The following is a 143,085-nucleotide window of genomic DNA, read 5'->3' as shown; positions in this document are numbered from 1 at the left end:
AGCGCTCCCATGGAGTGGGAGCTGCAGGCTCAGTGAAGTTCAGTAGAACAAGACTTGAAGTAGAGGCCAACAAGGGACAGTTCCACGTTCTGCAGGGGTGGCAGGTGTCCTTGGTGTTCACATGGCTGAGCTGGAGGGACCTGCAGGCCTTCACTTGCTCTGCTTTCCTTCCTAGGACCCGACCTTTGCCTTCTGACTAGTTTTCCTGGAAGTACTTTATAATAAACCACTTAAAAACATCCTTTGCCGCATGGTCTCTGTTTGTTCTACATGTGCAGTACTCCCAATAGGCTCGTGCGCTTGGATCCTTGACCCTTGACTGGTTTGGGAAGGTTGCGGAACCTCACTGCAGGAAGTGGGGTACTGGTGGGGAGCTGCAGGTTTTAGTAGCTGGGGCTCACTTCCTGTCCTGTTTGCTGGTGGTGACAAGATGTGACTGGTTGTCTCAAGCTCTTGCTACCATGCCTTTCCTACAGTGTGTCTCTAATTTTTGAGCCAAGGTGCTGGAGAAATGACTCAGTAACCGTGAACATGTACAGCTCTGGCAGAGGACTCAAGTTCAGTTCCCAGCACCCACACTTGGCAGCTCCCAGCTGCCTGTAGCTCTAGCTCCAGGGGGATCTGACACCTCTGACCTTAGTGGACACCTACAATTATGTGCACGCATACACGATGAAAAATAAATCTATAAAAAATCATTAAAGTAAATCATGAAATAGTAAACCAAAATAATCCCCCTTTTAGCGTTTGTGCCGCAGCAACAAGAAAGGGAACTAATATAGTCCCCTGGTGGGGAGTCTAACATGACACAGATTTGGAGGAGTGACCCTGTCTCTGGAGCATGGCAGTTACAGTGTCCTGCTGGCACATGGGACACCCCTGGTTCCTGCTGGGGTGAAATGCTGGGACTTACCTTTGCGGGTTAGGATGGCGAGAGCCGTCTAAGAGGCTCATTCGAGAATGACATGTGGTCCTTTGGGAGGAGGCAGAGCGGGAACAGCCAAGGCAAAGGTGCTGAACTAGTCAGGGTCCTTCAGAACCAACAGAGTATATGCATATGACATAAAAGGTGGCTTATTGGATTGGTTTATGTCCGCAGCAGTTCCAGTCCTGTGCTGAAGGCCTGGGAGTTCTCTAGGAAGCTGGTGCTATGGCTCTGTAATGAAATGCTGAAGGAACAGGAGGCCAGTGTTGCTCTAGCAGGCGTTCCTGCGCTCACTCGGAAGACAGGGCTGGCAGGCTCTATGTGGACACTGCCCGCCTCCCATCCTTCAGGATGCCATCCTGCTGAAGGATGCCACTCACAACTGGGTGGGGGCTTTTCTTCCAGTCACTGTGCCATGTGTCGGTTCTCTCTGGAAACACTCCGGTAGACACACAGAGGCAACTGACCATAGTTGTGGATATTTCTTAATCCAGTCAAGTTGTCAAACAAGACCAACCATCACAGGCCCCGAGGAACATCAGGGAGACAGTAGCGATGGGGAGGAAGAGCGATCCCAGAGGCTCTGTCAGCAATTCCTAGGTGTTTGGGTATCTGGGCGATGCAGGAGCCCAGACCAGAGGAGTGTGGAATTGGATGGAGTATGAAAGGCTTTCTTGACTACGGTAATGGGAATAAACATTGAGCAGAGGTAGAAGCAGGGAAAAGACTGCCTGGATGGATACTGCAGTGGTGTAGGAGGGTCTTCTTTCTATGTGTTGTTTTCATTGGTCAAATAAGCTGCCTTGGCTTCTTGATAGGGCAGAATTTAGATAGGTGGAGTAGACTGAACAGAATGCTGGGAGAAAGAAAGCAGAGTCAGGCAGACACCATGGCTCTCCTCTCTGAGACGGACGCTGGTTAGACTCATGCTGGTAAGCCACAGTCAAGTGGCGATATACATTAATGGAGATGGGTTAAACGAATATGTAAGAGTTAACCAATAAGAGATTGGAACTAATGGGCCAGGCAGTGTTTAAATGAATACAATTTGTGTGTTGTTATTTCGGGGTATAAGCTAGCCAGATGGCCAGGAGCCGGGCGGCAGGAAGAACACAGCCTGCTGCTCCTTTTACAACACTGCAATAATATATGTGAAAGAAAGGTGATACATCAGAGATAGACGTGTCTCAGGAAAGGGAATGGGAGGTGGCCAGATGCTGCACAGAAAGAGAAGACAGGGACTCCTGGAAGGGATATGGAACAGGACAAAAGAGAGGAATCACAGGTGACAAAAATGACATGTGTGTTGAGGGTTCATTTTATATACAGATCTGACTGGGTTATAAGGCATCCAGGTAGCTGGTCAGATGCTATTTCTGGAAGCATCTGTGAAGCATCTGAATCAGTAGACCCTAGCGATTCAAGTCACCTGTGGCAGGTCCATGAAGCTGAGGGACCCGAATAGAACACAAAGGCAGGGGAAGGGTTGATTTACTCCCTGCTGGAGCTGAGGTACCCATTTCCTCTTGCCCTCTGACTTCTGGGGACTGACTTACGCCATTGGCTCTCTTCTGGGTCTGTCCTGCAGGAGTCCTTCATGCCACACAGGTTACATCTGGATGGTAAAACCTTGTCTCAGCATTGGCATGCCTATTGCAGCTTCTATATAAGGTGTCCCCCAAACAGCTCATGCTGAAGGCTGAGCCCCCCGCCGCCAGTGATGGTGTCACTGAAAGGTGGTTGGATCATGAAGAGCTAGGTTCAGAGCAAAATGGGCTCTTAGAAGGTTGAAAGAAAATGGCCCCTGAAGGGAGTGGCACTACTAGGAGGTGTGGCCTTATGGAGTAGGTGTGGTCTCGTTGGAGGAAGTGTGTCACTGTAGAGGCGGGCTTTGAAGTCACATGCATGCTCAAGACATGGCCCAGTGTCTCAGACCTTCCTGTTGCCTACAAAATGTAGGACTCTCAGCTACTTCTCCAGCACCATGTCTGCCTCCTTGTCCTAGTTAGGGTTTCTATTGCTGTGAAGAGACCCCATGATCGTGGTAGCTCTTACAAAGGAAAGCATTTAATTGGTGTTGGCTTACAGTTTCAGGGGCTTAGTTCATTATTGTCATGGCAGGAGGCGTGGTGGTATGCGGGCAGACTTGGTGCTGGAGAGGTGACCTGAGAGTTCTACGTCTATATCAGCAGGCAGCAGGGAGAGCCTGACACAGTGGGCATGGCTTGAGCATCTGAGACCTCAAAGCTGGTCCCCAGTGGCACACTTCCTCCAGCAAGGGCGCACCTTCTAGTAGCGACCCTCCCTATGAGACTATAGGGGTCATTTTTTTCAATCACTGCAGTCTGTTTGGAGGGAGTACTCACTGAGGCCACACCTTTAAAGTTGTGACTGGTCCCTAGAGCCTTCCCCTTACATTCTCCTGCCCCCACATGTGTGATGTGAACAACTCCTGTCTACCACCTGCCTGATACTCTGCCTCACCAAAGCTTGGAGACAAAGAAGTCAAATTACCTTGGATTGGTGGAACTGTGAGTCAAAATAATTCCTCCTTTAAATTGATTTTTCCAAGGATTTTTTTTTTTTCCTCAGCAAGAGGAAACCGCGACACTGCTCCCAACCAATGCTGCACCTTTAACCCAATCATGGCCCTCTAACCACCAGCAAAACAAGCGAGAACCTTTGAGGCTGTCCTTCCTCTCTGTCCCTCAACCTCATACCCACCCAGGGCATGGGTTTATGTCCTGTCAGTGATATTTCCCCCACTCCTGAGTATTTCCCCAGTTCATTTGCCTGTCCCTATGGCCAGCATCCACTAAAATAACAATTATCCAGTCAAGGCTACACTCCTCTGATCCGAACTACTTGCTTGAAGTACGACCTCATCCTGCCAACCTGTCACCTCTTCCTGCCAGATCAGATGACACCCCACACTGCCGTCACACTGCTGCATTGACGTTGACTTGTCTGGTTCCCCTGCCTTTCCTGTCCCTCAGGTTATGAACCATACACAGGTCGTGCATATAATGGAACTCCCTGCTACATCTTTGTCCTTGTCTCCACTCTTGGAAAGCTCAGGATTCATACCCAGAGCACAGCACGGCTGGGAAGGAAGCTGCCTCTGGCTGGGAGAAAGCTCCCCAGCACAGCACTCTCTCCTGCGGGGCAAATGTCAGAGCCAGGGTCACAGTTTCATGTATTTTGTGCTTTTGTTCAGTGCCTGTGTCTGTGTTCTCTCGTTTACCTGTATCTGCCTAGTACTTCATACACTGTCAGACTTCTCCTGGGCACTCAGAAATCTGTATTAGATGAGTGAGGGACTGTTTGAATCACTTTCTGGAAGGACTTCACACGAGGCTGAACCCCCCCAGCTACCTTCTTAGACTGGCAAAAAGGTAAGAATGAGAAACTGTGTGAAAACACAACTAACCCGAGTCAGATGCAACCTCCTCAGCTCTGTTGTAGAGCGTGGCTTTTGACTTTCCGGGAAAGGATCCAGGATAGTGCACCTGTGCTAGTCTCTCCAGCATGCGACTGTATCTACAGCAAGGGATGTATCTTATGTTTTCTGGGGAAAGTCTTGGGTCTCCCGTAGGCCACGATCTAGATGCTCTTTCTGGTCTGAATTTCTGCATCAGACCACATGACTGGCAGGAAGGCCCTGAATGTGGCTCTGCTACCTTCATTCACATACAGATGATGTGGGCATTTTACAACTCAAATGGGACTCTGACTCTTCCAGGAACTTGCAGCTGTCTCCTCCAGGACAAGGGAAGGTTTGAACTTTTGGATGCTGAGTATTCTCTCCAAAGATTTTGGAACAAGTCCATCAAGGTGGGATAGGAAACGAAGAAAGAAGGCAGGCTGGGTGCTTCTGGTCCATGGTCTTCTCTGAAAATCCCTCTCGTTGAAGAAAGGTCTAGCATTAACACCATCTCCATCAGAGCTCACTGGACCAGGGGCACTGCACTAGACTAAGTGAGATGGTTTTCTCAGAACTGGGGGCTGCCACGTGGCAGTACTATTCCAGTTTTTATTGAACATATCAGTCTGGAGGCCAAATGGAGTGAGGACTGGCCTGACTGTGGCTTCTGGATGCACAGGCATAACACGCTGGCATGCCACAAGAGCCATGCTAAAGTATGGAAGACCAGAGGCCATGTGGCCCTGGTAAGGTGGAATACTTAATCTTAGTCCCTATCTCCTTTCAGTGGATTTTAATTTGTCCCTAAGCATGTTCCTCCTACAGGGGCAGAGATGGGGCCGGGGGTAGAGAAGCACAATGAGAGATAGGCCAAAGTGAAAACGAATATCGAGTCTCCCTACTGGCAGGAAGTCAGTATGTGAATGGAAAGGAAGGACGCCTGTAATTGGCTGGGTATTTATCCTAGCCCCTTGCTAGAGTCTGTTCACGTATCATCTCTCCTTTGAATGGAAAGTGTAAATTGAGACTCTACTTTGGTTTCCTGGCCTCCCAGACCCGAATGATCACACAGAAACTATATTAATTACAACACTGTTTAGCCTATTAGCTCAGGCTTCTTATTAACTAACCCTTACACCTTAAATTAACCCATTTCTATTATTTTATATTTTACTATGAGCCTCATAGTTACTTCTTGCTTCCTGGGTGGCTACATGGCGTCTCTCTGACTCCACCTTCTTTCTTCCTATATCTCTGCTTGAATTTCCCACCTGCTATATTCTGCCCTGCCATAGGCCAAAGTAGCTTCTTTTTTTCAAAAATTATTTATTTATTTATTTATTTATGCAGTATCCTGCCTATAGGCCAGAAGAGGGCACCAGATCTTGTTATAGGTGGTTGCTGGGAATTGAACTCAGGACTTCTGGAAAAGCAGTCAGTGCTCTTAACCGCTGAGCCATCTCTCCAGCCCCCAAAGTATCTTCTTTATTAACCAATGGTAATAAAACATATTCACAACATACAGAGGGGAGTTTTCTGTCTAAATAAAAAAGAAAATTTTAACTTCAACATAGTAAAATTACATATAGCAAAACAGGTATCAAGCAAGAATTACAGTTACAATATTTTTTATGAGTCTAAAGTTTCATATCTAATTTATATTTTATCATAACTAAGGAAAACTATAATTACACCTATCAAGTCTTCAGCTCCATCAAAGACTCAGAAGGATATAATATTACCTAAGCGAATAGGAAGTGCATTGTAAGCAACTTTCAAAACTCTAGAATTGACAGAGACATCTTGCTGCCTGGACGGTCACCCAAAGTTCTTCTGTAACATCGGGGAATTCATCTTCAGCCTACAGGCCCAAAGTATCTGACAGACTTTTCGATGAAGCAAGAAATTTGAAAGACCGTTTCACCTATATTGGCAGTTTGTCCGTCACTTTCTTCTGTGTCCTTTAGAATGTCTGGCAGACTCTTTCATGAATCAGGAACCCTGAAGGACTATTTTACCTTCTTTAGACAAGTTTAGCAGTCATTTTTCTGTGGGTCCTGCATGTCCCATTCGTAAAGCATACCATCGAGCAGCCCAGGCAAGGGCAGGTTCTTGCCCAAATGGCTAGTCTTGTCACATTGAAGGCAAATTCCATAATGAGTTTCTTTGATGCCCATCAACCTCTCTGAAGTAATTTATGCTGCCAGAAGCAGACATGTCTCATTGTTAAGAAAAGTCTAAGTTTTTAAAACCTTTTTAAATGCCATATTTTGTAGGTCTTTGGAGTGTTGAAGATTATCTATCTAATTCAAATATATCTCCGTATATCTAGAAAACCTAGCCAACATGACTACAAGTTTGACTTTTATAAATGACTATCTATGAATGTGTAATTTTTAATTATACATCTTTAAATGAGCTGTATAAACATAATACCCTAAATAAGAGTATAAATATACATATAGCAAAATTGACCTTAAATTTGTATCAATCAACCAAAATCCATACCAATATAAAGTATTTATGTCTATGTCACATCTCCTTTTTCTCTTTATAAAGACCTTGACTGTGATACTTCATCATTTATAATCAACCAGCTTTAAATGGAAGCAAACATTTATGAACAATCATTTTGGAAATTTGGTCATTGTTTTCTCAAGACTGCTTCCTGCTATCTGTTGGGTGAAGTATTTTTAGGGTTCACAGAGACTTTTCAGGGGATCTTGCTCCATTAAACCACATTAGCCTGGAAGGAATCCACAGGTTCCCATCCTCTGTGGAAACAAAAACAGAACCTCTTTTCCAAAGTAATATACTCTTAAACTCAAAGTAATATATCCTTAAAATTTGAAGTCAAGATACCTTTATGTTTGTTTAGCTTAGCAGCCCCCACAATCAAATATCTCTCTGCAGTTAGCTCATTGACAGTCAAAAAATTCAAAGAGAAACACAATAATATACATAATCCAGACTCTTTGTGTGTATTTCATCTTTATGTGGCTTTTTTTTGCTCTATTACTTTTCAATATCTATTTTATTATTTTTACTCCTTTTACCTATGACTGCCTGCACTTGTTTATATTACTTGCACTTTCCCTTTAAAGACTTGGTTTTATTTTTTAAACTATTTCTTTCTATAACTGCCTATACCCATTTTCTTTTTTTTCTTAAGCCTTTGTACATTTTTTTAAAAAACACACTATAGCCCATTCAGAGGTTTATTTCTGTCTGAATCTATCTTTATTGCGTATCTGAAATCCTTTCTTGATTACTGCTTTAAACTGTTAAGCAGGCATGGCTAGGACCAGCTGCTTTGCCTGTTGATTCCACCCTGCTTGACTTTCCAACATGGCAGAGGTCCGTTTACTGTCAGCTCTGGGCGCCATGTTTACCACCCCAGTTCTCTGAAGCAGTTGGTCTGGGCTGCCACCAAGTAACTTGCAGCACACTGCCCACAATCCCCGTTCAAGTGCTCCATAAGAGGACCTCCCCAAAGAGCCAGAGCCATTTGTGCTGCCAGCATGAACCAGGAAGCTGTCTCTTAAAGGAGCTGCGCAGGTTTTGCTGCTAATGCTGAGTCAGGAAGCCTGCTTTTAAAGGAGCCATGCCTCTTTGCCACCAGCAAACAAACTTACCTGAAAGTATGAGGCTACCAAGAAGCACCAGTTGACTCTGTTTTTTTGTGGTCTAGAAGTCTTTTTTTTTTTCAAGCTTTCTTAAGCTTTATGTGGATATTCTTACCCCACATTGGGCACCATTTATAAATTGAGACTCTGCTTTGGTTTCCCGGCCACCCGGACCTGAATAATCACACAGAAACTATATTAATTACAACACTGTCTGACCTATTAACTCAGCCATCTTATAAACTAACTCTTACATCTTAAATTAACCCATTTCTGTTATTTTATATTTTACCCGAGGCTTGTGGTTTGTTACACCTTGTTTCTTGCATGGCTACATGACATCTCTCTGATTCCACCTTCTTTCCTCCTCTATCTCTGCTTGAATTTTCCGCCTTGCTATATTCTGTCCTGCCATAGGCCAAAGAAGCTTATTTATTAACCAATGGTAATAAAAACATATTCACAGCATACAGAGGGAAAGAACCTTATGCAGCAGATTTTATGATCTTCATTCACTAGATAAGGAAACAGCTCAGAGAGCTCCCACATCACTGACAGACAGGTGCCACAGAGGTGGCTGTAGGGCTACCTGTGGGAGCACAGAAGGTGACTACACTTCCTCCTGCCTTCAGATCCTACCTGTAGACAATAGGTGGGCAATGACAGTGATAGCCTTTGTCTCCCTGGCCAAGAAAGCAGCAGCAGCAGCATGTGTTCTGCCTGATTTAAGCCTGCTTACCATGTGTCCACACTGCAAAACGCATTAAAGATGTCACCCCTGTGGAAAATCCCTTCTGCCCCCTCAGCCCTGTCTCATTTCCTCCTGTGACATGACAGGGTGAAATTAACATTGTAACCTTCCTAGGTAGATGTCTGTCTCACCCATCACCAAGGCCAGGGAAATCTATGCTCAGGGTGACAGGGTGACTGGCACATTTCCCAAGAAGGGGATGTGTCAGGCTAATGGAGTGCAGGGAGAAGGAAGGTGTATTTTCTGGCTGTGAGGCAGCAGATGTTTTGTGCCCCTGCCCTTTCCTTATTTGCAGGCTTCTACTTTGGGTCCCACATTGTCTCAGGAGCCACGGCTGGCGGATGGTGCTAGAAGCTGCCCTTCTGTATGCATAGCACACACATGGTTTCCATGGGAACATCTCAAAAGAAGGATGCTGCATTTCCAGCTCTTGGTGGCCTTGGATAAACAATGGTGTCTGATGTTGCCGAGAAGTCCAGAACCTTCCTTCTGCCTCCTCTGGTGCTATCTCTAAGCACCCCCACAACCATGCGAAAATCAGCTGAAATGAAAAATTGGGTCCTTAAGCTTTTACTCTGAAGGACAAAACCTCATGTTTATTTAATAAGTTCACCTCCCTCTTCCTGTGTGTGTGTGTGTGTGTGTGTAAACCATGTCTATCAAGCTGGCTTAGAAGTACAAAGGATCTGAGGAGAGCATTCTGCTGAGGGACTGCTGAGATTTTTCTAGATATCTGGGGGTCTCTTGCTGCTCTTTATGCCAGAGCTTGAACAGTTTGGTCCTCAGCTCGCTCACTCACTCACTTCTCACTCACACTCACATACTCACTCACTACTTACTTGCTCCCTTGCTCACTCACACTCGCTCACTTGCTCACTCACTCCTAGTCACTTACTTACAGTCATACACTCACTACTTGCTCACTCACTACTCACTCTCAGTCACTCACTTGCTTGCTCACTCAGTCACTCACTGGCTTACTTGTTCACTTGCTCGCTCACTACTTACACTCGCTCACTCACATTCACTTGCTTGCTCACTCACTCATAGCCACTTACTCACAGTCGCACGCTCACGATTTGCTCGCTCGCTCACTCACACACTTGCTCATGTACTCACACAGTCACTCACTGACTTGTGTCTCACTCGCTCCCTCACCACTTTCTGGCTTGCTCATTCACACTCACTCACTTGCTCACAGTCACTCTTGCTCACTCAGTCGCTCGCTCAGTCACTCACTCACTCGCTCTCAATCACTCGCTCTCACTCACTCACTCGCTCTTACTCACTCACTCGCTCACTCAGTCACTCGCTCACTTGGTTGCTCACTCACTCACAATCACTCTCTCACTCAGTCCCTCGCTCTCACTCACTCAGTCACTCGCTCGCTCGCTCACTCACGGTCACTCACATGGTCTCCTGTCCCTGAGGCACACCTGGTCTATGCGGGGTCCTTCTCCAGCACCTGGGAACACATAGGACACATGGACAAGTTATATCTGCCCTGTTGTTCTGTGCAGTCAGTTCAGGACAGCCAGCTGGAAGCATGGATTTGGAGGTCGAAGAGGGAGAAGGGGGGTTGTGGGTACAGGATGGACGAGTTTCTAATGCAGGGAAACCATTTAGACCATGGTGATGTTCGACCCTTAGGGGCCCCAGGCCGGGGAGGGTGGCCTGTGCTCCATGGAAGCCGTTCACAAAGGACTTGAGGTCAGGGCATTGCTTACTTCTACTGGGACAAAGTTTCTGACAAGAGACTGCTTTGGCTCACAGTTCGAGGGGACATAGTCCATCATGGAGGGGACATCATGGCCGCTGGGGTTGAGGCAGCTGGTCACATTGTCTTGGTAGAGGAAGCAGACAGACAGATTACTGTTCAGCCCAACTGCTCAACATTACTCAACAGTGGGGCTGCTGGATGTATTGTGTGCTTATTTATCTTGATATTAGGGGTGGAACCCAGGCCTTGTGCACACTAGGCAAGTTCTCCACCGGTTAGCCGTGTCCCCAGCATGGTAGTTCCGTTGTCAGTGTTTTGAGGACCTTCCAGTCTGTTCACCAGGACGACTATAGAAGTCCATGTTCCCACCCACAGTGTCCCGTTAGAACAAGTCATGGATTGTCTCCACGTTCTTACCCTTACTATCTTTTGGATGATAGCCACCCTAATAGCTATAAGCCAACAGTTCACTGTGGTTTCTTTTAGGTTTATTTTTAACGATGTGTACAAGTGAGTGCAGGTGCTTCTGGAGTTTGAAGAGGGCATCAGATCTCCAAGGGCTGGAGTTACAGGTGGTGATGAGCTCCCCAGCATGGGTGCTGGGGAGTGGGCAAGGGTTCTCTGGAAGAGCAGGTTGTGCTTTTTACAGCTGAGCCATCTCTCCAGCCCCTTCATTTCCCTAATGATGAATGACATTGAACACTCTTCATCTATCGGTTCACCATTTGCCTGTGGTTTATGTCTGTTCTCACCCTTTCCTCACTTTCAAATCAGGTTAAATTTTTCTTGTGGTTTTTTTTTTTTTTGCATTCTTTGAGTCCCTTATATATTTTGACTATCAACCTGGACCAGTCCAGTCCTTTGTCAAAGGGATGTGTGGAGGATGGGTCCCCACATCTGTCGTCCTAACCAGACCCCAGGTAAAGTCATGATGAACACCTGGGGTCTCAGCGCCTGTCCATTTGGGGCACACGCACATGCCAAAGAGGATCTTCTGCATGGAGCACAGCCAACACTGCAAGCTGCCTTCTGTGGTCTTTCATTTCCTGAAGACTGGCCCTACTTCCCCACTCAGCTTGCTGACCCTCCAAAGCTATAGACCTTGTCTGACTTCAGCGTAGCAACAGAGCCTAGCGTGGGGCTGAGAATGGAGGCGGGCCTTGGGAACATTTTCTGATTTAGCTAGGAGGTTTCTCTCTGCCCTTGGATCCTGTGTGCTCTGTGTCCCTCACAAGGCCCTGAGCACTGCCGTTGGAAGCCCCCAGCTCACTCTGGGGGCGGGGGGGGGGGGGAGACTTCCAGCAGATGAGAGCCTTCCTCCCCTCCCCCGCCACCAATCACTGTTCATGTCACCAACTGAAGACAAAGCCACGTTTAGCAAATCCTGCAGTCCCACTCTTGACACCTCCCGCACAGAAAAGCATTTGACAACTGGTTCCTATGGCAACGGGTTTCCTTTGAAATAATTTCTTGTTCGCCCTGCCAGCCCCCCACCTTGCTCCTCTTGAGAGTAAATGGCCAGCGTTGAAAATGAGAGGAGGAAAGAGTATTCCGCCCCGCCAAGCCCAGGGTGCCGTGGAGGGGCCCTGGCTGCCTAGAGAGAGAGCTCCTACAGGTTATTGTCCTCAGAGCTATGCTGATGCTCAGCAATGGGTTAAGTCTACCAAAAGTGAACTCTCCAGAAAGCTGACAACAGCATTTACAGGCACTATTTAGAGCAACACGGAAGTGTGGGGCTCTCTAATTTTGGAAACGAGCCATCTTCGCATTCTGAGCAACAGTGTCCTGGAAGCTGCCGGCTCCCTCTTCCTGTTCCTTTTGAGCCTGGGCACATAGGCAAGGTTCTTTTCTTCAGAGGGGAGCTGACCTTGCCCCTCATCTTTGTCCCCCATGGTGCGAAGCAGCAGAAAACCAAGCCTAAATTTTGCTACGGGCTGAACGGAGTTAACCCTAAGTCCTGGCCTTGTAGTACAACTGCATATGACTGTTTGAGAATAGGGAGTTTAAAGAGGTGATTAAAATATACAGACTCTTTGGGTGAGCCCTAATCCAGTGTGACTGGGGACCTCAGAAGAAAAGATCAGAATATCCAGAGACACTGGGGATATGTATGCACAGAGAACACCAAGTGTGTACACAGAAGACAGCTGTCTTAGGAGAGATGGTGGAACACAGTATTTCAGGCAGGGTTGCAGCTCAGTTGCTAGAGTGCTAATCTAGCATGCCCAAAGCAGGTGTGGGAGTGCTTGCCAGCAATCTCAGCCCTTGGAAGATACAGACAGGAGGATCAGGGATTCAAGGTCATCCTAGGCTATATAGCAAGTTTGAGGCCAGTGTGGGCTACAAGAGACGCTGTCTAAATTTTATTTAAAGCTAGATGGTTGTAAACTAGATGGTTACAAACCACAGATATTTATTTCTCAAACTTAGAGGCTTAAAAGTCCAAGATCCAGGTGCTGACTGAGTCAGCACTCGGTGAGGGTCAGATGCACTTTCTGGCTCGCAGATGGCATCTTCTCACTGTGTTCCCAGATGGCAGAAGGGCCAAGGGCGCTCTCTGGGGTTTCTTTTATAAAGGACACTAATCCAGTTCGTAATGGCTCTACCTTCATGACTTTGTCATCTGCCATAGGCCCCAAATGCAAATAAATGCCCTCACACTGAAAGGTAGAATGAATGAATGAATGAATGAATTGTCCTTTTTTCCTCCTCCTCTCCCTCCTCCTCTTCTTCTTCTGAGACATGGTCTCAAGTAGCCTAGGCTGTCCTTTAACTTGCTACATACCCTAGGCTCATCTTAAATTCTTGACCCCTATTCCTCCATCTCCCAGTGTTGAGATAACAGGTGTGTGCTGCCATCCTGATCTTTAGAATTTCAACATGGGAGTCAGGGGACAGACAAGGTGAGGAGAGCAGAAACCAGCCCTGTTGACACTTTACCACCTCAGAATTGTGGGATATAAATGCCCGGTGTGGAAGCCCCTCTGTCTGCAGCATTTTGTTACATCCGTCCAAACCCATTAATGTAACTTTCCCAGGAGCTAATCTCCATTTGTCTGGCCAGCACTTGGGACCATGTCTGTGGTCATTCTACTTTTGAGTCCTTCTCAGGAATGGGTAGTCCACCAGGCATTGGGAAAAATGCATAGACTTTACCTTCTGATGGATGATGTTCTGTGGCTTGTTGTGCCCAAATGTCTTGACTCATGGAATCCTCATAGCATTCAGTGAAGCCACTGGCAGATGCCCAGCCAGCTGCTGGTACAACTGCGTGGTGCCTCTTAGTGACATGGGATCATGTGCTTGAACTCCTTCTGCCCACCTACCTCAACCATGTTTGTCACATTATCCCATGATGGGGTCCCCTGAGCCAGAGAGCCATCTTGGTTTTCTTTGTATCTCAGCCACTGGCCAGATACTGAATAAATATTTCTAGCTAAACCAGCATATATTTCAACCAAGGTTCGGAGGACTTCTTGACTCAAAGAGAAGCTAGTTGGTCCTTTGTTCCTGAGAAGAAGACAAAGGCTTATCAAGGTTGAGTGACTTGCCCAAGGCCCAGAGATGGGACCAGGCTCCATAATGCTACATGAGAGCTAGCTTGCTTTCTTTCATTCTTTCATTCTTTCTTTCTTTCTTTCTTTCTTTCTTTCTTTCTTTCTTTCTTTCTTTCTTTCTTTCTTTCTTTCTCTTCCTTCCTTCCTTTTTCTTTTTTTCTCTCTCTTTTCCTCTCTCCCTCCCTGTCTCTCTCTCTCTCTCTCTCCTTCCTTCCCTACTCCCTCCCTCCTTCCCTTCCTCTTTTGGTTTTTCGAGACAGGGTTTCTCTAGCTTTGAAGCCTGACCTGCAACTCGCTCTGTAGACCAGAATGGCCTCAGACTCACAGAGATCCACCTGCCTCTGCCTCCTGGGTGCTGGGATTAAAGGCGTGTGCCACCACCGCCCAGATGCATGGGGTTTTCTACTCCACCTTTCAGCAAATAAACATACAAGCTGGGGTGTGTGAGCCCAAGCTGGGAGAAAAATGCTAGTACCCACCTGTCGTTTAGGCACATTCTCTCCTGGACAGAAACCAAAGGTGAATTTCTTTGTGTTTCAGGGGATGTCACATCCCACGGCACATTTACAAATATTTGCCTCTTTCGTCCCTTCATTCTCTTTATGAGAGATTCTTGCAGCTCCCAACGTCTGCAGTTCTGAGCTCAGAGTCTACATATTCTCAGCATTCAGCACATTTTTAGAAATGAATTAATGAATAAATGAAAGCAGAAGCCGGTCTTAATTCCTGCTTCTGGCACTCACAGCCTTCCGCAATCTGGTCCCTCATCTCCACACTCAGAGATATAACCCTTTACTGTTCATCTCGAATGTGCTTGCAAAGACGCGCACAGCTTGAAACTCGGCTCGGGCTCAGCTTGGGCAGTACCCTCCCGTTGCTGTGTGTGCTGCTGCTGAAGCCAGAGCCTCAAGCATACTGCGTGCCCACTCTGCATGCCGCTGAGCCCCACTCCAGTCCATTCCCGCCCCCCATATTGCCCATCATCTTTGAGCCTAATCAAGCCCTCGCTCTTTTGAGGCTGGAAGCAGTAGGGAACAGATGAGAGCGGACAGGGCCTCCCAGAATGGGCTTCGAGTTAGGAAGAAAGCCTGGAGGGGCAGGACAGAGAGGTGCAGCCTTTGTCAAGCAGTGTGGCCACGACTTCAGACAAACCCTGCAATTGAAATCCCTTCAGTTTTGTGCTGGAGGGTTTAGAGTGGATGATGAGTTGCTTTTTGAACCTCACTAACACGGAACGGAACGTACATCAGCTCAAGGCCTGCTGGCAGTCTGTGTAGAATACTCAATCCCTCCTTGTTCCTTCTGGTGCAGAGAAGAGGGGATCTTCCTGCCAAAGACCGTGTGTGCTCAGAACCACAGTTTCCCCTTTGCACCTTCTGTTCTTCCTCTCCAATGTGTCTTGCCCATCAGGATTTCACGTGCTGATTGATTGGTTGATTGATTTAGAGGCAGGGTCTCATTTATCCCAGGCTGACCTTGAATTCGCGGTGTAGCTAGGCTGACCTGGAGCTTCTGAGCTTCCTGCTTCTGTCTTCAAAGTCTTGGGGTCACAGGCTTGTGCACGGTGATCAGTTCCTGTGCTGCTAGGGACCAAGCCCAGGGTTCCTGCACGCTAAGCAAGCTCTCCACCAACAGAATGCCGTCTCCGGCCCTGTGCTGATTTTGTATTTTCAAATCAGAAAGATGGACTTCCACATTGTCTATCATGGAATATCTTGAGCCAGACTGGACAAAAGGCAGGGGAAGGCATTTTTTTTTCTGTCCTAAGACAGCAGGCGGTACTGGACCGTGACTCCTGATAGGAAGGACCATATGACATCTGTGTTGTCACTGCTGCCTGGAGTCCCCTTCCCGACTGTGACAGTAGCATTTCTGACTGCGTGGGGGCACCTGGGGCACTGGGTTTCCCAGGAGAGTGTAGGGGAACAGGAAATTACATAGGAAACAGAGCTCTGAGAATCCACTCAGGGGCTGTGTACTTCTGCAAACTGTTGTTCATGCATGGAATAGAACTCTCTTCAGCAGACAAAGGAAGCCGAGGAGGGTTCCCCTCTGAAAGATGAGCATGAGAGTGGAGCTCACACGGACTGGTGATGTTTGAGCTATGACAGGGACAGAGGAGCGAGGCCTCTTTGAACACCCTCATTGCTCAGTCGAGATGGTACAAGGGTCATGTGTTAGTAGTAAGACTAAATTGATCCTATTCGGCTCTTTCTGATTCACCTCAAAAATAAAGCCAGGTGGTGGTGGTGCACACCTTTAATTCCAGTCAGAGGCAGGCAGATCTCTGCAAGTTCAAGGTCAGCCTGGTCTACAGAACAAGTTCTAGGACAGCCAGGGTTACACAAAGAAGCCCTGTCTCGAAAAACAAAAAACAAAAATCCTAAACCTCAAAAGGTTGAAACTGTTTCACCAGTAATTTAACTGCCTGCTCGAACTAACTTAAATATGCCTTAAAGGCAGAAAACAAAATCCAGACACTTAGTAACCTGGCATTTACAACAACCAGGGGCACTTCCAGGCCAGTCAGGGTTCAAACATAGAAGTACATATAAAACGAGAAATTGCTTATGTAAACTTGAGAAGGTCGTTAAACTTGAAGTCTGGAGGGCAAATAACCATGGTTAGGTCATGCATGTGCTGCAGAAGGAGGCATGAGAAGGGATTTCAAATGCGCCTGCACTTTGGAGTCTGAGCTCAGGAAAGGTCTGAGTTCTCTTTTTCCTTTCCTTTCCTTTCCCTTCCTTTCTCCCTCCCTCCGTCCCTCCCTCCCTCCCTCCCTCCCTTCCTTTCTCATCCTCTCTCCCTCCCTCCCTCCCTTCATTTTTCTTTCTCTTTTCTTTTTTGTTTTTGTTTGTTTTTGAAACAGTATCTCACTATATATCTCTGGCTGGCCCTGAACTCACAGATGTCCTGCTTCCCAAGTGCCAAATCCTCTTTTAAATACTTTCAGCTGGGACTGGATAGTAAGCCAAATGGCTAAGGGTGTGTACTGCTCTTCTGACAGACCCTAGTTCAGTTCCTAGCACCCATATGGGGCACTTCACAACAGCCTGTTACTCCAGATCTAGAGATTTGGTGCCCTCTTCTGGCCCCCAAGGTCATTGCACTCATGTGCAAGTACCCATACACAAACACTCATTTACACATCATTAAAAATAAGAAATTAAAATCTTTGGAGAGACTGCCAGCTGATTAAGTCAGGAATACTTTAAATAAACTTCATTTCAGTAATTTGAAAACTGACATGTATGAAGTTCTGGAATGATCCCAGCACTGCAAAAACAATCAAACTAGAATGAACTTAACTGAGAGCAATGAAATGTGGTCTTGAATTACACTTTAAAAGCTCTCCAGATCAACACATCCACTTACATTTGTTCAGTATTTGGAAGAATGTAGAATGGCTTCCACCTCCCTCTTGTATCTGACTCTCAGAGAGAGTATCTTTTGTACCTTACCCAAACCAGAAACAGACTAGAAAGGGAATTCTGGGCTGTGGTGGAGCTCAATGGTACAGCAATTGCCCAGGCACACCTGAGGCCCTGGGTTTGACCCTAAGATTGTGTGGACAAAATGGAAAAGAAACTCTAGGTCCACGGTTAGTAAATCACCAAGTCAGTACATCCCGTATCTCATAGAAGAACATGGTGAGACCTGAAAGCGAGTGGATAGACCCAGACTTTAGACAGACAACTGGGTTAGCAGGGAAGGACTTTAAAAGAGTATCAAGAGTATGTGCTAAAATTCTGAGGAAAATGTGGAGATAATCAGATGGTAAATGGGAACACAAAAGGGATGTTGGAGCTAAAACAGAATATCTGGACCAAAAAATTTACTGAAAAGCTTAACTTCAGATTAGGTTCCACAACATAACAATACCACCAACAAAGTCAGCAAGGTTGAGGACACAGCAATACAACTCCCCAGGGTGACACGTGAAGAAAAGGAATGAAAAAAAGAACATTGTCCCGAGGAAAAAGAACAACAAGAAGCTGCAGGAAATGTGCACGATGGAGTGTCCCAGAAGGGTGGCGCTTGACAGTTACTCGAAGAGGAAAACATTGTCCAAATTGGATGAGAATTATAATCTTGATATTCAAGAAGCCAGTGAACAGCAAGCAGGATTTAAAAAAAAAATCACATCAAAGCATATCTAACTTGTTGAAAACAAGTTAGAAAAAGAAATTCTAAAAAAAAAATCCATTTCAACTAGATAAAGACACATGGTGTCTCAAAGGACAGAAATTAGAACCACAAATATTTCTCAGAAATAGTGCAAGCCAGAGGATGAAGCAACCTTTGATGTTCAGAATTTTTAAAACTTTTAATTGTATCTTTTTATTAAATTATTTGTTTATTTTGTTGGAAGAACCCCGTGTTTGCCTTAGCATATGTGTGGCAGCCAGAAAACGACTTGCAGGAATCGGTTCGCCAACGTGAAACTCTATATTTAAGGAAAATATCCTTCAACAATGAAGAGAAAAATCAAAGCATGCTCCATACAAACAGGCTGTGGTAATTCCTTGCCACAGTCTGTGAGAAGCTATTGAAAGAGTTTCCTGGCTGAGGGAATAGGAAAAAAGTAAGAATAAATATGAAGCACATTTGTTCTCATTGTTCAGTCTCTTTGAAAAAAGTTGAAGCCAGAAGACTCCCATTTCCCGCTAAGATAGAGTACGATATATTGGATTTACAGACACACGTATGGGTATGTCTTAGCTAGGGTTATTCTTGCTCTGAAGAGACACCATGACCTTGGCAACTCCCATAAAAAAATATTTAATTGGGGTGGCTTGCTTACAGTTTCAGAAGTTCAGTTTATTAACATCATGGTGGGGAGCATGGTGGCATGCAAGCAACATGGCACTGGCTACATATTGATCAGAAGGTAACATGAAGTGTCTGTCTCAATGGTTGTGACTTGAGCATATATGAACCCTCAAAGCCCACATCCATCGTGACACACTTCTTCCGACAAAGCCACACCTCCTAATAGTGCCACTTTCTTTGGAGGCCATTTTCTTTCAAACCACCACAGGGTGAGTATAAGAAAAATATTTTAAGTAACAGTTTGAAGATATTAAATAATAGGCAACAAGATTGGGCAATTAAGTCAAGTGCCATCCACAATTACTCTGGATTACTGACTGGAAGGTACTGTAACCTCAGTGCAGGGATGTTGGCACATGCCAGTAATCCCAGCTCTTGGGAGGCCGAGACAGGATAAGAAGAAAGTGCATGGAGGACAGAGATGATTTTCAAAGCACTTAAGGTATTTCTAAAAAATAAAACACTGAAACATTAAACATATTTCCACTAGTCAGATCCTGTCTTAAAAAAAAGCATCCATTAATTATATTGCAATTACTTAGAAATATCTTAAAACAAAAAGATACTGATACTACTCTGTTCCTCCATCAAACAAATTCTCGAATAAAAAAAGACTATAAAATATTTAATGGGCTAGAGTGATGGCTTAGTAGTCAAGAGGATTTCAAGCTTTTGCAAAGGACTCAAGTTCAGTTTCCAGCACCCACATTGAGTGACTCACAACCATCTGTAGCTCCAGCTCCAGGTTGTCTGATGCTCTCTTTTGGTCTCTGTGGGCACTGCACTCATGTGCGGATGCCTGCCACATAGACACATACATAAACAAAAACAAACAAGAACTTAAAAATGCAAACACATCACACACATATACAATGTACACATATATTTGCATACACACATACAATAGAGGCTGGGGCTGTAGCTCAGTGATACAGTGCTTGCCTAGCATGTATGTTGTCCTAGGATCAATCTCTAGTTTTGCAAAAAAAAAAAAAAAGTATGTAACATAATGAGCTGGCTTGTTGGCGTTAATGTCCTGCCCAGTTCCCACAGCTGTTTAGCCCCAAAGAAAATCACATAGAGATCTCCATAAGTTATAAAACTGATTGGCCCATTAGCTCCAGCTTCTTGTTAACTCTTATAGCTTATATTAATCCATTATTCTGATCTATGTTAGCCATATGGCTCAGTACCTTTTTCAGTGGGGCAGATCACATCCTGCTGCTTTGGTGATCTGGGCAGGAGTGGGAGGAATCAGCTTCCTCTTTCCCAGAATTCTCCTGTTCTCATTGTATCACTTCTACTTCCTGTCTGGTTTTCCCTCCTATACTTCCTGCCTGGCCAATCAGCATTTATCTAAAACATGATTGACAGAATGTAAACAATTCTCCCACACCAAAAGTAAGATATAAAAAAACTGGTACTTGGGCATACATTTTAATGCTTAAATACATTTGTGAAAGACAGATAACAAAGACCAGGGATGGGAGATAGCTCAGTGATGTGAAACCCTAGGTCTTTTATACCCAGCACTAGAAAAAAATAAAAAGATAAAGAAAAATCTCAGATTAAAGAAAAGACACGATAAAGCTAAGGATGGAAGTTAATGCAGTGAAGATGAAGATGGTAAGACAGAGCTGGTTCCCTACAAAGCATCAACAAAATAGCTAAACTTATGAACAAACACAGAGATAGATGATAGATAGATGGTAGATAGTGCTTCTGTTTATGTGTTGCTTTTATTGGTTAATGAATAAAGAAACTGGCTTGGTCTACAGCAAGGTAGAACTTGGTTAGGCAGGGAAAGCTAGGCTGAATGTTAGGAGAAAGAGGGTGAAATCAGAAAGAATCCCTGTAGCCCTGCCAGAGACAGACGTTGGATAGAGCTTTACCTGGTAAGCCACTGCGATATGGCATATACAGATTAATGAAGGTGGGTTAACTTAATATGTAAGAGTTAGCCAATAAGAAGCTAGAGCTAATGGACCAAACAGTAATTTAATTAATGCAGTTTCTGTGTGGTTATTTCGGGCTTGAGCTGCTGAGTGGCTGGAATGTCCAAGCAGCCTTCCTACAACAAATTGGTGCTAATGTGGTCAGCTAAAATCCACTTAAAACCTGAGAGAGTTTGGGAAGGAATTATAGGGAAAAGACAAAAAATAAACAAACAAAAACAACAACAACAAAAAACCCCAAAGAGTTAAGTACGGTTTAACATTGTGGCTCCTTTAAGAGAGACCATACTGATTCAGGGGTAGCAAAAAAAAACAAAAAAACAAAAAACAAAAACGCTGCACAGTTTTGAAACTGCAGCTTTCTGAGCTGTGTTGTCAGCACAAACTCTGGCTCTTTCAGGAGGCTGAGCATTTGAATGGGGTTTGTGGGCAGTGTGCTGCAAGAAAGATTGACAAATTTGTGTTTTTTTTTCATTTGAAAACCTGTATAAATTAAAAAGCAGAAAATCTGAATGATTAAAATTGATTTCCAGAGGAACTTAGACATCCGGAGTGGTTCAATAGCCATTGAAGAAACCCATTCTGTAGGCAGGCTTCCTCTCAGTGCCCAGGTCCCTTCCCTGGCAAGCACCTCCATGTCGCTCCCAGCTTCAAAGGACACTGGGGGCAGTTTGTACTGAATCCTGACTGAGCTACTAGTCCTTATGTAGTGGCACAATAGCTTATTGTCCATCTTTCTATCATCATTCCTCTATGTAAGTATCATTTCCTTATAGCTGGCTCTTAATTTGTGTATGTGGGTGAATGGGTGAGGATGGACACTTAAAAGAAACCTCACACTAGCTCAGAATTGAGTATAATAGAGGGTTATTTATTTAGGGGTAGACTTACAGGTTACAGTCCTCTGCACAAACGGAGATCAGGAACTGAATCATGCCGCCAGAAGAGAGGCCAGACATGCGCTTTACATCAGCATATATAGTATAAGAGGCCACACCCATGTGGGCGGGTAGCTTAAAGGCTACTGGTGGTAGGAATTCCTACAGCAAATGGGTGAGTGCCACAGCATGCTTGTGGACATCGGGGAGCAGCTTGCAGAAGTAAACTCTCTCCCTCTACCATGTAGGTCCTGGGGATTGAACTCATGTCATCTGGCTTGTTGGCAAGCCCGTTCCCTGCTGAACCATCTCACCAACCCCACCCTTACCTTTTATCCTCAACTATTTCTAAATCAGTCTTTTGTTTCTGATGCCAATGGCAAATACCAGGGGTACTCTATGTGTTGGGGTAGGTGATAGATATGGTCTCTGCCTCTCTTCCTATGAGAAAAATTATTTTGATATGTTATTATGGCATGTGCATGATGTGTGTAGGGGTACTCACGCCATGGTACATGTGTGGGATTCAGAGGACAACTCTGTGGAGTCAGTTCTCTCTTTCCATCATGGGTTCTAGGGATTGAGCTCAGCTTGTCAAGTTTGTGAGGTAATCACTTGATCCACTGAGACATCTCAGTGGCCCCTGCTTTTCCTCTGATTCTCCAATGCATAGCAATTCCCATCACTGTCCATGGCACTGGGTGCTTTTTCCATCTCAAGGTGCCCAGCCACGGTATACATAACCAACTCACTCCAGAGCAGCAATCAGTTTCCCTGCCCTGGTGAGGAGAAAACAGCTGTGCCAACTTTCCTCCTGGAACAGAAATGTCTAAATTGGACCAAAATACATCCAACAGAATACATTTTAATTTATTTTGAAATATTTATTTGTTTTTATTTTATATGTCTGGATATTTTTCTGCATGTGTGTGTATGCACCAGGTGTGTGCAGTGACCTCCAAGGCTAGAAGATGGCATCAGATCCCCTGGAGCTGGAGTTACAAATGGTTGTTTCACACGTGTACTGGGAGCCAAACCTGAGTCCTATGTAAGTATAGCCAGTTCTCTTGACTGCTGAACCATGTCTCCAACCCCTGGCATAGATTTTAGATTATACCGTCAGTAACTTTTAAGTATAAAGGACTTGTGGGCAGGCTGAAGTTCTATGATTCCTCAATCTGATTTCCATTGTCTTTTGCTTAATAATAGTATAAAATCGACTCTTGTGATAACTATTTGTTCAAGAAAGCTTTTATCTTGGTAATTAAGTTAGTTGGGAAAGACCTATGGAGACTTGGAGACCTGCACAGGGTGGACTGTGTGGAGGAGGGACAGGTTGGGCAGGATGAAATTGGGAAACATCTTCCTTTTCTATGGAGCCTTTCACAGTGGCCCCCTAGCACAGCTCACTGCACAGTTCTTAGTAACTGCCACCCTTCCCCGGTAAGTGCTTCCTTTTAAGGAGAGGTGTAGACAGAAGTTTCTGTCTTGCCTGGTCTCGCAGTCGTTCAGTCCCAACAAAACACACAGAGGCTTATATTAATTATAAACTAGTTAGCCTATTAGCTCAGGCTTATTATTAACTAACTCTTACAACTTAAATTAACCAATAATTCTTATCTATGTTTAGCTATGTCACTTGGTACCTTACTCAGTGAGGCATTCTTATCTTGCTTCCTCTGCATCTGAGGTGACTGCAGACTGAGCCTTTTCCCAGAATTCTCTGCCTGGTTGCCCCACTTATACTTCCTGCCTAGCTACTGGCCAACCAGCATTTTATTAAACCAATACGAGTGACAAATCTTTACAAGATTTGTAAAGTACAAATAGTACAAGAGCATTATCCCATAGCAGGGAGACAGGGTGTCTGGGAAAGCCTCAGCTGCTGCTGACAAAAGCTCTGACAACCAATGGGCAGTCTCAGCTGGTAACCAGAAAGCAAGATGGAAACCCTACACTTTTGCATATAGGGACATCAATTGGGGTTTGTGCTCCTAGAGTTTCACTGATATTTATGAGGATGTCCTTATGGGATGTCAAGGAACACATGGGCACAGAGAGGAGCAGTGTCATGGAGGTCTGGACCGGTACAATTTCCTGCTTTGATAAGTGAGATGTCTGATCTCTCTCTCTCTCTCTCTCTCTCTCTCTCTCTCTCTCTCTCTCTCTCTCTGTGTGTGTGTGTGTATGTGTGTGTGTTTGTATGTGTGTGTGCCCACATGTATGTGCCTGCTATGCCATACACATGGAGGTCAGAGAACAACTTTGCAGGAGTAGCTTTTTTTTTCCTTCTACCATGTGCATTCTGGGGATTGAACATTCTGGGGGTTATCAGGCTTGTTGGCAAATTCCTTTAGCCATCTCTCCAAGCCTTGGCTCTAGGTCTTAGACTACCAAAGACTCTGCTGGTGGATCCCACTTGAAAATACTTGCTTGTGTTGGATCCTCTTTCTTCACTCTGTCTCAGGCTCTGACCCTCCTTGGCAGTGACTTCTGACCCTCCTGTCTTGGACACAGATTACAGTCCTTATTCTTTATTCTTTTTGCTATTTTTTGCTTTGGATAACACCCATCCTGATTAGGTTTAAGTGGACAGTGGGTGGTGGGGCAGAGGGATGAACACACACCAGAAAGATATGGATGCCTTCTTGAGGGGAACCTAGGTGTACAGTGCCCGAAGGGATGCTACTGCCACATCCCAGTCTTTCTGGAGTAGAGGGGACACAGCAGCTTTTACTGAGGGGTTGAAGGCTGCAGAACCCTGGGAGCAAGACTAAGGTTCAGTTAAAGATATGGGTGACAGGCATTCAATCAAGACTGTAGCCAGATTTTTTTTTTAGGAACATCAGCTCACAAAACACAATACAGAGATTTATTATTACTTATGAAAGCTCAACCTATAGCTTAGGCTTGTTCCACTAGCTCTTATAACTTTAATTAACCCATTTATATTAATACTATAATAATACAATATTACATTTTATATTAATTGTGACTTTTCACCTCTCCTTCATCTTGCACCTCCTGTTTCCACTCTATGTCCTCTAGTGACTCCCCTCTTCTTCTGAGAGCTCTCTCTGTCCAGAAGTCCCGCCTCTACGTCTTGCCTAGCTATTGGCCATTTCGCTTTTTATTAAACCAATCACACTGACACACCATCACACAATGTAAAAGAATATTCCACAAGACTCTGCTGGTCTTGGCCATTTGTCCAGCAAACCATGGGATGTCCAGAAGCTCTGCTAAACATCATGGACATTTAATCAAACCAATGAGAACCTTGCATTTAGTTTGGAAGCAGCAGTCAGTAGGATGCACAAGCCCGAGCAGCTGATGCAGTTGTGGACATCAGATGACATTAGTGCCCTGAAACACGCAGGATGCTGATGGCCTGGTGTGCAGTTTGCACCAGGGACACCTACTGCAAAAGAAAGTGATCTTCAGCAATGGTTCAGGAATCTTGTGTTCCCCCCCCCCCCGCCACCGTGGAGATGGGATATGAGGTGAGAAGCCTTCCTGGGGGGCTTTTGCTCACACGATGGAAATGTGGAGCAGAGCATCCCTTGGGGCGCTCACCCCAGTGGACTGGTCACAGTGTGTCTAGCACAATATGAAATGCTCTCCCAGTGCACTCCAAAGAGGTGAAAGAAGTTCAAGGCTTCCAAAGGCAAGAGGCAATTCCTCCATCTAGATCTACACAGGAGAGCTGATGTAAGCCCTGAACTCAGAGTCCACCTCTGGCCCTCTCACCCTCGGCATAATCCAGGCTGGAGGACTGATCTGGGCTTTTATTTTTCTGAGCAAGTGAGTTGATGATCTGCATTTAGCAGGAAAATTCATGATAGGTGTACTCAGTGCTGTCTTGGCCTGGAAGTCACCACTAAGTAGTTACTGTAGTCCGCTGCTGACAGGTTTTCTCACCTAGAAAAGTCCAAGCCTTTGGCTCTAGTTTGTCTTTCTTTTTCTTAAATATTTATTGATTTATTTATTACTTTTATGTGTGTGTTAATACCGTATGTGTGTGGCACCCCCAGAGGTCAGAAGAGGGTGTTAGATCCCCTGGAGCTGGAGCTACAGGCACCAATGAGCCGCCAGATGTGGTGCTGGAAATTGAACTCGGGTCCCCTGGAAGATCAGCAACCACTGAACCATCTCTCCAGTGCCTTTAGTTTAGTTTTGTTTTTAGTAATGAAACTCCTTCAAGCAGTCACTCAGATTTATAGGAAACAGGAAACAACTCAGGATTTCACCAACTTTGAAACTTTATTTCATAACTTCACAGAGGTAACATTTAATTTTGCAGTCTGTTGATAATAATGGTGAGGCCGTGCCCAGGAACAGAAGCCACATGAAGTCAGGATATAATGGTCAACTGTGACGGTCACATCACTATGCTTGGGCAGTGTTGAGACGCATATTTCAGAAAGAGAAGTCGTCACAGATGAGGACTTAAAACTGCTTTTCTTACTTCAGAAGAGCAGGTTATCACTTCAAAATCAAGTCAACTCGCAGTCACCAACCAGTTCTGGAATATTAGCCCAGATGTGGAAGACAGCCCGTGTAAAAGAGCTAGAAATGCTTCCCGACGGTGGGAGCATCACGGCTGGAAGTCTGTTACATCTTTACTTGTTTCCACACCATTAGAACAGTCGGGAGAGCATGCATTGAGCTGACAACAACTATCACGGAAATGCCAAGGTCCTCAGTTTGTCGAGGGGTTTCTAAGTTCCAAACGTTGCTTGAAGTGCTTAAAAGGCATTGTGCCATTTGATCCTAATGTGCCATTTGATCCTAATGGCCGCCTGTTTTTCGATAAGGAAACTGATGTACAGAGAGACTAAGCAACTTGCTTACACTACACAAGGATCTACCACGAGGTTGTGCATGAACTGTGCCAGCGCTATGCCTGGCACGTAACTACGTGGTGTTTGTTTATGGTGTCCCAGTGCGCTCAACCTGGCACATACACACAAGACGTCACAGCTTTCAAGTCTACGTACGATCACAGAGAGCTTGAAGTATATACACCGATGCCCACAAATGGGTCAGTCTGGAAACAAGAGCAAACTTGGTGAACACTGATGTGCTGAGCCTTGGTCCTCAGCACACTTGAAACTCCCTGCCCTGTGTTTGAGATTTAAGGAGTTTGAAACACATTTGCTTAACATCAGTCTTCTACAGAAGTAAGGAAACACATTTGAGTGACACATAGCTAGTGGAGGGTGGGTTCCCAAGATCCGTTCTGGGCTTCTGTCCAGGTATCTCTTCTGAGCATTTTGGTGCTGAGATCATTTGACCCGTTGGGCCTCTGCTTCTTTCTCTTTCTAAAGAGTGACGCAGCACCCCCCCCAACACACACACCCGAATGCACACAACACCCTACACAGAGTAGACTGCTGCACACATGAAGTGGGATTTATGTGGAACACACTGCATGTTGTGGCCCCCAGTAGGTTGTGAGGTCACTTCCACCAGTTAAAGTCTTCATGGTTCAACAGACCAGAGTGATAGTCACAGGCACTCTGCGCATGTCCAGTTCTGTGCGTGTCTTGGGAAGTCCATCTTTTGCTCAAAGATTTCTCTCTATAGCTGTGTACTCCTTGGTAACAGACTGGGTCAGTCATCCATGGGTCAAGAGACTGACCCTGTGGCTGGTTCTGGGACCATCCACATGAAGTAGAAGAAGGTGTGTGTGGAGGGAGACACACTCAGGTGACATTAGAAACCTAAGGGCACGATGGTCCTAATTCATCTGGGGGAGGAAGGTCTGCCTCCCAGCTCCCCAGATCCCTAGTGTAAGGCCTGTGACCGCTCAGCTATAGAGGACAGCTGGGGGAAGCTTCCAGGGTCTCACAGAATTTGCTAATTTGAGACAGGAAATGTCCCAACAAGCCACTCCACCTCATCTTTCAAACCTGGTTTTTTTTTTTTAAATAAGGTCAATTCATTCTTCTATGGTATGAGTCAACATTGTCCTACTTGGTGTAGTTTAAGACAGTACATGTATTTGCATGTGTGTGTGTGTGTGTGTGTGTGTGTGTGTGATGGCTTGCAGGAGTTGCTTCTCTCCTTCCACCATGGGGGTTCTAGGGAATCAAACCTTCCTGAAGAGGGACCTAGAAGAGAAAGCCATGCCTTTTTTTTTTCCTTTTTGAGTTAGGTATAGGTTTAGCATGGAAAGAGCAAAAAAATTGTCCAAAGTACTAGAGAAAGCTTACTTAGGCTTGGGCCCCAGGCAAAATTACAAGTGGAAGTTACATTTTGTGGTGGCTCTGGAGTGACTGTACAGATCTCAGGGATTCTAGAAAGGAAAAGTACATGATCTCCTTAAAAAGATAATTATTCCTCCCATCTCTTTAACATGGAGTTGGATAAATCTGCCTTCCAATGGGCAGTCCATTAGTCAGGTGATGGGCATGCCCAACTGGATTAACTCTTATATTTTGGTTAGTTTGGAATGTCAGATCTCTCCCTAGGCAAAAGATAAGTAGATTCCACTCTTCTGATCAAAAGGCAATGGTTTTCTCTTAATGAGACTTGGAAAAGCCCTGATCAAGGCCACTATAAAATTCCCTCCTCTGAAGAGATAACCCTAAAATCATTTAGCAGATGGGCTAAAATTGGGGAATAGATATAAGCCATTTTTATCATGAAAATCTACTTCTAAAGCGATTTACAAAGTGATTAGTGTCTGGGTGAGGTCCCAGTCCCACCCTAAAGTGTAACCTCCATGAAACTGGCAAAGAGAAATCAGAGCTCCTTTGTGACATTCATGGATCAGAGAACCAGGGACACTCTTAGAATGTCCCTACACTGCCTAGCCAGTTTCGTTTCTTTCTTTTTTTTTTTGTAAAGATTTATTTTATGGGTGTGCACTGCACTTATGTATGTGTACTACATGTGTGCAGCACCCACAGAGATCAGGAGAAGGTGTTGGAGACCCTGAAACTGGAGTTCTGGATGGTTGTGGGCCACCACGTGGGTGCTGGGTTCTGAATTTCTCTATAAGAGTAGCAAGTGCACTTTACCTCCACGTCATTTCTCCCGCTCCTGCCTAACCAGTTTCTATTTCCTGTCCGCATCATCTGAAGAGGTTGGCAAGCGACCTTATCAACTGAGCTACCTGGCTGACCCTGGTGAGCTTAAAGGACACCGAAGTACAGAAGCTTTAGGTATTTTTAGGAACTTAGTCTTGCAGTTACTAACAGTCTACTTAAGAGTCCACCAAACCAATCTACTCAGAGTCCAGGTGATTTTTTTCCCTCAGAAAGAAGGATTGAGATAGGGCACTGATAGTGGTACACTCTTCTAATCCCAGAACTCAGCTTGGGAGACTTAATGCAGGAAGAGTACAAGCTGAAGGCCAGCCTAGGCTATAAAATGAGACCCTGTCAATATATGTCATATATATATATATATATATATATATATATATATATATATATATATACTTACTTCTAATGCTTGACTTCAACCCTGTATATTAGAGAAACCCACTGTAATAAGATTAGCCTTGTCACTGTGTCCACCAGGAGGTGAAGGGAGGGGGAGTGTCTCTCAGTTATTCCTTGCGTTGTCCCAGCGGCCATAGCCCTCTCTTTCCCCTGGCTCCTCCCTGCTCTCATGCTCAAAGTAGGCCTCTTCTTCTTCTTCCTCCCGTATCACCTTCATCAGCTCCAAAAAGGAGGGTAGTGGGCCCTGATCCTTCAGTTCCCGGAGCCGGCACCATAGAACATTGTTAAGGTTGGCTCCGGCCATGACCTGCTCCAGGCGTACCTGGTCAGCAATGTTCCGGGGAATAGCCCGTTTTTCCACAGCCCTCCGGAGCAGAGTTTCCAACCGGAGCACGTAGGCTGAGATTTTTTCCCCTTCTTGCTGATACGTCTTTAGGTATTTTACCTGCGCGGACCTACGGCTCTCCAGGCTCCCAAACACCTGCTTAAAGGCCTCCAGACACTCTTCCACACTAATGGAAGCATTGTCTGCCTGGACAATGTGCATGAGGTCCAGGGCGGGGCCACGAAGACTCTCCATCATCCACCTTTTCTTTTCGGCCTCAGGGATGGGCCACTCTTTCGCTATCTCAGTGGCCTGTTCCAACCAGACCTCGAAGGACTCCTCCTCTGGGGCAGGGTCTGTGCTCCCAGAGAACACTCGAAGCTTACAGTACTTCACGGGCATCAGGGGCCTTGGGGCGTGAACCACTGCCTGCCCCACCAAGTGGGCCAGTAACTCAGGGGATGTGCAGGCGGTGGTAGCCGGAGACACTCCCTCCTGCTTAAGGGCTCGGAACATCCCTGCAACCGTCTGCCCTTCTTTTTCTAGAAACAGGTTCAGTCTCTGGAGAAACTCAGTGTCCTGGTTAGGGGTCTTAAAGATCACTTTCCAGACGCCCCCCTTTCCCTGCACTTCACTGGGGACCACAGACATGTCCGTGTCCTCCGTGAGTTCCAGTAAGACGGCGTTGGTGTTGTCTTGCTTCTGGAATATCTTGCCTAGCAGGCGGTAGTTGCCCACACACTTCAGCGCCTCCTGCAGGACCGTCTGGATCTCAGGCTCACCACAGTCCACTGGTATGCCCGTCACCATCAATGCTTTCTGGTCATCTACACTCATGATCTTGCACCAACCCTCCAGCAGGTCCACTGCCATCGTCCCAGGCTCTGCTTTTACACTTAGGCCCGACCCGGCTCCCTCCCGGAGCAGCTCGAAGCCTTGTGGATCAACGCTTTGTCCTTTGACTCAGTCTCAAGACGCTGGCACTTCCCGTGTGTCTTCCTGTGTGTAGTGATGGGCACTACAGTTGCCAGCCCTGTGACTCTGCAGTGGGTTCACTGCTCTTTCTTTCTGAGAGCTGGGGGCAGCTGTGTGGCGCTGATTCTTGTCACTGTGAGGCACCTGGAACAATTGCTTTTCCCATCTCTTGCTTATTGTCACTTTGGCTCTCTCCAGTCAGTGGGGAGGTGGCTTCCACTCTAGCTCAAACCTCTGGGGAGTCACACAGCAAGATGGTGAGGACGCCTAGGGAAACAGGTTCATTTTTACTACACAGACCTCTACTTCCCAGGACACACCCACGTTCTAGTTTGGAATGGCACTAGGGGTGGACCAAAGACTATGACTCCCACTGTACCTGTGCCTGCCCACTGTGTTGAACTGTCTTTGCTTACTGCACTCTTTCCCTGTGGAGACCAGCTTGAGTCCTGTCTCTCCATCCTGAAGCCCCATCAGTGGGTGGGATTCAAGACCTTTACCAGTTGAAAGATAAGATTATTAGGAGACATAGTTAAATACCTGTTTATGTGTTCCAGAATGTTCCTCAAGAATCAAGGAGCCATGTATTCAGTTTCCAGCTCAGGAAGATGTCTCCCACTTCTATATAATAGTCTGTATGTGTCTTCACTTCAGCCAAATCAAGCTGTCCTGTTATACACAAAGATGAATAATGTGTTTTTAGGCCTAAAATCTAGTAATAAAGACTAATGCACATATTAAAAATATAATAGTTCAGTAAAGCATGAAAAAAGTGACAGACCTGCACAATTTAATGGAACATCCTAAATAAGATAGTAGCTATATTTTAATGAAGAAAAAGCCCACCTAGTTCTGGGGTTGCTCCTTAGTCCATGGAGTACTTGCCTAGCGTATAGGCAGGAAGCCTGAAGTTCAGTTCCCAACACCATGTAAACTGGGCTTGGTGGTATATGCCTGTAATCCCAGCACATGGGAGGTGGAGGCAGGAGGGTCAGGAATTTAAAACCATTCTTGATCACATATCAAGAGTTTGAGGCCAGCCTGGGCTACATGAGAACCATGTTTAAAAACAATTTCAACTGCACCGTGTTTGGTGGCACCCCCAGCATTTGTGGAGAAGAGGCAGGAGGATTGCAAGTTTGTAGTCAGTCTGGGATACATAGGGAAATCTTGGCTCAAAAGGAGAAGAAAAAGATATAAACAGAACTAAATGGAATCAGTCAAACATTTAAAAATGATTTTTAATGGGTATAACAGAAAAGTCGAATCTCAAAAAAATAAGTGTACTTTGGAGTTAGGAATCAGTTCTCTTTTGCTGTGTTTAGCACGGCTTTTAAGTGTTACACTGGTAAGTTACCAACCCAAGTCTTCCTGTGGTGCTTTCAATGAAAATGGACTCCACAGCTCATGTCTTCAAATGCTTGGTCCTTAGTTGGTGGGACTCTCTAGGAAGGATTTTGGAGGTATGTCACTGGGGGTGGGAGCTGAGATTTCAAAATCCCACACCAATCCCACTGTCAGTCTTTGCGCCTTGTGTTTGTAGATCAGAGCTCTCAGCTACTGCTCCAGCACCATGCCTGCATGCCTGCTGCTATGCTCCCAGCTACAATGGTCATGAGCTGGCTCTCTGAGTCTGTAAGCTCCCATTAAATGCTTTCTTCTATAAGTTGCCTTGGTCATAGTACTTTGCCACAGAGGCTGAAAAGTAACTAAGACACTTCCTTATTTAAATTTGACTGGGTCATTTAGAGAAAGGCAAAAAGCAAAAAACCCATACTGAGTGAAGTGTCCACGAAGCAACTTGCTCTGCAGGAAAAGGGGAGACCTACGAATGTAAAAGGGAGTGGTCCCTGTGACAGTATGGTCACTTACTCATGGGACTGAACGTCACAGAGTGCACTTATGCAAGCTAAGATATCCACAATGTCACCAGACCACATGCATTCTTTTTTAAATTAATTTTCTAAATCGATTTTATGTGCATTGGTGTTTTGTTTGCATGCATGTTTGCGTGAGGGTGTTGAATCCTGTGGAAACGGAGTTACAGACAGTTGGGAGATGCCATGTGGGTGCTGGGAAATGAACCCAGGACCTCTGGAAGAGCAACCAGTGCTCTTAACCACCGAGCCATCTCTCCAGCCCCAGACCATGCATTCTTATGGAGTCACTGTGGCATGCCAACTGTGGTGTTCGAATGTGGGGCTTGGCGGTGCCTCCCAGAGACCTTTGTAGAGTGTACATTAGGATGCCACAGCCGTCTCTCCCTTTAGCCTGGACGTTTCCCATCAGTCTGAGGGAGGCCCTATGCCGCAGATGCTGGGCATAACTATGGCAGGAGCTGCCTCAGAAGGAGTTTCAGTCGTTCTGGGAAGTACTAAAGGTTGTTCCAGTGCCAGAAGCAGGAGGACAAGATGCTGCCTTACCCTGTGCCTGGGAGCATGGGGACCTGGAACTCCAGACCAATCCAGGCCTGAGATCTTCTTGTAAAATAGGGAGTGAACTTCCTTCTCTTGGTGTATTTGGAGGAATCAGAAGTGTAAAGGGCACCGGAGGGTCTAAGAGTGACATTCAAGTCGGTAGAGCGCTTGCCACCATGTGTGAAACCTTGAGTTAGATAAGCCAGGCCGAGTGGCACGTGCCCATTACCCCAACACTTAAGAGCTGAAGGCAGGAGGATCAGAATTTCAAGAGCATCCTTGACTACATAGGGAGTTTGAGGTCAATCCGGGGTTACATACAGGACCTTGTCTCAAAAACAACAAAAACAGCCAAACAAAGGCACTGAATACCCAGGTCCACAGAAAAATTGTCATGCTCAAGTTGGCTAACTTTTGAGGCCTTTCACCTACAAGGGATGGCCTTAAAACAAAACAAACAAACTAAAAACCCTGAGTGTCGGGAGAGATTGCTCTGTGGTTAAAAACACAAGTTTTATTCCTAGCACCCATAGAGTGGCTCACAACCTTCTGCAACTTTAGTTCCAGGGAATCTGATACTTTCTTTAGCCTACAAGGGCTCAGGCATGCATGTGGTACATGTACATATATTCAGGCAACACACACACACACACACACACATATATATAATGAAAATTACTCCCCCCCCAAACTAAGACCCCCCAAGTGAAACACCCTTGTTGTACAAAGGGCCACGAAGGAAATGTTTAGATGTGGGAGAACACAAGCATTTTGTATTTTTCTCATACAAAGGGGGCCCACAGGAACCAGGCTCCGGGGATCAAAGACCCTGCTTGAATCCAACCTGACATATGACCTTAGGCATAGCCCCTCCTAAACCAGTGTCCTAACTTGGAAGGCCAGAAGGATCAAATACCTCATCTCACAGGGCTTTGGTGAAACATTGGAAATTTTAGTGGAAGCTTTTGTTAAAATGCCAAATGCATCGGGTGCTAATGTCCAAAGGGTCACATATGGTACTCTCAGTTCCTACATAAGTTTGGGGTGGTGTGTGTGTGTGTGTGTGTGTGTGTGTGTGTGTGTGTGTGTATGAACTGTGACTCTCCATCCATCAAGGTATCTCCGGCAACTGGGGGCGTTGGTATCCACATGCAATCCTTCCCTAAGCAAAAGCTGACAATGGAACTGATTTCTTGGTCACACCGCCCTGTGAGAATACACTGCAGCGAACTGTCTCTCATAGACCAAACCCTTTTTCCTTAGTGAGCATGCTCAGATTTCCCTCCAGGGTCCCTAAAGGATGGGCAACACTTCTGCTGGTTTCAACCACTCTGGAAAAACAGAGGGGGCTTAAATCCACCCGAAACAGGACTGCAGGTTGTGAAAAAGCGAGGAAGGACCCAAGATTAGAGTGCGGGCTCGAAAAGCCTCCAAGCTGGGGACCGTGGCTGGACCGCGTGCGCACACGCGCGCGCACACACACCTTCAAATCTTTACACACTTTGGCTGCGCATAATTCACAGCATGTAATCCTCCCCTAAGCCGTGATCGAGCTCTACCCCTAACGCAAAGCGCTGCCGCCCTAGAGAAACAGCATCTGACAGCCGCGGGGCTCTGGCGCAGTGTGCAACAGGGGCGGGGGAGCTAGGCGGGACGCCCTGAAAACACGATGTGTCTGGAGTGGGCTCAGTCTGCCCAGTTCCCAATAATTTTGGGTGGTGGTGGTGGTGGTAACCAGGTGTGTGTGGGGAGGGGGCGGTGAGTGTGGGTGTGTGTGGTGGGAGATACCAAATCCAGACCCTTTTGGGCCTTTCCTGGGCAGTGGCCAACCTGCAGGACTTGGGACTTTCAGATAATGTTGAGGGTCCTCAGTCTCTATGTTGAGACGCAGTGCTGCGATTCGCAACCTGCATTCTTCTCTAGACCACCAAGCATCACAGGCCTGCATCTTTCTCTGGGTCATTCCTCCCTTTCGCTACGCCCCTCTGCTTTCTTCCTCCCCGCCATGTTGTGAGCCCCACCTTCTAATCGCAGCAGCTGCAAGCAGCGAGAATATCCTCCTTTTTCCTCTGCTCCTTGAAGTGTTCCCCCCGACAACCCCCTCCCCATCCAGGTCGTGGGTAAACTGAAGCTTTGGTGTCGGGTACTTGGGTGTCAGGGACCAACCCTTGCTGTTTCCAGGATCACCCCTCCCCAGCGCCTGCAGACTTGACCCTAGGCTCCCCCAACTCTCAGCCCTCACCCGGGGACAGGGGAGCTCCAGAGCCACCTAAGCAATGCAGCGAGGCAGGTGGAAGAGAGGGACTCAGGGTTAGAGTATGCACCCTCCAGTCCTCGCCCAGCTGTAGCTGTCCAACACTCACCCTCGCGCCGAGAGCGGTCTGCTGGGCGGCCGCCGCGCATCCATTAGCGGGTGGAGTGACCGCTTCACTTCCGGAGCGCGGGCTTCGAATGCCCCCCACCCCCTAGTACCCTCCCTTCTTCGTCCCCTCCCCCTGCGTCCCCTCCTTCCCTCTTTCCTCCCTCCTGATCGCGCGTTCAGCCCGCCCCGCCCCGCCCCACGTTGCCGGGAACTGGCATCCTCTGCCGCAGCGACCGCCCGCCCAGATCCAACTTTGCCGCTCGCTCGGAGGTGGCGCGGCGGCGCCGGGGGGCGTGGGCAGGGAGGGAGAAAGCAGGGTCAGGAGGAGGGACCGGGAGGGGTGGGTCGCCGGCTCGCCAGCCCTCCATCCTTTCTGTGCACCTTGCGGTAGGCAGGGAGCGGCAGAAGCGGCGGCGGCAACGAGGGGCTAGTGCACACCCAGCCAGGGAGACTTAGGGAACCACGGACGGACGGAGAGGACCCTCCCCAGCGCCCCCCGAGTCATGGCCGAGAGAAAGCAATCTGGGAAGGCGGCAGAGGACGAAGAGGTCCCTGCCTTTTTTAAAAACCTGGGCTCGGGCAGTCCCAAGCCCCGGCAGAAATTCTGCGGCATGTTCTGCCCAGTGGAAGGGTCCTCGGAGAACAAGACCATCGATTTCGATTCGCTTTCGGTGGGCCGGGGCTCGGGGCAGGTGGTGGCTCAGCAGCGGGATGTCGCCCACTTGGGCCCGGACCCGCACCGGCAGAGCCGGCGTGCCAGCGGGGAGCCATCTGTTGAATCGGGCCGGAAGGTGGAGATCCGGCGGGCCTCGGGCAAGGAAGCCCTGCAGAACATCTACGATCAGGTTGGTATGAGAGGGTGGGGACGGAAAGTGGGGCTGAACCCTGGCATCTCGCGGAGGACCGAGCATCCCCGCGTGGCGGCCGGCACGCGGCGCTTGAAGCTCTGCCTCCCGCATCTGCACGCGCACCGCGCCCTGCCCGCCCCTTCACCGCGCAGGGTGCGGCGAGGCACGGGTTCGCCGGTGGGCGTCTCAGCGCCCACAAAGGCTGCCCTCGCCTCCTTGTGCCTGGGAGGTGGGGAACCCGCGTCAGGGACCAGCTGATCCCTGAGCTAGAGGCGACGAGTGGCAATTGGGGTGGACCACTGTGCTGTTCTTAAATCCTCCCGGGCGGCATCCGATTGCAGCTGAGGCTCAGTGCCCCACCCTTTTTTGATGCAGCTCAAAGAGCGCAGTGGAGGGCTGCATTGAAGGCCAGAGGACTTCCCTGGAGTCGAAGGGGGAAGGGGCTCACAGGACTCCTCGGAGTGGCAAGGTCTCCGCCTTGGGAGCGCTTCGCACCAGGGTCCTGTGCTCTGAGGTCAGGACCACGGCCAGCGCCCTGAGCCTGTCACCAGTGCCTGGACTCGGTTCACAACCAGTGAAGAGTCGGGGAGGCCGTGATGTCACCAAGAAAAGCTAGAGAGCCCATGTGCAGAACAAAGTTCTGCTAAGTGTCTCAGCAAGGGCTTCCCAGAGTGCTTCCTCAGCGCTGTTTGGGAGGCACTTTGGGAATGGGGAGAGACTATGTGGATTATATTCAAAGAGCCAAAGGAAAGGAAAAAGAGGATGGGAGGGGAAGACTTGCATTTGAAGACAAGACTCCCTGATTGCGTTAATGTTGAGACAAAGAAGGCTAGTTTGGTTAGTTATCCGTGGTCATAGAAAATGTTTAACATGGTCCAGTAAATCCCAGCAGTGCACATTTCAAATCCACTCGTCTTTCCACACACATTTTCCTCCGTTACAGGGCAACATTTATGCTCGTGTATTTTTTCACAGTTTTAATGTCTCAGCTGATCATTTACAGTGCACAGTGCCTTAATACTCGATTGCTGTTTCTCTCTCATGCCTGCGGTGAAGATAAGAAACCAATCTATGAATGACTTTATACTGAATTTCCACGTGCCTTCCCTTCCAGGGCAGGAGGAAGGTTAGTCCTAAAGGTGTTTCCATTCAGACAGCCACTGGAGAAATTGGGGGCAGTTTGTACATGCTCATTGCGGGGCTTGCCCAGAATTCAGGTTGTATGCTACAGAGAAAGCCTCAGAGAGCGTCTCTGGAGGGCAATGATTGGGCTCCGTTTCCCAACACAGCAGAGTGTTCGAGTTTTTGACTTTCCTAGAACCACTTCTAGCAAAAAAAAAAAAATACTTAATTTACACTCACCCACCCATCCTCTGATTTTTAAATTTATATTACACTAAGAGGCAACCGGAATCTAAATCCAAAAAGCATGTTTTGTTCCAAGTGATCAATTGAACTAAAAAGTTTCTTCTTTCTTTTTTTTTTTTGCTCTTTTTTCTTTCCTTGTCCTTTCTTTCTTTCCTTCTTTTTTTTGAGACAGAATCTCTCTCTGTAGTCGAGACTGGACTTGTACTCAGACAATCCCAGTGCCTCCTGGGTGCTGGGATTACAGATGTGAGCCACCATGACCAATAGCTCCATCTATCTATCTATCTATCTATCTATCTATCTATCTATCTATCTATCACATGTCTATCTACCTATTCATCTATCAATCTATCATCTATCTATCCATCTTTCATCTATTTATCAATCTATCATCTATTTATTAGCTATCTATCATCTATCTATTATATATTTAACTATAATCTATCTATTATATGTCTATCTATCTGTCTGTCTATCTATCTATCTATCTATCTATCTATCTATCCTTTCTTTCTTTTGTGGTGCTGGAGCCTGAACCCAGGGGCTAGTGTGTGCTAAACAATTCTTCTATTACTGAGCTACGTCCCTAACCCAAATGTTTCAATATTGTACCTTATCTGAAAACAGGGTAAGTATAAAATGAGTCCTTCTGGAAGTATGTTGATGAAAGTCAAGATCACATAGCACAGGGGTTGAGCGAGCACTCTCAAATCAGACGTACTATAACGGGTCATTCCAGCAGCCTGGAGGGAACAGAACCACATCTGGAGAGTCCATGAGAGAACACGTAAAGATGGCAGATGAGATGACCTCTGCTAACAATGGCAGCATATTAACACTCGAGTCTGAAGGGCAGCTTCACTGGCTGGATGATCAGAAGTGATTGTGAGAACACACCCTAAATTGAACAGAAACTCTAAATTGCAAATCTAGGGAACATGGAGGAGGCAACTTGAAGGTGAAAACCTCCAGGCCAAATCCCTAATTTTAACCCCTGCAAACACATCTCTGCCTCACTTTCCTGGTTGTTAGCTCTAGAGGTCGGTTCTGGCTCAGCCTTTCTGCAGCACTCTCTGGTTCATTTATCACAAAAGGGGCATTCCTGTGGGGTTTTGTCATTTATAACTAGGAACAGTTACCCAGCTTGGTGCTTACAATGTATGAATTTTTCATGGTTCACAAGAGTATGTGCATACATGTATAACGATGGTGACTTCAGAAAGCACACTTAGTTGGCTCATTGTTTTGACAGAATCAATGGTCGTTATTTAGGGTCATTACACTCGTGAGGAGAGTGTCTTCAGGCTTTCAAGGAATTCTTCTAGAAGCTCTGGCACAGAGGAGGGTAGGTGGATTGAGTCATGCTCCTTTCTCCTCCTTTGAATCTTTGTTTGTAAGGGGTCTTAAGAATGGCCAGAGTTGCCAGGCATGACGGCACACACTAATCCCGCCTTGTGGAGACAGAGGTAGGTGGACTTCGGCACATTTAAGGGCAGTCTGGGCTACACCGTGAGTTCTAGGTCAGTCAGGACTGCTTAGTGAGATCCTGTCGAAAGAGAGAGGGAGAGGGAGAGAGAGAGAGAGAGAAAGAGAGAGAGAGAGAGAGAGAGAGAGAGAGAGTATAATCCTCTTTGAGGACACACCCACAATGACACTGGGAGTCCTTATCAAACCATACATCATAAGGGTCTACCTCCCTGAGGATCCAGGCTTCACATAGAAACCTTTGGAGGACACTCAGTGCTTAGCTATGGTGGTTGCCGACTTGCCAGTGAACATCCATCTTCCATCCCCACCCTTTCTCCTGGTCTCCTTCTCTTCCATTGGAGATATGGTTAGGTCAGAAACATTCTCTCATCCTGGGATACTGGATGCTGAATCCCTTTCAAAGAACCTCCAGGCCCATTTCATTATGAACAACCTGTGCAGACCTCGGAGGTAGGGAAGTAGCTGTCCTCAGGTCCAGGGCAAATGTCAGTGAGTGGGCTCTGTAGACCTCTGCTGAGCTTGGCTCAAACATATCCCCTAAGATACTTGCTGGAAACTGAATTCTCTGTGTAGTCCCATGCTGGGAAGCAAAGCCAATGGGAGCAGTCTCCTCTTATGCTGTCAGCACTGATGATACAAGAGCCCAACCCCCTTGAGTTGTGTTGCTTTTCCTCTTTGGCCAATGTGACACTTTCTACCATGTCACATGGCAATGGTGTGCAACCTCAGTCTTAGACTTCCCAGCTTCTAGATTCAAGCACCAAATGGAATTCTGGTCTGGGACTGGGGAGATGGCTCAGTCAGTAAAGGGCTTACTATACAAGCCTGAGGCCTGAGTGAATCACTAGTGCCAGCAAAAACACCTGGGTGTGGGCTGGGCACAGTGCACAGCACTTGGGAGGCAGAGCCAGGCAAGCTTCTGTGAGTTCAAGGCCAGGCTGTCCTATGTAATATATGCCAGATCAGCCTTGGCTACATGGTAAGATGCTGTCTCAAATCAAAGCAGTGTTTTGTGACGGTGTGTGTTGGTAATCTCAGAGCTGGGGAGGAACAGTTGGGAAGATCTCTGTGGCTTATTGCCCTGCCCCAGTCAAAGCAGCAAGCCCTAGGGCTCAGTAGGAGACTTGTCTCAATAAGCAATATAGATGCCTCCTGAAAGGATGCCTGAGGCCAACCTCTGGCTTCCACAGACATGTGCATACACATACAGTCACAATAGATGATCATGAGTGCATATCTGCACATATGCATATAAATAAACACATAATAGGATAAAATAAAGAACAAGGAAAGGTCTTTGCTATAAGTTTCCCAATTCAGGTATTCTGTTACAGTAGCACATAAAATGGATCGAGACAGTCACCACGCCTATACAACGCTTTCTAATGTTTCTTTCCATCCTGGATCCATATCCCCTCTCCCAGAATTGACCATTCCCCAACCCTAGGTTCCCAGTGTTCCACAACACCATCCCTACCCCATCTTCTGAGGGTGCCTCTTCTTCCTCCAAAGGGCACCATGTTCTAAATTCCCTCTCTTCCCCTTTGTCCTCCCCTCTTCCTTTCAACCTTCCCAAATCTTACCCACAGAGAAATCCTGATGGTTACATTTTCCAGACCTGTGTAAGTGGCGAATAACCAAGCTGTCCTTTGAGATTCTTGTGCGATGACAGACGTGTAGTGGAGGTTTGGCTGGGAGCCTAGAACCAGGCCAATAACTTGCTACTCTTAGTGGTCCTCCTGCCTCAGCCTCCCCGGTGCTGGGATTACGAGTGTGTCTCTACTTTCAGCTTTCACCTGAGTTCCGCGGGGCGGCTTGCAAGCTTCTATAAACTGCCTTACCGTGGCATCTCTTCACGGCAATAAAACAGCAAACAAGAGAGTCACGTGATCTCCAGCTCCTAACCAACTGAGCCATGTCCCCAGTCTTCTTTCTTCCTCCTAAAGGTTTTCAATATTTCTTTAAATTATAGCAAATCATTAGTAACTTAAAAATCCTTGTTCAGCTAGTAGATGAACGATGAACTAATTAATTGTGGGGGGGAGTGAAGAAGCGAAGGGTCTAGCTCAGAGGAGACTAGATTCCCCAGCCTTTTGCCTCAGGCCTAAGTTGAGTGAACGCCTGCCAGCTAAACAGCTGTAGCTGTCTCCACAGTAGCTCAAGAGGAAGGTAATGGCCATTGCTTTACCACAGGCAAGACCCGCTCCCAACCGTTTGGAAGTTAAAGTCCACTGGTTCCATGCCGGGCTGAACTACTGTTGTAGCCCTGACAACAGCAGGCAGATCTTCTTAGGTGGCCTTTGGTACCAGAGTCCCTTTCTACTTCCGTTGAGAAAGGAGGGAGCGTCCGAACTGACCACGGCTTGAATGTCACCTGTGTTGTGTCTTTACCTTCATTGCCGGAGCTCAAATGAGACTTAGTCATTTGAGCCCTGAAGAAAGGATGTCACCCCTCTACCTAAGGTGGCAGTCCTGTGACTCAGGTGAAAGCCTCTTCTAAGGCTCCACTCTAACCCTGGCCTTGGTACTATCCGGGTATGTTGGCACATACCTGCAATCCCAGGGCTGGAGAAGTGGAGGCAGGAGAATGAGGAGTTCACGGGCAGCCTTGGCCACGTGGTATATAAGGCTAATCTGGAATTATGAGACCTTGTTTCAAACCAGCGAGATGTCTCACCGGGGAACGGTACTTGCTGTCAAACCTGACAGGCTCAGTTTGATCCCTAGAACCCACATGGTGGGAGAGAGAACCAGCTCCCGCAAGTTGTCCTCTGCCTTCCATGTTTGCCATGGCTCACATATCTGTTCATATACACAATAAATGAAGGTAATTGAAAAAGTTTTAAAAAGAGACCCTATCTCTATGACTCATGACATTGTCATATGTCCAACTAGGAATGTGCTCCGGATAGGGAAATGTATAGCCTTCTAAAGAAAAGCAAGCGAGCAAACCCAAACAAACCCAAAACTCAACTCATGGCTTACAAATCGCATCCTGACTCTCAGCTGCGACTTTCCACGCCAGAGTCTCCGTTGCAGGGCATGCAGCCGCCTCGCTTGAAGCCTTCCCTTTGACAGATGTGCCGTCACCTTCCTGAAACCAAAGCCGTGGAGGTCCACTGCTGTTTACTGACCTGACTGCGGAGGTCTTGGTAGTCTGGGAAGCGCACGGATGGACGCGGCTTCGAATGGAGCTGTCCGAATGCGCCCTGCATTTCTTCCAACTTGTTCTGCAGCTCGGGGCCATGGTGTGTCGTGAACTTCAAGGTGTGATTCGCTTCTACTGGAGGAGCAATTTCCATCTCATCGAACATCATAGCTTTAGGGGCAGGCCTGGCAGCAATGTTTGTGTGCTCTATTTTATTAATCCGACATTGACTTTCTAAAACGTGTGCTACCGTGACCCTTACCTTGCTAAGGAAGTTAAAAGCAGCATCCTAATGAAGAGTCAAGGGTGAGATTTGAACCCAGAACTAGGCAGCTGAGAACTCCTTAATCACTAAGATGTACTGAATTGCTCCCTGCCCCCACTTATTTGAGACAGGGTCTCATTCTGTAGCTCTGGCTGGCCTGGGGCTCACTGCATAGACTAGGCTACTTTTGAACTTCTGGCAATCCTCCTGCCTCTGCTTCCTAAGTATTAGGAGTAAGGCTGTATACCGTCATGCGTGGCTCTGAGTTACTTTTCATATTCACCATTTCTTACCCATCTCTGAAATAATAATGATTGCAAGCGTGTTCTAAGGGACACCATTTGTTACTATGCACTCTTCAATGTCATTCATCAAATGGACCATTGATTAGTCTTTATGAATGTGCCCATAACGAATGAAATTCTGTCCATTGATTTTTAAACACAAGAAACATCTCAGGCCACCACCGGGACACAGGCCAAGTCTGAACAGCATGGGCAACGTCCTTCCTAAGATCAGAACTCTGTGAAGACAGTGTACCTCTTCCGATCGCTGTCAATCATTGTCTAAGGCAGCTGAGATGGCTGTGACAGATGACTATAGACTAAGCTGCTGGAACTCCAAGTTTTCATTCTCACAACCCTTATCCAGGGTAGGAGAGCTGCTTCAGACTCCTCATGAGGTGGAGGGAGCAGGCTCTCTGTCTGTCACAAGGACACTCATCTCACCATGCAGTTCCCCCTTTACGATCTAGGGTCTTCCAGAAGTCTCACCTTGTGATGCAGTCTTGGAGATCAGGGTTTTTAGCCTATGGATAGTTGAGGGGGCACCTGCATAGAATCCTCAACAGTCACGTGAGCAGGGAGGGAGGTGTTGTAAAAGCAGTGACAAGGGACAGGTGGCTGCCAGACGCTTAAGTTGTTTGCAGCAAGAAACTTGACGGCCTAGGCCCCAAACCCCACACAGGTGGTTCCTTACACGGGCCACAGCCTCTCAATTGAGGGAGAGAACCTGACCTCGAAGAGCCAAAGTCTGACCTTGAGTAGAGGACTTTGTCTTGAAGGTGCTTCTGGGCGTGCTTCTGAGCAAACACAAGGCACACGTGGGCTGGGATCCTGGAGAACTGTCTGGTAGCGAGAAGGCTGCGGAAGGAGACAGGAAGACCTCTGCTAACCTGGCTCTGCCACGTCAGGTTTGTGTGACCTTGGCAACTCTATGATCCTGAGCTGCCACTGAGTGAGCCCATACCTCCAGGCTTCCTTCTCCATGTTCACTGAAGGATGAGAAAGGAAAGCCACCCTGCTCCTAGCTGTATTTTTTAATAGCATAAAAGTTGCGTTTTTACAGTTTGGTGCATGCCACCATATCTGTCTAATTCCAAACACTTTCGTCATCCTCAGACTAAACCTTGTGCCCAGTAAGTAGACACTTCTGTGAGAGCCTCTGCCAACCACGCGTCTGTGTTTATGTCTGTGTGGATTTGCCTTTTCTGAACGTTTCTTGTCCTCAGAGTCAAACATATGTGGCCATTGTTTCTTCCTTATCTTAATGAATACTGTATTGTCGAGGTTCATGTTGTAGTTGTGTGTGTGTGTAGCAGGGGACTTTCTTCCTTTTACTAGCTGAGTAATATGCCCCATTTTGTGTGCTTTTTCATTTGTCCCTTAATGGGCACAGGGGACATTTCTACCTTTTGGCAATTTGGAGTAATTTGGTGATTCACAGTCATCTCAAGGTAGAACCATTTTCTCCTGGATTTCACCTAGGAATGGAGTTCCTGGGCTCTGTGGTAATTCTAGGTTCAGCCATTTTAGGAACAGCCACACTCCTTTACATTTTCTGTTCTGCGGAGTGTGAGGGTCTCTACTTCTGCACAGTCTTTCGAAGACTGATTATCTCTCTGTGAGTTTGTGGGCTCTCTTGGTGGCTTTATTCCCACTCCCAGTAACGTACCACTGTACTTGCTGGGTGTTCATGCATCTGTCTAAAAATCTGTCTGTTTTTAAGTTTGCTTCCTTGTCTTGTTGTTGAATGATAAGAATTCTTTATATATCCTCGATTCTGCTTCTTTATTGGATAGATAATGATTGTTTATTGCTAGTTCTGGGTATCAAACCTAGGACTTTGCGTGACAGCCAATCTCTCTATCCGTCTGCTGTCCTTTCAGCTCTGGTAGATGGTTTCTGATAATATTTTCTCCCTTTTTGGGTTATTTCTCACTTTTTCAAAGATTTTTTTTACTTTTATTTATGAGCATGTGTATGTCTATGTCTCTCTGTATGTATGTATCACGTGTGGTGTGTCTGTGCCTCTCTCTGTGTGCATCACATGTGCTAGTGACCTCAGAGCTCAGGAGAAGATGCCAGATCCCCTGGAACTATCTTTACAACTGCTGGTTATGAGCTGCCTTTATGGTTGCTGGGAATCAAACCTCAGTCCTCTGGAAAAGCAGCTGGCTTCAAATAGGATGTAGAATATAAGTTCATTTGCTGAGCTATCTTAACTTCTGAGCCATCTCTCCAGCCCTGTTTTTGTTTTTTGTTTGTTTATTTTTATGTTTTAAAAATAGTATTCTTGGAGGAACAAAGTCTCTAATTTTAATCAAGTTCAACTTATCTTTTTCTGCTTCTGTTTTTGCTGCATCATTCCTCGCTGTGCTTAGAACTACAGAACTGTCTGAAATCTATCCTGGAGCTTAGGGCGCCCCTCCTGTGATTATAGTCATATTACCAAGTCCCCAGGGAGCCTTGAAATTCATTTACAATAGCTAGCTGGGTGGCCCCCAGAGTTTTTTTGCTCAGAATAATGAGCCTTCCATTTTCTGATCCTGCTCATATAAAAAAGACTCATTCTTTTTTCCTGCATATATGCATATCTAATTATCTAATTATGAAAATATTTAATATAGACAGTAGATTGGATAGAATTGAAATTTTAGTGTGTGGATCTAAACTACTACTTAAGAATGTGGAAAACCTGCTTTCCGAGCAAACAGTTTTGGAATGCCAGGGGTGGCACCGAGGAACAGTGACCAACAAGTGGAATTTAAAACTATGAAATTTGGAAAACTGCATTCACTGATTTTTTTTCCTGTTGGAGCAAAACACAAATAACACAAACTTCACCATCTTCACGATGCAGGTGTGCAGTTCAGAGATAAGTGGAAACATCTGTTCGCTCGTTCATCTGAGTTCCTTGCAGTTGGCAGATCTGAAGCTTTGTACTCACCACGCTGCCGTTCTTCGGCACAAGCCTGACCCCCCAGCACTCGGCAGCCCTAATTCTGGTCTCTAAAGTCTCAGCACTGTAGGCATGTCCTATCTGCACTGCTACTTTCCTGTGATGCCCGGCTGCTTTCATTCACCACGACAATTTCAGGGAACACCCGTGTTACAGCATGGGCGGAACTGCCTCCTTTTGGCTGATGCTATTTCATTGCTGAAATACAGTGCCTTTTCTCACGCTGCTGAGATCAAAGCCAGGCCCTTGAGTGAGCTAGGTAAACACCTTCCACAGAGCTACACCCCCGCCTCCAACCACATTCTGTTTGTCCATTCGTTGTGACCTGTGGACATGCTGAATCGTTTGTTATGAATGTGGTATTGAAAATGCCTCATTGAGCTCCTGATTTCAGTTCTTCTGAGAATCAACCCGGAGGTGGAGTTGTTGCTTTAATACCACTGCCTTACCTAAATTTTTTATTTCTTATAAGACAGGGTCTCATATAGTCCATAGCAAGCTTTGAACTCACTATGTAGCCGAAGATGACCTTGAATTTTAGGACCCTCCTGCCTCTGCCTGCTGAGTGCTAAAATCACATGTGCCATTACATTCAATGTATGCAGCTGGGGATGGAACCCAAGACTTCCTTTGGAAGAGCAGTCAATGCTCTGAATGGCTGAACCACCTCTGGGCCTTTGCTTTTTATGTGTATATCTCTCTCTCTCTCTCTCTGTGTGTGTGTGTGTGTGTGTGTGTGTATATCTGTGTGTGTGTGTATGTGTATATCTGTGTGTGTGTGTGTGTGTATGTGTGTACAAGTGCACTGCCTGAAGAGAACAGAGGTGAAGAATCCCCCGAGAGCTTGAGTTTCAGATGGAGTCACTCAATGTCGGTGCTAGGGGATAGAATTTAGGTTCTCTGCAAGAGTGGTATGTGCTCTTAACTAGTGAACCATCTAATTAGCCCGTTTTTAGTTTTTTGAGAGACCACACAATGGTTTCCACAGTAGGTATGCTGTTTTATCTGCAGAGCAAAGGGCTCCTATTTTTCTACTTATTGTACCTTTTAAAATCTTCTCCCTCCCTCCCTCCCTCTCTCCTTCCCTCCCTCTTCTTCTTCCTCCCATCTCTTCCTCCTCCTGCTCCACCTCTTTGTCCTCCTCATTTGAAATGAAGTCTCACTGTTGTAAACTCTGTCCCCAAACACTTGGGCCCAAGTGATTCTCCTGCCTCTGCCTCCCAAGCAGGCGAGAATACTTATGTGTACCAATATGCCTTGCTGTTTTTGCTTTTGTTTTGATAGTTGATTCACACCTAGTGAAGTGGTATTTCATTGTGGATTTGATCTGCATTTCCCTAATGACATGCCTGGTGGGATCATTATGTTCCTGCTTCCTGGCTCTTTGTATGTGTTCTCTAGAGAAATATCTGTTCTCACCCTTGACTGCTTTTTTTGAGTTGTATGGAACAATTATTATGTTATAGGATGTGTCCATGTACTGTTAGTAAGCACAGACACATGACTTGCAAATATTTCCACTCTCCTATAGCTTTCTTCTTCACTGTATTGCTTATGTTCTTTGGTACAGGGAAGTTCTGAAGTCAATTTTGATTTTGGTAGCCACATGACAAGATGACTTTAGATGACTGATAGAGGCAATGTTTGGGGTAGAATGTGATCATACCGCCACCTAGAATCTCTGGGGAAGAGAGCCCTCACGGGAAATCATTTAGATGAGGCTGGCTTGTGAGCTTGGCTGTGGGGGAGCGTCTTGACTGTTCGTTGATGTTAGAAGATCTAGTCCGTTAGGTGGCACTATTCCCTTTGCAGAGGGGTTCCCGTTCTCTTTTACTCCCCCACACTCCCGCCAAGGTCTCAAACAAGCCAAGCTGGCCTTGAACCAGCTATGTCGTTGAAGATGATCCTGAACTCCTGATCTTACTGCTTACACTTCCCAAGCGCATCACCATGCCTGGCTTATAGTTTTCATCTCAGCGTAGTGTTAAAACCAGGACTGATGTGATGGATTCTATTCTCTGGTTTCTGTTTTCGAGCAATTCTTTGTCTTTCACTGTAAGTCACAGTCCATCCCTAGCCACCCTTCCTCACCTTCAGGCCCATCTTCCTTCAAGGCCCAAATGAGATTTCCAGGCAGGATCTGCTTTACCTCCTTACCTTGGGCTTGTCCATCAGCAGAGAGCTCCACCATCAATGCACAGCTGCCACCACTGAGGATCAATTGTAGCTCACCACCAAAGATATCTTTATAATAGTAATAAGTTACAATAGCAATTCTCATAATAACCTCTAATTGCTCAGTGATACTTTTAGTTGCATTCCAATTGGGTATAGTCTGAGTTATCATATTTAATCATCAAACGCTGAATGAAATTATTCAGGTTTAGAACCTTCTAGAGCAATATGGAAATAAAACTTCCTAGACTGTCTTAGGGTTTCTAGTGCTGTAATAAAACACCATAACCAAAAACAAGCTGTGGAGGAAAGGGTATTGGGCTTACACTTCCACACTGTGGTCCATCACTGAAGGAGGACAGGGCAGGAACCTGGAGGCAGGAGCTGATGCAGAGCCGTGGAGGGGATCTGCTTCCTGGCTTTCTCCACATGGCTTGCTCAACCTGCTTTATTAAAGGACCCAGGACCACCTGTCCAGGGATAGCACTACCTATAATGCTCTGGGCCCTCCCCTATCAATCACTAAATAAGAAAATACTCTATAGGCTGTTCCATAGCCCAGTATTATGGAGACATTTTCTCACTTGAGATTTCCTCCTCTCAGACGATTATAGTTTATGTCAAGTTGGCATAATCTAACCAGCATACAGGCCAAATAAATTTCTGGGCACTCCTGCCCCAACTCTTTAAACTCAGTCTTTGACATTGTGACATTGTCATTCATATGTACCATTGCATCTTGCTTATATTTATATTTTCACCCCCCTCTTTCTGGTTTCTGGATGGTTTTAGGTTAGTTGGGATGTAAAAAATCAATGGTAAAACTCACAAATGTGCAAGTTTCTTATATAAATGATGTATTTGCGTAGAACCTGTACAGAGCGTCCCATCTACCTCACATCAGCTATAAATGACCTACAATGTCTGGCTCTTTTCCTTTAAAAAAAAAGACTTATTTTAGTGGTGTGTGTGTGTGTGTGTACGTGCGTGTGTGTATGCATACATGTGTATGTATGTATGTATGTATGTGTGTATGTATGTATGTGTGTGTATGTATGTGTGTGTGTGTGTGTGTGTGTGTGTGTGTGTGTACAGAGATCCCTTGGAGCTAGAGTTATAGGTGTTTGTGAAATGGGAGTGCTGGGATCTGAATTCAGATCCTCTGATAGAGCAGTAAGCACTTTTAACTGCTGAGCCATGGCTCCAGGATCTCTCATAATTTTTGTTTGCCTTTTCTCTGCTGCTTGTGAGTTGAGCATCTTTTCATATGGTGCCTGGTAATTCACGTCCTTTCTCTCGTGAACTGAGTATTTATAATCTGTTCCCAGTTTTCTGTGGGGAGGATGCTTGTCTTTTTACTGTTGCTCTGTAAGCGTTGTGTATGTATTCTGGATACCATGGCTCACTCTTCAGCCTGCTCCGCTGTGGCTTGTGTCTCTGCCCTAACTTGTCAAGGTCACAGTACTCCCACGTGGTGAATTCAGCAGCCCCACCCCACTATTGTCACATTGGATAGCCCAGCATTGTGTGACCATGCTGTATTTTCTCTTTGTGGTGCAAAAATCCCTGACAAAGCAATCTAAGGAAGTAAAGGTTTGCTTTGGCTCACAGTTTTGAGGGCACAGTCTGTCCTGGTGGGGTAGGCTGACAGCAGGAGCTTGTGGTAACTGGTCACATTGTATCCACAGTCAGTAAGCAAAAAGAGTCTCCCTTTTACTCAGTCAGGGATCCCAGTGTATGGAAAATAGCACTCACATTCAGGATGGGCCTTCCTTCCCCAGCTAAACCTTTGTGGAAATGCCCTCATAGACAGACTCCTTCTGCTATGGGGCTGGGAAACAAGTAAACATCACTTCGACTTAAGAGTAGCAATGGTGGGTTTTCTTTGGGGGATTGTTGCGGGAACACATTCTGCTCCTTCAGCCAATAGCCTTTAAGATACCAGCCCACTTGGGCATGGTCTTTTATACTCTAAAAGCCATGGAAAATGCAGCTCCTGCTTCCAGCTGCTAGACTCTATTCCTGTTCATTCAGAGGATGCTGTCTAGGACAGTGATTTGTAAGTTTTCCTCTTAAATAAACAACCCTTGTATTATCCATAATACTAAACTGGTATGGGATTGTTTTGTGACTTATGTCATCAAGAGGTATTTTGAGAAAATGCCTGAGATAGGAAGTTTCTCATAGCTGGAGACTGGACAGAGAGAAGGGTGGCCCACCACCCCATAGAGGTTAGGGGGCGTCATCTGGGTGGGATGAGGACACATGTCCAAGAGAGTTTCTAAGTTAGCAAACTTTGAACGGTGACCATAGCTGGGGTCTTCTATGGTGACTTGACTCATTCTGGATCGTGACCTCAGCTGGGGTCTTCTATGGTGACTTGGCTCATCCGTCACTTAGCTCCAACCAGCAGATGCTGGGTGTGGTTTTGCAGAGGGAGACAGATGCCCAGGATGGTTTAGGGTGCTTATTTGAGGTGATATAAGGTGATTGCATGGGTAAAGTTTTGAGTTTGGTGCCTGCAAGTTTGGAGCCAGCAGTTCTAGTCTGTGTGAAGGAGAGGAGGACACAAGACCAGTGTGCAGGTTCATCGTCACCCATTTTATACCTTTAAGAGACATGTACCAGGCTGGAGAGATGGCTCAGAGGTTAAGAACTCTGGCTGCTCTTCCAGAGGTCCTGAGTTCAGTTCCCAGCAACAACATGGTGACTCACAACCAGAGGCAGAACACTGTGCACATCATAAATAAATCTTTAAAAAAAATGTGGAAGAGAGTTCTGACTTCCACCAAGCTATATACTTGGTCTTCTGCCAGCTCCATCTCTTCTGTTGCCTTACCTGCTAGCTTTTCATACCTTCAAGTCTCAGGGTTTTTATGTCTTTAAAAATTGCTGAGGGCTTGTCTGTGTGAACTTGTATCCACATTTCAGGTTAGAAAGTAAGGCTGGGAACTAGGAAAGCATTTTTTATTAATTCATTAACAATAACCATAGCCCTAATAAGAAGAGTAAATCCATTAAAAAATAATAAGTCCAATAATAAATTGAATTATTTAAATAATAATTGAAACACTACTTGAAAAACAAAAATAAGCTGGGCGGTGGTGGCGCACACCTTTAATCCCAGCACTTGGGAGGCAGAGGCAGGTGGATCTCTGTGAGTTTGAGGCCAGCCTGGTCTACAAAACAAATTCCGGGACTGTTAGGGCTATACAGAGAAATCTTGTCTTGAAAAACAAAACAAAATAAAACAAACGAAAAAGAGAAGAAAAAGAAACAAAAGTAGCTACAAACTCCTACCATTGTGCTGATTCCAGCTTTCCTATCATCTTTAGATTGGAGGGTTCTCAAAACACCCACAGTAGAACTACCAGAGGGAATGGGGTGTGGTCTGGGAGGCTCCCCCATCCAGAAGGTCCAAGTTGTAGGAAGACTTGGAGAAGTTGTCTAGGAGGCTCCAGAGAGTAGTTCTAGGCAGAAGACAATCTCAGTGAAGGATTATTTAGAACACGTGAGCTCAGACGGGCTGTATGGCTGCAGTACCGAGTCAAGGGGAATGGGTTGTAGGAATGGCATGTTCTCAGCAGGGTTTTGTCAGCTGTCATGAAATGCTGGCACTGATGCTTCTGAAGGTGGAGACTCAGTGCAGAAGAGTGGTGTGGTAGACCTGAGCTTCTCAAGGGATCCCTGTGGACAGTGGTGGAAGTGAAGACCTGCAGGAGGTTCTGTGACAAGTCGCACATGAGGTGGCAATGACCAGGGCCTGTGGGAGGGAGGGAGTGGGCTCCGAATGCAGGAACTGGTGGGGGATCCTGGTGGGGAAGGCTGTGAGAGAGAGTGGGTGTGGCTGTCTCTCTGCGCCTCCTTTGGATAAAGTGAGATTCCCAGCCTTGGGGAACAGGATGGGGAGGGGTGGCTAGAAGAGAGCATTCTGAGTGTGAGGTACCCGAGGGACATTTATGTGGGTGTCACATACTGGCTTTGAGTGAGGGAAGGTGACTTTAAAGCCAAAGATAGCTCCAGATTGAGAGCAGTCAAATATCAAATTCAACGTGTCAAGAAATGAAGAAAAAGAAGTTTCCTGAGCACCAAGATTAAGATGCCAAGGCTGAGCATAAGTAAAGGGGCTGTTGGAACCAGCTTCCAGGCCCATGTCAGGCTGTGTGTCATTATAACAAAATAGCTGAGGCTGTTGGGCATATTTTTAATTTATCTGTTTGCTGGCTTGCTTATTGGTTAGTTAGTTGTTTAGTTAGCCGAGGCTGTCTTTGCATTCACTGTGTACCAGAGGTCTGTATTGCGCTTCTGAGCTCTTCCCCCATCTTCCAAGCGTTGGGACCACAGGTATGTGCTACCACATCTGACTTGAGGAGTTTATAAAAAAGACACCTCCTTTCTCCTAGCTAGAGAAACTGGAAGTCCAAGAGTTAGGTGTCGGCATCTGCTCAGGGCACTTCTGCTGTGTCCACACAGAATGGCAAAGTGGCAGTGACCTCTGTACGGTTAACCCTGGCTGACAACACAAAGAATTAACCATCACAGTGACATCAGCCCATTTGTGAATGTGTGACCCAACCACACCCCCGCCTCCCAGTCCTGCTGCCTTGGGGTTAATTTCCATCAACTTTGGGAGACACATTCAGGCCACAACAGTGGCGGAAGAAAAAAGGAAAAGGCAGAGGGAGCTGTGGAAGCAAGTGGTGGGGCCTGAGAGAGAACACAGCACTGGTCCAGCCTAGTGGGAAAGGAGCGCAAGGGCTTACAGAAGCTTTTAAAAGGTCCTGACGCGACTCCCCCAGGCAGCGCAGGGACTGTCTTCCTATCTGCCAAAACCTGCAGGAGATAATCCCAGAAGCCATCTCGAGACCAAAATGGGGATGGGGTGCCATTGGTGTGGAGGGGCTACTAGAAGCCCTGGACAGAAAAGATCGCCCAGAGATAGCATGGGCTGGCTGAATAGAGTTAGCGGGACTGTGGGGAGAATGTGCCATCCTTAGTGGGAGTGGGGGGGAGACTGTCCTGAAGACATGCAGGAGAATGGTCAATGCACAGGGAGTGACTCTATGGTTGAAGGAGCACAGAGGTGCAGGATGACTGACAGTATCCAAGGCAGAGGAAGATGAAGGAGGAGGAGACCGAAAAAGCCCCCCCTCCCACTGACCGCTCCATGTGGTCTTAGTGTGACTGTCTCCATAGAGCAGCATGGGTGGTGGAAACTGTCAAGGGCTGTGAGGTGGGAGGAGTCAGGAGGGAGAGTAGGGGCAGGTCAGGATTTTCAGGGCCACTCAAGGAAGGCAGGTGGGTCATTCGGGAAGGTCCCATGCATTCATACATCCCTCTGTTGTGGGACAAATGGGATCTTTGGCCACATTTTATAGTGAGGATCGGTCCTGGTCACATTGTACAGTAAGGAGAGGTCCCAGTGGTGGTCAGGACAATGGAGATGAAGATATTGTTCTCTGACAAGGAGGATTCTGGCTTTCGGTGCTGAGGCAGGTGTGGCTTTGAGGATGAGGAAGGCATGGGGTTTGAGTCTGAGGACAGAACTCTCAGGTTACATCTTTTTGGTGCCATTTATATATGGAGGAGGAAGGTAGGGTGTTCTCCAAGGGCAAATTGGGCAGAATAATTTCTGGAGACAGCTGAGTTTTGGTAAAAACCTATTTTAATTGAGATACAATCTACATACCTTAAAAATATTCTAGCGTGCTAGTTTTTTAAAAAAATACCTGCTTATTCCTTGAATATATAATTTTTCCTCTTAAAATCTGCCACCATCTATCTGTCTGTCTGTCTGTCTGTCTGTCTATCAAATCTATTTGTTTATTGAGATAGGATCTCTCTACGTAGTCATAGCTGTCTTGGAACTCTCTCTATGTAGACCAGGCTGGCCTCAAACTCACAGTGATCACCTGTCTCTTCCTCTTAGGTGCTTTAATTAAAGGCATGCACCACCATGCCTGGTCTTTCTTTTAAAAATGTAAATTAGCACACAAGGTCTTAGTTATGATTATGACATTTTCAAACAAAGTGCATCTTAGTGGTCATCTCCCCTACACTCTGAGCCCTGTCCTCCCATGCCCCCTCACGTCCTCCCCACCCTATGCCTTTCATGTCTCCCATGTTCTTTTCCACCCCGCATTCTTCCTTATTTCCAACTATCTTCTTCTCTTCATGTCCTTCCTAGTTTCCTTAGGCTTCATCTGTATTTACACACTTTTGTGCCTTAGGGACTAGGAATTGTATATGATGTGGTTTTATCTTTTTTTGGGGGGGGGCGTTGGGTCACCTCACTTAAAATTATACTTTCCAAATCTACCCATTTTTCTCTAAATTTCATAATTTTATCTCCTTTACAGAGGACTACAGTTTCATTGTGTGTGTGAATATATTTTCGGTAGCCATTCACCAGTTGACGGGCACCTAGGCATTTTCCATTTCCTTGCTGTCACAGAGCAGCAATGAACACAGAGATGTGCAAGTATCAGGTATAGAGTGCAACATGAGGGGCCTGCTTGTTGGGGTTTCTGTCCCGCTCAGTACCCCACAACCGGCAAGCCCCAAAGAAAAACACACAGAGGACTCCATAAGATTATAAACTGATTGACCCATTAGCTCAGTCTTCTTATTATCTCTTGTAGCTTATTTTAACCCATTATTCTTATCTATGTTAGCCATACAGCTCGGTACCTTTCACAGCTAGGCAGGTTACATCTTGCTTCTCAGTGGTCTGGGCAGAACTGGCGGAAGGAGCTTCCTGCTTCCCAGAATTCTCTTGTTCTCTTTGCTCCACCTCTACTTCCTGTCTGGTTTTCCTGCCTATACTTCCTGCCTGGCCAATCAACATTTATTGAAAACATGATTGACAGAATACAGACAATTCTCCCGCACCAATGGAGTCCTTTGGATATAAAACTCTCCTCTTTAATGTGTGCGGCTCAGTAGCTTTTACTGTTTTCGTAGGCTGTGCACCACGATCAAGTATTTACTAAGCATTTTCATCACTCCAACCCTGACCAAAAGGCCCAGCAGAAAGTCCCTCTTTCCTCCATTAGTGCCTCTGCCAGTTAGCAATTCTGTCTCTGCCACTGTGGATTTGTTCATTCTGGAGATTTTATTCCTATGGGAACAAAAGCATGATGCAGCCTTTGGTGATGAGCTTCTCTCCCTGTGCATAGCATTTCAAGAACAACCTGTGCAGCGTGTGTCAGTAGGTCCGTTCCTTCCTTCAGGGCTGCACAGTATCACGTTGTGTTGCTGTGCACAGTTGTAGCACTGCATGACAGAGTGCAGTCTGAGAACTGTGCTGCCGAGCGTGTGGAGGTTTGAATAAGAATGGCACCCATTGGTTCATTTATCTGAATGCTTAGTCACCAGGGAGAGGCACTGTTGGAAAGGATTAGAAGGAGTAGCAGGTATATCCTTGTTGGAGTCGGTGTGGTTTTGTTGGAGGCAGTGTGTCGGGATGGGCTTTGAGGTTTCAAAAGTCCTTGCCAAGCCTCTCTCTGCCTGCTGCCTGCAGGTCAGGACGTAGCTCTCAGCTACTTCTTCATCATCAGGTGTGCACTGTGCTTTCTACTATGACAACAGTGCACGAAGCCTCTGAGACTGTGCGCAGACCCCCAGTTAAACACTTTCTTTTATAAGAATTGGCTTGGCTGTAGTGTCTCTTCACAGCAATAGAGCAGTGACCAAGACACCATGTGACCTTGTTGTTGTTGTTGAAATATTATAGAGCAGTGTTTCTGTGAGCAACTTTTCCCCATCACTTAGGATAAGGACAGTGTGGGAGATGCCCTGATCTGGGCTGGTAGAACCAGTTACCACAGACTCATAACTTCAATAGTGAATATTTATTTCTCATAGTTGGGTAGCCTGGATGTCTGAGATCAGATGTCATCGTGACTGGGTTCTGGTCAGGGTGCTCTTCTTGGCCACAGACAGTCAGCTTCTAGCATCCTGACATGACAGAGCACATGCTAACTCTATCCTGACATGACAGAGCACATGCTAACTCTATGTTCTTTTTTTAAATTAAGGCGCTTACTCCATTCATGAGGGCTCCATCCTCTTGAAATAATGACCTACCAAAGACTCTCCCTCTAAATATCACCACACAGAGGTGAATTTCAACAAAATAAGAATCTGAGGGACAAACATTAAGTCCATAATGTTGAGGTTGTTTTGAGGATTAAATGTATAATACTTGAAGTTTTGGGGTAAAGACCTGAAATATAGTAAACAAACAACAAACACCCCCCCCAAAAAAACCTCCTATAGTCCCAGCACCAGGGGTGCCTGAGGCAGGAGGATTATGAGTTGTTTGAGGTCAGCCTGGTTGACATTGTGAGACTTTTTGTTAAAAAAGAAAAAAAAACAATAATAAGAAAAAGTTAGCTTTTAGCCCTTAAGCATTTATTTATTTATTTAATTGTGCAATGTGTATCTGTGTATGGGTATAGGCCTACCACTGTTTGGAGGTATCAAAAAAAGTTTGGGGATCGGAGCTTGTGGGAATCACTCCCATCTCTTCGTTATGTGGATACTGGGTGTCAAACTCAGGTTATCGGGTAAGGGCCTTTACCTGCTGACCCATCTCATCGGCCCCCATTCTGTGTTTTTGGTCTGTTTATGCAAAACAGAATGTGAGATTTGGATTTTCATTTCAGTGCGGAGACACACAGATCATTTTTATGAATTTGGATGTGCAGCATTGATACATGTTCCTAGTCATTTCCCCCATCTGAATTATACATGTGGTGTATTTTTAAAAGTAAATTTTTAGGTGATTGGGCATGAACAGTGTGTGTGTGTGTGTGTGTGTGTGTGTGTGTGTGTGTGTGTAAATGATGTTTGAACAAAGAGGAATTTGAAATTAAGCCCAATAGAAGTAGCAGAGAAGAAAACTCCTGCATACATATAACAGAGACAAGTGACGGTGGTGACTCTGAGTGTAGCCTTGTGGATGGGCAAGGTACACGATGAGAGCTGGAGGGATGTGGCTGCCCCTTGACCTGGGTCACTGTGGGGTCCTGAGGATTGGTGGAAAATGTTTGGTAAACTCTATTTCCTTCACAGCCGAATATATGGAGGCTAGGATCTGTAATGAAGATCGTTTTGATTGGCTCTCTTTCATTTTTCATTTTGCTTTTCTTTCATTTCTCCTTCCTTCCTTCCTTCCTTCTTTCCTTCCTTCCTTCCTTCCTTCCTTCCTTCCTTCCTTCCTTCCTTCCTTCCTTCCTTCCTTCCTTTTTGTTTTTTTGTTTCTCGATACAAGGTTTCTCTGTGTAAGCCTTGGCTGTCCTGAAACTCTTTCTATAGATAAGGTTGACCTTGAACTCAGAGACCCACCTCTCTCTGCCTCCTGACTGCTGGAAGTGAAGGTGTGACCCACCATGCCCAGCTGGTTCTCTTTCTTTAGTCGAGGCAGAGTTTGAACTCACGATCTTTCTGTCACAGCTGTCACCAACCTCACTGTTGAGAATGCATGTATGTACCATCATGTCTGAGATTACACGCATCTTAATGCCTGCTTATAAGAATTTTGTGGGACCGGAAGTGTGGGACCTCAGCATGTAGAATGCTTGCTGTTCAGGGATGAGGGCCTGAATTTGATCTGCAAGGTTTATGTTTTTTGTTTCTTTTTATAAACCCAGGCAGGGTGGAACATGCCTGTAATCGTGAGACAGGGCTCCTGGGCTCCCTGGACATGCAGTGTACCTTATTGTGTGACCTCCAGGCCAGTGGGAGATCCAAGATGGAGAGTCCTGAAAAATGACAGCCAAGGTTGTCTTCTGGCCTTTACACATGTGTGCACACACATACACATGTACATACATGCACCTGCACACACGTGAAAACATGTATATCAATAAAAATATATTTTGTAGAAAGCTTTTTTTAAATGAAGAGTTTGTTTTGGCTTCTATTTCCAGAAGGCAAGATTCTAAAGTGACGGAGAAGGTTTGGCATGCGGGTAGTAGCAGGAAGCTGCATGCACGATTACATTTTCTTTATATGTATCTATATATGTATAGACACACATATATACATATGTATAATTTAAAACATTTTTTAAATTTAAATAAAATTTGATCATATTTTCCCCTCCCCCAAGTTCATCCAGATCCTCTCCTCTTCTCTAACTTAAGTTCTTTATCAAAACTCACACCAAAAACCCAATGTAACAACAAAATGCCCAAAACCTAGAAAACAAAATATAATATCACCAATAAAGAAAAAAAAAAGGAAAAAACAGGCCAGTGAAAGAGCCCATCTCAAAAACCAAGATAGGTAGCCCCTGAAGAGTAATAGCCGAAGTTGTCTTCTGGACTCTGCTCCGTGTGCACACACATACATGAACACACATGAATACACACATATAACTGTAACCCCCCCCCCAAACTGTAATCAAATGAAAGCACACACACAGCACACACACACCCTGTGGAGTCCTTCATGTGTTGGTCAACTGTTCCTCAACACGAGGCCTGCTGTGGAGTAGTTGATGTACCCAGTGTCGCTCTACTGGAGAAAACGGGGAAAAGGCTAACATTTTATTTTTATTTTTTTAAAAAATATTTATTTATTTATTTATTTATTATGTGTACAATATTCTGTCTGTGTGTATATATGCAGGCCAGAAGAGAGCACTAGACCTCATTACAGATGGTTGTGAGCCACCATGTGGTTGCTGGGAATTGAACTCAGGACCTTTGGAAGAGCAGGCAATGCTCTTAACCACTGAGCCATCTCTCCAGCCCCAAGGCTAACATTTTAGTTGTTAGCCTTTGCCCTAATTAGTTCATTCATCCATCCATCCATCCATCCATCCATCCATCCATCCATCCATTTTTAAATGTATTTAAATTCAATCATTTTAAGTGTCACAAATAAAGTACAATAAGATAAAAGCTAATACATTAGAGCTTGAGCAAACAGACAAACAGAAGGAGAAGAGGCAAGAGAAGGCACAAGAATCAGAGACCCTTGTTCGCTCACTCAGAAATCCCATCAAAACACTAGACCGGAAGCCACACTACAAGTGCAGAGGACCTGGTGCAGGCCCTGTGCGTGTGGCTTCAGTCTCTGTGAGGTCATATGAGCTTTTCTCACGCGTATTTAGAGGGCCTTGTTTTCTTGGTGCCCTCCATCTTCTGGCTCTTACATTCTTTCTGTCTCATCTTTCCGAGTTCTGAAGGGGGCGAGGGATTTGATGGAGACATTCCTTTTAGGGCTGAGTGTTCTAAGGTCTGGCTGTGGTCTCTCTATCTGTTCCCATCTGCTGCAGGAGGAAGCTTCTCTGATAGTAGTTGAATAAGACACTGTTATGAGCATGTCAGAATATATCATTAGGAGTCGTTTTGTGATTACATTCTTTTTCTCCCCCTCCCTCTTTAGATTATTATTTGGTTTTGCTCTAGGTCCCTGGGCTGTCTAGTCTTGGGTTCCTGGTCAACCTTACAGTGTCAGATAAGGGTTCCATATCCTGGAATGTGCCTTAAGTCAGGTCATTTATTGGTTGGTTACTCCCATAGCTTCGTGCCACCATGCCTTAGCATGTCTTGCAGGTAGAACGTTGCTGTAGATGGGGGGCCTGTGGCTAGCTCAGTGTCTACATTTCTCTTGAGAGCATGCAGAGTACCCTCCTGAACCAAAGACTCTGGAACACAGTGGGGAAAGTTCTGAGTAGACACCAGCTCGACATCTCTGTGTTCAGTGAGCTGTATAGGTGTGGTCTTCAGCAATGGGACCTTGATGTCAGTTTGCAGAGAGCAACCTATAATTTTGTCAACAGCCTGGGTGGTTTGGGGATTCCCACAGAGCCTGCGGGAAGCTTTTTAAGTTGGTTTTCTAATGAGTGACTTAAATAAATATGTTCATAGCTAAATTAGGGGATATAGAAATTCCAGGTAATTCCCGTTGATCTCTTTATTGTTGTATAAGTACTTATATAATTTGGGCAAGGTCTCGCGATCTGGGAAAAGCACCTTTACCTGCTCGCTTACCTATCTTGATGGCCCATATACTATTTTTTTTGTCTGTTTATACAAAAGGGAATGTGAGATTTGGACCTTTGTCATTTTATAAGATGTGGACTTGGGTCTCTACATTCCCCTGTGGTAGAGCTAGGTCTGGGCCAGGTGCCCCAGAGGCTTCAAGGTCAAGGCAAATTCAGAGCTTCAAAATGAGGCAGCTAGGGGCCCCAAGTGCCAACATTTGTGAGTTTTTTTTCCATGGAGGGGAGTGGTTTGGCCATTTTTGTATATAACTTATGATACTATTAAAATTTTGTAAAATGACTTTGGGCCTTAACAGTGTTTTAAGGAAGCTTGCATTTGAAGTCATTTGATGTTTAGAGAATTTTGGAGGCCATGCACGACAGTGCACAGGTGTAATGCAGAAGAGTGCTCGGGAACAAAGCAGAGGATTAATGCAAGTTCAAGGCCATCAGAATCTACCCGGTGCGTTCCAGGTTGGCTGGGGAAACACAGTGAGAAAAAAACAGCGAGAAAGAAAACTCGGGCATGCTATAACTTTCACTCAGCTCCCCTAATTGCTGACATTTCACTACACCCCATTTCTCAGTCACCCCTGCTTTCCCTAACAGCATGTTTTTTTTCTGCGTCATGAGAGAATAAGTTGTCATCTATTGCCCTGTCAGTGCCTAACACTCTCGGGGTGCATTGGCTAACAATCCGAGAACATCCTCCTCATGACCAAAGCAAACCATCAAAGTTAGAGTCACGACGAACACGGTACCACTTTCTAATCCCCCCAGACTCTGTTCACATTACACTGTTGCTTATTGGTGTCCACCGGTGGGGCCACTGTCCAAGGCAACACCTGCATTTAGTTCTCACATTTCCCTGGTAGTTTCAATCTGGAATAATCCATCTTTGAGTGACCTTTTCACCCTAGCACCTAATGGAGATTACAGGTCCCTGAATTTGTAGCCTGTCTACTCCATTTCAATGTATCCATTGCCTCTTTGTAATCTATGTGCTTTCTGCAAGCTGATTCCAGGTCTTCTCCAAGAAGGAGACACATCATGGGGTACAAGATGTCAGTCTGTTCCATGACTAGTCAGGTTAACGTTGATCACCGGCCATGGTGAGGTGGCCAGGCACAGCTGTAAAATTAACTAGCAAACAGACAGTGCTTACTGGGGTAAAGTGTCATCAGCAACACTGGGATGTCCCAGCTGTCAGCACGCCAACACACAAACAGCAAGCAGACAGCGGTGGGAGAGTTCTGGGCACAACAAAGGAACAGAAGACTGAATGGTACATCCTCACACGCTGAGGACGACTGCAGAGAAAAGTGTGGCCAGCCAATGCCATCCCCTCCTGACACACACTCTAACTCTGGGTCTGTTTTGAGTGTCCCTGTGCTTTGGACGTTGGCATTACCATAGTAGTAAGTGTGACTGTTAATTAAACCTAGAGGGGTCTTGTTGACCATGACTCAGTCACACCAGCAGAAAGGAGATCACAAGGACTCTATTGTCTCACTGCCATGGTGAACATCTCAACTCAAAGAGTTGAGGCCTTCTTAAGCGCTTCCCCAAACGAAAAGAAGGGACACACTTTCTAGTTCATGTCATGAATCATAACAGTTTGCCTTGATTTCAAAACCAGACAAAGACACTATTAGAAATAAGAAGCCACAGGGCAGCATTCCCGATGAACAGTTACTTATAAACACCCCCAACCAAATTCAAACTCATGTGGTTGCACAGCATGGCAGGGTGGAATTGCCTGGGAAATAAAAGGGTTGTTTTAGCACAGGCAAACCAACCTACAACATACAGACAAGATGAAATAAAAACCCTACAATGCCACCTGAAGAAATGTAAAACAGCTTTTCACAGAGACTAACAGTTGTTGGTGGAGGCCACTTGATTGTTCCCGGCTGCCCAGACTTGAAATAACCACACAGAAACTGTATTAATTAAATCACTGCTTGGCCAATCACTTAAGCGTATTGCTAACTAGCTCTTACATCTAGAATTAACCCATTTCCATTACTTTATATTTTACCATGAGGTTTGTGGCCTACTGGCGAGGTTCCAGCTGACCGCTTGCATCTTTCCCCTCTGGCAGCTACATGGCGTCTCACAACTCTGCCTTCTTTCTCCCAGCATTCAGTTTAGTTTTCTCCGCCTATCTCTATTTTGCCCTATCTCAGGCCCAGGCAGATTCTTTATTCATTAACCAATAAAAGCAACACATAGACTTCCCACACTAGTTGGTTAATAAACCAATTAAGCAGGTATCGAAGTCTTAGTTACTGTTCTATTGCTGTGGTGTGGCACCATGGGCAAGGCGACTCTTATAAAAGAAAACCTTTAATTGGGGCTTACATACAGTTTCAGAGGGCGAGTCCGTTACCATGGAGGGAAATGGACAGGCATGGTGCTAGAGCAGTAGCTGAGAACTTTACATTTTGATCCACACACAATAGGAGGAGGAAGAGAGAGACTGGGTCTGGCATGGGCTTTTAAAGCCTCAAAGCTCACTCCCACTGACACACCTCCTCCAATGAGGCCGCTTCTAACCGTTCCCAAACAGTTCAACTGAGAATTCAAATACATAAGCGTATGGGGGCCATTCTCATTCAAACCACCACAGGAGGATCCCGTCTCACTGCAGCATAGCCGTAGTCGTCTGTGTGCGCTCATAGCTGGGGCAGGGAGATGGCTGAGTGGGTACAGAACACTTGCTGTGGAAGCCTGAGGACCTGAGTTTGAACCACGAACACCCATATTATAAAAACCAGCCAGGCATGACCGTGTGTCTAACCCCAACATTGTGGGGAGTGGAAGCAAGAGGATTGGTGCAGTATGTTGGCTGCCAGCCTAGCTCTAGGTTCAGTGGGAGACTCAATCTCGAGGGAATAAGATGGAAAATGGTACAGAAGGGAACCTGATTTTCTCCTCGGGCCTCCCTCTGCCTACATGCATGTATGTTTATGTCACAGTGTGTGGGATTAGGGGATCCCAAAGCTGATCCCATAACCAATGGGAAAACCCCGACATTCTCTCAGTTTGGAGCAAAGCAAGGATGCGCATGTCTTTTGAAGACAGACTAGGAAAAGAAAAAAAACTGTCTGTATTAGTCAGGGTTCTCTAGAGAAACAGAACCAGTGGATTATCTATCTATCTATCTATCTATCTATCTATCTATCTATCTATCTATCTATCATCTATCTATCTATCTATCTATCTATCTATCTATCTATCTATTATTTTTCTGTCTATCTATCATCTATCGATCTATCTACCTATCCATCAATCTACCTATATACTTACCTATCATCTATCTGCCTGTCTGTCTGTGTGTCTGCCTATCTCTATCTACCTATGATCTATCAGTTATCTATCATATATCGTCTATCTATCTATCTATCTATCTATCTATCTATCTATCTATCTATCTATCTATCTTATCTATCTATCTATCTATCTATCTATCATTTATCTATCTATAATCTATCGATCTACCTACCTATCCATCAATCTACCTATACACTTACCTATCATCTATCTGCCTATCTGTCTGTCTGTCTACTGTCTGTCTGTTCATCTGTTTATCTATGTCTACCTATCATCTATTTAGCAATTATCTATCATCTACCTATCTATCTATCTATCTATCTATCTATCTATCTATCTATCATCTGTCTATCTTTTTACCCTATATACATCATCGAAAGCCACATGAGTTTACCCACTGAGTTATCTTATGGCCCCTCTACCCTCACATCTTGATTTTTAAAAAATGTTATTGTTTTGAGACAAAGTCTTCCTATGTAATCTGCTGTGGGACAATGATCTTGTACCCTGTAAAGACTTGTCAGTTGTATGTATTGCTTTAATAAAACGCTGATTGGCCAGTAGCCAGGCAGGAAGTATAGGCGGGGCAATGAGAACAGGAGAATTCTGGGAAGAGGAAAGACTCAGTTTGCAGTTATCACAGAGGAAGCAAGATGAGAATGCCTCACTAATAAAAGGTACCAAGCTATGTGGCTAACACAGACAAGAATTATGGGTTGATGTAGGATGTAAGAGTTAATAAGAATCCTGAGCTGATAGGTCAACCAGTTTATAATTAATGTAGACCTCTGTGTGTTTTTCTTTGGGACTGAACAGATGTGGGACTGGGTGTGACAGAAACCTCTGGCAATAGTATTCTAAGCTAGTCCCAAACTTGTGATCCTCCTGCCTCAGTCTCTCTAGTACTGGTATTACAAGCATAGATCACTTACCTGACTTCAATCTTGTTTTGGTACACCATAAGCTATCCTAAAATGGAATTTAGGGGGCTGGAGAGATGGCTCAATGGTTAAGAGCACTAGTTGCTTTTCTAGAGGTTCTGAGTTCAATTCCCAGCACCCACCTGTAATGAGATCTGGTACCCTCTTCTGGCCTGCAGGCAGACAGAACATTGAACACATAATAAATAAATAAACAAATAAATAAATCTTTTAAAAATAAAATTTAGAAAACAATTTCACTCATATGAGCAACAAAACAATACAATATGTGGGAATAAATGTGACCAAAGAAGTGAAAGACTTGTACATTGTGTTGTGTTAAAAGTATAAACTATTCACAAAAGAATTAAAGAAGAGAAAGACAAATGGCGAGGCATCTCATAGTCACACCGACTAATGAGTGACAGAACTGACACGTTTCCATCAGATCCTGTTGGCACTTTTTACAGAAATAGAAACCAGTCTTAACTCATGCAGAACTACCAAAGAGCATGACTAATCTAAGCATTTTTGAGGAAGAAGAACAAATCTAGAGGCATCAAAGTTCCTGATTTGAAAATATATGAAAATCTATGGTGATAAATACAGGACGTCGATGGCACAAGGACAGAGGAACAGGTCAGTGCAGCTAGATGTGAGTCACAGAAGCCAATCACGTCTCACAGAGGGGAAGACCAGTGTGGGAGCGCTTGTCTAGCAGCATGGAGGGCAATGGTAGACAAACAAAATCTCCCAAACCAACCATCAAGACCAGCAGCATCTACTTAAAAAAAAAATAAAAGAGCCAGGTGGTGGTGGTGCACACCTTTAGTCCTAGCACTCGAGAGGCAGAGGCAGGTGGATCTCTGAGCTCAAAGCCAATCTGATCTACAGAGTAAGCTCCAGGACAGCCAGGGCTACTCAGAGAAACCTTGTCTCACAAACAAACAAACAATAATAATAGCAACAAAACAAAGATAAGATACAAAAATCTCCAATGCCCCATGTGAACAACTAATTCCTGAAGGTGCTAAGAACTCACATTGAAGGGAGGCCAGATGCCAATACAAGGCAAAATAGTAGCATCTCATGCATTTTACGGCAGAAAAACCATGTTGGAAGACAGTTGAACAATTTCTTAAAAGGCTAAATATGCTTTTGCTAGGTGATCCAGTGACTTTACACCTTGATGTGATGACACAACTGTCCAGATAAAAATCTGTATGGAAATTTTTACAGCAGCAAGGTCATAACTGCAAAACCTTGGAGGCCACCAAGCTGTCTTTCCTTTTTAAATATTTATTTAATTTATTTTTATTTCCTTAATGTATTTGTGTTTGCTCACATGAGTTTATGCGCACCATGTATATGCAGTGCCCTTAGAGTACAGGAGAGGCCATCAGCTCCCTTGGGACAGGAGTAACTGATAGTGGTGAGTCACCATGTGGATGCTGGGAACTGAACCTGGGTCCTCCACAAGAGTAGTAAGTGCTCTTAACTGCTGAGTGCTCTCCAGCCCCCAGGATGGATGTTTTTCAATAGAGAAGCAAATAAATGGTTTATCCACCTGATAGAATAGTAAGTGCTAAGCTAAATGAGCTTACCAAACAGTGAAAAGACAGAGAATCTTACCCATGTATTGATGAATGTAAGAAGCCAATTTTGAAAGACTGTACAGTGTATGACTCTGACAATATGATGTCCTTGACGAAACAAAACAGCAGAGTCAGCAAGAAGACTGGTGTTGTGTGTGTGTGTGTGTGTGTGTGTGTGAGAGAGAGAGAGAGAGAGAGAGAGAGAGAGAGAGAGAGAGAGAGAGAGAGAAAGAATCTATAGAATGCAGGGGATGCTTTAGGGCAGCACAACAATTCTTTATGATACTTCAATGGTGTACATTAAAGAGTAAACCCACTGGGCACGGTAGTGCATGCCTGTAATGCATCCCAGAGCTTGAGAGGTGAAGGCAGAAGGATCCAGAGTTCAAATACATTCTCAGCTACATAATGAGTTGGAGGTCAGTCTGTACTATATGACATCCTGTCTAGGAAAAAACCACAAAGCACAGCAATGAAGTGTGAACTCTAATGTGAGTTATGGTCTTTAATTAATAATGTATCAACGTAGGAGATGATGGCTCATGTCTGTAATCCCATTCTCCAGCACTTGGAGGATGGAGGTAGAAAGATCCCCATGAGTTTGACACTAGCTTGAGTTACAGAATAAATTACAGGTCAGTCAGCACTAGAAATATATATATTTCTAGTATATATATATATATATATTTCTAGTATATATATTTCTAGTATATATATATATATATTTATATAAATTTGAGACAAGGTCTCATTCTAACATCAGCATATATATGCATATATAAAATTTTATTATTATATAATAAACTCATTACCACCAGTGATCATATACCATATGATCATATATATGATCATATATATGTGAGACCACACACATATATATATATATGTGATACCACATATATATGATCACTGGTGGTAATAAACTTACTTGAAGACATGAGATACTAATGTGTTAATAATAAGAGAAACTGTGTTTTTTGAGGGTAGGACATATGAAATTCTTGTTATTTTCTGCTCATTTTTCCCCCTGTGAACTTAAATGCCCTAAAATCAAGTTTACTGATTATTTTGAATAGGATCGTATTATGTAATAATATACTGTAACTTATTTTTATTCATTTAATATTATGTGGTGGACATTGAACAACTAATAGTTGTTGAAAGAAAGTAGGTAGAGGTAACAGGTAAGTGTCACAGACAGGTCCCGTAGGGTAAAGTCTACAAAGTAGTCCTGAGATTGACCAGTTGCCAACTCTGTGTGAGATCTCTTTCCGTTAGAGCAGGGGAAGAAGTCAGTAGTCATGGCTTGAGAAGCCAATGGGAATGGAAGCTGAGAAAATGAAGATCGTGAGACTAGGCTGCACTTTGCTGGAAGAGTCCTGGAAGAAGGGCAGTGGCAGGGCAGTAGCTGGTGAGGACACAGAGCCCGGGGTGGTGAAAGAGCCGGAGCATTTTCCCCAAGTTCAAGGAAGTAAAGAGCATCATCCAGTCTAGAAAGAATACCGCTGCTGTAACAAACAGACCTCAGGTTGTATGGCCGGAGCACAGAAGCCATTTGTTAAGAGCCTCAGGTGTGTATTTACATGAAAATCCGTTTTGTATGGGTGAAATAACCTAAAAAAAAAAAATCCCTCAGCCAACCTAGCTATATGACAGGGCACCACAGTCACATGGGGTAAGATATGCCTTGGCTGGAGAGAAATCAGTGAAGACATGGTAGGATCACCTGTGCCATACAATCAAGTTCTTTATTATGGGAGAACACACCCGTTGAACCATGGGGCTCTTGGATTTGAATATTTTTCTTGCCCGAGTGAGAAGCCGCCCTTGACTAGAGACCTCTTTGTACCTTACATCTCTATCTATGATAGGATACAAAGACACACCTTGGAGGGCTCAGGGGAAGGTGAAAGATATGTATTGTTTTTTTTTTTTTGTTTTTTTTTTTTGTTTTTTTTTTTTTTTTAAAAAAAACGCATTGAGTTTGAACTTTGGCAGGGCTGGGGATGAAAGACAGGGATGTGTGTATTCTAGGTCAACTCAACCACTGAGCCACACCTGGGCGGGGAAGATGAGTTTAAACTCTCCTGCTCCATAAATGCTGCTTCCTGTCTTTTTAACTACGCAGCAACATTGTAGCAAATTGGATTGTTAGTGGAAACCGGACAAGTTGAAAGCTAATGGGAATATACCACCGTAGAATGAAGGATCAGCGCCACATTGCACTTTGGGGAGTAGAGGAAGTTCTGAGTAGGGGTAAAACCTTCCTTTTAGCTCTTTTTGTTGTTGTTGTTGTTTTTTGTTTGTTTGTTTTTTTGTTTTTTGTTTTTTGTTCCTCCTCCTTTAGAAGCTCTAGGTGTGAGGCTCAGTGGAGAATGAGGAGAATAATCTTCCTGAACCTGGCCGTGGGAGACTGTATCCCTGAGGGTGGAGCCAGGGTTCAGATAATTCTGACGGGCAGACAGGCTCAGAACACCAGGCCAAGTAACCTAAAGGCTCTTTCCCACTATGAAGCCCACTAGGCCAGGACAAAGGAGCAAACTATCTGCATACTCCTCATTGGCCACCAGGGGGAAGACCTGAGACAGGAAGGCCAGAGTCAGGTGCCTGTGTCTAGCAGGGACCGAGACCCCCAAGGACAATCTGCATCCACACACATCGGGGTGGAAGCTGTGCATGGTGGGGTCCTTTGGGTGGTATCTGTGCTAACTGGAGACCGGAAGAAAGCATTTGATTCTATTCGTTTCTGTGGCGTGCTTATTCATCAGTGCCCTAATCCCCCTCTAGGCTTCATGTAGCCAGGGGATCTTCAGGACCCTTTCAGAGCCCCAAAGGGGCAGTTCTTACCTGCCCAGTTCTGGTAAACACAGTGTATGACTGCCGTGATGGCCCTCACTGGTCGCTACTCAAAGAACTTGCCCACTGAAGGTGGTAGTGGACTGGCTGCGTGTATGGCGGTTCTTTGGGTTTCAACAGTCAAGAAAGCGATCACCATTCTGTGCACCCGTTGCAGCAGCGTACTCTAGCCAAAGTCCTTTGGTTTGGGCACTGCCCCTTCTGTTGAGAACTGTGCCACCTAACCTCTGCAGATCACATTGAAGGCTGAGCCCTGGGCAACTGGCTGCAGTGACGCAGGGCTTTGTGGCTCTTTCTTTTTGACCACATCTAGGTTTTGATCTTCCTGTCAGCGTTTTGTTTCCAAGTCTCTGTGGTATTTTCAACGCTGTGCTTCCACAGTGCCCCTTGGGTGCTGCAGAAGCAGAAATGATTACTCCAGCTTCCCACACAGTGGGGAAGATGAAACCAAGAGCCTGGGAGGGTTGGGCCCGGATAGAATTCATACTGGGTAGATCCTGAGGAACTGAAAGCAGCCAGTCATTCTGGAGCACCCGAATGACAGCCCTCAGCTCACTACCTCCATTTTATGTTACAAAGATCTTATGAGTCTCCAGTGGGTGTTATCTCTGCTCTATCCATCTGCACAGCCATCTTTCAAAGCCTCGAGTTCTCCTGCGGCACTCTTTATAAGGCTGGATAGTCACCAAGACTGTAATAAGTTCTTAGTTCTGTGAGTTCAAACACCATTACCCCACCTCAGGCTTGGTGTTGGGGTTCGTCATATAGTATAGGTGGCCTGATGGGACAAACAGTATCATACAAGCACAAGAGGGAATGACGGAGCAGAGAAAGGAACAGCTTCAGAGGACTAGGGTGTGGCTCCAGAATGGCCTGCAGGCATAAGACTCTGAGTTAGAGCCCTTTTTCCCTTACTCATTTCCAACATACAACTTCAGAAATGAGTATTGGGGACGTTTTCCTAGGGACACCTTGTGTGGCTCTGAGGTTGATTTTAAGATTAATGACGCTTTCTGTTATCAGGCTTAGTTGAACATGGCAGTTTTGCTAGGGGAAACATAGCATTAAAACATAGGCGGTTTTTCCCTCTCCTCTCCCACAGGAATAATTTTGCAAGCAAAATTCCATTGTGGTTCCAGGGACTTGAGGATGAGGGACTGTGTGGACAGAGGCAAGACCCAGCACAATGACAGTGTCACAGGAAAGACTGAGGTTTTTTTCTTGGGGGGGGGGAATGTTGGTAATGGGGAAGAGCCTTTTGGTTTTACCTTAACAGTTAAAGTGGCAAAGCCTATTTATTTATGGACCAATCACTAATGCCTGCTGTGGGTCTGACTGCTGGGACTGCGTCTTATAGGGTTTGGAAAAACAAAGAAACAAAAACCGGAAGTGAAAGAAAAGAAAGCACAAAATGTACTTCCTTACCTCTTTTATTTTAAGACACAGTCTTGGTAAGTTGGCCAGGCTGGCATTGGACTTGTGTTCCTCCTGCCTCAGGTTCCTGAGTAGCTACAGTTGCAAGTCTATGCCAATAGGCCCAGCTAAACACAACTGAGCTCTGGGCACGCTAGGCGAACACTCTACTACTGGTGTATCTGTTTTTTTTCTTCTCTCTCTCTCTCTCTCTCTCTCTCTCTCTCTCTGTCTGTCTCTCTGTCTCTCTGCAAGGAGAGGTTGAGAGGTTTGATTTGAAGCTCTAACTGCTGAGCATGGTGACAGGATGGGAGTCCAGGGGGAGGGGCATGGAATTGCAGTGGTGGCTGATGTCAGTCTCTGACAGGGCACCTCCACCTCACCCCTCCGCTTATTGCCCCAGATGCCACCAGATGCCTGGGTGTTCCCATAAAGACTGTCTCAGTAGGCACTGCTGCTTGCCCTCTTCTGGTGCTGGGTGAGGAACTGCAGGGAGGTGGGCTCTGGAAGAGATTGTGAATGCAGAAGAGAAAGATTCATCCTTGTCGTCATGCGTTTAATTTTTAAACCTCCAGAAGTCAGGCTGGAGACCGGCTTCAAATATCCTATTCCCTGATAATGATTCCCTAGGAATTTTCCTTTGAGTTAAAGAGAGTTAACAAATACAATTCAGGTTAACCCATCTGTCAGTGTAGACACTTCTTTCCCATTCCCTCTTATTTTCCTGCACTGAACTGGGCAGTAAGTTTGTTAAGATAAGCAAACTACAATTATTTTCCTTCATTAATTAAAGTTATTTTTTTCTTCAGGGTCTTCTATGTGCCAAATATTCTCTTAAGCTCCAGTCAGAACAGATAAATCAATTTCAACCTTATGTCTCTAGACATTTATGGGGAGAAATGTCAATTATCATGGGTTAAGAACCTTGTATATAAGGTTGAGGGAAGGAGATTGACACTAATAAGATGGATGGATGCGACAAAACAAAATATTCCATAGCAAATTGGCAAAATAGCAAGATGTATTTAAATACATTAAGACCAAGAGCAGGGAAAAGCAACAAAAACAAACAATGTAACTGGAGGCTATTTTCTTTAAATTAATTTGAATCTCATTATCCTTCCCTGACAAGTAGTTATTTTTCCCGTGATTTAATAGTTGATTTCTAGCAGAACCTTACTGGTGACTTTCCCGGAGAGGAAAGCACATTTTTTTTGCTTTATTTTCTTACATATTTATTTATTTTCTTATTCAATTATTTTTCAGTTCATGATATTGCCCGAGTGGATCTTGATCCTCTTGTCTCAGCATCCTGAGTGCTGGGATTATAGGATCCACCTGCTAAATTTTGCGAGCCTGGATTCTTTAGCCATTCCTGGCTGACATCAGTCCTTAGGATCTCGGCTGGCCCTTTTAGTGCACACCATAAACGGTTGGAACAGGAAGCAGGGACTGGCTTCTGTTTTTTTTTTTTTTCAAGATGCACAAGCTTAAATCGAACTTGAACTTGAATGAACTGACCAGGAGCCCCACAGTCTCCTCCCTAGTGGACTGCAGATTTTAAGGCAGGAATTGAAAGGGTGATTTTACACCTCCTAGACTGGAAAGACCGAAGACCTCTCCAGCGCCCAGGTGTAGAAAACAAAACAAAGCAGGGAAACAGAGCGCCAGGATAATTCTGTCTTTATCTGACAAGTGTGAGCCAATTAAACAAATACCCTCCCCCCCATCCCGGAAAGGCTGCCCCACGACCTAGACTAAGCAGTACCCACAAGCATTCTTTGATCTCAAGGTGAGAAGGTCAAAGCCATGCCTCAGCAGAAATTTTGTCATCAGCCTGGAGAACCTTCCCGGGGTTCACTGCACCAGTTTTCCTTTCCCCTGGTATTGTTAGAACATCACAGCCTGGTTTGACAATCAAAGGCTCGTAGGCCTATTGCACTACTAGGGTCATTAAGGAAGACTAGAGCTAGTGTTTCTCCATGACTCAGTTTCCCCTTTCTATGGGATATAACATCCCCTATCTCTTGTTCTTGCTCCTTCATAATTCATCACGTTGCTTCTGGATGTGGGAGCCTTAGGATTCCCTACAGCTTTCTTCCCAGATCTGTTGGCGCCACAATTACACAAAAGGAGTCAGTCTTGGCGTGCCACCTAAGAGGGCGACCAGGGGGCAAGACTGGCCCTTTTGGCCCCACAGGCGCCGGCCTCCATCTCTTGTTCTTGGTAGCCCGCAGTCACACACACAAAAACAAAACAAAACAAAACAAAACAAAACGCTCTCGGGCGGGGCGTCCGCTGCCTAGCAGCCCACGACCTTCCCGGATGCTGTTCGCGTTCCTCCAGCCGTCAATCCCCTGTCGCAGCAGCCGCTGCAGGGCGGAGGCCGCGCCTGGCGAGCGGGGCGGGGGAGGCCGCGGTGCAGTCGCGCGCTCGCCGCCAGCGAGGCCATTGGCTCTGCGCAGTCACCCCACGCGGGGCTGCAGCGGCGGCCTCCGCGGATTGGCGCGCGGGCGGGCGTGTGCGTGCCGCCCGGGTCGAACTGAAGCCCCTCCGTCGCGGGCTTGCGCCCCCTCCTCACCCTCCCGGGACGACTACTCCTCCATTGTGCCCTGCACTGTAGATGCAGCATCTGGGGTTGCTACCAGCCGCAGTCCCCACTCGCCCGCCCAGGCTCAGAGAAAGGGCGCGAAAGGCGCGCTCCCCGCTCGGGCGCACGCACCGCGCCCTGCGCGCACTGCAGCAGTCGCAGCCCGGGCGCTGCGCCCTGCCCCGCCTTTCTCATTTGCATATCCCACGATCCTGGCCAATCTGTGAGCGTCTCTCGCGAAGCGGATGGCTTTTGCCTGGGAGGAAAGGGAGTGGCTGGCAGCGCATGCGCGGTGGTGGCCGACTGGAACCAAGGCTTTTATTGCTGTAGTTTATTTCCACCCCCTTCCCTCCTGTTCTCTCTCCCTCTTTCTTTTTTTCCGCCCTTGCTGGATCTGTGTTGGAGGAGAGAAGAGACAGAGAATTGCATTTGTCTCTTAGAGCTTTGAAATCCCCTAACAGCAAGACCAGCTAAGGAATTGTACTTTTTTTCCTACAAAAATATATATTTTAAACCAAATCTTCTTTTCCGGCTGTCTTTGCTTTAAAGCTGTCGTCTTGAAATTACCCCCCTCCCCCAGGAGAGATGTCTTATCAGGGGAAGAAAAATATTCCACGCATCACGGTAAGTTTGGTACTCGGGAAACGCGAACAACCTTTTGTGACATAGAATAGCTGAAGAACGTATTTTAAAGGTGGAGGAGAGAGACTCAACTTTTCCTTCTTGTTGCCAACGGTGGCGATGGTGGCGATGGTGGTGAAGGTGGGGGTTGGGGGTTGGGAGATGTAATAACAGTTACAAGGCACGCAATTTGCAAGGCATTGAAAGAGGCGCGGGAGTGCATGGAGGTAGCGCGCCAGATCCGCTGTATCCTTCATTGTCAGTACGAGATGCTGCAGCGCTGCCCGCGGGGTGCAAGCAAATGGATGCCAGATTGAATATGCATGGTCGACGCTCGGATATTGTTCTCCGGCTGCGTGCTACAAGGCTAGGCTCCCGGAGCCTGGTGGTGGGGAGTTTGGAAAACGGATCCTCCCGTGTCTCCCGCCCTCTCCAGAAAGAGCTTTCTGGAGCCTTCTTCCTGCGAGAAGGAGCGAGTTCCAGCCCGGAGGCGTCATGACAGCAGAGGGATGCTGAAAAGGGCAGGGTGTACCGGGATGATGCGGAGGGAAGGAAGGATCGGGACTCGATGATGAGCAGAGAAGGGCGGGAGCTTTTTTTTTTTTTTTTTTGGGACCCGGAGGACCAGGGGAGCCCTGTGGTTTGGGGCTGGGGTCTTGGCAGGGCTCCCGGCTCTCTTTCTCCATCTTTCCTGCCCCTTCCGCCTCCAGGGAGGCGGTTGTGGTGGCGCATACAAAGCGGACTGGGCGGGTGGGCGCTGGGGACAGCAGCGAGCAAGCTCGTGGAGGTAATGGCGCTGGCTGCGACTCGCGCAGATGGCCCGGCCTGCCCTAGACAATGATCACCGTGGCCGAGGTGCTGGCCTCGTTCATCCCTGCCAAGCATCTCTGGGAGGAATTCGCGATGCTTCGGGGGGGATGCAGCGGGTGGTGCCCAACCCCCGTCCTCCCTTTGCGTCTTTTACTGGGGAGAAAAATCTCACCGGTTCAGTTTTCTACATCCTCGAAGGAAATCCCGGGCAGGGAGAATCGCCAAAGAAATTCATTGTTATATAATGCATTGGTCAGCGTGTGGCCGGCTATGACCCAGCGACACGCAGATTTGAAGTCATCTTTCAAACAGTGAAGATGGGTTTTAAGGCCGGATTTGAAGGCGAGCTTTATCTTTCCTTGTCTCTGGGGCCCTGGGACCCCCGGCCTCCTTTCCTTGGTGCACAAGGACACACCCATCTGCAGGAGTGGTGTAAGAACAGTTGGCTAAAGGAGGGGGCGTGTGCCTGGGGTTTCTAGCATGGGCTGAGTGGGTACTAACTAGCCTTTCTTGAAGCCCCCTCTCCCTCCAATCCCCGGTAGCAGATCCCAAAGGACTGACACACAGGATGCAACATAAAGTGTTCACTGCCCTGAAGGACCGCATCTGGGAAGCTGGGCAGTGGGGGTGGGGAGAGTTCCTGCAAACCTCTTGTGATTAGCTGCCTTCCTGCACGAATAAGACAATTTCATTTTGACAGTATGGGGAGGGGGAAATTAGGCAACCAACAAGACCACTTTTTAAAAGAGCGCCCCCTCTATCCTTGAAAAATATCTAGCCCTATGCCCTAGGACCTATTGGTTCTCTCTCCCTCTGTCACTGTGGCCCGCCTCCTTATGTAAGAAGCCTTCTAGAGGGCTCTAGGTTGAACAGACTGATTCTCCCCCAGCCCATTGACGAGGTAGGGTGTGGTTTTCTCAGTGATGGCACTGACAGGTACTTCTGTGAGGAAGGGGAGGTAGTGAAGGGCAGGATATACTGCCAGACTACCGACATTCTGCTGAGGGGAGAAAAGGAGGGGGTCCCTGCAGGCTTAAGCCCATTGAGCCTCAGTTTCCTTATGTGTCCCAGCAGCAGAATCTTGCTCCAGTCACTTCACAAAGGTTCCAAGGCTCTGATAGCTCTGAGTGCATGACAGGACAAGTAAAGATATTTTTTATTTACCCTCTCCATGATGACAAGGCTTTCCCAGTGCCTAGGTCTGGATAGAAGACCCTGCAGTGTAAAACCAAACTGACTTTGTGTTTCAATGTAACGGAAGCAATAAATGCCTCCTAAGCCCAATAGCATTTACATTTATGCACAACTGTATCTTGTTTTCTTTGTTCTGTAGCATCATGTGTCTGTTTTAAGGAAAATTGCCCTTTTCTAGGTAGATGCACAGCGCAGGTAGTACTTGCTGAGATTTTCTTTTGTACTAGAGTTGTGGGCTGACTGTTCTCAAGACGAATGCTGTTCTTTGAAAGGCGTAGCATAATGAAAGGGGAATGGCTCGGCAATAGCAAACCTGTGCATCCTCCCAGGATGATGACATCACATACACCCCATCCACAGTGTCTTGGATAGCTGTGAGTCAGAAGATAGCATTTCTTTTGCATGTTCTTGGCTCTTTCTGTTGGATTAGCCTTTAATTTAGTTTTATTATTATTATTTTTTTAAACACTAAAGTGGGTCAGCCATCTGTAGTGGTATTAGACTTAAAAAAATTTCCCCATGTCTAATTTATCATAAAGCTCTGTCTCTTACTTGCTAGATGGGTGTCTGCTTTTATAGTTTCTCCTTTGCTCATGCACTCGCTGTGATTTATCCCAAAGACAAATGAGCACAGAGTGGACATACTAAGCTGAAAGCTTGTTATGGCGGAAGCCCGTGTTTGTGTAGCATATGCTATGACAACAGACTTTTGGTCAGTTTTCCCCGACAAAAAGTTTGCCAAGACATGACTTTCCTACACGTGGGTGGATTTTTTTTTTTTTAAGATGAGGTTTAGCCAAAAATCATTTCAAAAGCATTGTCTTCTTTAGCTGGAATGTTCTGTAATGCCCCCTCCTTTTTTTTTTTCAGGTCTAAGATGTTCTTGAAAAGATGGTTTGTTTATGTAGGCTCAGCTTACTCCTCAGGTGATGAACAACCTGCCTAGCTTAGGTTCACTTTGGTTAAGGTACCTCCCCAAATTCCCTGACTTTGAGCATCACTCTTGGATGGTGAAAACATGCCTTTGGCCCTCCTCTCCTTGAGACTGACGCTTCTCCTAGGTCAGTTATATGTTGTGACCTTGTTCCTCTCTTTGTTACAGAGTGATCGCCTTCTGATCAAAGGTGGCAAGATTGTGAATGATGATCAGTCCTTTTATGCTGACATATACATGGAAGATGGGCTGATCAAGTAAGTATGATTCAGTGCTATGCATGCATATATGCATCATCCACACATACACATACATACACATGCATGCACACACCCAGACACTGTGTTCCTAAGCTTCAGCTTCTCTCCTCTCATGTAAATAGTCTCAAGCTTTAATGATTCTGAGTATTACTAAGCCTGGGCTGGGAATGTCGTAACATTGGTCAAATGTGCATCTGGCATTAGTCAGGCACTGTTGAAAAACCCGAAGTGACCAATTTAGCATATTTTAAGCTCGTTTTTATTGGTGGTAATTAATGAATTTGGGGAATTCGGATTCAGGGAATTCGAAGTCACAGCACACACGAGCACCCATGTATTATGTAATTTGCTATTTTGAGCAGAGGTGACACAGCCCCCTCCTGTCGCCAGCTCACACGCTCCTTTCTCAATAGGCTGCATACACTTCAGTTTTCCTAGACTGTCGTCGTTTGGGATGGAGTACTCAGTCATAGCACATAATGGTGGACAGCAGCCTGCTCTGTTAAGATGTGTACCCACTTGCTTAATTAGGAAGGGCCACAGGATATTGAGTTAATTATCAGCAACTCAGGTAAATGACTGCTGGAGGGATTTTAGGGTTCATTCTTTTTCAAATTCTTTTCTTTTAGATTTATTTTATGTATGTGAGTGTTTTGCCTCCATGTATGTAGGGATGCCACATCTGTGCCCTTGAAAGTCAGAAGAGGGAATTGGGTCTCTGAAATTAGAATTTTGGATGGTCGTTAGCTCCATGTGGTTGCTGGGAATTGAACTCAGGACCTCTGGAAGAGCAGCAAGTGCTCTTAACCCCTGAACCATCTCTCCATCTCTGTTGTATTCTTGAAGTAGTTCCTAGGATCAGTGAGGCCACCCCGTGTTGCATGTGTATTGAATTCTGGGTTTGGGGATTCTGGGACTCTGGAGGGTTAACTGAGCAGAGTGTACAGCAATATCTTCATGCGTTTCCTCTGGGGACAGCTCATGGGCTCTGGAGAGAGAGCACATCTGTTGAAAGGCAAACATCCCAGCGAACGACATCATTTACATAAGCAGCGCTCATCAGACTCTCACAGTGCAGCGAGTGAGTCTGGAGAGGGGCAAGCTGGACCGGCTGCGATTGCTTGGACGCTCACCCTGACCGGCGAAGCCAGAATGGGTCTTAATGTTTCCACAGTTAATGCTTTCTCCATGTGTGTTTGTCTGTAACAGTCTCAGCTCTGGGCGGTCACAGGCTATGACTTTCTTATTCCTTTTGCACCCCAGTCGTAGGCGAGCATGATGGGTCTGGCCGAAGGACACTGGCCCGGAACGGGGCAGCCTGATGCTATTTTTAGTCATGTTTATTTGTCTTAGAAATTTCACTCCTCCTTGATGAATTTTCCCTTTAAAAAAAACTGGTAGAAAGATGTAGTAAAATTTAAAAAATTAGTTGAACGATGAGATCTTGTCTCAAAAATAAAGCCCTACAGCTGGTTGGGATGCCATACACCTTTAAGCCTAGCACCCGGGAGGTAGAGACAGGAGGATCTCTGTGAGGTTGAAGCCAGCTTGGACTACAGAGTGAATTCCAGGATAGTCAGGGCTTTGTAGAGAGGCACTGTCTCAAACACAACACGAAACCCTCAAACACAAATCAAAAACACTGCCACAGCACCCATCCCCCAGTGGACATGATATGTGTCTCAAACAGCATGGGTATCTGTTTTTCTACCTTTATCTGACTCCATGAGCACCTGCTTCCATATTCTACGTTTATTGGAATTACAGTGTTTACTTTTTACTTCCTTTTTCCCTCCTTGTTTTGCTCTCTCTACACTTTTCCACCTCCGTTTTCCGTACATTGAAAAGGAAAACCGGGAAGGCATATGTTGGGAGATAGTCAGGTCTACACGAACTGTTCTGGGAAACTAGCCAAATGGTGTGTCCGAAGAAGGCGAAGTGAACATCATACGAGTGTCGGGGGCCTCGTCAGTATTCCAGCTTAGGGGTCTCTGAGAACTAGTCATTGGATGAGGAGTTTGCTGCCTTGTGTACGCTGTGCTTTGAGACAGGGGCCTCATTCTCCAGTGCTGGTGGGCCGGGGGCTCCCTCTGTAACCAAGACTACAGAACTTAAACTAGAGGTAATCCCCCTGTCAGTCTCCCAAGTTGCTGGGGTCATGTGAGCCCCACACCTAGTTTTCCGCGTTGTTCTCCATCTGCTCATGTTTGGGGATGAGGAGTGGGTGGTGCTCCCGTGAAGGGTGATAGGAATGATTCCAAACATTAGTGCTCACCACGTAGTGAAGGTCTGTTGGTCGCGCGATGAGGACGGATGTCAGATCCGAGTTGATCCCACCTCTCATTGGCGCCTCTCTCCCCGACTGTGCTTTCTCAGGCAAATAGGAGAAAACCTGATTGTACCAGGGGGAGTGAAGACCATTGAAGCCCACTCCAGGATGGTGATCCCGGGAGGAATCGACGTGCACACTCGCTTCCAGATGCCTGACCAGGGGATGACGTCAGCAGATGACTTCTTCCAGGGAACCAAGGCAGCCCTGGCTGGGGGAACCACCATGATCAGTAAGGCTTGGGCACTGTCACCTTAGTGTGGCTCCAGTGCAGTGGGAAAATGAGTCCTTGTTGCTAGATTCTAATGTTGGTGAACTGAGCAGAGCTCTGAGCGAGACCACGGAGAAAGTAAACTCGTATTCCCTTAACCTCGTTTTCTGCTAAGCTCTGGGTCTGCAGTTGAACTGGAGGATGTTTCTGGGGGAATTCTGAAGGGTAAGAGGAGGGCTTGCTGCTCAATCTCATCTGGTGCTTTTGACCCCCTTGACTTCCGCATGTGACTGGGTTATGAAAATATGGCATTTGAAGCCATAAATATTAGATTACAAAAATTCCAAGGCTATTTCTCAGAGTGAAGATAGGATAGAGGAAGCATTTTCTGCTTGTTTGTTTTCCAGACAGGGTCCTACGTAGCCCAGGCTGGCTTCAATCCCTGTGTGTAGCAGAGGTTAGTTACTGGTTTTATTTCCCTGCCTTCCAAATGCTCGGATGATGGGCATATACCACCACACTCAGGAGCAAATGGAGCGGTAGCCTGAAACCTCCCTTCCAACGATATGAAGCTCATTCATGGGAATACTTTCTAGCCTGGGCTGGATACTAAATGAGTTAGGCTACTATACTTGGAAGAAGACCTGCTGATATTAGCTATTTGTTAAACAGGAACGCTGTAGGCACACATGGTGGTGCCCTTTCATGTGTCAGTCTCAGGGTTTCGTGTTCAGTCAATCAAATCCGAGCCGTGTTCACTGGACATAGCAGCTATGTTCCGGGTTTGCATGTGAACGGTTTGATTCCGACATGCCTTTTGACAAGGGGTCGGGGGAGGTGGGGACGCTGCACAGTGGCCTATCAGAGTCCTGTGTTAGAAGAGGGATTTTTATCCAAGAGCAAAAGTCAGTATGCTGTGTCACGAAGGAAGAGTTAACAGTGGGGTTGGGAAGAGCCTTCAGATCAACACGGAAAGGACCACAGTCGATGCCTTTTGAAGCCTGTCTTCCTGGGGGTTTCTCGGTGATGACTGTGGCTTGGGGAGTCTGTCTAGAAGATTCCCATCTGTCTTCCTGAAGCTACAAGTGCATTGTCCCATGTCTCTTGCATTTTAAATCACATTTGACTCCCTGGTGTTCCCATCATCCTAGTCTTCAATCTGACGCACTAGGGACAGCAGTCTGTTCCCTTGTCACACCTGTGAGACAGACCCTCCAGGACTGGCCCTTGCTGCTCTGCCTTGCTCCAGTCTTTTGGGTGTCATTCCTGGGAGGGCCCTTCATGCAAACCCCACCTTAGCTTGCTGCTTTGTTGGGGGCTTGGGGCTCACTGTGCTGAACGGGCCCTCCCTGATCCCCCTTTAGTTTCTGAGTAGTGCTTGTGGGCTTCCTTCCCTAGGTGAGGCATCTCAGTATGTCTTGTGCTAATCCAGGGGATCTAAGATGGTCACTCAAGGGCCCCACGGAGATTTCCAGGAAAGGGGAGTGGGCGTGATGGCCACCTCTGTCTGTTGGAATGGAATGTGATGGTGTTTTAGTGTGGGTTCAAGATGCAGGCAGTTTAGCTCAGCGGTAAGTGGGTTTGATGAACATATCTCCTAGAACAGAAGGGCCGAGCCTCTCTCTCAGCAGTAGAACTCTGTATGGGAGGTCCTGAGTTTGAACCACAGCATTGTAAAAGGTGGAAAGAGAAAGTCTGTGGGTAAAAAGGTGCTCAGGGTTGCCACACCCGACTTCCGTTGCTTTGGCAGTTTGTGAAAAATACTAACGACTCTTGCCAAAACCATGGTTGCTGATGAGGGCAGGATTCCCAGCAGCCTCACTGCTCTCCCCCTGGGTGCAGATGAGGACTCGGGATTGGTTTTTTTTCCTGTCTTCTGCTTGCTGGGTTCACTTATATTCTGCGTAAGTATGTGGCTGAAGCTTGCTCTGTGAGGCAGGGGCATAGCTTCGTGTAACTCAGTGCCTGCTTCTTTAACGGGGCCCTGGTTTCTGAGTACATGTTGAAGCCAGAAAGAAAGGCTTTGGGTGTTTTCAAGTGCAAACTTGAAAGACTTCTGGCTGTTGTAGAAAAAAGCAGTTGGGTAAATTGGTGCAAAGACTGCCCACACTTTTCTCCCCCTCGTCCCTCTTACTGCCTCTAATCCTGTCACCTGCACTGGTGGGTGAATCTTTACCTCTTTCCTTCTGGCTGTGGGTTCCCTGGCCCTGGAGGCTCCGTTTCTGTCTGGCAAGACCCTGCTGCCTGCTGAAGAAAATACAGCCGTGTGTTCCAGTGTAGAAGAAGGTGACACACTACCAGCAGACTATATCGTTAGCATCGAGCCAAGCTGCTGCTGAGCGTTACACAATGGGATCTTTGTGAGGAGACCAAGTGTAGGGTGGTAGGATGCCCTTTGCCCTTTCCATCCAGGGATGGGTGGGCAGAGGCACCAGACGTAGGGCATCCAAACTGGCCCCGTAGTCACGGTGGTGACTGGAGGTGGGTTGTGGGGGTGGCTGGAATTTTGCATCGGGAAAATGGGAGTTGGCTCGAGCCCCCCTTCCCCACAAGGGTACCAGAATTTGAGTATGCTGCAGTAAGACTGACGTAGCATTTGCATATTGTCTGCATGCACCTTCCTGGAGACTTTGAATAACCTCTAGATTATTCATAACACCTAATGCAATGTAAATGTTGGGGGGAAATTATTGCCACGCTGTCTTATTTCAGGGTGTGTTCTAGTTTGCTTCCGGTGGCTCTAAGAACCACCACGACCCACAAAAGCAGTTTGTGGAGGAACGCGTTTTTGTCCACTTACACTTCCAGGTCACAGTCTGACATTGAGAGAAGTCAGGACGGGAATCGAGCAGGAGCTGTAGAGAAGCGCAGCTCACTCTTCACTCTGGCGCGTTCTTAGCTGGCTTTTTACGGGGCCTAGGGATGGCGCTGCCCACAGTGGGCCGGGCCCTCTCACATCAATCATTGGCCACAGGCCAACCTGAGGGAGGCAGTTCTCTAGTTGAGGTTCTTCCCAGGGGATTCTAGGTTGGCACGTTAATGGCAGAAACTAACCAGCACAGGACTCAATGACAATAGAAGTCCACACAGGTTCATTAAGATGTAATAATAAAAAAAAAGAAATGGATCTGGAGTGAGTTGAATTATCTGGTGCTGAGCCTGTGAACACAGAGCAGGGCATCCCTTGGAAGCCTGTGCTGGCTCCACAGGCCGAAACCTCCAAGGGCAGAAGTTATGGCTGATGATGCTGACCTAAGTCCAAGGCTTTTCTGAGAGGTATGGGACCCGGGCACAGTGCCCCCAAATGACTCCTCTGCTGTGTCTCCAGCACCCAGCTCCAGACCTTTGCTTTGTGCGGTCCCACTGGTTTCCTTCCCAGAGCCTCCCTGGGTCTTCACTCATGCTAGTACATTTTGCCTCTATATCCATCCGATTCCTACCTTTGCTTCCTGCTCCTCTAGTTTGGCCCCAATCTTCTGTGGCTGAACTCTTTCTTTCCAAGCCTGGCCTGCCACCGTGCCCTTCCTCTGACTCCGTCGGTGGTTCTCTCTTGCTCAGAGAACGCGACCCAAGCTGTCTGCCCTGTGAGGCAAACCTGCTGACTAGTCTCGATGCCTGTCAACTTCTTGACTGTCCTTCCTTCTGTCTGTGAGACTCCTCACCACCTTTGAGGTTCAGCATAGGTACCCCCTCCCTGAAACCTGTAATTTCTCTGTACTTTGTCAAAAGATGGGCTTTTATCTCATACTTCGTGGTACCTAGTTTCATGTAATGTATCCAGTGAAGCCCTCTGTTTTGTTTTCAAGTTTCCCACCCAAGCAATATCAGTGCTAGGAGGGATGGATGGATGGTGCATGCATAGATGGATGGATGATGGATGGATGGATGGATGGGTGGATGGATAATATGCATAGATGGATGGATGGATGAATAATGCATGCATGGATGGATGGATGATGCATGCATAGATGGACGGATGATGGATGGATGGATGAATGGATGGATGGATAAAAGAAAACTCCAAGGGCTCTTGATTTGAGTGATGCTGCATGACTGAGTCATGGGGGTTTGTGAAGTCTGTGTCTTGTGCTCAGTATGATGGCAGTGACTGCTCCTCTAGTGCTCCGGCCACTCCCACCAACACCAATGCTGTGGTCAGCTCTGCCTGCAGTTGGGGAGAGCCCAGAGCTCAGGCGTATCAGCCTGTGGTTGTGGACGGGGCAGACTCTCTCCCTGAGTTGTCCCTGCATCGATGCTGGAGCTGGAGATGTGCGATGGTTTGCATAGCTAAGAGAACTTGCTGCCTGTGGACAGTAGCATGACAGAAGCCATGCGTCCCTAGGGACCCTGGTGGACTCAGAAGCCTTTCCCAGGACCCTTTGTACTTGTCCCAGCTTTTTCTGTGGGTGAAGGAAGATTGAGGGGACGTGGCTCGGGAGTACCACTGTGGTACATCCATTGCTTGTCATTTGCTCATCCGCGTGGCATTGGGTTTGTGCCTTGCCTGTGGCAAGCCTGCGTGTGAACACAGGGAGAGCTGAATGTGTCTGTAACGGATACTTTGATTATTCCCTTTTCAGTACTCACTTGACTCTGGTTAGAAAGTGTTTACCAAATACCCAACCACATCACACTGAAGTTTCCAAGTCTAGGACCAAAGTTGTCACCACAAAATCTGCCTGTGGTCATGATTAGAAAGCCACGTTATCCCACATACTGTCCGCGTGGACGCGCCCCACCCCGCTTCAGCATCTTATCTCTCTCAAACCCTAGATGATTTGCCTAAGGCCAGGAAGGTCTTCTCTGGACTTGCTCAGGTGTCACTGGGTGGCTGTCTCGATTAGAAGGCTTTTGTTCATGACTGTGCCAATTGCTTGATACCTGTTGTTGGAAGAGGAACATTCTGGAGAGCCGTAGAGCCCTTCCTGAAGGTCTCGCACTCATGTCTCATGCGAATTTTCTCCCCGAGGACCAGTTCTATCCCACAGATCCATTTCAGGGCCATTGTGGGAGTTATCACGATCCACCAGGGTTTCTTTGTTGTATCCTGGTTCTGAGAGTTGGCAGTCCAGTCTTAGAGATCAAACCAGCTTAGGAAAGGATGGTCTTCATCCCTTGAAACATTGCCCTTCTCCCAGATCTCAGTTTCCACTCTGGCCGGGGGTGTTGCACACGGATCCGGGCGAGTCTGAGCTCCTGGGTGCTTGCAGAGCCTCATCTCCAGTTTTTCCTAGGGTGTTCAGACACATAAAAACTTTCCCCTCAGTCTGGCTAGTGAGAGTGATGACTGGGGCCAGGAGGAGTTGGGGGGCTGCAGAGAACATGTTCATGTTAGGGCTGCAGTCAGGTCTCTTCAATCCTTGTATGAATGAGTGCCAGGCTTCCATGACTCAGTGCCCCAGTTTCAGGGTTCCCATTGGGAAATAAGATTCCATGACCCAAAGATCCCCTGTTCTATATCCCAGCTGAATAAGCTAAGTAAAGACTTCTGGAGGGCAGGGCTGGAGCTCAGGCCATTTCTTTATGCCCATGGCTTTCTGGAAGCTGTCTACACTGGTTCCTTGGCGGGTAGCTTTACAGTGGTCCTGTACAGCCATTTGTCCCGCACCTGACAGAATTGTCAGTGTAGCTCTAGGGGTGGGTGTTGGTGTTGGTGGGCTGTGGAAGACCTGGGCCCTTGCCCCCATTTTCTCTCGTCTGCCACTTGTTGGTAGCCTCCGCACCCCTTCAGATTCTGGAGCATCCTAGAATCTGGGGAAGGGCAGTGCGGAAGCCAGCCCCTTCACCCCTTACCTTCCTTCCACAGTGATGATGCTGTAGCTGTCCCTGACCAGCTTCCGTACTGAGTCACAGGGTAGAAGGGGCTTAGTAAATAGAGACAGCGTGCTTAGTCACTTCAGGAACTTCACTCCGCTTAGTGGCCAGCGAGCACCCCTCCTTCAGCTCAACACAGGAGCTGGGGAATCACTAAAGTGCTTCCCATGCAAGCTTGAGGACCTGAATTCATTCCCCAGAACCCACGCAACAAAAGCTGGGCGTGGTAGGGAGTTTCGTACTTGTACTCTCAACACTCTGAGGAGACTGGACAATTCCTGGGGGTTTCCTGGCTAGTCAACCTAACCTGCTTGGTCTGTCCCAGGCCAGTGAAAGACCCCTTCTCAAACAAAAGGAAACACACACACACACACACACACACACACACACACACACACAGTGGAGAGCACCATAGGATCAACATTAGAGGTTTCTTTCCTTTGACCTCTGTATAGGCTACCTTTCTATTGCTATAATAAAATACTGTGACCAAGGTAACTTAATGGAGAAAGAGCTTATTTTGTTTTCGTGGTCCAGAGCGATAAGAGTCCATCATGGCAGTAGGATGGCATGGTGGCAGGAGTCAGGAGCTCCTCAGCCATAGCAAAGAGTGCCAACTAGAAGTAGCTTAAGGATTTAAACTCTGTGATGTACTTCTTCCTGCAAGGTTCTACCACCTAAACCTACCCAAACAGCACCACCAACAGGGAACCAAATATCCAAATCCCTGTGACTGTGGGGGGGCGTTTCTCATCCAGACCACTGTAGGTTGCACACATACTTGTTCATGCAGAATAAACACACACTCACACCTGTTCATACAGTATGCACAATAAATGGTGTGCAATGGTTAAAAAGACAAAACTGAGTGCCTTAGGGACTGGTTGGCCAAGGGATATGTTGTTTTTTTTTTTTTTTTTTTTTTTTTTTCCTCATCATTGATAGCTCTGACCCTAAGTTTTTCCCTTAAGACCCCTTTCAGGTCCTTCTTTTCCTCTTTGAGTAGCCATTCTCCCCACCTCCGTTTCTTCCCAAGCGATGATCCCTTAGTGAATTTTGAGGGCTCTGCCTCAAACTCGTTGCCATTGTTGGGCAAAGCCATTTATTCAAATCCTTTGCCATTAGTCAGCCTCGCTGCTGTGGTTAATGGTGAAGGGGGTTGCAGTGAGTAGACATTAAACCCTTTCTGGCTGGCCCATTTGAGAGGCCGCCCCTTTAGAATGGGACTGGAATGCTCCCCTAATGATAGAGCAGATGCTGCCTGAAGTTGGGTTGTGGTGGCTCAGGCCCCTCTCCAGCAGAGGGAATTTTGTAGTGATCTCTGGCCAACATTAAAAAGTATAATTGCACACTCGGACCCCCTGGGGACTTTTAAACAAACTCCAGGCACAGAGACTTCTATTTCTAGGTGGGTTTTGCCTTGCTAGTATGGAAGCTTCCAGCGTCTAAGATCTTGTTTTAACAGTTGGGCTTCTGATAAAACGGAACGAGTGGATGTTCTGGAGGTCTCTAGAAGCCGGGGTGCCCTCTGGGCTCTTCCCTGCTCTGCTCTCTCTCGGCATCACTGCTAGGACCTGGTTGTGGACGTGACTTGCAAAGCTGCTTTTCCTCATAAATCTTAGGAAACCAAAGGGACTGAGCCTCCTGATTCTGTTGCTGTCCTTGGTGTCTGGAAGGTTTCACTTGGCTCCTTCCCCAATACTAGCTAGGACCTGGAGTGAGTGGGAGAGGCAGTGAGCAGGAGAAGGGGTGAGGGCTAGGTTGAGAGGAATATGGGGCAGAGGTACACTAGGCAGGGTGACTGCCATCCCCAGGCCATGGGCCACCCGCTGTGCTGATTCTGCCAGAAGCCTACTGACTTAGGGTTCCCTCAGTGGTGTTTATGACCTAGTCTCCCTCTAATGATAGATCAGGACTAAAGTCCGTCCTTGTGGGGAGCCTGCATGCAAGAAAACAAAAGCTCCTGGTAATGACATAGAATCAGTGTATTCAGGACAGCCAATCAGATCTTCTCTCCCGGCTCCGCTCTGTGGTTAGGTGCAACTCACTGGCCCACTTCAGAGGATGAGCTTCCCGTGACAGGAGAGCACCAAGACTCAGACCCGAGTGTGGTCTCTCTGGTGGTGCTTGCTGTATGGAAGCTACCGTCCTAATGCTTTTCTAGGTGGCAATTTTACATCTGCGAGATTGACAAGGCTGTTATTTCTTCTGGTTATGTACAGAATCAGTGAGATTTGTGGACTTTTTTGGTACCATGATATTTACAAAATGGTCATTGTGATAATTCTGGTGTGTGTGTGTGTGTGTGTGTATGTGTGTGTGTGTGTGTGTGTGTGTGTGTGTGTGAATCTCACGTCGTTTGTCCATCTTCGTCTGTTAGTCTGGCCTGTATTGCTCATTTGTGTGTTCATGTATCTATCTGTCTACCTGTCATCTGTCTTTTTTCATTATCTATCTTTTCTCTATCATCTATAAGTTGTCTATCATATATATCTGCCATCTATCTAAATCTGTCCATCATCTATCTATCTATCTATCTATCTATCTATCTATCTATCTATCTATCTATCTATCCATCCATCCATCCATCCATCCATCCATCCATCCATCCATCCATCCATCCATCCATATATCTATCATCTATCTATCCTTCTAATCTATAGATAAGATCCATCTACCTACCTACCTACTTACTACCTTGGGCTACTATGACAGAATACCACTGTGAGCCGTGTATAGACCACAGAAATATATTTCTCACAGCTGTGGATGCTGGGAAGTCTGAGATCAAGGCACTAGCAGATTTGGTGTCTGCGAGGGCCCGCCTTCTGAGTCACAGCTGCTTGTCTTCTCAGTGTGCGGTGGAAATGATTGGGGGGTTCCCCTGGATCTCTTTATTGAGAGTGACAAGCCCACTCATGGCGTCACCACCTCCTAAAGCCCCACCTTCTGGGGGTTGGGGGTCTCTATTTACGAATTTTCCAGGGATGCTACCATTTTTCAGGTCATAGCTTACTCTATGACCCGTCGTCCATCTACATCTGTCTATCTATCTGTCTGTCTGTCATCCATTCATCTCTGTTATTTAATCTGTCACATACATCATTCTAATGTGTATGTTGGCATTTGTCTAGCTAATCGATTACGTTATTAAATGTAGCTATTCCTGGCTGTAATCTATTGAGTTGCCCACTTATGTGTTGTCTGTCATTCATCAGTCATCTGTCTCTTCTGGGAGGATGCAGGAGGATGCAGTCACCTACCACCTGACCGTGTGTGTTATTTCATAGTACTTGATGGACCCAAGCTCATTAGAAAGAGAGCTCCAAGTTTGCTTTATGTTCAAGCCTACATAAAGCAGTTCCTCTTTTGAACACAGCAAGAAAAACAAGGACAAACGAAAGTAAAAACTGTAGCTTTTATTTTCTTCCCTCTGGAGTCTGTATTTTTTTTTTTTTTTTTTTTTTGCAGCCCATTTAGCCCTGTAACTCTGAAGTTGTGCCCCTTGGACATTGTTCTTGGTGGGTGCCAGTTCTCAAGTGTCTTTGGAATTCAAACGGGGCTGTGCCTCTTCTGAACACTGAGCTCCGTGATTTTCATAGTGGCTCTGCTACACAGTCTATATCCTGGTGTCCATCTCTCCCTGAGCCAGTACCCATATCCCCCGCTCCACCATCTTGCCTTGTAGCTTGCCGGGGATGCCAGGCCACAACCCTGGGTGTTTCCTCTGCCAGCCTTGGTGACAGACTTTTTCCAGGGGGTATTTTGGCTAATGAACCATTTAGTCACGTAGTGCCTATGACTCAGGGAAGTGGGTCTGGGCAAGACCTGCCAGAAAGCAGAGCTCCTTTCCCGCTGGGTGGGCACTGGGAGCCTTGGCTTCTTGTTTCATAGCATCACACCAAGGGACTACATCATGGCTCCCAATATCTAAGCACTGATCTCCGTGCCGTGGGTGGACTGTTCAGGAAGAGGCACATGGCGGGTACCTTTCCTGCTTCCCTTTAGTGGTGGTCGTTACTCTCATTGTTTATCTTGTGCTTTAGTTCCTATCAGCACAGATCATAATAGGTAGAAGCCAGGCTGAATAGAGCCACGGTTAAACCCAGGAGTCCCCAAAGCCCTGACAAGTATTCAGGGTTGCTCTGAAACCTATTGTGTGGGGGCACAGGTTGTGGGCATTTAATATTCTGGAAGAAAAGAAACTTTTACTTCAGAGTTTGAAGTGGGAACTGATAGGAAGCCATAGCTTAAGAAGTTTTGGTTGTGTATTGGGTCATTTTGTGCAGCTATGTGGAACTTCTCTGAGGACAGACATTTAAGGTTTAAGATACTTCTGTCTGTATCCTATTAATGCGACACAGGGACTGTCTCACAAGCCAGTCAGACGCGTGTTGCTGGACCAGTAAGGCACTCTTTTGTTTTGCTTACTTGTCCTCTGATGAACTCTGATGAGAAATGGCCTTATAGATGCTCTCTGGACTCCTCTACAGACCCAGCAGGAGTCACAGGCAGATTCTGTCCTTGTCACAAGACCTGAGAAGAAAGTTCATTTGCTAGTGCACATAATCAATTCATTGCACTGGGAATCTGCAAACCCTAGGCCTCCATTTCCGGCCCTGTCCTCCCTTTGACCTTGACGGTTAAGAGCTGATTATCAGGCTAGGACTGAAGGAATGGGAAGAGGCCCAGAGAAGCCACAGGACTTTGTTACTCTGGGCATAGATAAGGACCACAGTTCTGATCCATTTGCAGATCAGAGCCAGAGAACTTGGTTGCATATGCGCATGCGTGCATGCGTGCCTACGTGGAACTTGCTAAGGAAGCTAGGTTTCTCCACTGCTGGGATTATAAACAACCACCACCACGTCCAAGTTTTTGTTTGTTTTTTGGGGTAGCTTTGGAGTCTGTCCTGGAACTAGGCTGGCCTTGAACTCCCAGAGACCCGCCTGGCTCTGCCTCCCAAGTACTGGGGTTAAAGACTGTGCGCCACCACCACCTGACCTCATGTCCAAGTTTTTTATGTGGAATCTGGTGATTGAACCTAGGTCTTCATGTTTGTAAGGTAAGCACTTAACCAACTAAGCTGTTTCCTCAGCCGAAAGTATTTGTGGCTTTATTTGTTTATTCATTTATTATTATTATTATTATTATTATTATTATTACAATGTCTGTGAATGCCACAGAAACCCTGGGCACAGCCCCTTCCTTGAATTTGCCTGGAGGAATAGACCCTTGTCCAATCCCCCAGCAGCAGGAAGATTCTGGTATTCAGGCTTTGTCCTGCATTTCCAACCAACCATCACTTCAAAGTGCCTTTCCCCTTTCTGTAACAGAGAGGGAGAAAATGATCCGTTATTGTGTACCTCTCCCGCTAAGAGGGTGGGTACACCCACGAGGAAAGGCTTGCCACCATGGTGGTCTACCCAGTGTCTCTGGTCTCTCCACAGAAGCCCTGCCTCCATGACCTAGATTCCCCCTGCATCCCAGAGGGGCTATTTGGACTGCAGTCCTCACAGTGGCTGATACCATGAATTCGCTAGTCTAACTTAATTCCCCTTGTGGGCGGCACAGCCCCTGCTCAGTGTAGGGCCAGCTTGAGCCAATTGCCCTCAGGCAGGCTGCCCCCCCCCCCCCAAGGCTCCTTGACCTTGTCTGGGACCCCTCTTTCCCGTGTGTCTGTGAGGTTCATCGGCTCAGCCCTCCTATAGCTGACTGTGAGACAGTCCAGGAAGGAGGTGTTTTCAGAAACTGGGAGGGTCTGGGGACGGGGAGGGGAATTAACAGCCTGGGTTGAGACCACTGCTCTCAGTATTGTTATTTCCTTTGTGTGGCCATCCCAGGGATTCACTAAGGAAACATGAGGTGTAGTGGAAAGAATTTGAGGCCTCCCTTTCTCAAGGACACATCAAGGAGGCAACCAGGAGACCTTAGTTCTGGGATGGCCTGCAGCTTATTAGCTCTGGCAAGCAGCTCCCTGTCTGCCTCCTTATTCTTGCTTGCCCGAAGCCTCTCTTGCCTCCTAGCGTTTCCACGAGATGTTCAGGGTGTTGTAGATTAGATAGAACTGGGGTGAGTTACAGAGGTGGGGGGAGGTGGCCCACTGGCTTCCCTTCTGACAGCCCAGCTGGTTTTTAAGACTGTTTGACTCCCGGGAGATTTGGGGATGAAATTTGTTTTGCCAAGTGACTTCAGCATTGGCCCTTGTTTTTCTGTCCGTCTCTCAGGCTTCCATCCTTTCCGTAAAGGGTTCCTCATTGCTCTGATGTGGTTTTTGCTCTGATCCAGAGGCACACTCTTATTGTCCCCTGATGTCTCTCTCTTGTTAAGAGTGTTCAGCTGTGGTTGCTGGAGACTTCTTGTCTTCGGCTACTTTCTACGGCTCTAAGTAAATCCCACAGGTTGGGTTGTTTATGAAGAACAGAAGGTTTGGGGTTCATTAATGAGAGTCTAGAAGTCCAAGAACATGGCGGTGGTTTTTGGAGAGGGCAGTGGGGCTGTGGTAAAGCAACAGGAGGGAGGTGACATGGTGAGACATGGCCGGACTTGGCCTTTCTTCTGCTTTGTGTAAAGTCACCAATGCCATCATGGGCTCCCCACCCTAATGACGTCCTCTAGCCTTAGACACCCCCTGAAGTCCCTGCCTCTGACACACCACTGACATAAGGATGTAGAGGTGAAATTTTAAACATCTTAGCTTTGGGGAGCGCTGTGAGCTGGGGGCCATAGCAGTTCTCTCCCCTCTCACCATCTGTAGAGACATCTTTCTTGTCTTTCCCTGAGAATGAGAATTTGCTTCGCTGAGCTCCGTGCTTCACACGGAAGGGCAGACCATGTACCACCTCCTTCACCACTTGGGGCATCTCTTCTGCTGGGCATAACCTCCAGCTCAGGAAAGAGTCACGCATCCTAGATCAATGGGAAGAAGTCCTTCTAAGCCCTGGCTATACCACCCATGTCGTTCTGTCTCTTGAGGGTGTAGTGGAGCTGGACGTTGAACTGAGATCTCCTTTGTTATAGTCATTTCTTGGGTGGTGCGCTGAAGAAAGGGGGTTTGGCCTTGGGGCAGGTTTGGGGTCTCCAGTGTCTTTTTCCGCATTCCACACTGGTGAAAACCATGAATCCATTTTCTGTCCGTATGGATCTGGTTGTTTTGGACAATTTATGTAAGTAGAATCAGAACCTGTGCGCTTTTGTGCTTGGCTTTCTTCCTTCCGTGCGGCATCCCCAGGGGTCACCTGTGCTGTGCTGTGCTGTGCTGTGCATCGGTTCCTGCCCCATCTCCCAGTGCTAGCATTAAGGTCATGTGCATACTCGTTGAGAACTTAGGTTTTAAACGTGCTTTGCTAACTCTGACGTGACAAGTTCAAGGTGGTACATAGAAAACAGGTGGATTTCTGGATGTCGGGGCCACCACAGGAAAGGGGGACTCAGAACCGCTGCCCGCATGGGCAAAGCAAATGAAATTATTGTAATATTTTTCTCAGTGCATTCCTTAACCATGCAAGGGGACTGATAGAAGAAAAAATTTGCTATTTCTTTATAGAAAAATTTAAGCTCATCAGCTAGAGAATACGTACTAAGGCTAAACGCTCCCATATGCTGTAATAAACCGTAAATAACCAAAGGTAAATTATAATTTACATATCCTTTCTACAGGAGCAACACAAAACTAAGGATTTTAAGAATCTGATACCACATAGGCTACCTAAGAGAAAAGTTTAGTTAAATTTAAAAAAAAAAAAGATTCTTTAGTTTTGCTGTAAAGAAAGATTCTTCAGTGATTTCTTTTTGTAAACCCAAAAACGGCAAAAGGTGGCCCTGGGGAGACAGCTCAGCAGGTAAGAACGTGTGTTACACTTGCAGAGGACCCGAGCTCAGTTTCCAGCACCTGTGTTTCATTCTCCACTGCGTGCCACTCCGGCTCCAGGGACCCAGCACCCTCTTGGTGTGCCTGCAATTCCTGACCATGTGAATGCGTGTACTTCATGACGTGTGTGTGGAGGGCAGAGAAAAAGCCAAAGGAGTTGGTACTTTTTTTCCTACTGTGTGGCTCTGGGGACTGAACAGCCATTAGGCTTGGCAGTAAGTGCCGTAATTAGTTCATTTTTATTTATTTATTATTTATTTTTGCTATATGGTCTCTTTGTTGCCTAGAATGGTCTTAAACTCTTAGGCTCACGAGGTCTTCCTGCCTCACCTTCTGAATTCTGGGACTATTAGGCAAACAACATTGTGCTGAATGGACTCCGCCCCCTTTTATTTGAAAGAGAGCGCTTTAGTGATGAATAGTTTATACACGATGCGATTTTAACGCTGTATTTAAAATACATTTGTGTATACAGGTGAATAGAAGAGTGGTGTAGCTATTCATAAAAGCAAATGGCCATTGAGCGTTTTCCTTGGCTGACTGGATGACTTGTGTTTATGGTTACCCATAAACTTTTCGGTTTTCCGCGGCTTTTGCATGTGGAGCTGCGCTTGGCACCCGCGTTGCCCTTAGCCCTGTTGTTCCTGGGAACAGGGAGAGCATATTGTGAGCCTGGGTCATTGTGAGCACGCTGGTGGTGACGTGCATGCGACACCTGGATGCTAAGCACAAGCCCCTTATCAGGCTTCAGCAGCATTATCAGGCACCGTCCAGATTGGCTTCTATTCAGTCTTCCTAATGAACTGGGGACAAAACAGGCCCACTGAGCCATCACTCCCAGTGGAAAAGCGAGGCACTGGTCAGTGTCGTGGCTGTGTCAGGCTCCAGCGAGGCCGTGATACGGTTTGTGCTGTGCTTTTGAATTCGGTCCAGATTCCTAGGAGGAAAACACCCATCACTTTTTTTTTTTTTTTTTTTTTTTGCTTTAAATTGAGCCCAGTCAACAGATGACCTCACCGAGTCTTCCTTCCCTGTGGGACTTCTTTTGGAGGGGATGTAAGAGGCATTGTGCAATGTTGGAACAAACACTGGAGGCCAGCTCCTTTGTTTTTGTTTCTTAGTTTAGCTCCAAGCCCAGAAAGCTGATCTATTCCCGACTGCACAGGGAACTGTCCTGGCAGCTTTTGTAACAAGGATGGGATGTTTGTCCATGTACCGACGGGGCCCCGAGTACACTGTGGTTAGCGTTTGAACTAAGTGCTCCTTTCAGTATGCTAATCATGTATTATCTATAAACTGTGCCCTCAAATACAGGTGTGAACACTGTATTGTTTGTTTCAATCTGTATTTTCACAGAAGGGTCATTGTCATCAGGTTGTAGTATTTCTATGCGGACAGCAAGGGAAATGTAAACACGACCCTTCTTGTGGATTGGCACAGTCTTCTTTCCTGTTATTGTCTGTGGCCTTTGGGCTTTTGGGAGTATTCTGACATAGCTTTGCACAAGTGAATATGTGTGTTGCTGTTAGTCCCTGCTAGCGGGAAGACTAAGTCCTCGGGTTGTTTTCTGGACAAGGAACCTTCTGGAATGAAAACTGAATTGATTGTATTCTTTGCACATGGAAGCCTTATAGCATATGACCTCTTAAAACTTATTCTCTCCCCCCCTTCCTTCTTCCTTCTTTCTCTTCTGCTGTTCTGCCCTGTCCCTTAATTTCTTATTTTTGGGAAGCCAGCACCAAATCTGTGGTCCTGTAACCCAGGGCAACCGAAAGCCGAGACAAACAGAGGAAGTGTCATGAATGACATATTTCTCCAGCCACCTCATCTGCAAGCCCAGCCAGTGGCCACCCCCTTCTCGAGGTGGTGTTCACAGAGCTCAGCCTGGCCAGGGAGGGTTGACCTAACCCCTTGTGGAAAAGCTTTAGGTTGTCCCCCATGGTCCCCCAGGCTCGTCACGTCTCTTTACTCTTTCTGTAATTTGCTCATCGTCTGGAGTTTATTCCTGGCAGACCGTGGTGAAGATTGGGAAGTGTCTCTTCTATGTCCCTTCAAGGGCCCAAAGGACCCAAGAAGTAGGATAGGAGCTTGCCTCCACCCCACCCCTTTTTTTTTGTCACTCGTGTACAGGCCTTGCATGCATGTATGAACTTCCATATGCATGCATGTACACCACCCATGTGCACATGAACACACACCACACACACACACACACAGACACACACACACACATATCTGTGTGCACATATACACATGGGGAAGGGAGGGAGCCAAGCATCCAGCCAGCCTGGGCTTCCAGCGTCCCTAGGGGTTTTGAGAGTAAACATGCCCTAGCACTTTGAAAGCCTGCTGTGGATGGGACTGATGTTTGGGGAGATCTCTAGGAACCTCTGCGATCAGGTTGCTTTGCTTTTTATTGGAATGACAGAGAGCCCTGCTAATGAGGCCAGTTTGTTATCTGCCCTGACTGGCAGCTTTCCCCTTGTCTGAGTTCTCTTGACATTGGGAAGGGAATTTACCTGATCCTAACACTTTCCCGATAGGAAGATTTTTTTGTTTTGCTTTGCTTTGTTTTGTTTTGTTTTGTTTTGTTTTGTTTTGTTTTGTTTTGTATCCTGGTGTCCAGGCATGGTGGGTGGCGTGGGGATAGTGCAGGGAATTTCCCCAGGAACTGAGGTATCTCCTCAGCGGATCTCTGCGATTTACCCCCTTGTCCTGTAAATAGGGCAGCTTCATCTTGTTCCCTGGGTTTTGGTCTGTTTCTGCAGAAGCCCGTTCCTCTGAAGGGATGACTCATAGTTCCAAGCCTTTCTTGTGGTGCGGTGGCCTTGGCCTTCCCTCCGCAGAGCCTTTATCCAGTTCCTCCCCACACCCTGTTCTTCACTGCTGAAACTCCCTGCTCGGGGCCACCCTCATTACCATCCCACTCCCCTGCTTCTGGGGTATGTGACTGGTCTCCCCAAGGGGAGCTTCACCCTTTACGGGCTACAGCACTGGTCAGGAATGGCACAAAACAGCTTTTATCTTCCTGTGTGAGCTAGTCATTTGATGCAGACTTGACAGGAGGACCTCCTGGTGTAAGGTCTTGACACATGCTGTATCACTACTAGAATAATGTCTATTTTACAGATAAGAAAACCGAGGCCCAGGGAGGCCAAGAACCCCAAAGTTCTACAGCCAGTGAGAGAAATGTTACTCGGGTACCAGCTAGGCACTGTGGTTTCGGTTTCCCAATACTATGGGAGAGACACCGATGTTATACCTCTGTAGCAGATGGAGAAAATGAGGCACCGAGGAGTTAATTAACTAGCCCAGCTTCCTAGACCTCATCCGGGATGGCGCCTGGATTCAAGACCATACCTGCTGGCTGTCGTGTCCCCATTTCCTGCAAGCAGGAGTGGGCAGTTAGAGCGCTGGGGCCTGATCTCACGTAATGCGATTTTCCTGGTCCGCTGACATTTCTTTGAATGGCATGTCATTCTGTCTTTTCAGATGAGTGAGTCCCCATGGTCTTCACTGAGCAAGTGAAGCCTGGCTAGAGTGAGGGCTTCCAGCGTTTCTGAGAGCAGGGTGCCAGCAGGGCTGGGCAAAGTCACCCTCAGGATGTCAGACTTAGAGGAATTCCAGGCTTGACACCCCCGTCGGAATCAGAGTGTGTTTTTCTCTCTCTGGTGAGGGGACATGAGCTGCTGTCAATGTGGCGTCTGTTCAGAGTCTGACCCAGAGAGCATGCCTAATGACAGGAAACAGGAACCTCACCCCTCCCTCAGCCAGGGACTCAGCGTTGCTCGGAGAAATGCTGTGCAGCCTGGGGCCTGCCTGCAGCGTTTTGAGCGGACGGGTTTCTCTAGGGTCTTCCCCAGGCAACGGTTGCGTTATTCTGCGGCAGGGATGGTATTTCCTATGAACTGCCTGTGCTGGGAGATGAACATGGAGCAGAGGCAGGACGTGGCTTTTCTCAGTGCTGGGAACTGGGGCCTGGGCTGCCCTGCCAACCCTGTCTCCATTGTGCATTCCTGATGGGTCAGTGTTAGCTGGGAATTGGCCCGGAAGCAGGTTGATAGCTGAAGAAGGGCTGAACAAGAGTAAGAACTAAAATGGCACAAGTGGCCCCTGGGCCCGGCTCTCATGAGGCCGTGACTCATTCTGCACAGCTGGCCTCCTGAATCCTTCGTGTGTTCCCCGGGCCTCCTCGATGGGTCTTGGGAAGTGGCCAGTTTTTGAAAACAAAGGCAACCAAGAAGGGTGAAAGGGGTGTTGTGTTTGCCCCTTTAAATAGCAATCCTGTAAACTGGGCACCAGTACTATCTGGAGTGACGTCCCCTTGAATTGCGGGTGGCCGAGTGAAGCCATTCCACTTTGGACCAACTGGATAGAGAACCACAGTCCATGCCTTTATGCTGACCCCAGCATCCTCTCCAAGGAGGAAGCTGAAGTAGGGGACCAGTTAGAAACATGAGTGTATTCATAAGAACATTATGCATCATTGGGGGATGTAGAAAACCCACAAGTTGTTCCTCAGGGAAATTGTGAAATTAATGGACACCCCCAAGGATAACTCATTAGAAGATAGGTCAAGAAGATGATCACACAACCATGCTCTTAAGATAAAATAAAGCCCTATGTCACTAAAAATGAGCATAGCTTGTGATTACACCCACATTAAATATATGTACCTGTATGAGAGATCTGGGTAATAATATGGATGATGAATAGTCATTAATAAGGCAGCGGGGTCATGGGTAACATTTTCTTCTATTATAGTGAAAAGAAAAAAAAATTAGAGATTTAGGATTTAGACCTGAGTTAAATTCCAAAGCTGTTCCATCCAATTATGCATCTTTAAAATTTTTTTATAATTGCACACATATATTTATTTAGTATGCTGGGTGTGTACACACATGGTGAGGGAGTGCAGTGCCATGGTGTGGAGGCTGGAGGACAACCTATGGGGGTCAGTTCTCTTCTTCTGCCATGTGGTCACCAGGCTTGGGGGCAGGCACCTCCACCCACTGAGCCGTCTTCACAGCCCTGATTATGTAACATTCAAGACTTGCCCAGAACCGAATTCTTTGTCAGGAAAGTGGTAGGATGTCCCAGCAAACTTCTGATATCCTTTCGATTTTGGTTGCAAAATCTCTCCAGGTAGAAGCTGCCCGGCTAACTTAGGTCAGCTGACTTTGTGGTCATATGGTAACAACCTCATGTGCAAAGCCCTCTGAGGGCTTCTGCCGACCAATTGTCAGGTCTCAAGGATTTTGTTGTTGTTGTTGTTGTCTTCTGTTTTTTTTTTTTTTTTTGAGACAGAATTCCTCTGTGTATCAGCCCTAGCTGTCCTGGAACTAGCTCTTATAGACAAGGCTGGCCTCAAACTCCCAGAGATCTGCCTACTTCTATCTCCCGAGTGCTGGGATTAAAGGCGTGCGCCACCACTGCCTGGCTAAGGTCTCAAAGATTTTGATGTGTGTGTGTGTGTGTGTTCACTTGTGTCTGTGCGTGGAGATCCGGGGTTAATATCAAATCGCTCCCCTGTTTGTTCTCTGCCTTGTTTTATGGGGTGGTGTCTTACTGTCTCTCACTGAAGTGAAACTGGCTGTTTTGGCTAGACATTGTTGCTTGTTGCTGTCCCCGGTGCTGGGGTGGCAGGTGCCTGACTTTTATGTCATGCTGGGATCTGAACCCTCGTCCTCAGACTTGAACAGCAAACATTCTGACCACGATCTTCCCAGCCATATGGCTTGTCTTAGTCACTGCTCTGTTGCTGAGAAGAGACACCGTGACCAAGGCAGCTTATAAAGAAAGCGTTTAATTGAGGGCTTGCTTCCAGCTTTTCAGAGGGCTAGGCTTTTATCATCGTGGGGGAGCATGGCTTCAGGCAGCCAAGCATAGCACCGGGGCAGTAGCTGAGAGCTTACCTCTGATCCACATGTGAGAGTGGAAGGGAGGGATCTCCAGCCCTAACTGGGAATGGGCTGGGCTTTTGAATCTCAAAGCCCCCCTACCCCACCCAGTGACACACTCCCTCCAGCAGGCTACACTTCCCCCAACAGCTGACACTTCCTAATCCTTCCCAAACAGTGCTACCAAGTGCAGATCGGGTATTCAAATATATGAGCCTGTATGGGAGCTGTTCTTATTCAAACCACCGCATGGCTCATGGTTTGGTAAAACTTTCAGATCCACACCGGGGGCCACCTTTGTGAATGAATGAGCTTGAACCATCAAGCCCTCGAAATCAAGCAAAACTGTCTGTGGTGGAGAGAGTCTTTCTGGGCCTTCTCTTCCCGAGCCTGGCCCATGCCCACTAGTTGAGTCTGGTGGACCTTCCCTTGCGATCTTGACCTCTTGCTGTCTGCAGATGGCCTGAGGGCTCTCACCCCTCCACATCTGCTTTTGATGAGTCAGGGAATTACTGCTTGTCACTTGGCTCATCTCTCCGAGCCATTTGCGAGTTATAAATGACCCTCAGCGCCACAGGCAGATTTCATTAGCCTGGCCTTTGATCTGGGTTGCCAGGAGCCCATGTGTGAGCACGGAAGAAAGGCTTTTATGAGGTGCCAACGTGTTGACAAGCTCTCAACCTGGTGCCCCCAATGAACATTCACCCACACTAAAGGGGGTGTTTGCCCTCTTGATCCTGGGGTTCCCTTTAGAGCCGCCTACTTTAGGGAACCTGCATGTGTTTGGAATTCAGGCAAGGGGGTGGCAATGGAGGACCATCCTAACACAATGCCTGGAAGATGTTGGGGCCAGAGGTTGGGGGCAAGGTTTACGTTTTTGGTTTGGATGGGTTCCTTTTCTGTTGCTCTAAGAAAAGCCCATGACCAAAGCAATTTAGGGGAGAAAGGATTTATTTTGGCTTACAGTTCAGAGACAGAGTCCGTAATGGTGGGGAAGGCGTGGCGACAGGCTGCCAGAACAGGAAGCGGAGAGAGGTGACATCTCCACCTACACGCAGGAAGCAGAGAGGGTGAAGTAGAAACGGGCCGGGGATGAGAACTGTCAAAGTGACTCCCTTCCCTCAGCACAGCCATACTTCCTAAACATTCTAAACCTCCCCAGGCAGTGCCACCAACCGAGGACCAAGTGTACAAACACCTGAGCTCCTGAGGGGGACATTTCTTATTAAATGACTGCAGCAGATAGTCCACAGGGCCTACATGCCCCCCAGCTGTACCAGAGGGACTTACACGCACCCTGCTCACCCACCCTGAGAATCAAAGGAAAGTATATGACGTTACTTTGTGATGCGCTCAGACGCGGTGCCCACGTGAGTCGACAGGATTGCTGTGAAATGAATACAAGCTGGAGCGTGACCCCGTGACAGCTTCTGAGTCCCCGCCTCACCACCGATGACTGTCGGAGAGGAGAGTGGGTGTTTCTTGAATTGGGTGCTGCAAGCATGCAGGCTCGTCTGGGGCAAGCAGCGAAGGCCAGAGGTGCTGTTCTAAGGGCTTTAGCGTCAGAAGATGACAGACCTTCTCACTGCCTTGCTCCCAACTTCCATCTCTAGGTCTGACTCTTGGTCTCCTAGAGTCACCTTCCTGAAGCCTGGAAGGAATGGGTCACTTCCTCTCACCAGGGACAACCCATGAGGAGGAAGTCTGGGGGGGGGTTGGACTTCAGAGGCGGGCAGCTCCCTTGGTGTGACAAGCGCTATCACTGGTGTCCCCCACTTAAGGAGTTTATGGGGAGATTTTTGCCTGATACCGAAGAGGGAGCCATCTCTCTACTCTGGTGTCTGGCAAGTGCTAGGACCAAGACTGGCTCTGAGGGAGACTGAGGCAGATGACGGTCATGGGAGAGGAGCTAAGGGATCCTGTACCACCCAGCCAGGCAGAGGCCTGGTGTTCAGCTGTTCAGACCCCGCCTGAGTTCATGTCAGGAAGGGGAACGGAAGCTGGAGAACTGTGCCAGCTGGGAAGTAGGGTAAAGAAAGACATCTTTCTGCACCATTTTCTTAAACCTGCACGTGAGGGCTTAGGAAGTGCTTGTCATGTAAGCGTCTGGGTTCCCAGCCCTCATGTAAGTGCTGGGTAAACCCAGCAGCTGGCAGCTCACCCTTAATCCCAGTACTCAGGAGGTGGAAACCCCAGAGCAGACTGGCTAGCTGTACTAGTCAAACTGGTGAGTGCTGGGTTCAAGTGAGAGACCCTGCCTCAGTGTAGAGTGCTTGAGGAACGCATCTGATGGCAACCTCTGGCCTCTACATGTATGTTCACAAGGATGCACACTCACTCATACACACGTGAAAACACATACGCACACATATCACACAGTGCACAAATAAAAGCTGGATTTGAGCCTACAGTGATTTCCAAAAGAAAAAAGAAAAAAAAAAAAAAGGTTAGACTTTTGAAATTCTGTAAATTCCAAAGGGACTTCGTGTTTAGCTTTCTCAAGTTTGCAGCTTACTTCTTCATGTCTTAATATTTTGCTCATGTCCCAAAGGCTTAAATATGGGCTGCCAAAGCCATGACAGCCCATAAAGGGGAATGAGGTGCCAATGCATGCTGCAGTGCCCGGCCTTGGGAGCTTCATGAGAAGTGGAAGCGCCAGGGGCGATGCAGGAAACCACACAGTGTACGCTTCCGGTTTCTGTGAAATGACAGGGATCAGATTAGTGATTGAGGAACCCAGACCAAAGCAATCACTCCAATCAGACCAAAGATTAGTGATTGCTTTGGTCTGGGTTCCTCAGTCACTCTAATGGGGAGGAAGGTATGGGGAGGGGCTGCTGATGGGTACTGGACTTCTTTCATGGGTGTGTTTGAAAGTTATTTGGGATAATGCTTGTATGGAAATGTGAATATAGTGAACATACCGAGTTGGGCCCTGAACCGGGTGAATTGTGTCATATTTAGTCAAGCTCTTAAAAAGAGGTAGGGTCCCTTGGCGGTTCTTGTAGAAATAATGTAGGCAATAGTAGAGGTCCAGTACCCCTTCTCTGAAGGGCTTGGGACAAGAAGAGTTTCAAAATTCAGAGTAAGGTATTTACATATACATAATGAATTATCTCGAAGATGGGTCCCAGGTCTAAATGTGAAATTTCTATGTAAGGTTTACTACCAACCGGCTGGTGGTTGTGCATGCCTTTAATCCCACTACTCAGGAAGCAGAGGCAGGCAGATCTCTGAGTTCGAGGCCAGCCTGGTCTACAGAGTGAGTTCCACGACAGCCAGAGCTACACAGAGAAATCCTGTCTTGAAAAACCAAAAGCCAAAACCAAAATCAAAATGAATTGGTTTATTACTGACCTTATATAATGTCCGAGGTTTCTTTTTCTATGTTGAGACACAGTCTCGTGTATAGTAGGCTGGCCTCCATCTTGCTATGAGCCATCAGCCTCCTCTGCCTCCGGAACGCTGGGATTAGAGGCCTGAGTTTGTTAGTACTGGGGACAGAGACATGGGCACGTTAGGAAAGCCTCCTCCCAGCCAAGCCCCTCCCCCGGCCCCGGAAAGCAATTCTGTACACGTTGGTAGCATGCCTGCAGTTTGGCCTCCATCTTGCTATGAGCCATCAGCCTCCTCTGCCTCCGGAACGCTGGGATTACAGGCCTGAGTTTGTTAGTACTGGGGACAGAGACATGGGCACGTTAGGAAAGCCTCCTCCCAGCCAAGCCCCTCCCCCAGCCCCCGAAAGCAATTCTGTACACTTTGGTAGCATGCCTGCAGTTTGGCCAGCACTTGTCATATGAGATCAGTGTGGTGCTTCCCACATATGTCATGATATTTCAGATTTTGGAGCATTTTGGAGGTAGAACTTTCAGAACTAAGAACGGACAACTTATAGCCCGTCATTCTTTGGCTATTCTGAGATTTTCACGGAAAACATGTCCAGCTTCAGGCCATCATTCCGGGGCATGCTTTTGGCTTGTCATCCAGCAAGTGGATGGGCGTCTGTGGACTCTGTGTAGATGCTCCAAGGAGGGAGTGCATGGAATTCCACAGATACTTTTCCCTGTGCCCACGTACCCTCCTCCACTCTGCATGGTTATAGATAAGTCCGGGAAATCTCAGTAAACAACCACAAGGAAGGTCACCACAGGAAGCAGGCCCAACCCTTGGGGTGCTTTGACCCTAATGTCCACCCCCTTGTCATTGCTAGGTGCTGGAGGGTGACTGCGCCTTTCTCACATGGGCAGTTACCCCAGGAAGGTCCCCAGAGAGATGATCTGTGAATGATTTCTGCTTTGGTTCCTCACCGAGGACTCCTGCTCCCTCCGGAAATGGTCAGGACCCTTTGCCGTGTTCCCGAGAAGCGGCTCTTCCCAGGAGACCTTCTGCGGAAGGAGGACAGTGGGAAAGTTCAGGCAGGCCTTTCAGGGACACGTTTGCAAGTGCCATTAGCCTAGGGGAAGCATGCCCGTTTCTCTGAAGTGCTGGGTATCACATGGCTCACTAATCAGATATTGGCACTGGCTGTGGAGGGAGGGCCTAGCCTCGTAGTCAGGGAACCTGGTTCTGTTTTTGAAAGTGGCATTGCCATTGTGTGGTGATCAGGGCCCTCAAAGGCCCGAGTGGGTGGGGATGGAAGGGGAGGCAAATGGAAAAACAGACTACACTCAGCTAGGATCGGAATGGCTGCTTCTCAAAAACTCACTTCCCCGGGTCGCTGTCTCGACCTGTTGTCCCAGAACGGGCAAGGGGTGAGGGCACAAACCAGAGTTTACATCAGGGTACGTCTCGTGTTCCTTGAGGATGGAGAAGCATGGCGTCACGGTGTCTGAGTCCCTTTGTGGGTCCTGTTACTGATCTGAAGGGTTCCCTGGCTTCCACTTTGTGGAAGGGGAGTGGAGGCTGAGCCACGGCAAGCTCCTTGCTTAAGCTGTCCCAGGAACAGGCATCCTGCATGGAGCATCCTACACAGGGCTCTCTCGGGTTCCTTAGGTAGAGAAAGAAGCAGGCGGGTCTTGTAGAAAGAAGTGGGCCATTGAAAGACACATTTTCCCTCATAAAAACGAGAGTTCTGACAGTGTAGCTCAATCATTCAGAAGTCTTACGTACCATGCACAAGACATTAGGTTTGATGCTCAGCACTGGGGGAGTGTGAATATGTATGTATTTAGTGGTTTTTTGGATCTTAAAGGGTATCACGGAGGCTGGAGAGATGACTCAAGAGCACGGACTGCTCTTCTAGAGCAGTTGGTTGGTTCCCAGCACCCACGTGGTGACTCACAGCAAACAACCTGTAACCCCAGTTCCAGGGGATCTGGTGCCCATTCTGGCCTTTGTCGGCACCAGGCGTGCACACGGTGAACAGACTTCCATGGCAGGCAAAATACCCCTACATATAAGGTGAAATACATAAATCTTAAAGAAGAGTATCCCAAAGCTGCCGTGTTTACTCCTGACAGGATACATAGAATGAAAGAGAGCCATCAAGGGACAGAACTTTGAGAACATAATATTTATTCTCTGTAATGGGCAAACCCAAGCATCCAGTGTGTAGATGTAAACTTTTTTTTTATCCAGTCCAATATTAAGCTATTTAAAAGAATCATGATACTCAGTGGGTTGAGCATTCTTCCCAGACTGAGCTTGCGGCTCCCAGGGTTCTCTTGAGAAATGGTTTGCCTTGTTGATCCCTCAGGAAGGAGGGGTGTCAGGCTTCCTGGATGTGGGACTGGGAGTCTGACAACATTTAGCAGAGACATGAGGTTATCCGAAAGTTGTTTATCTGTTGATGCATACACACGCAGGTGCAAACATGCATGCATGCATGCATGTATGCCTGTGTATAGGTGTGAACATGCATGGACAATAACAAAGCATTCATACAGGTCTACACACATACACACAAATATGCGTGCATTTATTTATGTCTTCACACACACACGTAAGCGTACAACTTACTACCTTGTTCTTGATTTCATTCTGTGTCCCCTGTTTTCTCCTTTCCTCCTTGCCATCTTTGTTTTTCCTCTTCTTGTTTGATGGCATCTTCTTGCATTTTAAGGTTTTATTGTCGTTCACTTGTTTTTCTTAGACAGGATATCACTAAGTGTCTATGACTGACTTATTCACTAGGTAGCTCAAGCTGACCTCAGACTTGTCAAACTTCTCCTGCCTCTCACTCCTACATGCTGTGATGACAGGTGTGTCCGCCAGGATTGGCTTGGGTATCTCTCTCTAAAGCCACTTCCAAGCTTTTGGGGAGGAGAGAGGCTAGAGATAAGGAAATAGAATAAAACACAACATGTAGAAAAAAAGATAAAGAGAAAAGTACCCAGTAGAGTTGGTTGATTTAAAGGGTGGTGTGGCAATTGAATGGATGTAATATTAATTTTTACCTAAAATTACCTTTATTTTAGAAAATCAGCTTTGAAGAAGGCAGTTTTCCTTATGTCCCATGCTGTCTGGTGGAAGGAACATTCCTTGTCAAGCAGGGTGGGGCAGGAGGGTCTCCAGGTTTCAGTCCTATGGGTTAAATGGAAAAGCTGACTGTGTTACCAGGAGAGTACAGTTGACCCATCAGATCCAAGGATTTTGCATCTGTGGATTCAATTAATTCTGGGTTCAGCCAAACCACAGATAAAAAAAAAAAACTGTTTGGAAAGAAATTCTGGAAAGTTACAAAATGCGCAATTGAAATTTGCCACAATGCAAGCACTAATACCAGGTCCGCATAGACAGAGTGCTGTGTGGTCCTGCATCAGGTCCTGCAAGCAAGCACTATAGAGAGGCTATGAGGTGTATGGAGGGGGTCTGGAGTGGAGCCCAGCTGTAGCATGCTGGGATCCGGGGATCAATTCTCAGTCTCCCTGCAAAAGTATATAAATGGACATAGCAGACTGTGTACACACACTAATGCAAGTAATTTAGGTGTCTGTGAATCTTTGGCATCCTACGGGTGTCCTAGAATGATACTCACAGTTACTGAGGGTGCACTTGAACCCCGTTTGCTTTTTCAACCGAGTGAAAGGTAAGGTGTGAATGCCAAGTAGTGATTACATAGGGCTTTCGTTGAGCTCTCCCTGTATCTGAACACTGTCCATGCTCTGAGGAGCTTACGCTTTGTACTGTGTGTGTGTGTGTGTGTGTGTGTGTGTGTGTCTGTCTGTCTGTCTTTGTGTGCATCTGTGTGAGTGAGTCTAGGTGTGTGTCTGTCTTTGTGTGTCCCTGTGAATGAGTGTATATGTGTGTGTGTGTATATCTGTGTGAGTGTGTGTCTCTGTGAGTGTCTCTCTGAGTGTGTGAGTATGTGTCTCTGTAAGTGTGTGTCTCTGAGTGTATGTGTCTCTGAGTATGAGTGAGTGTGTGTCTCTGGGTGTGTGCATCTCTGTATGTGTGTGTTTGTGTGTGTCTCTGTGAGTGTTGAGTGTGTGGGTGAAGGTGTGTGTGTGTGTGTCTGTGTGAGTGAGGATATAGGTGAATGTGTGTGTCTGTGTCTTTGTGTCTGTGTGAGTCTATGTGTGTGTGTGTCTGAGTGAGTGTGTGTGTGTCTCTGTGAGTGCATGTGTGAGTGTGAGTGAGTATATGAGTGCCACCCAGAAGCTATGGCAGACGGCGGTGCAGATGGTGGCAGTCTCATGCACTTGATGGGGCGATGCTGTCTGGTGAAGCGCAAAGGGATTTCACTGAGGGGGCCCTGCCAGAGCAAGGAGCACAGAGTGGACAGGAACAGGGTGAATCAAAGGAGTAAGAAACCCACAGGGTGGCCATGGGTGGTGACCATGTCGGGGACAGAGAGTGCGATGGAGACCAGAGACTTCTGCCAGAGTCAGATCTAGCCGGGCCCTGGGGAGATAGATGCTTGAGTCTGCCCTTCCTGGTGATGTGCATGGGGCCTGCAGCTGTGGATAAAGGGTATCCCAAGGTCTGTCTATCTGCCTAGGAGCAGGGTTGGAGGAGAGTGAGGGGTAAGGCAGGCTGCGGCCACAGACAGTCCAGAATGCGTACTGCTAGTGAACTGCTATTTTTGTTGTTGTTGGAGTTGTAGGGTGGAATAGGAAACGCAGACGAGGGAGAAAAATTGGAATTGTCTTGCTGGAGTTTCTAGGGTAGCATTTTGTCAAAGCCCTCATCAGTTGACACCATGTTGTAGATACTAGGTAGCCGTGGAACCCTGTCATTACATAGACTGATTCTTTGTCCTGAGAACTCCCCAATGAATTAGCGCTGGAAAAAAAAGAAGAATTCTGTCAAAAGAATTTAGAAGCGTGTTTTAAAATATATTTATTTTAATTGCCATCTAGTAATGATATTGACTTACAGGGTTCAGGGTGACATTCAATACATTTAAGTAATTTATAATGATCAGGCAGGGTAACTGCTGTATCTGATGATCATCTCAACATGTATAAGTCAAGTTAAGCCAATCACTATGTACTTGCATCTGAAAGTCTTGATTCTGGGCACAGGACATCTAATATTCCATTTTGGAAGAATAGTTCATTGCTTTAGGAGTCCAGAGTCTTGAGCCTTTTCCTTATTGTTGCATGAATTTGGTTGAACTTTGAACAGCTAATTTCAGTTGGAATCTTAGTGCTTTGTTTTGTGTGTGTGTGTGTGTGTGTGTGTGTGCACGCGCGCGCGCATGTGCGCGCATGTGCGCGCGCACAAAAGATGGGCCATAGCAGTTCCAGAAAGCCTCGTGTTATCAAGGAAGCCTGATATCAAGAGCTCTCCAGGGGTCCTATAAGAGATATGTGCAAAGACCCTGGGATATGAGGAAGCAGCCCGATGTAGCAACTGAAAGATGGTCCGTGTAGCTGGAGACAGAGCCGGTCCAGGGTCCTGTGGCATAGGTCAGCCAGGCTCTGGGAGAGCTTGTTGGTGACTTTAAACTACACTTGCAGTTCAAGAGGAAGGCACTGGAGGGTTTAAATCGAGGAGCATTGTAAGGTTGATAGACATTCTGTCTGTGTGTGATCTTCATAACAAAGTCTGTAGGTAATACAATCCCCTTTAGAAGCAACCCTGGGACTTAGGGCAGCAGAGTAGTTTACCCAGGGGTACCTGCGAGCCACCAGTGGAGCCAGGGTCCAGACTGAGCAGCCTGAGTTCATCTTTGTCCTAAATATCGGCCTGCCTTAGTAATAATATTACAGCAAGCTCAGCTTCAAAATGTTTTAAACTCTTAAGATGAAAGATTGTCCTTAAATTACGGAGTGGAATTACACCGAGGAAACCTGACTGGCCAGGAGTGAGCAGGGCTGCTGGCTGTTTTGGATAGATCCGTCGTACATGGCCCCATTCCAGTCTCAACGAGGCCCGGCTGTCTATTGGGGCGTCTCAGCAGCACAAAGGAGGGTTTGGCTCCTCTAGTTGGCCCTCTGACACTGCTATTGTCCACAAGGACTCCTTGTCCTCGGAATGTGCCCCAGGCCTCGGGGGACTCGGATTTGATAAATCGGATCTGAGGAGCTCAGCTCATGCACAGTTTCTCCCCGTTGGGCACTCAGCAGGCTTAAGTGCATTCCGAGACATTGTTGGAGAGATCACTGTCTCCAGCGGGAACCCAGGAGGCTCAGTTCAGGGTTCAAGTGGGTGAACACCTGCTCCCGACTCTCCAGGGATGACGACAAATGTCTGTTCTTTCCTCAGTTGACCACGTCGTTCCTGAGCCCGGGACCAGCCTGCTGGCCGCCTTCGATCAATGGAGGGAGTGGGCTGACAGCAAGTCCTGCTGTGATTACTCTCTGCACGTGGACATCACCGAGTGGCACAAGGGTGTCCAGGAGGAGATGGAGGCTCTGGTGAAGGACCACGGTAGGTCTCGCCACTCCGCTGCAGGTGCTTCGTTCTGACCCAAAGCCTTCTGGAAAGAGCAAGCCATGGGGGCTTTCGGCTCCAGCTTTTGCTGACCGCAGGGGTCCTAGCCCAGTGTGGGTGCATCCGTTTCTAGCAGACAGTGTGGCTTTCTCCTGGGCTGCCGTCTTGTGTAACGGCTCGCTGACTTGAGAGATGTGATCTTCAGGAGTAACTGGCCCTCCAAGGCCCAGTGAAGCAGTAGGCTTGTCTTTCGAGTTTCAGGGTAAATGTGTCACACCAACCTGCAAGAATGAGGCTGGCTGAGGAGGTGAGGAGACTCTTCAAACCTGGGACAAGCTGAAAGGCCTTTTCTGCTTCAGAGAATCCCAGGAATTGGGAGGAAGGGTTCTCAGGAAGGCCAGGGGGGTCTTCATGTACCTTGAGGTGCCCCAGAACTCCTATCCACAGGAGACCTGGGGGGCTCAGGCATTAGGGCTGAACAACGTGGTTTTCCTGGGCCCCTTTCAGCTTGGCTGTGGATTAGGCCCAAGAAGACACTCTTTGATATCACGAGGTCTTGGTTTGTGGGGAAACACTACTAATTGTTTTGTTCTTAGCGGTTCAGAGTCTGAAACACCGTATGCTCTGAGTGAAAAGGTGGAGGCAAGTATCTAGGCGTGGAGAATGACAGGAAAAGCATCCACAGACCCCGTGTAAAAGGCTCTGGAGTGTGGAGCCAGCTTGTCCACAGACTAGCTGTGTGACACTGGGCGAGTCATGTAAACCTTGAATCTTAATAATTTCAATATTTGTCCTGAGGACATTGGACTAAGATGTCCTTTAAGTTTCTTCCTAGCATGGACGTAACCCCTCAACCCCTCAACTCTGCAAATTCTTACTTTTCGTTTTTTAACCCTCAAGGACCATTTTAATAGAATTTAAAAGAAAAAAAGAGCCCAAAGCTGGGTAAGGCAGAGGGCAGAGGGAGACAGAAAAAAAGAGGAAAGATCATGCTGTTTGAGTTAAGCTGGCGTGAGGCCAGCTACATGGCCGACAAGCAGCCACCAGGCAGGGAGGGGAGCTAGTGGTCGAGAAAGCACACTTTGAAAAGGGATAGAAAGAGGAAGTGGAAAAGTTACATTTTTCTGAGTGATTCAGAAAATCGGGCAGACGTATGAAACCTCACTACACTCGAGAGCTGGAATTCTAGGAAGGAAAGCTCATTACCTCATTTAAGGGAGTAATTATTCCTCCCGTCTTTTTAGCGTGGCTTCAGGTGAACCTGCCTTCCAGAGGGGCAGTCCCTTGACCAGGTATTTCCCTTTTAAGAGTGGAGGCGGTGTTTCATCTTCATCCAGAAGTAGGTCTCATTTTTTTTTTCAGCTGGGGACAACAACTTTCCCTTAATGGTCATTCAATGCTGCGGTAACTTCCCCTCGCCCCCCCCCCCCCACCTTCTGAAGAGGTAACCCTAAAATCATTTCAGAACCAGACCCTGGCCAGAGCCTCCAAACACACTTCTGGCATTTCTGGCTTTTAGCGAGGACCGTTTTCACCTCTTGAGACTATCCAGATGCTGCCGGATTTTTAACTTTCATTTCACAGGGTCAGTCTATCCCAAATCAGGCTAGGCAGGTTGCCTGGCAACGGTTGCCTGGCATGGAATGAAAAACTGGGATGCCCAGAGGCCTTTAGCTCAGGCAGCGTCCAGCATCCCCAGGTGGCTTGGATTAAGCTCGGAGGCTCTGAGGTTGTCAAGACAATTGTTTAGAATTGTGATGGTTCTTGGACAGGGATGTTTGGTCTGGTGCCTTGCGAGGCACTAACTCCAAGATGCTATGATGGACAGCTGCTTGCCAAACTAATGGATTTTTTTTCTAATTAAAAAAAAAAGTCTCTTAAAAACCAGCATGGCTTGCCAAAGAAAAGACAATTTCCATAGTCAGAAGTTTGTAATTAATTTTCTTGTCAAAGTCAGAATAAATGCTTGTTTTCAAAAAACTTTTTTTTTTTACTTTTTATGATTTATTTAACTTTTTTATTTTATGTGCATGTGAAGGTGTCAGATCCCTTGCAACTGGATCTTCAGACAGCTGTGAGCTGCCATGTGGGTGCTGGGAATTGAACCCGGGTCCTCTGGAAGAGTAGTCAGTGCTCTTAACCTCTGAGCCATCTCTCCAGCCCCTCAAAAAAGTTTTTTAAGTGATAAATTATATATGTAGGCTCCTTAAAAATTATTCGTTTGTTTATTTTATATATGTGAGTGCTTTGCTTACATGTGTGTTTGTATACCATGTGGATGCCTGGTGCCTGCAGAAGCCAGAAGAGTCCATTAGATCCCCTGGGACTGGAATTACAGACAGTTATAAGCCATCATGTGGGTGCTGGGAACCAAACCTGGATCCTCTAGAAGAGCAGCCAGTCCTCTTAACCTCCGAGATATCTCTCCAGTCCGAGATGCACAGTTTGATTTACTTCTAAGTGCGCAGTTGCATAGGCTCCCCCTTCACCTTGGTTTGAGTCCGTCAGTGTGGGCCTCTGGGATGGGTCAGCAGGTAAAGGCACCTGCCGCCAAGCTTGATGACCTGACTTTGATTCCTAGTGCACACATGGTGGAAGGAGAGAACTGACTCCCCATGAGTTGTCCTCTGACCTCCGTGTGCATGCCGTGGCACAAGCACACAGCACGTATGCCCGCATGCACGCACACATGCACACACACATGCACACACGCAAATAAATTCAATAAAACACTGTCCAAGTCATCACTGCTATCCACTTCTAGAATGCTTCATCTTTCTGAAGTGAAAATCTGTCTCCGTAATTCCGCCTCCTCTTCCTCCAGCCCAGGTATTCCCATCCTGCCCGTCTGTGTGACACTGCTGCTCTGCCCCTCCTACACACGGGCTTTGCAGCATCTGTCTTTCGTAACTGGTGTATTTCACTCGGTAGGATGGCCTTCTGTGTCTGTGCCCATTGTTCCACGCAGCCAGAGTTCCTTTGTCAGGCTGACTGGTGTTCCAGCTCTCACAGAGGCCTCCTCTAGTGTGTCTCTCTGTTCATGCACTGGTGGTCCCCGGGTGGTGGGCTGGGGTGGTCCCACCTTCTGATTGTTGTGAGTTGTGCCACGGTGTGAATGCATTCACAGCAAAGGTTTTAATTTTGTTGGACTTTTAAAGTTCCCAAGTAGGAAAATCCTAAGAACCCTGAAAACAGTTTCCAGAAATCCTGTTCCTGGCTTCCCATTTGCTTTGTCATTCTGTCTTTGTCTGTCTGTCTGTCTGTCTGTCTGTCTGCCTGTCTGTCTCTGTTGTGTTTTCTCCTCTTTAACTCTGTGATGGTGAAGATGAAGCCCAGGGCTTCATCTACGCCAGTCGAGTACTCCGCTGCTAAGCTGTGTGCCCAACCCTCTGTAGTTTTGATTTTTTTGAGGCCATTTCTCTAAGCGCCCTCCACTGCTTTGCGCTCACTCTGAAGCTCAGCCAAGCCTCGAAAGCGTGCTCCTCCTGTTTCAGCTTCCCGAGCAGCTGGGACGACAGGCACAAGGCTGCACGGCTGTTTTGTCACTCTCCCGGCATCTCCATCTCTTTTTCTCTTCTTTTGCCCCCCTCCCCGACACCCCGTCCTCCCACACAGATAGGCACAGGCGCACACCCAGCTGTGAACAGCGCTATCACTGTCTTACGTCTTGATTGTTCGGTTTGGGTTCGTCTACTACAGCTCATGTGTCTGCCTCTCTTCTTCCTCTGTCCCCAGGAGTGAACTCTTTCCTCGTGTACATGGCTTTCAAAGATCGATTCCAGCTGACGGATTCCCAGGTAAGAAAGCCAGCCTTTCCGAGTAGGCTCCTGCTGTTCGCTTTGGTCTACTCACCACTGGCATCTGGGGAAAGCCTTCTTCCATGTGTGTAGAGCTCATAGGTTAATGGGACATGGCTGACAGATTTGATTTTGATGGAGTCATGCTCCATCAGACTCTGAAATCCAACCTTGTGACCTCTGCTCAGGACACCATATGGCCTGGAGGTGGTACTGAGAGCCCCTCATCACACCTGATCTGTCATCCCTTGCTTCACTCCTCACTCCTCACTCCTGTCCTTTTGGGCTGCCTCTGTGAATGGCAGAGTGATCAGAAGCAGCCCCCTTGAGCATATTGCTAAGTCTTGCCTACCAGAGCAGCCTGGCTGCTATTTCTCCCTCACCAAGCGAGTTTCCTTTGAGCTGGAAGATTTGGGTTCTGGTCTCTGAGCTCACCTTCCTCTTCCTCAGATCTATGAAGTGCTGAGCGTGATCCGGGATATCGGTGCCATAGCTCAAGTCCATGCAGAGAATGGTGACATCATTGCAGAGGTATGGAACTCTTCTCATATTCTTCATTTCAAGGAAAGCAAGCTCAACAATATATATATACATATATACACACACACACACATATATATGATAGCTTTGGGAGCGGAACACTGTGGGAATCCTGAGGGCCTGGTGTTCTGGTCCCGGGGCTCTGTTGGTAATCTCCTGCTAATGTTCTCAGGGCACGTGGCTGGTTCCCATTCTAGGCTCTTTCTCTCGGCACTGCAACACAGATACTCTGGATGGAGTTGAATACTCAGCTCCCACCGGGGCATCATCATATACTCAGATGTGTGCCAGGAGGGCCTCTACGTTCAGCATCGTAGGGAAGGTTCACAACCTTCCTGATGCTAAGACCCTCCCTTTAATACAGTTCCTCGTGTTATGGTGACCCACAACCTTAAAATTATTTCATTGCTCCTTCATAGCTGTAATTTGCTACCGTTGTGAACCATACTGTCACTATCCGATATGCAGGATATCTGATGATCTCCCACAGGCTGAGATCCACTACTCTAGTGGGTTGATCTTGCTCAAGTGGACCCTTCTCTTTCTGAGGTCTGGGATGACACTGTGAACAGGGCCCACTGTCCTTGTTGGGAGACTTTTAGCCCAGGTCTCTCAGCATCAGCCACCTGACACTCAGCTCATCTGATCAGTTGGCTTTTTACGCATTACAGGAACAGCAGAGGATCCTGGATCTGGGCATCACGGGCCCCGAGGGACACGTGCTGAGCCGACCGGAGGAGGTGAACATCTGGAGTGGGATGTGTGACTTGAGGGCTCTTGGACTCTGCAGAGCACTACCCCTCCCCCCCCGAAGTACCTGTTGAAATCAGGGGCTTTTTGGATGCACACTGGTCTTTCAAAGAAATGTATGCACATGTGTTTGCATGTACATACCCACCAGCAATACCGCCAGGCTCCAAAACACAGGCTGGAATCACAAAGCTCTTTTACATCTCTGAAACACACATGAGGAGCCTTCACCCAGAGCAGCACGTTCAGTGGAGCCTAGTGGACAGAACCATTGAAAACTGTGGGCAGGGTTAGCGCCGGCTGTAAAGCACAAAGTTACCACACTAGACCATGGAGTCTGTTAAGTCAGAGGCTGTAGGCTTTATGTTATAGGAGATGGCATCTTGTCCACTAGATTTTTCACCTTACAGTACTTTACAGAATGTTTTCGTTAGGGTTTTTATGGCTGTGAAGAGACACTATGACCACGGCAACTCATAAGGAAAACATTTAAATGGGGTGGCTCGCTTACAGTTTCAGAGGTTCAGTCTGTTCTCATCATGAAGGGGAGCATGGCGGCCTGCAGGCAGACATGGTGTTGGAGCTGAGAGTGCTGCATCTTGCAGGCAACAGGAAGATGGCTGAAAGTCACACTGAGGGAAGCTTGAGTAAAAGAGACATCAAAACCTGCCCCCACAGTGACACACTTCCCCCAACAAGGCCACACCTCCTAATGGTGCCCCTCCTTTTGAGGGACTTTTTTTTTCAACCCCCCACCCAGAGGCTAGTCCTTCAGTAAAGGTAAAAGTCAATCTAACAGCCGTCTGAAAAGTCTGAGGGAAGAGAATAATGGGAGAGTTCTGTAAGGAATGTTCTAGATTACAAAGATGTGTTAGAGGTGAAGAGAAGACTCGCCAGGGACCTGGGTGGATGAAGACTGAACATTTAAGGGTTCCCAGAATCAGATAAGAAGGGGGATGTTTGGTAAGTGGTCTGTGAAGGAGCTGGGGCCACCAGATCCCAGAGCTTGCCAGAACAAAGCCCGGAAGCAGGAAGGATGCCCACGTGTCTCCCAGAAGGAGACCGCTCTCAGGGAGCCACCGTTGTGATTGAGCCTTTAAACAGAAAACTTAAACCCATTTGTATGTGGCTCAGCATTGGGGGCTTCTCTTTGGCCATTGTCATACAGAATTGCACAGTGCAGAGGGGCCAGTTATGGACATCCCTGAGGGCCAGCAGGGCTAGGACCAGAGTGTGAGGGAGTAGACTTGTCAGTTGATTTGGAGGTGCCCAACATATGCCGGGCTCTGAGCTTGATGCTGCCCTGACTAATTTCACCCCATGGCATTCCTGTGAGGTGAGGCTAGATATAGGGACTTCAGAGGTGTAGAGATAGGGGATGGGAGGGGGGGAGGGGCTGGCAGAATAGAGTTAGGACTCAAGGCCCTTCACTCTTGCTGTTCCTTCGGATGATGACTGTTCAGTTTGCCGAGCTGAGTCTGTTGTGTGTGTGTTAAACACAGAGAGTCAAACGTGGAGCCGTTCTGAGTGGACTTGCTGTCCAGCCCACTTAGAAAGAAACCACCAACACATAGGACACAGCATTAACTAATGATTTAGCTTTAGTGTGGCATCAGGATCTCTCCCATCACTAGTGCCCTGGTGGCCAGCTTACATTTGAACTTCACCGTATGTTCCTCTTTGCAGCCTGCCACGCAGGCAGCTCGGTAGGATTTCGCCTAGTTTTCAGCTAAGACGATGGGCAAAGGGAGACTGGTGAGGATGTAGGTAGGACTCTAGGGATCGCCTGTCTGAGGTGGTACAGTGTGATCAGCATGTGTTCTGACCACGGCAGTGCCTGGCCCTGTGTGCCAGTGAGCTGAGAGGGGGCCGGGTCCTCTCTGAGAGGGACTGTCAGCGAGCTGGTGACAAGGAGACAGACAGGAAGTATATGTGTAGGTTAGAATGTGGCTAGCTGCCAGCAAGGGGCAACTGTCAGAGCCTGGGGCCTGTGAAGAAAGTGGACTTTCACATGTGCCCAGCAAAGCCATCATAGAGACTGTCCCTGGTGGGCCTCAGGATATATGACTGAGCTGTGCAAGTTGCTGGGGTGGGACGGGCTATCCAGAGACCGCCATATCCAGACTCTTCTATGGGTCCCTGGATAGGTCATTTCCCTATTGTACTTGTGTTGCTCCATCTACAAAATCACACCAATAACCTCCCAGATGTCTGAGATCCCCATAATGAGAAGGGGTTTTATTTTAAGCTGTCATATTCTTTCCACAAGATTTAAAGAGATTCCTGTCATGGCTCAGTGAACAGACAACAGTATCTGCGGCGGATCAGTGGCTGGAGTGTTCTCATTGGACGACTGAGAGTGAGGTTTAAATACCCTCTTCTTTCAGAGAGCTAGCATTTTAGTCTGGCCTCTGTCCAAGTTCAGGCCAGTCTGTGGGGCCAGATGGAGTCTGAATTCCATTCACAGTGTGTATGCAAATCCAGACAGACCCCTGGGACCAGGATTTTTTCTCACTAGTCTTAGTGGGAGCCGGTCCCATTTGGCCTCTTAATTAGAGCCATTGCACACCCCACTTTAACCGAGGGCAGCAGGCCTATAGACTCAGTCATTATTTATAGTGAGTGTGTCTGTCCCTTTGTGAAGGGTCTGTGCCGGGACATCAATAGGGCAGTTTCTGGCGTCCCTGCAAAGTGTTGAGCATCTTGAAGTCCCTTTCATTCACACTTCCCACTAGAGACATCTGAGCTGGCAGCCCAGCCGGAGGCTCCAGTTGGGGGGAAGGAAGCCAGGGAGCACGAGGGAGGCTCCCTTCAGCCATCCCTGGAATGGGAAATATTTGAGTGTTCGGTGAGTGTTTTTGAAGCCGTTTGCTTTCCTTAGGTTTGTAGACACCCTTCACATAACTGATGCCCAGAAGCTCAATGTGACTGAGGCTTGGGCTCCCTTGCTGGAAGGGGTACTTAGAGGAGCGACAGACCCCGGCCCTGCCATGCTCCGGTGGAAACAGGACTAGCAAAGTCAACTCAACGAGGAGTGAGCAGCTCTCTCCTGTAAAAAGTGGCAGCCTGGCTTTTAAACTGACATTAATAAGATGAAGCTGTTTATTTGTACAGCAACACGTTTTGAGCATCTGGCGGGTACCAGCTCCGCTTTGAGGGTGTTAGGAGTAGGGCCTGGTGGGTAGAGAAAGAATGAGACCCTCCTCTCACCTGCCAGAGTGTACACTAGTGCCTCCTTAGCATTTGGCAGTGCCCTTTTGGGATTTGCTTTGTGTAGGTGTCATCTGACATAGTGAACAACGCCTTGTTGCATATAACATGGGCCTCCATACAAGGTGACTTCCCTGGTTGGGTGTTCAGCAGACATGACGTGTGATCTGAAATTCCATTCCCTGAGGATCAGATACAAAGAGCCAGCTGGTTGATTGGGGTGGTTCTTCATCTGTGCTGAAGGCAGTACCAGGCTGTGACTGACCAGTCCCGCTCTTGGAGAGCATGCTGCCGCCTACTTCATCCCTGAGCCCTGTGAAGCTTGTTTTGTTTTGTGGGTGAGGCCGGCCGGGCTCACAAGTATCTGGCAGCCTCAGCTCCAGAGTCACAAACATTCAATGTCCTCACTCAGGATCATGAGAGCGGAATGAATGGCCACGCTGAGATCAGCCAGGGTCTGTGAATGTATGGTGCTTCTCGAACGTGAGCAAGTGAAACTGTTACCAGGGTTAGGGACAAAGCCTGGGCGTTGGCAGCCCTGACAAGCTTGGCTTCACTGGCCGTTCTCAATAGGCGAATTAGAGAAATAAGCCATTGACAAACAGCAAGAAAGGAGATGGTTCAGGGTAGTCGCGATTCATAAGCCAATCTTCAGAGGCTTGACAAGAAGTTTAGGGTTAAACAGGAGGCTGTTGGTCATGGTGCCACACTTGGGGGGACTATGATGAAGAGGCGAGGAGGTCAGCCGGGAGATATGGCTCAGCGACTGAGAACGCACAAGGTGGACGCTGCTCTAGCACAGGACCTGAATTTGGGTTACAGCACCCAGATCACATAGCTCACAACTGCCTGTACTTTGGGTAGATCTAAAGCCTCTGGCCTCCACAGACACCAACACTCAAGTGCACAGACCCACACACAGACGAACACATAGTTAAGAAGAAGAAAATAATAACAGCTTTTAAATAGAAGGCAAGAAGCATGCACAGCCAGGCAGCTTCCAGGTCATGGCGTGGTCCCTCCCACCCATTGCTGTCTTGGCTGCGGCCAACCTGAAAGGGGTTCGGTCAAGTCAGAACTGCATGACTTGTCTTTCCTGGAGACATGTTCCTCTTCTGGCAGGCACCCAGCTTCAACCTTTTCCTTCTCTCATCATGAAATTTCACCTCAGGAAGTTCTAATTTCTTAGGGACCATTGTTTCAGTAGTGTGATAACTCAAGGGAGTGACCCAAGTATCTCTTCAGAATATCTTGTTTCCTGCCAATAATCATGCATAGTGGTTGCAACCCACTAGGCTAGGTACTATTCCAGTGTTGCTAGTGTGGCTCTAGGTGAGTGTACTGGGTGCCCTTTGGGAAAGACTCGTGGGGGACCCATCTGTCATCATCTGTTGGTGAATGAGGACGAAGATGGGCTTGAGGGTGGGCTGGGTTTTCATGCTTTCTGCTCTCCCATAGGTCGAGGCTGAAGCTGTGAACCGCTCCATCACCATTGCCAATCAGACCAACTGCCCCCTGTACGTCACCAAAGTGATGAGTAAGAGCGCGGCTGACGTCATCGCCCAGGCCCGGAAGAAGGGTGAGCCATGCGGGCCTGTTGGACCCACTGTGGGCAGGTGGAAGGAAGGAGTCTGCTCACTGGGGAGGCTCTTTTTCCGACCCTCGTGCCAACTGGGCCACTTTTATCATGTTCCAGCATTAACCTAATTGCACTCAAACAGAGCGGGCAGCTCTGGTTTCCTCCCTTTGTTCTGTGTCCCTGGCCTTGTTTGTATCTATTTAAAGCCCAGGCCTTGTGGGCAGGTAGCCCCCTCTCTACACGTTGATTTATCAGCATGATTCTGTGTAAACAAACTAGTCACCTACATAGGTTACCTCACTCTTCACTGGCTACAGAGCCTCTCTGGGAGATGCTACTGTGTGTCTTCCCTCCCCCTTGGGTGGGGATTTCTACTGGGGGACGTGAGAGCTTTGTGCGGGACACATATGTTTACTGGTCTCAAGGGACTCCCTGCGAGCGTATGGTGGGTGCCTTCTGCCTGAAGCCGGTTCTCCAGAGACAGGTCCTAGAAACTAATTCCCTAAGTGTAGCTTCTGGCACTTTCCCTCGGGGGATCTGCCATGGAGCACCTTATACATTATGAACAGACAGCTCCATTGTCACCTGCGGAGCGCTGCGAGTTCGCTGGTCACACGGCATGCTCTTTGCTCAGGAGCTAGCCCAGCCTGTAGAGCTGGAAAGAAGAGAGCACTGGCTGATGGGAACCTTAGCCTGACCCAAAGTGAGCATTGCGAAGGGATGCCCATCTTCCTTCTTGTTCCCGCAACCCTCTGATGGATCTTTCCAGCTTGTCTGTCTCCATTTATCTGGTGCTCCCTCCTCTCAGGTGCCCCCCCCCCCCATCTTTCTCTCTGACTCAGTCTCTGTCTAGTTTGGCCTGTACAGCTGTTCCTACTTCGCTGCGTGATCCATATGGATCCATAAGGACTGTAAGGATATTTTCACTGGTGGGTGACTTGGTACAAGCTCCGGAAGAAATTACTCGATGGCTACTCAGTTAGCCTGTCCCCAGAATGGCTTCCAGACCAACCTTGTGATTTATGGCCCCTACTCTTTGGGGCTTTCTGGAGCTCCATTTGACTAATTGCTAGACTATTAATTTTTGAGAGCCTGCCCTCTCCTGGCTGTTTGAAGGAATTGCCTTTTATTTAGTAGTAGTAGAATCAGAATCATTTTGGTATTTTCAGACATGGTCTTATATATAGACCTTATATAGGTCTTATATAGACCTTATATAGGTCTTATATAGACATGGTCTGTATAGCATTGGATGACTTCCTGATCCTCCCGCTTCCACCTCCTGAGTCCTGGGATCACAGGTGTGCACCTCTCTTCCCTGTTGGAAAAAGCATCCAGAATTTGTTCAGCATTGGCTTTAAGCGATTTTTTGAGGAAACCATGTAGGTGGTGACTGAACCCGTGGTCCTTTATCACCCAGGTCCACTTGTAAGGTGACTGAGTGTTCAGCTTCAATACCAAACACCCTTCCTGATGGCACTCCTTCCATGTAGCATGGGCACAGGTGGTACAGTGTCTGAAAGGGGGGGGGCAGCGTGGTGGGCAGCTAATTTTGTGTGTTTTACTGATCATTATGCATAATTAGGATAGGGAGTAATAGGGAGTCAGGTTAGGCAAACATTCACATGACTTTGTGTTGTGGCCTTCCTGTCCAAAGTGTAAAACATCACAGACTCACCTTGGCAGAAGGAGGGGGCCAGCCTTTTGACAGATCACAGCTGGGGTGGAGTCACCAGCCAGCTCCCCAGCAGTACCGAAGCCTGTGGTACTAACTCAACGCTTATGAAGCACACAGTTTCACTCCGGCATTTTGCTTTGGGGACCAGAGCAGAGTGTTGTTTTTATTAACTTTTGAGCCTGGTCCTCAAAGGAAGAAATTCCACCAGTTCTGTTCCAGAACCTTCCATGCATATATCCAGCTGTGCCCATACCGTTCTTCTCAGGGTGGCCTTTGCATTCAAGCTGTTGTTCTCAGACAGCCCCAAGTCACTGGGGAATTCCACAGCAGAAGGCTCTGGCCCTGTAGAGGCCTGGGAAGGCTCTTGCCGTCCTGTTGGAACTTCCTAACCTCCTCAGGAGACAGCCTGGGGCAGAAACCTTTATTTTTTCTTTTGTTCCGAAGGTCAGAGCTCGGAAGAGCGGAGCTGGACTTGATGACTGAGTGTATAGTTTCAGGCTCCAAATCTCCATGTTAATGTTTGACCAGCTCACTTTTCCTCTTGGGGATTGTTTTAGTAGATAAAATTCTTGTGGTCTCTATGGGGTTGGGACTTAGTTCAGGTAGAAACTTGAACCTGACCCTCAGCATAGGCCTGGGTAATAAGAAACAAATATATATTTTCTTAAATTTATTTTTAATTTTTTTTATTGAACTATATATTTTCTCTGCTCCCCTTCCTTCCCCCTCCCCTTCTACCCTCTCCCATGATCCTCTCAGTCCCAATTTACTCAGGAGATCTTGTCTTTTTCTACTTCCCATGTAGATTAGATCCGTGTATGTCTCTCTTAGGGTCCTCATTATTGTCTCATTTCCCTGGGGTTGTTATTTGTAGGCTAGTTTTTTGAAACAAATATTCTTGAACACCAAGAAGGACACAGTAGCAGGCTGTTTGAGGGTTTGTTCCCTGGGATTAATAACACTGATCAGGACCAGACCCTACACGTGTTACAGCCATGTGACTTAGCATCTCTAGGTTTGTTTCTCACTTGCGAAGGGACAGCTGTGATCGTGACTCTCCTCACAGAGGGATGCTTGTGTTTAAAGGAGATAATGAGAGGAGAGTTGTGCCCAGTAACCAGTCATTCTTACCACTGAGGCTTGAAATGATGGTTTAACCTGGAATGTGTTCAGCGAGCCCAGATGAAGATGTTCTTGTATCTTCCCCATGCGACCCTTCAGGCCTCAGTGCCAGGAGCTGAAAGTGGTCTTGACCCCAAGCATCTGCCCTCGGAGGGAGGGTGAGGCAGGGGCAGAAAGATGTGAGGGGAGTGATCAGTGCCATTATGACCAGGCAGGGCTAGAAGACAGGATAGGGAACCTGTGAGGTTCAGGCTACGGGAAGGACTTAGAACAATAGTTATCACTCTTCATGTGCCATAGCCTCCCTACCCACAGACCCACTTGGTCCTATGTCCAAGCTGGAAACATTAGGGCAAATAGAGAAATGAGACAGACAGGAGACTATGGGATGAAATGCCAGCGGGGGCTGGAGCTGTATGCAAACTAGACCGAGCACAGTGTGGCCTGCCTTTTCTGAGTGACCCTGTGGCCACTGTTACTCTGTGCTGTGCACCAGGACACCCCTTTACCAACCTCACCGAACTCTATCCTGGTACCTTATCTCACTTTGTATTTGGGGGCAAAGTCTTACTCTGTTGCCCAGACGTGCCATGAATTTGTAACCCTCCTGCCCCAGCCTCCCGAGTAGCTGGGATTACAGGCCTGTATCATCAAGTCATGGCTTGGGCTTTATTCTTAAGGAGAATGTGGAAAGTGGTTGGTTTAATAAACTCATGTCACAGAAGAGAAATTGAAATGCAGAAACTGAACATGTTGTTCCCAAACATCCAGCCTGTGGGAAGTTAGAGCCATGATTCCAGGCCTCTGCCCTCTGTTTGCCCTGAGTGTCAGGGCCGGAACTTCTTCAGGCTACCTTTCGCTCACGTGAGGAGCCCTGGGTGGCTGCAGATCCCTTCCTGAGGGAATGGTAACTTATGGGCAGTACCTACTGATGTCACCCCATGGGCATCCTTCTTGCCCCTCCTTACCCATCATTAGAACCAAGGGACAGCCATATTCAAATAGTCTTGACTGCTAAGGGACACTAAACCCAAATCCAGGATAAGACTTCTCTTGACCTGCAGGCCAACAGGGAAGACTATTGGGTGTCATGAAAACCCTGTGCTCACATGAGCTATGAAGTCTACTTCACCTTGAGGAGGAGTCCTTTGGGTTAAACTAATTTACCATGTAGTAATCTTGAAGCAGACTTGATATTGAGGGTGGCAGGTGGATTGGGTTGTGAGTGTCACAAACTCCTAGCAGAATCCATTAGTCAGAGAAACAGCCCACTGGAAGATGCGGGAGGAGACAGGAAAACAGAAGTGGATTTATTTCAAGGCCTTGGCTCATGCTATAGCGGAGCTAGAATGTGAAATCTTCAGAGAAGGCCCACAGGCTGGAGACCTAGGTGATAGACAAGGGTGCTGCTCACATTTGAAGACTGTATGGAGATAGAAGCATTTCCTAGTCAATGAACAGCTTGTGCCCCAGAGGCTGGGAATTCAGACTGCATTGTAATTCAGTTAAGAAGGATAAGATCCTGGGTTTGACTTTCAGTCACCTGTGCTCTACTTTGGTAAGGTTATGTGGGCTCTTTCAGGGTAGAGAGAAGAGTGGCTTAATGTTGTAGGAGACTGTTTGCTCCTGGCTGCTCAGCCCTGAAATAACCACACAGAAACTGTTAAGTGATTACTTAAATCACTGCTTGGCCTATTAGCTCTAGCTTCTTATTGGCTAGCTCTGGCATCTTAATTTAACCCATTTTTTAAAATCTGTGTATCACTTTGTGGCTGTGGCTTACTGGCAAGGTTTTGGCTCGTCTGTTCCCAGCCACAGATACATGGTATCCTTTAATTCCCCATTCTTTCTCCCAGCATTCAGTTTAGTTTTCCCCTCCTACATCTTGGGCAGGACCAAGACAGTTTCTTTTTTCATTAAGCAATAAAAGCAGCACATATACAGAAGGACTTCATGCACCAGTTCTGGACCTGGGAATTTGAATCCATAAATTCATTCTTTTTCTTTCCAACCTATTTTGACCAGCCCCAGTAGAGGCAACCAACCAGTCTTTTAATTAAAAAAAAATTACCTATGGCATCAAATACAACATTCACAGCCTTGCCTTGTAGCAGTATTTGATTCAGGGTCCCCAGTGGTGTTTTCATCATGCCACGGTGGCATGGACGACATGCGTTTTCTTTACTATAAAATAATCATTAGTGCCCCTGAATTACCTCAGATTAGAGAATCAATTCTAGAAACTTCAGGAAACTTACCCTGTATATTTTGTTTACCGTCCCAAGGGATGGTATATGCCTGTGATCCCAGCACAGGGATGGGGATTCAGCTCATGAGAAGTCTGTGATTGTGAGACTATAAGGGATAGTCCTTAAGGCTAGCCTAAAAGAGGCATAAGTAGGATTGTTAGTTGAAGGTCAGCCTGGGCTATAGTTTAGCATGGTACTGACTCAAAAAAAAATAATAAAAGGACTAGTGAGATAGACACACAGGAACCTGAGTTTGTCTCCCAGAATTCATGTAAAGAAAACGGTGTGGTGGTTCATGACTGTAATGTGTTGGGGAGGCAGATCTCAGGCTCGTTGACCAGCTGGGCTAGCTTAGCTTACTTAGAGAGCTCCAGGCTAATGAGATACACTGTCTTCTATATGTGCAACTCCCTGCCCCACGTTCATTTCCCACACTACACACACGGGCACACACACACACACACACACACACACACACACACACACACACACAATTTGTTGCTTTAGAACCGAACCATCCTTGCTGTCAGCATCTCACTGCATAGTCCACAGGCAGTTGGTTGGGGCTGTGGCCCGAGCACTCCCAGAGAAAGGCAGAGTAACGTGGGTCTCTCTGCCTTTCCAATGAGTCTCATTTCCCTGGGCTTCCGTGGCTGAGCTTTAAGGCTCCCTACACGTGGTTTGCCATTGTTCTTGCTTTGGATTTGTCCTGCTCCTCCTTCATGGGAAATGACAAACTGTTGGAGCCCGGAGCTGTCAAACATTTTCAAACCCCAGCCTGTAGTTATTCTTCATGAATGTGCTCGGCCTGGGGCTGGTTGTGAATAAACATCACCCGCCCAGCCCCTGCATTCCTGGCCTGACTAGTGCGTCTGCCAGAGTCTGGCTTGGGGTCATATCCTTCAGTTTAGACTTTCCCTGGAGAAGAGAATCAGAAACTACAAACGGCCGCCAAGAAAGCATCAGCAGTGTATTTAGAGGAGCATAAAAAAGGCCAATTAAGCTGTTCGTGGTTTATTATTATTAGTAGTAATGATGGCTGGCACACGGCAGCTCACTGGTGTCTGTGGTCTGACTGAGCCCTGGAAGCCAGTCCATGGCTTCTTCCAGCACACGGTTTATAGGGCAAGGAGAGGAGCCCATGGCAAGGCTCTGGGTCACTGACGTGGGGCTGTACGTGGGACAGGTAGAGAGCACTGTGTGACCCACACTCCCCTGAAGGTGGAGGTTTTGGATACGATGGTCCTATCCTACCTAATTTGTGGAGCCAAAAAGTAGAAATAAGACTGGTAAGGACCTCGGACTCCCTCAGGAGGCCTGACTGGAGACGTGGCTCATCGGTGAAGAATTCTTGTTTTTGCAGAAGACCAGACAGTTTGGTTTGCAGCACCCACACTAGACCCCTCACAACCACTTGTAACTCCACTTCAAGGAAGCTAAGACTTTCTTCTAGTCTCTGCTGGCACACCCACTCACATCTCCATATTCATACACAGGCAGGCATACACACATACACCTAAATAAAAAAATAAAAAAAAAATCTGTGACTTCCTCTCCGCAGGTCTTTTCATGGCTTCATCTTGGGTTGGCCCGGAGTCCTCACTCTGATGGTCTAAGGAAGAAATTATATGTCTCTAGTGATCTTGGAGGCTCTGACCCATCCTGTGTTTTCCAGTGGCCAAAGGCTGAGTTCATTGTCACATAAGGGCTTATGCTAAGGGGGGGGGGGGCAGAGGGCAGGGGACCCGGTCCCACAACACTCACACCCCAGTCTCCGACAAAGCCTGTCTGTTTCTAGTAGCGGGCTCCCCCAGTCAGATTTCCAGGGCCAGGATGGAGGTGCAGACTCAGTCACAGGACAGAGGAGGACAAATTCTAGGCCGTCCTGGGGATGTGTATTTCCCAGATAGATGAGATGTTGTTTTCTCTTCCGAGCACCTTTGTCGTTCTGACTTCTTATGGTGACAACACCTGTGTACCCCGAGGGCTGTGGGCACAGTGGGCAGCAGGGTTCGCAGACCTGGCTGTGGGTCTTTTGAACAGAGGTGGGGCAGTGGATGGCAGGACTCGCAGGCCTGGCTGGATTGGGAGTTAGATTTCATCAGCTCTGTTGAAGTTCCTCTAGGAGCCAATGCTGCCCCTACTCAGCTGCTGCACCTTACAAGGGGCCTGAAGAACAGCTAACAGCTGGCATCTGCTTTATGAGGTCTTTTTCCATTTGGGGGCCTGTGCCCAGTGCGCTTGTACAACTATTCTATTGGGAGAGCTTCCCATAGGTAAGGATTGCTGGGTCCCTCTCTTGGCTCTTTCCTCCAGGGGTCTCCTTTCTGCATGCTTGTTCTTGGTTCTAGAAACCTCCCTCCTGCCTGGAGGCTGTTACCGAGTGCGGACAGGAGGCAGCTTGTGGCCTCCCAACACCCTCTCACTAAACAGCCACTTCTTTGTGACATTCCTGAGGCAGGAGGGGGCAGCTCCCTGGAGCCAGTTTTGAGTGTCTGGGCAAAGAGGGTGTTGTGGGCTATTATCCAGTGATAAGCCTCTGCAAGGACTGTGGAGAGGAAGGGAGACACATTCCTGACTGAGAAGGATTTGGCCTTGAGGGTGGGTCGCGTGTTTAGAGAAAAGAAACTTGCCTGGGTGAGGGCAGCAGAGGCAGATGGATTTGGGTAACCTGAGAGCAAGTTCCAGCTTTCAGCCTTTGAATTAGCGAAACATTAGAGCACCGGGTTGGCTCGACACATATTCGTTAAGCACCTACTGTATGCAGTCAGCAAGATGATCGTTCGGTATGTTGAATGCTGACTGTGTGCAGGCAGAAAGGTGATCCAGGTGTCACTGTCAGGAATTCAACACTTTGAAAGTGGGTGATAATGTGGGTGTAGGGTGCTTAGGGGAATGGTGGGGCCTGGACCATGAAAGGGGAGGCTGAAAAAGCCAGGCCTGGTGGCACCCTTCTGTAATCTCAGCTCTCCAGAATCCAGACAGGAAGATAAGAAGTTCAAGTTCATCCTCTGCAGATGTAGTGGGTCCAAGGCCAGACTCAGCTAGGCAAAAAAGAAAAGATTGGCATTGAATCATGAGGGACATGGGTGAAGTTTGGGGACAAGGCAGGTTTTTTGTTTTGTTTTGTTTTGTTGTCTAAACATGAAAGGCATGACTCGAGAGGTTCTTAGAGGGGTTGTGTGGAAGAGAATAGTATTCAGAGACTGTTGTGTGAAGATGGAGTGTCTATACACGCCACGGGTGTCACAGTGTCACCGAGCCTGCATGGGGAACTGGGACAGCAAGCCCAAACCTAAAATCCGCTGGAATAGGCCAGGAAAGGGATGAGGCCTGTCAAGGGAAGAGTGCATTTAAGACATACAAGGTGAACATTAGGCTGTGTAAGTGGCCCCGGTTGTCAGGCCTCCTCTGGAAGGAGAAGGCACCATTTGGACATCTGGGGAGCTGACATTCTTTCCTGGACATCATATGAAGTTAGGCCAGGTTTCTAGAGACTCTAACTGTAGATTCTCATGAAGTCCGCTGTGGCTCTGATGGCTGCTATTGTTGGCTCCCCTTGTGTGGCCACTTAGGCATCCAGGCATCTCTAGAAGATTCTGCCACTATTCGCTCTCTGATACCTCAGCCTTGTGATTTCATTTATGATTTCTGCTCTATAGCTAGAATTAAACATGGTAAAGGGTGTGGGGAGAGGGCTGTCAGGTATGAGCAAGGAGGACACCTTCTGCATAGTAAAGATGATCCACTCATCAGCCAAAAAAAAAAAAAAAAAGGAGATTCTAGGTGGTTCTGAGGCCTGGGTGTTGGAAGCCGTCTGAGTTGGAGATCAGTGGTATGCAACATGTATAGTGTTTAGGATTGTCTCAGGAGAGAGCGTTGAGTCCACAGAGCAGGGCATCTTAGTGTGTGCTGACTTGGTGGCTTTGGCTGCCTAGGGTACTGGACTTCCAGCTGTGGGTGTCATCAACATGAGATGAGGGTGTATCCCCAGGGAGGGAATGCTGAGAACATCTCACAGTGCCAAGCACCTAGTAATGTCTGCTAAGAGTGATCTCTTACTCATGGGGTGTCGGACTGAGCCTTCGCATCTGTTTCTCAGGAACTGTGGTGTATGGTGAGCCCATCACTGCCAGCTTGGGGACTGATGGCTCTCATTATTGGAGTAAGAACTGGGCCAAGGCCGCTGCCTTTGTCACCTCCCCACCCTTGAGCCCCGACCCAACCACTCCAGACTTTCTCAACTCCTTGCTGTCCTGGTGAGTATTGGTGCCTTGTTCCTAGCTACACTCTAGATCTCCTCAGACCAGAATGACCCAGCAGGTGACAGCGTGGTGGTTGGGAACACGTCTAAAAATAGACCCTTACTGACCAAAGTTGGGGTTAATAAGTGAGAGCAAGGAGTTATTGTGTCACCATCCTGGGTAGAAATTCTGATGGGAACCTGGGTCATTCTGAGAGCCAACTAAAGGGTCTGAAGAGGCATCAGAAGGACGCCAGCATGGTTGGTGGGACATCACTTAGGAAATATCTCACCAGTCAGATTGAGGTACCCTGAGCTGTTAGGAAGCCTCATGTCGTATGTTTCCTTCCAGTGGAGATCTCCAGGTCACTGGCAGCGCCCACTGTACCTTCAACACTGCTCAGAAGGCTGTGGGGAAGGACAACTTCACTTTGATTCCCGAGGGCACCAACGGCACAGAGGAGCGGATGTCCGTCATCTGGGACAAAGCTGTGGTAAGGACTGATTCCCCTCTTGTCCTGCTGAAGGCACGTGCCTGTCTCTGTGGGTGTGGGGCTAGTGTTGGCCAGGTGAGAACATTCTAGAAACTCGAACTTGTGAGATGGTATTTCCAAGGCAGTTCCTAGGAGCTCATTTCCTTCTAAATATGACATCTAAGTCCTGTGTCAATGAGGAGATAGCTTCCTCAGTCCCTGCTGACCCACCCAATCGGCAGTCTTTGACACACTCTGGGAGTGTGTTGGAGAACTTCCAGGCTTCAATATATGTGCCCACCACAGGCTTGTTTGACCTGTTTTGGGCGGATACTGACCTCGGGAGTTTGAAAGCTTTTTCACTTTATGTTTTAAAATATAGTAACAGGTTTTCTGATTCTTAATGACTTCTTTAGATTATGTGAGTAAGAATCACCTTGTGTCAGAGTTAGTCGACGGTGAGCGTTTTGGGGCATGTCTTCAGTTTTTGCCAGCACATGTGTGCACAGTATGTGTCGTTTTTGCCAGCACATGTGTGCACAGTATGTGTCGTGTCGGCTTTCAGGTAACATTAGCGTCATACACACTACCTCACTGCCCATGACTTAATATATCATGAAACTGTTATCGTTTTTAAACCCACATGAAATACAGGAAACATACTTTTAATCTTCTTGTTTGTTTTCCTGAGACAGGGTCTCACTGGGAGGCCTGGGTTGGCTCAAAACTAGCAGTGTAGACCAGGCTGACCTTCACCTCAGAGATCCACCTTCCTCTGCCTCTCCAGTGCTGGATTGAAAGGTGTGGCCACTGCACCCAATGGACAGCTTGATTTTTAATGGTAGATAAGGTTCTCTTTTTTTCCTAACACCAAACGGTCAATTTTCTATAATTCTTTGACTAAAAATTGGTGTTCCTTCTATTTTTTTTAAATTGAGATGAGTCTCCATATAGACATATCCTTGGGTACATCTTTAACTATGAGAAGTTTCAAGAAGTAACATTGCCAGGTCAGAGGGAGTCTGTTAAAGACTGTAAATCATATTGTTAAACTCCCTCCTGCAAAGATTATGACACTTGGCATGGCATATGACACTCCTCAGTGAGTATAAAGAGCAGAAACTCAAAACACAACTAACTTAGTAAATTGCGTTTTTCTTATTTGACACTCATTTCTCTGCCGGAATGAATTTTTTGATATGCCTTTTTTGTCATTTAAAAATTTTTCTTCCCCTTAATGGACACTCATTTCCTTGTTCTCTAGTGTTTAGAGCAGGTATGGAAGGGAAGGACTTCAGGAAATGATCAGCCCTTACTGTATATCTAGGAAAGCCAGCCTGGCCTGAGATTTGTTGACTAGAAGCCCAGACCTATGCCTGTCTTTGCTGAAAGGGAAATCCCAGAGTGCATTGCGTGTCAACACATGTTTCTTTATTGCCGAACATGGTCCACCTTCAGCTTTCTGACCTCTGCCCTCCCTGTGTGTGCGTGTGCATTTGTGTGCACATGTGCACATACACACATGTGTCCTGTGTCCCACAGGTCACTGGGAAGATGGATGAGAACCAGTTTGTGGCTGTGACCAGCACCAACGCAGCCAAGGTCTTCAACCTTTACCCCCGGAAAGGTCGCATTGCGGTGGGATCTGACGCGGACTTGGTCATCTGGGACCCTGACAGTGTGAAGACTATCTCTGCCAAGACGCACAACAGTGTAAGGCTTGCCCATCGTGGGTAGACAAGTGTGCTGCAGGTACCGAGAGACAGGGCCAGTCCAGGGATTCGGGCAGGACCACAGTTGGATAGGAGTGAAGCTTCTCCAGGGTGTGCTGTGGCTTCAGTCTTCCCAGGGCTGGACCAACACTCTTGCTTTCTTTATTGAGGTCCATGAAACGGCATCTCTTGTCCATGTTCCAGAGCAATGGCCTCTGTCCTTAGACACTTAGAGTCCCTAGAGTGACATTAGAACCCCAGAAGCTTCTAAAAGTCAGGCATCATCCTATTGCTGTGGTTTGGGTAGTACCTCTTGTGGTGGGCTTACTTCAAGGGACCTAGCTAGAGAGTAGTTAAGTGTCCACTCCTGAGGTGACCAATGGGCACTTCCATTTTTGTGTCCCCCTTCCCTGAGGTCTGATTGATAGCTATGCGTCTTGTCCTAAAGGAATTTTGACTTCTCCTTTCATAGAAGAAATAATCCAGACATGGGGTCACAGTTTAATAGCTTGTAAAAATTGGGGACGCTCTTGGTCACGGAGCTCAGGGATTAACATCCTAGTGTTTCACCTGAGAACCAGGGGCTCAGTGAGGTTTGGGTGTTCTGAGAGTTTGTGAATTCAGTGAGCAGGAAGCTGAGGTATCAGGTACCAGCAGTTCCTCAGATAGCGCTAAATGTACCGAACACCAAGTGGGTAAGGGAAGGACCTTGGATGGGTGTTTTACTTTCTGTTTTTGGAGACAGGATCTCATGACATATACTACACTGACCTCGAACTCACTATCCTCCCGTCTCAACCTCCCTGTTGCTGGGGCTACATGTATATATTCCACCAAGCTAATAAAGTATTCTGTGCCAGCTCATTACTCAAATCTTATTTTCTCCCCATCTTGATAATGTATTTAGCTTTAGCCATATGAGCAAGAGACAGTTCTTACAATACTGAGCTATAAAAGAGCATGGAAGTTATGTATTTAAATTTTAACATAAACTTTTTAGAAATAGCCAAAGGGTGGGGAGTGTCCTGCAAGTTATACACATGCATTGCCTGCAGAGGCCAGAAGAGGGCACCAGATCCCTGGACCGGGAGTTAAGTGTACTAATGAACTGCCCAGTGTGGGTGCTGGGAACTGAACTTTGGCCCTCTGGCTATAATAGCAAGTACTCTTAACCTCTGACCTAGCTCCCCAGTCCCTAGAACCATCATTTGTTGGGATTCTGTCCAACTGGTTCCCCAAGAAGGCAGATAAAGATAATAGAGTTTCAGTAGGGCTTACCCAAAATGCTTGGAATCAGAGGCATTTGGATTTCAGAATTTTTCAGGTTCTCATATATTTGCTTGAATGTTGGTAGCTGGGCATCTCTAATCTGAAAACCTCAAGTCCATAACTCTCTAAAATCCAGCTCACTTGAATCTTGACCTGAGTTGTCTCCCCGCTTCTTACAGAAACTGTTGGTGTGTGTAGTTTTGGTTGTTGTTTAAGAGTTCGATGCATTAGTACTGTTGTCTTGACACAGACCTGACTCAAACTCACACACACACACACACACACACACACACACATACACACACACCAGTGATACAGAGTCTCGTTAGTGCTGTCCATGTGTACGCGCATTTCGAGCTAACCGCTTAGACTTGGCAAACTCCCCAGAATCTAATCCCTGAAGAAAGGATGGCTCTCCCTCCCTGTCTCAGCAGTCACTGAATGCCTATAGCTCTCTGGGAACCTTTCCTCCATCCGGCAGGGCAGTGTGATCTAGGGCAGACGACCTTATTGTGTAATGGCTGCAATCTTTCTGTCAGCAGATACTGTCTCACAGCAGTGCCTCTGGCTCTTACACTGTCCCCTCTTCCATGCATTCCCTAGCCTTGGGTGTAGGGGTTGTGTCATTGTGTCCCATCTGGAGCATCTGGAGTCAAGTGTGGAAGTGAGGTTTTTTTTTTTTTTTTTGAGTGGGTTTCACTGTAGCTTTGGAGCCTGTCCTGGAACTTGCTTTGTAGACCAGGCTGACCCCGAACTCATAGAGATCCGCCAGCCTCTGCCTCCCAAGTGCTGAGATTAAAGGTGTGCCACCACCACCTGGCTGGAAGTGAGTTCTTAATGAGTGGAGCGATTCTTTGAGTGAAGCTCTAAGTGACCAGCAGGTGTCACAGGGAACACAATTCCCGCTGCTCATGTCTGTGGGCCCGAAACCATAAGGACGGTCAGCCCCAAGTGCCGTAGCGGCGTAGGGCAGGTCCAGGCATTTCTGAGACAGGTCTGGGCTTTTCCCCAGTCTAAATCCTCTCTCTTGGGCTGAAGGGTTTGGGTGTGGCATGCTGGGCTCAGTGCCAGCTTCTGTGGCCCCTGTGGGTCCGGAGATGGTGGGCGCTTCGTGGGCAGACTGCTGGACTGCTTGTTGATGGCTGGTCTTACCTTGCTAGTTTGGCATTAGCCTTGGTGCCACGCCTGCTCAAACTTGTATCGTCCATCCTGGGATCCTCAGTGACCTCCTGAGGGTGAACCTTTCGTCCGCGTGTGTCTCATTTTGCATGCCCACTCTTTTCATTTGACCTTCTCACTACAGGGTCTGGTGTGATTATCCCGCGTGGGAAGATCAATCAACGAGAGGTGCAGAGAGCCTCAGTGACCGGTCTAAGGTTACATAGTGATTTTGCGGTCGAGCCAGAGTTAGAAGCCTTCATTTTTTTGGCACCCTTCCCCCCACCACACTGCGTGCACAGAGTCATGGCGGGGTGGGGTGGAGAAAGTGCTGTCCTCTTTAGTGGAGTGCCCTCTCCAGAGGGAATAAAAGGGACAGCCAAGGCTCCTTAAAGACACAGGTGACGGGGCAGGTAGCTGGCATCGGGACCTCTCGGCTTAGAAAGAAAACAGGGAGGCGTGAAGGTGCGGGAAGACAGTTGCAGCCGACTGACGCCTTTATCTAAACCTTTAGGGCAGTATCCTTGCCCTGATGTTTTTGGAGAGATGTGGCCCTTCCGAATGCCTCATTGCCTGCTCCTGCTTCAGGGGCTGGCACTAAGCATGCCTATGTGGTGTTGCTCATCTGGTAAAGCACAAGCAACAGACTCCAGGTCTGGCTTCAGTGTGGAAAATCTAACTTATCCATAACCCTATTGCTAAGCCTCCATTAGATTTTCCAAGATTCCAACTTGCTCTCTCATTTTTTTGGAAATCCTGTGACGTTAAAAATGCCCACGCTTAGTGGTGGCACAGCCTCCCTTCTCAAAGGATGACGGGAAGTCTGGGATCCCGTCTTTGAACGTGCCAGGCTTAAATCACTCAGATCTGTGGGTCTCAACCCCTTTGGGAGGGGTTAAACGACCCTTTCACAAGGGTTCGCTAAGACCGTTGGAAAACACAGATATTTACATTATGATTCATAACAGTAGTAAAATTGCAGTTATGAAGTAGCAATAAAATAATTTTATGGTTGGGGATCATCCTAACATGAAGAATTGTATTAAAGGGTCGCAGTATCAGGAAGGATGAGAACCATTGATTTAGTAGAGCCGTGGTCCTGCTTCTCTCGGTATTTTAAAGGCTACAGAAGACTTCACACCAGCTCCTTCCTAGGCCACTAGCCCCAGTGCATACATTGTTCAGGGTTCGGGTACCAGGGACCTGTGCTTGTGGAGACCGAGTCCAGGACAGCCAGCAGTGGACAGGAGCCTGGGGCTTTTGTGCCATTTCTCCTTTCATAGGTTAGGTGTGGCAAAGAAGTATCTAAGGTCTCTTCACTGGCGAATGGCCGGTCTTGGATCAAAGGGTCCATGGCCAAGGTTGTGTCTGTCTGGAGATGAATCACAAATTAGGAAGTGATGGGAGTGAGGAAGACGTCACCTTGATCTTAGACAACCCTCCCACGCTTCCCTAGTCATGTGAGAGGAGACAGGATTCTCTCATCTTGCTCTACACGCAAAGATCCCTTATTGCGTCATTGTTGACATATAAGCCTTGGGAGGGTGGCGTGTGGGGAAATCTAATAGTTCTAAGGCAGGGCTTAAGTGATATGGACCACTGTTACCCAGTGCCTGTCTTTTGCCATGCACAAGACAAAACCAATGGTGAGATACATCTTTAGTTTCTGTATCGTGGTGCAGGAAAGGACCCGAGATAAGGATGCTAGTTGGGACAGGCATGGCCTTTGAATGGGATCGGAAAGATGCGGGTTAGTCCTTGGGGAGGTGGTGTGGAAAAGCCCACCATGCTTCTGCTGTGCCCTTGAGGATGGGGGTGAGGAAGAAGATCCTGCCCGGGATCGTGAACTGGAAGCTGGCACGCATGCAGGCTTGGGGTTTAAATCTCCCTGCCTGTGTGGGTCAGACAGCCTTGAGCTGAAAATGCCGTGGGTGGCATTTCTTCAGTGGTGCTAAACCGCAGGACCTAGGGTACCCCCTGGAGGATCTGGCTACCCCTAGGCTACTGCGCCTGCACAGTCAACTCTGATTCCAGGAACAAGCATCCTGTTCAGGGGGTAGCTGTGAGCCATGGTGTCCCCCGGAATCACGGAATCCATCTGTAAAGCCTCTTGCCTGCAGCCCTGCCCCTCCACTTTTGTTCACAGCAACGCCCCACGTTTCTCTGTGGAGCTTTTGCATAGTGCTCAGAGCAGTCACTGCCAATACGGAGCGGTGTGGCTTTTCCACATGTGACACATGCTGCCATGTCATTGTGACCTTTCTCTGTACTCTGAGCCCCCCCCCCCCCCCGAGCAGAAGTGGCCTTTGACCTGGGTGGTGCGGCCCTGCCCTCAACACAGATCCGCTAGCGTTTTTTTCTCTTGGTCTGAGTTTTCCCAGAAGCACATCTGCTCTGTGACACACGCTAACCTCCAGCTGCAGCCGTTTGTTCCCGCGGACAGCCGTGTGGAAAGAGCTGTAGGCCTTCTGCCCACGCTGAACCAGAACTCCGAGAACTGTGGACATGGCTCTGACCCAAAGCCTCTTGTTTTCCCGGGGCTTCGCTGGCAAAGGCACAGGAAAGCCTCCCACCCGTTTCCCAGGAGGGGGCGCCAGACTGCCTGTCTTCACTCTCAAGGCCATGAGCCCCCCAAACACCTGTGGGTCATTGAGGACTCTAAACCCTCAAGGAAAGCCTCCCACCCGTTTCCCAGGAGGGGGCGCCAGACTGCCTGTTTTCACCCTCCAGGACGTGAGCGCCCAAACACCTGTGTGTCACTGAGAACTCTCAACCTCAGTCCTCACAGGCTGGCACATGTCTTTACCTGTCACCAGTCTATAGTGTTGAGGACTGTGGTTTAACCATAAGCTCCTTATAGGCTTGACATCCAGGCAAGGCTGTAGGAAACCCGCCTCATTTCGCAGTTCAGCTGGACCTTGTTCAGAGGCACCAGCCTTGGGAAGTCTGCCGGCACTGGGGGAGAGTTGGTGGACACGGTCTCTGCTAATGAAGAGCCCCTTTCTTCTCTCCCCATTCTGCTTCTCTTTTCCCTTCTTTTTTATTGTACTGGGGACTGAACCCAGGGCCTTGTGCATTCCAAGGGTTCTGCCACTAAGTTCATTCTACCACTAAGCTACATCTCCACTCCGTTAAAACCACCTTGAACACACTGTCGCTCAGTCAGGGCCTTGACTTGTGTGTGAACTTGCTGCCCCAGAATCCCGAGCATCTGGTTCATAGGTCTGCCCCACGAGACACAGCTGGAATAATTTAATTTGTAAAGCATCTACAAACACATGTGTGCGAGGAAGCACGTGCGTGCGCACACACATGCACACACACGCGAGCACACATGCACGCACGCACACATACACAGAGGCATGTGCGTACTGCCGATGTTATTACATGTTTATTTTTCTCTCAGATTTGGAAGTGGAAGTGAATCTATATTATTGACAGAAAGTGAGTGTCCCCAGGGTGGCTAGCGGGAACAGGCTCATCTCTGGGGTATACCAGTAAGCTTCAACAGCCTGATTCAGTTCAGGCCAGGGCCAGGGCCAGGGCCAGGGCCAGGGCCAGGGACAGGGACAGGGCTTGCTCTGATGGTAACCATCCTCCTCTACCCCCAGGCTCTTGAGTACAACATCTTTGAAGGCATGGAGTGCCGTGGCTCCCCACTGGTAGTCATCAGCCAGGGCAAGATCGTCTTGGAGGATGGCACGCTCCACGTCACTGAAGGCTCGGGACGCTACATCCCCCGGAAGCCCTTCCCTGACTTTGTGTACAAGCGCATCAAGGCAAGGAGCAGGGTGAGTGACTTGGCTAACTTTTAAACACCATAGATTGAGTTTAATGCCGCAGGCATTCACTGAGTACCGTGAGTCAGAATACTGAGACGGGGGGACAGAAGGATAAAGACAACTTGACGCTTTCATCCCGACATGTAACCTGCTGGTGGAGGAGACAAGGGTGACCACAGCTTTGGTGACGAGTGCGGGGTAAGAACCCAGAGGAGGAAACCCCTGCTGCAAATCACGGAGGCAGATGCTATGGAAGAATACATTTGGGATTTGAAATTTACTTAAGAGTTTCTCAAGCCAAAGGACACTAGGAAGATGGGATGCGATGGGTGGAAATCCGACAGTGTGTTCAGGGAGTGGCAAGCAGCCCCTGGATGGCGCTCCGGAACTGAGGTGGGAGAGGGGTGGAGCTTTAAGGGAATTAAAAGAAGAGTGGGATGAGAGAGACGGTTTGACCTTGAAAATGACCCCAGACCCTCTTCATAGTATGATCAGGGGCTTCTTGGAGGGTTCAAAGATGATGTGACCGGGTGGGAAAGAATTGTAAGAAACCAGCAGAGTAACCCGTTGTTGAGGACCCACCTTGGGAGGGAGGGCTTTGGTCTGGAACTTCAGGGGCTGGTTGTGTATCCTGTGTCTATTGTACTTGTCCATGGGGTGGAGGACTAGTCCCCAGGCATCCCTGGCCTGTCACCTAATCTCCAGACATCCCTGGTCTGTCTCAGCCACTGTTCCATCTCACTGGGAGGGTTCAGGGCAGATGTCCTCTGTGAATGTGACACGGGTTGTGGGGTGATTGTGTGTTTCAGCTGGCCGAGCTGAGAGGGGTCCCTCGTGGCCTGTATGACGGACCTGTGTGTGAGGTGTCTGTGACACCCAAGACGGTGACTCCAGCCTCATCGGCTAAGACGTCCCCTGCCAAGCAGCAGGCACCACCTGTTCGGAACCTGCACCAGTCTGGATTCAGCTTGTCTGGTACGGCCAGGGCTGGGTGGTTCTGGGTAGGTTCAAACTCTGTAGAGGCAGTCTGAGGCTTTGTAGAAAACGCAAGGTAATAGCCGTCTCGTTCTTTCTCCAATGGGGAGCGCTCTAGCCACCAGAAGTGAATCTGTCAATAACCAACTGGGCTTCAGAATCTTCAGATCAGATTTTGTGCCATGGGATGCTGAGACACCCACCCTGTGTGTGACCCCTTTGAGACCGAAGGGACAGTTTCTGGTCTGTCATGTCCATTGTTAAAGAGAGACTGTGGCAGATAAGTGTGGAGCCTGGACTCTCTGCAGCCCACCTTACTCAGGCCTGCTGTGCCTCAGCTCTCACCTGTGTGGTGAGTCTCAGCACTGGCTCCACTGAGTTAGCTCACGTTAGTTGCCTACAACAAAGCCACTGGACATGTGTGAACCATCTGCAGGGGTAAAACCTGTGACAATCCTCTCGGTGACAGAAAAGTAGACTTTCTGTCTTGGAAACTTCCTTCCCCTCTTTCTTCTGGCCCACGATGGGGCCTTCCATTCTCCCAGCTTCCCAAGCTTAGACTGACATCCACGTCCCGTGGCTGGTCAACAGCATAGTTTATTACACAGACTCCCTTTTCTTGCCACATCTGCTGGGTTTTAGAACATACTTTACATGCCCATGACGGATGAGGAATTTCCCACTTTCACGACTCTTTGAGGTGTTTTGGTTTGGGAGACAGGCCCTTTAACCACAGTTTTGTCCCTAAAGTATGAGATTAGTCACAATGCCTATCGCCATGTTATTTACATAGATGGCTCAGGTTGCCAGTCCTTTCTGTGAAAGAAAAGCTTGCATTTTTAAAATTAGAAAAATATCATGTAGATAATGAATTATTTTGTGACTAAGACCCAAATCCAAACATAACACGTGGGCAGGGCAGATGGCTCAGCAGTTAAGAGTGAACTCTGATCTTGTGGGGATCCAAGTTTGTTCCTTTGCGACCATGCCAGATGGCTTGCAACCACTTGTAACTCCAGTTCCAGGAGATCCAGTGCCCTCTTCTGGCCTCCTCAGGCACTGCACTTATGTGCATGAACCCTACCCCTTCATTTATATTTATATATACATATGAATTATTGTATATAATAATATACGAATTATTATATATAATAATATGTGTGAATTATATATAATAATATATGAATTATTATATAATCTTAAGAAACAAACACACACAATGCATCTGTATTTCATATACATGTGACAGTCTTGAAGGGGATTTCATACAGTATTTTTAGTACGCCAGGTCTGACTACAGTCCGTCCTAGCAGGTCAGGTGTGGAATTTCCCACTGTCACATCATGTCAGCTCTCAAGTAGTTTTAGAGTTTAGGGTATTTTGGGTTTGGGAGCTTCAGATCCAGCATTCTTGACCCGGACCGTTCGTACTCCTCCTGAGTGAGAGCCGTGGGTCCTCAAAGAGCCGTACTCACTAGAACCTTGAATCTAACTGCTTTCCTGGGAAGAGATGGCTTGCAACAAGTATGACCTATGGGCTGCAGGGGGTCCACTCTGCTTCCTGTAGTTTGAACCTGTAGTGAGGTTTGGGAGAAAGGGAAAGGTTGTGTGTGCTTGGTTCAGTTTTCCCCCCGGGAGTGTACCTGAGCATACCTTAGGAGTCTGATTTGATTTCACCTTAGTTTTATCTTTTTCCTAGGTGCTCAGATTGACGACAACATTCCCCGCCGCACCACCCAGCGCATTGTGGCGCCCCCTGGTGGCCGTGCCAACATCACCAGCCTGGGCTAAAGCCCCTAGGCTTGCAGGCCACATGGGGATGGGGGATGGGACACCTGAGGACATTCTGAGACTTCCTTCCTTCCATTTTTTTTTTAATTTTAAAGAGCCTGTGATAGTTGCTGTGGGCAGCCAGTTCCTGGGGCTTCCTCTTGGGCCTCCCCCCCATTCTCGGTTTCCCCTTGGAGTTTCTGAATTCGCTCACCCAAGTCCCTACACAGTTGTGATCACCACACCCAAGCCTAGCCTAGCCACCCACCCAACACGGAGCTGCATCTCACACGCAGACGTACACCACCAAGCAGATCCCAGCGAGGGTGCCCTACCACACCCTCGGCTGTGTTCAGTACCTTCCTGACCTGGGAAGATATAGTGAATTGCCCTGAGCTGCCTTCTTTTCTTTTTAAATATTTTTTAAAAATAGGGGTTTTCTTTGTGGGGCTGGGAGGGGTGGGGTGGGATAAGGGATGTTTTGTTTTTGTTTTTTGTTTTTAAATACTAAATTGAAAGCCTGATTCAATATTAATCCACGGGTCTTGAACTGGACATCCTAATGATGCAATTATGTAACCATAGCGCTGCTCTGAGGCTGGCAGGCTGCTGCTGCCCCTCTGGAGAAGCTCCATGCATCTCCATCGCCTTCCCTTACTCTTCCGGGTCAGCTGTTGTGAAGAGGCGGGTTTTCTTCGTTGACCTAGATTTTGCGGCAGATTAGACCTTTTGAGGGTCCTCCTCACCCTTTTCCCACATCTGTCTGTTCCGGCTTTTTCTCCTGCACGCATGGGGAGATTTTGATGCTGATTCCTTGCTTTGTGTTTCCCCTACAATGTTCTTTCCCCTTACCCTGCAGACTGCCCTTCAAGCCAGGCATTCCGAAGATTTGGCCTCAGGCACAACCTGAGAGGACCCTACCTAGTTTTGTACCCACAGCCATAGTTTTGTGTGGTCCAGGTTTCTGTTAAGATTGGTGCTATCCAGTTCCCATCACCAGGAGGTGTCTGAGTTTGAGGCTTGCCAGACACAGGGGTGACCCGGATTATGACACCAATATTGTCCTGTGTGGGCCCAGCATAGAGTCACATGTGGGGAAACATGAAGGCTGCAGAAGTAACGGAGTTCCTGGTCAAATCTGAAAATCCAGTTCTCAAGCTTGTATGACCCAACCAAGCTGGGGCCAGTGTCTCTGAGGAGGAACCAACCAAGCTGGGGCCAGTGTCTCTGTGGAGGAACCCTTCCCAGCCTTTCCCAGGAAAAACTGAGAATTCTCGAACACTAGGTCTCCTCAGTGTGTGCGTGTGTGTGTGTGTGTGTGTGTGTGTGTGTGTGTGCAGGAGGAAACATTTTTTTTTCTGTCCAGTTATTTCAAAAAATCTAACATGATGTGGGAAGCCCTTCTAAGGGTGGAAACCTTGGGGAATAATTAGACTTTGAGCCTCTGTTTTACAAGAGGAAAAAACCCTGTCTTAGGAAAGAAACAATATCTCATGGGAAGGAAACTGTACAAATTGAATGCATGGCCCACTTAGAGATCCTGTCACCACTTAGAGACCATGTCACCTCATGTCTGTCACCCCTCCTCTTCCTGTCGTAGTGACAGCTTTTCACTAGCTGGCTTCTGTCTCTATTTGCCGACTTCTGTCCTGCTTCCTTCCAGATGTGTTTCCAGGTCCGTGTGAGCAGTGTTAGGTCCACAGGCCCTTTACGGATCCAGTCTGCTGTGTAAAGCAGGGTCTCAGAACACAGTGACGCTTTGAGTGTCCACACATTTTGCCTTTGGGGTTAATGGTTGGGGTTTTGGTTTGTTGTTAATTTTTTGCTGTTTTAAAGGTAAATGGCACTTTTAAACATTGGTTGACTTAATATATTTGCTTTTCTTCCCCCCTTACCTGCACTTAGAGAGGAAATTTGAACAAGTTGGAAAACACCTTTTTGTTCGTTCGTTTGGGTTCTGAGAAACCCTCGCAGCTCTTCGGTTCTCCCCGTCTTCCTGCTGTTTCTTGTTCAGGGCCGTGACCCTGTCGGTTGTTTTAGATCATTTTCTTCAAAACCAAACCAAACCAAACAGTTTCAAACCTGAAGATTCCCGCAGTCCGTGTAAGCATGTTTACCCATTGGCTCGCTTCCTGTGTCTGTTAAATGAATGTCATATGTAAATGCTAAGATAAGTCAGCACAGTGTCTCAGAACTGAATAACTGCAGTGACTTGATGCTCTAAATCAATGTAGGATTTACTGCTAGATGGTTTTTTAACCCTTGAACTTGTGATTGTGACCCATGAGGGGGGGACCTTTCAGTGCTAAAGCTGATCATGTGTGTAGCCAGGAAGGTACTTTCGGTTTTTTTTTTTTAAATTTTTTTGTTTTATTTTTTTGTAACCACTGTCTTAATGGCAAAATAATTATGGTAAAAATACAAGTCTCGTGTTTATTATTCCTTAAGAAGAAGTCTGTGTTATATTACCACTGAACACCCAATAAAGCAGAATGTGGTTGTTTCAGAGGCTTTGTCTATATTGAGACCCTTACAGTGTATCGGCTTCCACTCTGAAGTTACTCATGGGGAAGCCCAGGGCGTGGCTTAGATTCAGCCTGTGGACCAGCTCCTGAGGGCTTACCCCCATGCCACAGGTTGCTGTGGATACCCTGGTGACAGGATGAGTTCTCATCCCAGACAATGCCACACCTGGGGACCCGAGAGTCAGGGAGGCTGAGGATCAGTGTCTGAAACCCCACCCTAGAGAGGAGACCCTGAGCCTTCAGGAGTGCCAAGCCAAATCCAAGCCTGGGATCCAAGTGGGGCCACATGAGCTGAAGCAGGTGTTCCGGGTAGGCGCTGGGCTTCCTTCTGATATTTTTATGGGAAATCTTCCAATTAGTTGGGTGCAGGAGAGAAAGAAGATTGCCTAGTGTGTCCTGACACCTCAGCGGAGGTGATGTAAAAACCAAGAACGAGACCTAGGCTTCCAGCCTCAGCCCAGAGCGAAGGATGCTGGTAAGGGTGAGAGGCATGCTGGACTCTCAGTTCCCTGCTTCAGGTCACATTGGTCTGGCTGAAAATGGAGTGTGCTTTGGGCACCCTGGGCTGTCCTATGATAGGGTTGGTTTATCCCTGAGCCCAATAACACCTTATACCATCATCATCATCTAAATTGGATATGAGGTAAAATTCAGAATTATACAAGCCCAGCCTGATGATTCACCAGGGTAAAAGTCAAGTACTTAGGAGGCGGAGGCAAGACTGGGTGATGTAATGAGGTCCTCCCTTAAAGGGAAAAGAAAAAGACAATGTTATTACAAGCAAAGAGATGAGATCAAGGCACCTGCTTGGATCCCTTAAGCACAACGACTGACAACGACCAGTCACAACATTGACTGTAGTTAAGGGTGAAATGGTCTTTAATTGAGATGGTGGTTCCAGAACGAATGGCTTCTGTCCTCCTGGGAGCCACAGTGTGGAGTGTGTGGGGCTGCCTTTGTGACCGAGTAAGTCAAACTAATGTGGGAAAGGGGAGCGGGAAGTCTTCGACATGAGGAACCTGTGTGGGCATAAGGAAGAGCCCAGATCCATCCCGTCATCTCCCAGACTCTACCCACACCAAGAAGGGCCTGTGGGCTCTAGCTCACAAGTCCACATTCCACCCAGCCTCTCCGGAGTCTGCTCTTTGCAGGAGAGGCCCCACAGAGGCCCCTTCAGACACTGAGAGGTGTGGATCTACTTGGTCAGGGACTGAAAGTGATCCAGATCCTGAGCCGTGCCCCAGGCTGCGGCTGGGAGCGTCTCATCCACTGTCGGCCGCTCTTACGTGGCGAGAGGCATGCTGGAGGAGGCAGAGTCTAGAGATGGGCCGGGTAGCTAGTGGCATGGTTAAGCCCAGTCAGCTGTGTTCCTGTTGGTAGATTTCACTCTACACTAGAGGTTCTCCGTCTCCCTAATGCTGTGACCCTTTAATACAGTTCTTCATGTTGGGCTGACCAACCCCAGCCATAAAATTATTTTGTTGCTACATCGTGACTGTAATTCCGCTACTGTTACGAATTGTAACGCAAATATTTGATATGCAACCCCCATGGGGTCGTGACTCACTGGGTGAGAACAGCTGTTCTAGACACATGCGTAAAAGCCCCAGGAGGCCAGGAGAAAATAGGAGGGACGAGCTAGGAAGTCTGTGACAGGCCTCGCCTTGAGCTTGTGGTTAAGCCTCGCACTGCTCTGAGCCAAGACCCCATCCACAGGCAAGGTTCTGTAGCAGGCATTCTTTTAGGAGAGGCGGAGCTGGCTCTTCTCCCATCCTCTGGGATGGGGTTCAGTCCCCGTGTTGCTCCTGAGCAGGAGTGTATGTAGAAAACCTGGATCTCAGTACAGGACCTGGGAGTTGTCTCACCTGCTCAGTCTCCAACCTTCCCTGCCCTTTGGTGAACGGCAAGCCAGGGATGGAGTCGGGGTAGGGCAGGGAAGAGCAAAGGGACACCAGGACACTGCCGGAAACAGTGTCCTCCGTGTCTCTTCTAAGAATCTAAATACCAAGAAATGATTGGTAACGACCCAAAGTTCGTTCTTGGGTGA

The 143,085-nt window shown here is 47.3% G+C and overlaps 2 protein-coding genes and 1 long non-coding RNA gene across 5 annotated transcripts; 1 reads left to right on the top strand and 2 right to left on the bottom strand.

The window, feature by feature from the left end:
• Positions 1-25,913: 25,913 nt before the first annotated feature.
• Positions 25,914-35,297, bottom strand: Pnma2 (PNMA family member 2). Of its 2 annotated transcripts, XM_085698671.2 has the most exons (4): positions 35,204-35,284; positions 31,785-31,868; positions 30,964-31,092; positions 25,914-30,690 (listed from the first exon to the last, which is right to left on the bottom strand). In XM_085698671.2, exon 4 carries the CDS (start codon positions 30,319-30,321, stop codon positions 29,227-29,229), a length of 1,095 nt encoding a protein of 364 aa, XP_085554797.1. In that variant the 5' UTR covers positions 30,322-30,690; positions 30,964-31,092; positions 31,785-31,868; positions 35,204-35,284; the 3' UTR covers positions 25,914-29,226. The 2 variants fall into 2 exon arrangements, with proteins under 2 accessions (XP_085554797.1, XP_048278080.1); XM_048422123.3 differs by lacking the exon at positions 31,785-31,868 and having other exon boundaries at positions 35,204-35,297.
• A 393-nt stretch (positions 35,298-35,690) lies between these two features.
• On the top strand, positions 35,691-141,019 carry Dpysl2 (dihydropyrimidinase like 2). 2 transcript variants are annotated; one of them, XM_048421773.3, is made up of 14 exons: positions 35,691-36,047; positions 76,173-76,261; positions 78,641-78,825; positions 108,040-108,204; positions 111,943-112,004; positions 112,455-112,535; positions 113,216-113,284; positions 117,963-118,083; positions 127,235-127,391; positions 127,728-127,869; positions 129,391-129,561; positions 135,599-135,778; positions 136,579-136,744; positions 138,443-141,019. In XM_048421773.3, the coding sequence occupies exons 1-14, from the start codon at positions 35,706-35,708 to the stop codon at positions 138,532-138,534; spliced, it is 2,022 nt and encodes a 673-aa protein (XP_048277730.1). In that variant the 5' UTR covers positions 35,691-35,705; the 3' UTR covers positions 138,535-141,019. The 2 variants fall into 2 exon arrangements, with proteins under 2 accessions (XP_048277730.1, XP_048277731.1); XM_048421774.3 differs by lacking the exon at positions 35,691-36,047 and adding an exon at positions 72,731-73,069.
• On the bottom strand, positions 99,322-99,985 carry LOC146892292 (uncharacterized). The gene is made up of 2 exons (XR_015004887.2): positions 99,730-99,985; positions 99,322-99,436 (listed from the first exon to the last, which is right to left on the bottom strand). It is a non-coding gene; the product is annotated as an uncharacterized LOC146892292 (long non-coding RNA).
• Positions 141,020-143,085: the final 2,066 nt, after the last annotated feature.

This window comes from Myodes glareolus, chromosome 12, assembly GCF_982192425.1.
Source record: "Myodes glareolus chromosome 12, mMyoGla1.1, whole genome shotgun sequence".
NCBI lineage: Eukaryota > Metazoa > Chordata > Mammalia > Rodentia > Cricetidae > Myodes > Myodes glareolus.
This window is presented reverse-complemented; position numbering and strand designations above follow the sequence as displayed.

Excerpts from the sequence above, each read along its gene's own strand:
- Pnma2 (XM_048422123.3), bottom strand. The coding sequence starts at position 30,321 with ATGGCAGTGGACCTGCTGGAGGGTTGGTGCAAGATCATGAGTGTAGAT.
- Dpysl2 (XM_048421773.3), top strand. The coding sequence starts at position 35,706 with ATGGCCGAGAGAAAGCAATCTGGGAAGGCGGCAGAGGACGAAGAGGTC. Across the intron at positions 113,285-117,962 it reads TGCTGAGCCGACCGGAGGAG|GTCGAGGCTGAAGCTGTGAA; the intron begins GTGAACATCTGG and ends GCTCTCCCATAG. Across the intron at positions 135,779-136,578 it reads GCATCAAGGCAAGGAGCAGG|CTGGCCGAGCTGAGAGGGGT; the intron begins GTGAGTGACTTG and ends TGTGTGTTTCAG.